At 49.7% G+C, this 139993-nt stretch overlaps 5 protein-coding genes, 1 long non-coding RNA gene and 1 other non-coding gene across 10 annotated transcripts; 4 read left to right on the plus strand and 3 right to left on the minus strand.

The window, feature by feature from the left end:
* Positions 1–3633: 3633 nt before the first annotated feature.
* Positions 3634–23520, plus strand: LOC122494635 (AFG3-like protein 1). Its single transcript, XM_043599969.1, is given in 6 exon segments — positions 3634–6054; positions 19401–19490; positions 20951–21058; positions 21859–22018; positions 22021–22052; positions 22149–23520. Coding segments are annotated over 6 exon segments (696 nt in total). The 5' UTR covers positions 3634–5952; the 3' UTR covers positions 22353–23520.
* LOC122494637 lies at positions 8033–13798 on the plus strand. Its single transcript, XR_006300227.1, has 2 exons — positions 8033–8408; positions 10948–13798. It is a non-coding gene; the product is annotated as an uncharacterized LOC122494637 (long non-coding RNA).
* An 894-nt stretch (positions 23521–24414) lies between the features above and the next one.
* DBNDD1 (dysbindin domain containing 1) lies at positions 24415–34253 on the minus strand. 2 transcript variants are annotated; one of them, XM_043599968.1, is made up of 4 exons: positions 34125–34253; positions 27197–27343; positions 26695–26835; positions 24415–25762 (listed from the first exon to the last, which is right to left on the minus strand). In XM_043599968.1, the coding sequence occupies exons 1-4, from the start codon at positions 34153–34155 to the stop codon at positions 25605–25607; spliced, it is 477 nt and encodes a 158-aa protein (XP_043455903.1). In that variant the 5' UTR covers positions 34156–34253; the 3' UTR covers positions 24415–25604. The 2 variants fall into 2 exon arrangements, with proteins under 2 accessions (XP_043455903.1, XP_043455902.1); XM_043599967.1 differs by having other exon boundaries at positions 27197–27364.
* Positions 34254–34456: 203 nt separating this feature from the next.
* GAS8 (growth arrest specific 8) lies at positions 34457–60569 on the plus strand. Of its 3 annotated transcripts, XM_043599963.1 has the most exons (12): positions 34457–34659; positions 38637–39010; positions 41858–41944; positions 45615–45812; positions 46746–46952; positions 48811–48865; positions 49743–49948; positions 50487–50654; positions 51117–51203; positions 54358–54567; positions 57303–57368; positions 58992–59244. In XM_043599963.1, the coding sequence occupies exons 2-12, from the start codon at positions 39008–39010 to the stop codon at positions 59139–59141; spliced, it is 1437 nt and encodes a 478-aa protein (XP_043455898.1). In that variant the 5' UTR covers positions 34457–34659; positions 38637–39007; the 3' UTR covers positions 59142–59244. The 3 variants fall into 3 exon arrangements, with proteins under 3 accessions (XP_043455898.1, XP_043455899.1, XP_043455901.1); XM_043599964.1 differs by lacking the exons at positions 34457–34659; positions 57303–57368 and having other exon boundaries at positions 38903–39010; XM_043599966.1 differs by lacking the exons at positions 34457–34659; positions 38637–39010; positions 41858–41944; positions 45615–45812; positions 48811–48865 and having other exon boundaries at positions 46848–46952; positions 58992–60569.
* Positions 59384–62414, minus strand: LOC122494636 (5-hydroxyisourate hydrolase-like). Its single transcript, XM_043599970.1, has 4 exons — positions 62070–62414; positions 61484–61623; positions 60121–60256; positions 59384–59656 (listed from the first exon to the last, which is right to left on the minus strand). Exons 1-4 carry the CDS (start codon positions 62127–62129, stop codon positions 59567–59569), a joined length of 426 nt encoding a protein of 141 aa, XP_043455905.1. The 5' UTR covers positions 62130–62414; the 3' UTR covers positions 59384–59566.
* Positions 62415–91350: 28936 nt separating this feature from the next.
* Positions 91351–107396, minus strand: PRDM7 (PR/SET domain 7). The gene is made up of 10 exons (XM_043599393.1): positions 105937–107396; positions 105407–105530; positions 104981–105088; positions 99570–99619; positions 96735–96891; positions 95988–96089; positions 95502–95773; positions 95012–95079; positions 93551–93823; positions 91351–91793 (listed from the first exon to the last, which is right to left on the minus strand). The coding sequence occupies exons 1-10, from the start codon at positions 106060–106062 to the stop codon at positions 91460–91462; spliced, it is 1614 nt and encodes a 537-aa protein (XP_043455328.1). The 5' UTR covers positions 106063–107396; the 3' UTR covers positions 91351–91459.
* Positions 107397–108120: 724 nt separating this feature from the next.
* LOC122495325 lies at positions 108121–108226 on the plus strand. Its single transcript, XR_006300398.1, has one exon. It is a non-coding gene; the product is annotated as a U6 spliceosomal RNA (small nuclear RNA).
* The last annotated feature ends 31767 nt before the right edge of the window (positions 108227–139993 follow it).

Consider the following 139993-nt stretch of genomic DNA (forward strand, 5'->3'; position numbering starts at 1 on the left):
CTTCTGACACCATGTACCTGGAATCAGCACCAGATTCCACAGGTTCAGGGCTCCGTCCTGAAAGACTGCCTCCGCCTCCCACTCCCTGCCTTCAGATGCTGTTCCACTTCCAGATTGTCACCTGTGCTTCTGACTGGCTATAAATCAGTTTTCCATGACCCCCTCTCCTTGGGTTCATTTAATTTGCTAGAGCTGCTCACAAACTCGGGAAACCAGTGTACTTACTAGATTACCAGTAGTTCATTACAGAGGATGTTAAAGGATATGAATGAACAGCTAGATGAAGAAATATGTAGGGCAGGGTCTGGTGGATTCCCTGGTGTAGGAGCTTTCTGTCCCCTTGGGGTTTAGCACGGAATGTGGGTACTTTCTTGTCTACCAATCTAAAAGCTCTCCAAACCCTGCCCTTTTGGGTTTATATGGAGGCTTTGTTGCATAGGTATGTGATTGATTGAATCATTGGCTGCTGTGAGTAATTCGACTTCCAGCTCTTCTCCCCTCCCCTCCCCCCTTCTCCCCCAGAGTCAGGGGTGGGGCTGAAACTTCTAACCTTCTAATCACTTGGTTGCTTCTCCTAGCAACCTGCCTCCATCCTTAAGGGTTTTCCAAAAGTCACATCATTGACACAAACTCAAGCGTGGTTGAAAGAGGCTGGTTATGAATAACGAAAGACACCTTTACCACCTAGGAAATTCCAAGGGTTCTTAAAGCTCCGTACCAGGAGGACCAAATGCATACTTCTTATAAATCGAGTATCATACAGGTCAAACAAAGCTAAATGCCTGGCAGACTCCGTGATAACAATTATTCGTTTTTGTTTCTCCCCCTTGTCTTTTTGTGTGTGATAAAGCACCTCTTGGAAATTTTTTTTTTAATTTTTTTTTTCAACGTTTATTTATTTTTGGGACAGAGAGAGACAGAGCATGAACGGGGGAGGGGCAGAGAGAGAGGGAGACACAGAATCGGAAACAGGCTCCAGGCTCTGAGCCATCAGCCCAGAGCCTTACGTGGAGCTCGAACCCACGGACCGCGAGATCGTGACCTGGCTGAAGTCGGACGCTTAACTGACTGCGCCACCCAGGCGCCCCAGCACCTCTTGGAAATTTTAACTGGAAATTGTACTTGATGGAGTTACATGGGGAGGGGAGAGTGTTTCTTTGGGTGTGCCTAGCTTTCTAGGACCGTTCAAGCCTTCTGATCCTCAGAGTGTACTTGGAGGAACCCTAGGTGGGCATGTCCTGAATCAGAGCCATCTCTCCTGACACATACTTTGCACCCGACAGAATGGTGGGACAGGGGTGCTTATGGGGCTGGATTTGTGTGCTCTGAACTGCTTTGTATTTTACGTGTGTGTTGCAGGAAGAGGCTTGCAAGGCTGGATTCAGTCATCTAGTTTGTGGGTCACAGTGTTCTGAGAAGGGGTATCGTGCCCCAAGTGCCAGCTGTTTAACAGTAATGCCCCCTGGATCGTGCCTGGTATGTATGTTCCATTCACTGGTGATGACCTGGAGATTTTAAGAAATTGTTTTAAATTTCCATCTTGTCTGGAAATGTCTGGGGTTGGTATGGTCTAGTAGTCTTTTCCACTCTAACCTGTGTCCTGAAGTGGGAGGGGCACAGCAGGCTTTCCTCCTACACTTCCGGACAAGATACTTAGGTTTCAGCTCTGCCCAGCCTCTTCCTGTCCTGCTCCCTGTTTACCTCCAGAAGGCACCAGTGTTAGGAAGATTGTATGTTAGAGGCATTTTTTTGTTCTCTGAAGCCTCTTTCTCTAGGAAGTTGTAATTATTGTTACCTGGTGTCAGATTCTGTTTTCTCTTAGGAACTGGTGAGCCAAAGGATGTTGGGGCTGGAACAGAGGAGGCAGAAGAGGAAAGCAGGGTGACTTTGCCTGGTGGAGCTGGCTGCAGAAGGTGTGTGTGCATCCGAGGACTAGACCCCACGTGGCCCATCACGTACCCAGGGGCTCGGTCACGGTCATAGACCCCACGCGGCCCATCACGCACCCAGGGGCTCAGTCACGCTCATAGACCCCACGCGGCCCATCACACACCCAGGGGGCTGGTCACGGTCATAGACCCCACGCGGCCCATCACGCACCCAGGGGGCCGGTCACGGTCATAGACCCCACGAGGCCCATCAGGCACCCAGGGGGCCGGTCACGGTCATAGACCCCACGCGGCCCATCACGCACCCAGGGGGCCGGTCACGGTCATAGACCCCACGAGGCCCATCACGCACCCAGGGGGCCGGTCACGCTCATAGACCCCACACGGCCCATCAGGCACCCAGGGGGCCGGTCACGCTCATAGACCCCACGCGGCCCATCACGCACCCAGGGGGCCGGTCACGCTCATAGACCCCACGCGGCCCATCACGCACCCAGGGGGCCGGTCACGCTCATAGACCCCACGCGGCCCATCACGCACCCAGGGGCTCAGTCACGCTCATAGACCCCACGCGGCCCATCACACACCCAGGGGGCTGGTCACACTCATAGACCCCACGCGGCCCATCACGCACCCAGGGGGCCGGTCACGGTCATAGACCCCACGAGGCCCATCAGGCACCCAGGGGGCCGGTCACGCTCATAGACCCCACGCGGCCCATCACGCACCCAGGGGGCCGGTCACGGTCATAGACCCCACGAGGCCCATCACGCACCCAGGGGGCCGGTCACGCTCATAGACCCCACACGGCCCATCACGCACCCAGGGGGCCGGTCACGCTCATAGACCCCACGCGGCCCATCACGCACCCAGGGGGCCGGTCACGGTCATAGACCCCACGAAGCCCATCAGGCACCCAGGGGGCCGGTCACGCTCATAGAACCCACGCGGCCCATCACGCACCCAGGGGCCCGGTCACGCTCATAGACCCCACGCGGCCCATCACGCACCCAGGGGGCCGGTCACGCTCATAGACCCCACGCGGCCCATCACGCACCCAGGGGGCCGGTCACACTCATAGACCCCACGCGGCCCATCACGCACCCAGGGGGCCGGTCACGCTCATAGACCCCACACGGCCCATCACGCACCCAGGGGGCCGGTCACGCTCATAGACCCCACGCGGCCCATCACGCACCCAGGGGGCCGGTCACGCTCATAGACCCTACGCGGCCCATCACGCACCCAGGGGGCCGGTCACGCTCATAGACCCCACGCGGCCCATCACGCACCCAGGGGGCCGGTCACTGCTGTGCTTGGGCTTTGTGCAGTCCTTCTGCTTGTTCTTGGAGCAAGCTGATTCAAAGATTCTAAGAAACAAACTTAAGATTATGACAACGTGGAGATTTCCATCTGAATTTTAAAAGACCCAGATAAGAGATAACCCCAGAAGTGTTGGCTCTTTGTGGGTCTTCTGCCTCTCCCAGGTGCTTTGCTGAGCTGCTGTGTTTGTTGTGTTTACATGTGCCAAGCGGAGGCCTTTCCTCCCAAGGACCCCGGCTTTGGCTTCACCACGCACACAGCATGGTGGAGTGTGAGGAGGGAGCATTTGATGATGTCTCTCATAATATCTGATAAAAGAAGTCTCTGTTTCATGAAGGAAACCACCCTCGTTTAACCGTAAAATGTGTTCTCTTGTCCCACGGTTGGGGGGGAGGTGGGGGGGGAGGTGGGAGGGGTGGGCATTCCCCTGGGACAAGCAGGGTTTCCGCAATCTTGCTGTTTTGGGGGCAGGTGTTGCTATGGGATTTTTCTACATCTATTTTCGAGATCCTGGGAAGGAAATCACCCGGAAGCAGTTCATGCAGTATTACTTGGTGAGGGGTCTGGTGAGGGGACTTACAGTCTGTCCACCCAGGAAGGAGCTGGTACCTATGGCGGCGTGCCCACCCTGTGGTCTGCAAGCTCTGATCCTGAGCATCCCAGCCTTGGGGTATAGACAAGACCAGTTTTACTTTTCCCAGTAGCTCCCTCACTGAACGCTGAATGTCATGCCCACATTCTTCCTGGGTGGAGGTCCCTGTAACATCATGGCCTAACTTCATCATTGACTAGCTTTTGCTCCTAAGACCCCATTCTGTTTTTCTGTAAACTCCGATCTTCTGTCTGATTGAAAGCTTTTCTCCTAGTGTAGTCCTACCCTGACCCTGAGCAGGGTGGGCCAGCACTGTCCACCCCAGGCTTTGTGCTGTGCTCACAGGGTCCTCCCTGGCTTGTCCTTCTGAGTGCTGAAGTCAGGTGGAGTGCTCCTCCAGCTTAAGTGTAAACTCAGATAGGAGCAGAGGACTTGCTCCCCCTCTGCCCATCGCCCTAAATAGCACACAGTTAAGATCCGGACTTCCATCTGTGTGACGATGTTTGTAGAAAACCATTGTTTCCCACCAGGGTCTGTAGCTGAGGCCTTTGTTGTCTGCCCGCACGTCTGTCCTCAGAGAGGCCCTTGCTCCCTGCTGGGTGGGGGAATGGCAGCTGCCTCTCCTCTCTCCCAAGGATCTGCCTCCTGCTGGGGAGGAGGGGTGAGACAGGGGTCCTCCTGTGTCTGCATTCTGGACAGATTCCAGAGTTCCCTCAAGGTCTGGCACCGCTGACAGTGACGTGTTTGTTCTGAGGCACAGCCTAGAGCACTGAACGGGGACGTGTTCCCTCCCTGGCTCACCTCACTCAGCGCTGCGCTCAGCCCCCGTGGTGCACAGGGGACCGGCAGCCTCTCCCCAGGCTCAGACCGAAAACCTGATCTTCCTCACTAAGAGGAACTTTCAGGTTGGCTGGAAAAGTCCAGCATGTGAGTGCTGCACTGTCTCCCAGCTCCTCCGCAGCAGCTGTTGTGAGATCACCTGATGACATCTTAGGGTGTCACAGAAGTAAGTAAGCTGAAGCGCAGCCCTCCCTGAGCGCCTCATGCATTTGGGAATAAAAAAAAACACAGTATCCAGAAACTTAAGTAGCAAACTTTGTTGTAAAATAGCTTTGTTACTTCTCCTAACTAAAATTAGGAGGACGTTTCCTTCCAATTTTTAAAATGAGGAGAAAGTATATTTGCAAAAAATATTTGGGAAGTAAATAAGAATATAAAGAAGGGAGTCCCTGGCCTGCTGTGAGCAAGGTTACACAGGTGGGCACTGGTCTACACCCTGCCCCTTGGGCTTCACCACGTTGAGCTGTGTACCCAGGTGATAGTGTAATTGTGACGGAGAAAGCAAGACTGGCCAGCCGGGCGGTGATCCAAAAAGTAAGAGATTGAAACATGATGGGGGCTGTAAGGATGTCCCAGGCTCTTGCCTCTTTAACGTGAGAGTGGGTGGAGTCTCTGGGGTCTCTGTGGCAGAAAACCTGGGGCGTTCGGCTGCTCTGAGGCGTTTCTTTAACGAGCATTAGGCTGCACTATGGAAGCATTGGGCTTTGTGGGGTGGTCATAAGATGCCACGGTTGGGAACACGTCCTCATCACACAACCCCGAGTCTTTATTTACTTTCCAGAAGGAGCATTGTTGTAGTGATCTGAGATGCTGTCGAGAGCAGATGGATGGCAGAAGGAACCGGGGCACACCCCTGAATCGTGTCTTTGAAGAGCTTCCCAGAGGAGCATGTCTGCGTGCAGATGGTTGGGTCCAGAGGCACCAATAGCTCGTGGGCCTTGGGGATTACGTTTTCATTCTCCCTGGCACTGTTTTCTTGTGGTACCTGCAGCTGGGTGGACAGAATGTTCCCGAATCAGCTCTGTGTCTTAGGACTGCCCTGTAGTCAGTGTAAGACTGTTGTTTGTGTGCCTTCTGGATTTCCAAGGCAGTGTGGAATCTTAGTGCCTGGATGTACCAAATTTTAACTCCTGTTGCTGAATTGGTTTCTGTTTATTAAAATGGAAATAGGTTCATACCCCAGGCTGAAAGTATTCATGTTAGTAGAAAAACAGAACGGACCTGTTCTGCAGAGTGTAGGCTGAGGTAGAGCCACGGTCTGGGTCTGTGGAGCACGTCCGAGCACAGAAGCACGTGGTTTGCTGCCGAATGCCCTGCTCTGCAGGTCTGGCGTTCTTTCCCCGCGGTGGACTGGCTGGAGGTTGTGAACAGTTTGTGCGTGGCATTCCTGCTCCTGGACGGCATCTGAGGTGAGGGGTAAGTTCAAGGCTGAGTGTTCCTCTGTAGGGGTTTGTTTTTGTTTTTTTAATTTTTTTTTAACGTTTATTTATTTTTGAGACAGAGACAGACAGAGCATGAATGGGGGAGGGTCAGAGAGAGGGAGACACAGAATCTGAAACAGACTCCAGGCTCTGAGCCGTCAGCACAGAGCCCGACGTGGGGCTTGAACTCACGGACCGCGAGATCGTGACCTGAGCCGAAGTCGGCCGCTCCACCGACTGAGCCACCCAGGTGCCCCACGTAGGGTTTTTTTTTTTAATGTAGAGTGTAGGGGCACCTGGGTGGCTCAGTCGGTTGAGCACCCAACTCTTTATTTCAGCCCAGGCTACGAACTCACGGGTTCTTGTGTTTGGGCTCCACGTTGGGCTCTGTGATAGTTTGGAGCCTGCTTGGGATTCTCGGTCTCCCTCTGTCTCTGCCCCTCCCCTGGTGCATGCTTTCTCTTTCTCTCTCCCCCCCCTTCCTCTCTCTTTCAAAAATAAATAAATAAACTTTAAAAAAGAATTGAAAAAGTAAAGTGTAGTTTCTGTGTGTGTGTGTGTGTGTGTGTGTGTGTGTTTTCAAAAACATGCCTCTCTTGGTTTCACTACCCAACAGCGGAGGTTTCAGTTAAGAGGATCTTCACAATTCTGCCCTGGCAAATGCTACTTCCCATGATTAATAACCCGTGTTAAGGGGATCGTTTACCACATTGGTGTGTAGCAATAGCAGTGTTCCAAGTAGAACAGAATCCCCGTGTAGGGCTCTTTTTTAAAATTTTTAAACAATTTTCATTTATTTTTGAGAGAGAGAGAGAGAATGTAAGTGGGGGAGGGGCAGAGAGAGAGACACACACAGAATCCGAAACAGGCTGCAGGCTCTGAGCTGTCAGCACAGAGCCCGACGTGGGCTTTGAACTCCTAAACCATGAGATCATGACCAGAGCCGAAGTCCGATGCTTAACTGACTGAGCCACCTAGGCACCCCACACCCGCTAGTGTAGGACTCTTAACTGTGACTCAGTTTTGTCAAGTAACATGTAAGAACCATGATCTGAGAGCTGGGAGGAGAGAATGGCACAGGGACACAAAGAAGGGACAGACAAACCTTCGCAGTTGTGGGAGCTTCTTATACCTTCATCCAAGACCCAAAGCCTGTGGTTTTCTGAGGCCAGACCCAGGCTTTGCTGGAGGAGCACCGGTCGGGGGGTGGTGGCTGGAGGGGGAGCCCAAAGCTGCTCTTGAATCTTGGTCTCTGAAGAAGTTTGTATGGTTTAACATCAGCAGTGTTGACACCTTTGAGCAGAACTTGGAGACTGCTCACTGGGAACTGGGCATTGAACTCCCCCAACCAGACGGCAGTGGTCTATGCCACCGAGAGCGACGGGTGAATGTCAGGCTCCAGTCTGGAGTCTGTGGTTCTGAGTCCAGAACAGTTCAGTGTTTAATCAGTTTTGGAGGGGCGCCTGGGTGGTTCAGTCAGTTAAGTGCTCGACTCTTGGTTTCGGCTCAGGTCATGGTCTGGAGGGTTGTGGGTTTGAGCCCCGCGTGGGGCCCTGTGCTGACAGTGTGGAGCCTGCTTGGGATCCTCTGTCTCTCTCCTTCTCTGCCCCTCCCCAGCTCACTCTCTCTGTCTCTCTCAAAATAAATAAATAAAAACTTAAAAAATTTTTTTTTACCAGTTTTGGAGTGTGCTTCCTTTGAGCATATTATAGGCGTCTGCTAATTTACTATATATAGCAAAATGAATACATAAATTCTGTTTTCATGGAGGAAAGAATCGATCGGTGAAATATTTAGGCAGGCAGCCCTTAAGAAATAGTATAATAGGGCTCAGCTGTGAGGGGGCTGTGCTGGGTCTGCTGGGGTCCGTCCTCCTCACCCCCAATTTCAGGTGTCTGGGCAGACAGACGTGTGTGGGGTGAGAGGCTCAGGATTGGGGAAGGCTGGATGCTGTGTCCAGGCTCTGACATGTTTTTAAAAGATACTGCTCCCTTGTGTAGCATCAGTCTGCTCTTCACAGCCTTTCTCCCGAGGGAACTGATGAGTGGTTTTCTTGGATCTTCTAGGTTTCCCTTGCGAAGCCTGGTGTCCTCCCTTCTCCTAGTGGGCATCTTCCTCTGTGCTGTGAGGAGGGGGCCCGATGGGGGCTGGGCGTGGCAGGCGAGGACCGGGGCCGCCTCTTCAGTGCTGGGGAGATACCTGCCAGGGTCTTAAAGTACAGTGTCAACGTGTGGTTTGCGGATGTAGCTGGTTGTGAAGAGGCCAGGCTGGAGATGATGGGAGTTTGTGAATTTCCTGAAGAATCCCAAGCAGTGTCAGGACTTAGGAGCCCAAATTCCAAAGGTATTGATTTCAGAAAACATGATAATGCTCTGAGCTCCAGGTCACAGTCCGAGATCACCATGGGTCACTGTGGACAGATACGGGACAATTGAGCGTTTACTAGAGATGGTGTATTTTATTAATCATGGGAAGTAGCATTTGCCAGGGCAGAATTGTGAAGATCCTCTTAACTGAAACCTCTGTGAGTTTACTTTTTTGAACTATGAGCTTGTGCAATTATAGGAACAGTCCCATACCCAACTGAAGTGTGTTTGTGTTCACTTGAAGCACAAACATTATTGGCTTTTCATTTAGAGGCCAGTCTGTCCGTCTAGTTTGGTTCCAGTGATCAGAATCTTTTGTTAAATGTCCTGCATAAACCACACGTTACCTATAGTTTCGTTCTCTAAATGAAGTGAGAACTTAGAAGCAGAGCAGTCTGAGTGTAGAACCGTGTATTTTCTTATGACATTTTTCTTAGAGTTTTCTTTCCTACTCAATTTGACATTTTTTTTAGCTGTTTGCCTTTATTGCTTTATTTTCCAAAGCTTTCAACTTAGTGTTTGAAGAAACAACCTTTTTTTATTCCTGTTTTTTTTTTTTAGTTCACACAATGTTAAATTACATAATTAAAATAGAAGTACAGCTTGCATAAACAGGTTTGGGATCAGATACAGCTGCCTTATGGTGAGCCCTTGACCCTGCTCTGGACAGAGGGGTGGGGTGGGGTTGGTGTGGGTCAGGGTTGTTGTACAGCCATTGTGATTCTGGCTGCTGTGTGTTTCTCCTGGTGCCTCTTTGTGTCATGGACCCTTTGATGGCTTGACAAACTGCGAGTCCTTTTCCCAGAATGATTTGCATCTTAAAGGAAATGGAGTCACAGACCCTTCAGTCATCCCCGGGCTATGTGGACCAGGCTAAGAGCGCCTGGTGTAGACCGCTCTTTGGACACAGACCCTTGTAGAAACCCTTGCTTTCTCCAGCTCCTCCCCGTAGTGTGGCCGCCACTAGACAGTTTGTTCTGAGCAACAGCAACAGGTGACGGACCGCTGTGAGCCTGGGGACTAGAGGGTAGGAGGTGCTGTCCTGTCTTACAGGCTGGGGAGCGTTTGCTGGAAAGCATGTGTGTGCGACAGAGGTGCAGCTCGCCCTGGTGCTCCCTGCTGGAGATTTGCCAGCACCCGGCCCAGCTGCTGGTCCCCTCGGCTTTATGGCTTTGTGGTTGGGTGCCGCAGGGGGTGCCTCTCTTTGCTTCTTAGGATGTCCAGCTGCTTGTACGTACTTGCAGAGTGTGTGATAAGCGGTGTGGCGGTCAGGTCACCAAGAAGGGCCTCTCACCTGGAGTGCGCCCCTCCAGCAGCGTGTGGGCTTGAGGGAGGCGTCTCTGTCATTCTGTGTGGTGCCGAGGACATCAGGGCCCCCATGGGTGTGGGCTCCCCCTGGGCGTAAAGACCTACAGTGGATGTGGACACATGTACCCTGGACTCTCAGTTGTGCGTGTGGTCACACGACTGGCAGAGATGGATTCATGGCGCACCGTGACCTTAACCCACATTCACGGGAACATGGGGTCCAGCACCATGTTGTGGATCTGAGTTTTGTGACTCCTTCTCCCTACCTTTTCGTGAGTACTTTGTTGTTGTTTTTAAAGACTCAAGGAAAAAACACTGTATGGTCTCCTCTGAGGTAACTAGATGCTAACCCACACCCTTGACTGGAAATGGGGCGGTAGAAATTCCCTGCTTTAAACTTCTTTTCAATTTTCAGGTGTGATGGTAATCCATAAAATGAACACCGAGGTGTGTTACCAGAGTGTGAATTGGTGTCACTGTTTTGTAGAGCAGTTTGACAGCACCTGTCAGACATTCAGACCCTTTGACCCAGCAAGCCCTGCCCTCGGGAGGTCTTGTGAAGACACGGCCTGCTTAGGTGGATGGGCTTTCGTGTGTCTGTGGTATTTGAGCTTTTTATGGTGAACGTGGTTTAATTTTCTAAGAAAATGTTAGAAGGAGAACCTCGGACTAGAAGAATGATGCATCATCTCATGGGATTCTTGTTAGTGGCGCCTGGAAGTCACCTGTTTAAATCAGAAACGGGCCTGTCTTTGGGTCCCATCTGTCCCCTTTAAGAGCCCGGCATCACCTTTCTGTTTCAGGGAGCCATGCCCACTGGTCTCCTGGCACTGGAGCTGCTTCTTGTCACAGCCACTGCGGGGAAGGCCAGTGTGCCTTTCATCACCGTGAATGGGTCAGAGTTCCTGGAAACATTTGTTGGCATTGGGCCAGCAAGGGTAGGTGGGCGCTTGTCCTTGAGTCAGACAGCCCCGGTCTTTGTGTGGACCCGGCAGTGAGCACAGAGCACGCCGCGGATTGAGATAAGGGTTGGGTTCCGGAGAAGGGAAGAAGAGACTTGGGTTAACAAACACTCATTTTTGTTTTCATACCAGGAGCAAACTAGACTCTCTGTGTGGATCCCTATTTTAGGTTCGTGACATGTTTGCAGTGGCCCAAAGAAACGCTCCTTGTGTCTTGTTCATTGATGATATCGATGCATTTGGCAGGAAACGAGGCCGAGGGCATTTCGGAAGCCAGAGTGACCGGGAGAACACACTGAACCAGATGCTTGTGGAGGGATGGATGGTGAGTGCACGCGGCTGACAGCCGCCGAGAGCAGGCCTATCCTGTCGGCACTGCCACATCTCACGTGACCCTCCTCCGGCTTTTGTTTCTGTCAACTCCCTGGGTGAGTGAGCATCCCTGATGGTTCTGTTTGTAGGAAGGCTGCTCTCAGGCAGACTTAATGGAGAAAGCTATGTTAGATCCACAGAAGCCCCCCACTGCCCCCTCCCCACCAGCAGGAGGGGCTAGTGGAGATGGGGAGAGGTGAGGCCCTCCTGGGGAGGTGGACCAGGTAGATGAGGGCTCCCCCACCTCTCCTAGTGTAGGCCTTGGTGCCTGCAGGATGGTGTGGGTGGAGCCTTGCTCCTTCCCCTCTGAACCTCTCTCCTGCTGCCCTTCCTGACGCAGAATCTCATGGGTGTGAGCCCACTCCACATACCAAAATCTCTCTCTTTCTTTCAGTTCAGACTTTTCCTCAAAGTGATTCCAGCTCAGTGTGTCTGGTAGCTTGTCAGGCGTGCTGATATTTCACTGGAAATGTCTACATGGTGAACGTTTTTGAAATTTGGAGATGCTTTCAGTGGTCCCGTGGCAAGTTTTCATCTTCATCTTGGGGCTGCCAAGAGTACCCCAGGTTTGGTGATTCACTAGGAGGACTCCTAGGACCCCATGTGTAGCTGTACCCACGGCCACGACTGGTGACAGACACAGAGCAGAATCCGCGCAGGGAGGAGTGTGGTGCAGGGGAGCTGGCTGCAGCTTCCCTCAGGATGTGCAGGAGGCACCAACTTTTCCTAGCATGGAGCTGTGACGACATGTGGGCGTGTAGTTGACCAAGGTTTTCAGTGGGGGCTGGTCCTGTGGCACTCTCTGCCCAGTATGTACCAAAATCCCAGCCTCCTGGGAGGAAGGCAGGTGCGCAGCAAAACCACACTGTACAAACAGTTTAGGCCTAGGGAGCACCTCTTATCAGGGCGCAGTGGAGACCCTCCCCAAATCTCAGAGCCAGCTGGGGGCCACCTTATAAGCAGAGCTTGAGAGGCTTACTGTGTTAGATTCTTTCTGCCCAGCCAAGACGTTCCAAAACCCTTTGTTATACCTCGTATCCAACCGTGATTCTTAACTAGGTTAGTACTCTGTTCTGATGTCTCAAGGGGCTGATGGGAGAGAGCATTCAGGGGGAAAGAGGGTGGGAACACCACCACTTTCTCTGCTGGCGGCCCGCGTTCTCTGCAGTCCCGCCTGCCCTTGACTATTCCAGTTCCCTGGGCCTTGTGAGCTCACGAGGGCTGGGTGGATGGAGACCTTGGGAAGTAGCTGGGGCACTGACACCGTGGAGAGTCTCCTTGCTCCCCAGGGGTTGGGGGGTGGCATCGGGTAGTGTCAAGCTGTCAGGAATCAGTGATGAGTCAAGATGGAGGTCCACACGTGGGCCCAGGTCCTGGGGGGGTCCCAGTTAGCCGGGGAACGTCTGACTACTCTCTGATGGAGACGCGTCTCAGCCAAAGCAGTGGGGTCTGTGAGGACCGGAGCCAGTGGTGTGCTGTTTGTGTCCTGCCCGTGAAGGGTCAGAGGGAGGGGCCCCAGAGCCAGCCCCGGGCAGGAGCGTTGGCCCCGCTGAATGGCCTCTGTAGTCCGTTTGGAGTGAGCAGAGGAAGAGCAGAGCCAGTGCAGGGCGGCCCAGGGAGGCCAGGGTCCCTAGAAGGATGAGCAGGTGTGCAGAAGAGGACAAGGCGTCAGGACCAGAGAGAGGAGGAGAGCTGTCTGGGGATACAGCACTACCCCAGTGGGTGCCAGCCGAGCCCTCTCCTCGGGCGCCCTTGCTTCTCGTGAAAACGAACGTTGTGGTGGTGGCTGGCACTAACCGCCCTGACCTCCTTGACCCGGCTCTGATGCATCCTGGCCGGTGTGACTGACTGATCTACATCAGCAAGCCTGCCAGTCACATGGCTCTCAGGTTTGGGGCTTCATGCCCTTGTGCTAAAGGTTAGGTTGGTTAGATCATTACCTGTGTATTTGGAGGCGATTTCTTTTCTTTTTTTTTACTTCTTCCTTTTTAAGTAGGCTCCATGCCCAGTGCAGAGCCAAATGCAAGGGTTGAACTTTTCACCGTGAGAGATCAAGACCAGAGCTGAGGTCAAGAGTCGGGCCGTTAACCGACTGAGCTACCCAGGTGGCCCTGGAGGTGGTTCGTTTGATTAGGGCCCTGCAGTGGTTAATATTAACATTTGGAAAAAGTGGAAGCTCGTGGATGCCCTTGGGTGCTGCTAGTTGCCGTCTCCCGGCAATCCACTTTTGGGAGTGACAGGTGCGGCTGGGCCTGCAGAAACGTCACTTCAGCCCATACAGGTGGGAGTGCTGTGACACATCCATGTATTCTGGCGCGGTGTTGTGAAAGTGTAGAGGGTAGACAAGAAGAGCTCACCCTCACCTTTTGCTCTGACAACTGACATCACCTCTTCCCTGGCCCTTTCTGTTTGTGAGAGTGCGTCCGTCCCGCGTGGACTTGCCCTGCTGCCCAGGGTGGTCCTCATCTTGCTCACTGTCGGCTCATGGCCCCGGGAATGGATTTGATGTCAGAGGTAGCACAGTCATGAACGTGTTTTAATGCGTTCAAGAGCTGAGTGTACTAGGGGGCTCGAACTCGCGAACCATGAGATCGTGACCTGAGCCGAAGGCGGACACTTGACCGACTGAGCCACCCGGGTGCCCTTGCCCTGATTAATGATAGTTTTGCTGGATGTAGCATTCCTGTTCGACTTTTAAAAATTACTCTTGTCTCACTGCTTTGAATATTTTGTTCCACTGGCTTCATTTTACTACTTCTGATGAGGTGCCAGGCACCAGTCGTCGTGTTGCTGTTATCCTCTGTGTGATGAATCTTTTCTGTTGCTGCTTCAGGATTTCCTCTTTGTCTTTTGCGTTCAACACTTTAATTGCGATGGGTCTCTTGCAACTTCTGGGTTTCGAATTATAGTTAGAAAAGAATCTCTCCTTATTTTCATATTATGGACACATCTTTATCATGTTTATGACTTTTTTTTTTTTACATTTACGTCTCTGACCCATTTGTACTTTATTCTGATATGTAGCTTGAGATATTGCATAAATTTGATCTTTCTTCAAATAACTATCCTATCATTGCAACACCATTTTTAAATAGTTCATTACTGACGAAGAAACAGTGCATTATCTTGACTTTACCCACTGAATGGGAGCCTTTCCAAGGACAAAAGGAATTACAGAGAACATTTCAGATTTTCTTTAGTTGTATCACAGATAGTACTATCAACATTGTTATTTTGAAAGTATTTCATGTAGGGGCGCCTGGGTGGCCCAGTCGGTTTAGTCTCCGACTCCTGGTTTCAGCTCAGGTCACGATCTCACAGTTTGTGAGTTTGAGTTCCTTGTCGGGCTCTGTGCTTATAGCACAAAGCCTGCTTGGGATTCTCTTTCCCTCTCTGCCTCCCCGCCCCCCCCCCCCCCCCCCGCCGGCACTGTCTCTCAAAAAAAAAAAAAAAAAAAAAAAAAGGAGGTAAGTGTACCTGACCTTTGGGATACTTCATCATTGCTTCCTGACTCCAAATAACTAAGTGTGAAGCAGGGAAGGTGCCTGGAGTCCCAGGCTGTCCTTGTAGATCTTGCAAAGTGGCTACAGGTGACCCTGCTCTGACCGTCTGTGTGTCTCTGTCTTTGTTAGGCCCCGACATCAAAGGCAGATTGTCCATTTTCACAGCCCACCTACACCCACTGAAGCTGGGTGGGAGCCCCTGTAAGGACGCTCGCGGTGCTCCCTTTGGGCTGTCACGGTGCTCACTCACAGGTGAGTGTTGGCCAGGCCGGGGATGGCCTCGGGTGTTACATGCGCTTGGTAGGTGGTTTCTGGTTGTAGGGTTCAGTGCTGGCACGTGCCCACCTTTGTCTTTGGAACTTTGAATCTGTTGAGAGACATCAAAGGCCTCAGAGATGAGTAGCCCCAGAGCTGATTTGTAGCCATCCGAAGTTCTGGTTTAATTCGGTTTAGACTTGGTGAGTTGTTAGTGCAGGGGCCTCCCTAAATGCCCGAGCACAGACCCACCACAGTGAGGAGCTGTTGCTGCATTATACGGTCTTGGGCGTCAGCTCCCAACCTGGGGGCTCCCCTTGCTTTTCTCTTTTCTTTGTAGTTGAAACCAAGATCCTGTACTAGGAAACTTGTTTCCCCACCAGGGTGGTTTAAGCACTGGGAGTTTAGGGTTTTCCCAGGGGGCTTCCTGCCCAGGTCATCGTCTACTCAGCAGCCCTTTGGAAGCCTAATGATTACTGTGATTACTGTGATGAGCCCTGCCATCCCCGGAACATTCTGCAGTGCAGCCTTGTCCCCTCCCACTGTTGTGCTGCCATCTGCCATCTCCCTGGTGTTCTTCCCAGTGCGGAGTGAGGGCTGGGGTCAGGTCACACATAGGAGTGCACGTTTGTTGGCTACAGGATGATGAGTGAGGCGTTCTCATCCGACCAGGCTGGTCTGTTTCCCGCAAAGAATGTGCTCTCTGTTCTTCCTCCTTGTGACTCCCATGTCCACTTATACACCAAAGTTAAGAAACTTGAATAGGCCTCCCAGACTCTCATCCCAGATATACATTAGAGGCTGCCCAGACTCAGCAGGATGACCTAGGACCTCACCAGCCTCCTGCGGCAGCTGCCTCATCGAACTGCCCTCCTCTGTCAGGCTGGTCACGTGGATTCCGCTGTCCCTGAGAGGCAGACCCAGCCTCTGTGAATGTCGACATCGCAGGGACAGAGAATGGTCTCTCTGTCCTCACACACAGAAGGGGACACAAGAATTCTTAGAGGAAAAGAACTGTTGATACATTTTCAAGAGCCACGTAAATAAGTGCAAACTATGGCGCTCTGTGGTTCTCATATTGTTGAGCCTTCGTCTCCACGTGCGCCTCAGGCCCCTGTGTGGGAGATCCAGTTTTTTTAAAAACCTGGATGTTCCTGGGGCGCGTGGGGGGCTGTCGGTTGAGCGTCCGACTTCGGCTCAGGTCGTGATCTCACAGCTCGTCAGCTGTGCTGACGGCTCAGAGCCTGGAGCCGGCTTCACATCTGTGTCTCCCTCTCTCCTCTGCCCCTAACCCACTCACATTCCGTCTCTGTCTCTCTCAAAAGTAAATAAGCATTAACAAAATTAAAAAAATAAATAAAACCTGAATGTTCCTTGGGAACCTGACGTGTAAAGTTCTCCTTTAACATTTTTGCTCGTTCTTTGCACCATAATGTAGTAACAAAAGTGAATGAGAAAAAAGACATTTTAAAAATTAGCTAATGATTCAACAAAAGATTACAAAGTATGCAAAGAAACAGTAAGTGTGGTTCATTCACAGGAGAAAGAAATGGACAGAAACTGTCCCCAAGGTAGCACAGACATTAGGGTTACTAGAAAAATACTAATGTCACCTGTCTTAAAGTTGCGTGCCTATAGAGCCAAAGGGGACCAGAAGAACTGTATGTCTCAACAAAGAGAATATTAGTAAGAAAACAAATTACAAGAAGTAACCAGATAGAAATTCTGGAGCAGAAAAGTACATGATTGAAATGAAAAGTTCACTAGGGGGCTCAATAGCATATGTGAGCAGCAGAGGAAAAATATTGGCAAACTTGGAGATAGGCTAATATTACCCAGTCTGAGGGGCAGGAAGAAAAAGGAATGGAAAATGTACAGAACCTAGGACCAGATGGGACACTACCAACATGCATATTATGGCAGTCCCAGAAGGAGAGGACGGAGGAAAAGGGGCAGTGAGATTATCTGAAGACATAATGGGTCAGAACTTTCCAAATTGGATAAAAGACAGGAATCTACGTTCCCAAGATGTTCAGTGAATTTCAAGTAGCGATGAACTCTAAGATCCATCGGGACTCATCATCATCTGTTAAAGCCGAAGAGAGGCTTGGAACCAGCAAGAAAGAAAGGATACAGTGTACAAAGGATCATCAGTGAGACTTGATAACGGATTTCTGCTTGCACACTCGGAAGGGCAGAAGGCAGTGGGGTGACATGTTCCAGGTACTAAAAGAAAAAACCCGTAACAAAGAATTCTGCATCTGGCAAAACTGCCCTTCAGGAAGGAAGGGGAAATTAAGACGTTCCCAGATACTGAAAAGTTGAGGCAATTCATTGTGTTTAGACGTAGCCTACAGGAAATGCTAGAGAGAGTCTTCAGGCTGAAATGAAAGGGTGCTAGCCAGTAACTTGAAGCCATGTGAAGAAATAACAGTGGTACTGGTAAAGACAAGTGCATAGAACAATAATTACAATTTCTGTGATGGTATGTAATGTAGAAAGCTGTAATCTGTGACAATAACAAGGTGAAGGTGGAGGGAAGGAGATGTACAGGAGACATTTGTACGGTTATTAAAAGCCAGACATGGAAGAGCTGGTCTTAAAAGTCACGTGGAGGGGCGCCTGGGTGGCTCAGTTGGCTAAGTGTCCAACTCTTGATTTCAGCTCAGGTCTTGGCCTCTGGGTCGTGAGCTCAAGCCCTGCGTTGGGCTCCGCACTGGGTATGGAGCCCACTTAACAAAAACAAAAATGAAACCAAATCCTAAGTAAGTAAATAAGTAAATTCACACGGAGCTGCAAAGTGCCCAAGTAGCCAAAACAGTCTCGTGAAAGGAGACCGAGTTGGAGGACTCCTACGTCCCTATTTCAGAACTTGCCACAAAGCTCGGTGAACAAAACACGGCCCTGACAAGGCGGACATACTGACAGAGGAAAACTCACGAGTACAGATGCGGCCTGTACATCTGTGCTTAGTTGATTTCTCTTAAGGTTGTGAAGACCGCTTAATGGGGGAAGGACAGTCTCTTCAAAAAAATGTGCTAGGACAATGGGATATGCACATACAAAATAATGAAATTGGACCTTGGCACCAGATATAAAAGTTAACTCAAAGTGGGTAAAAGACCTGAATTTCAGAGCTAAAACTATAAAAGTCTTAGAAGAAAACATGGAAGACCAGATCTTCATGACTCTGGACTTGGCAGTGGTTCCTTAAATACGATACCAGAAGCACAAGCAACAAGTGGAAAAATAAATCGGACTTAATAAAAATTGAAATCTTTTTTGTGTCAAAGGACATTACTGAGTGAATAAAAAGGCAAGTATAGAGAACAGAGGAAAATATTTAGAACTCATGCGTCTGATGAGGGTCTAGAATCCAGAACATAAAACCCAATCTAAGAATGGGCAAAGGGTTAGAAAAGACATTTTTCCAGAGAAGATGGACAACCGAAAACCACATGACAGAATGCTGAGTGTCATGATTCATTAGGCAAATGCAAATCTAATGAGGTAGCACTTCCATGCCGCGGACGGCCGTGAAAGACAGAGTTGGCGTGGATGTAGAGGTACAGGACGTCTAATAGGGCTGCTGATGGGAGCGTAAACTGGGCTGACTGGGCTTTGGGAGTCAGTTCGGCTGTTCAGAAAGTAAAGTATGGAGCCTTCATATGACCCAGCAACTCCACGTGTAGGTATCTACCCCGGAGAGTTGAAAACCTGTCCACACAAAGACGTGTACGTGTGTTCACAGCAGTGTTGTTCACACTGGCCAAAGGGTAGAAACACCCCAAACGTCCGTCAGTGCATGAATGGATAAACAATGGTATGTATGTATAATGGGATATTATTCAGCCATAAAAAGAAATACCGGCACGTGTTACAATAGGGATGAACCTCCAAATATTATGTCAAGCGAAAGCAGCCAGGCACGAAGGGCCATGTACTGTGTGATTCCATTCACATGAGAGGTTTATAACAAGTCCGCGGAGACAGAAAATACACGTGTGGCTAGCTAGGGTGGGCCCTGGAATCCCCCACGTCAGGCATAGGGTACCTTATAGATGATGGAAGTGTCTGAAATTAGGGCAGGAGTCTTATGACTTGATAAATGTACTGGAAGTCTTTGAGGTACACCCTTAAACCAAGCTAAGCCAAGCGCCAAATTTGGGTTTAGAAAACCGCCTATGGATCCTGTGAGCCGAGGTAACGCCGGGGCCCCAGGTCAGCCCGCGGAAGGCCCCCCACCGCTCCAGGGCTGCCCAGCTCACCTCTGACGAGCCTTTCAACGGCCTGCTCAGAGTGCTTCTCCTGAACACAAGGACCCAGGTGGCAGGAGGCAATCGGGGCGGCTTCGTGGCCCTGATTAAGATGGGTGGATTTAATGTTGAATAAATTACACCTCGGTAAGTTGCTTAACCAAAAAACCGGCCTGGCCCCAAACTGGTGACTGACAAAGTTGCTGCCTCGCTCAGCTGTGGTCCCTGTCGCGGAGCTCCTCTTGTAACACCCAGTCCCGGGCACTTGACCAGTTTCTCCGTTCCCGGGTCGGGTGCTGACATTTTGGTGTCTGCCACGAAGCCGCCCCGATTGCCTCCTGCCACCTGGGTCCTTGTGTTCAGGAGAAGCACTCTGAGCAGGCCGTTGAAAGGCTCGTCAGAGGTGAGCTGGGCAGCCCTGGAGCGGTGGGGGGCCTTCCGCGGGCTGACCTGGGGCCCCGGCGTTACCTCGGCTCACAGGATCCATAGGCGGTTTTCCAAACCCAAATTTGGCGCTTGGGAATCTGCCAGCAGCCTTCATGCTCTGTCTAGAGCTATGTTTAAAATCTCAGAGAGGTGGGGCCTGCAGGGCAGTTGCTCAGGCCCTGGTTTGGGTGCTAATTGCAGACCGGAGGAGGGGGTTCCCGGAGAGCTCCCTCACGGAAGCCACAAGGACAGCCCTCTGAAGGTGGGTGCTGGAGTGTGTGCTTCAGCGCGGGCGATGGCTGCCTGGCCTCCTGGCTTCAGCTCAGCAGCTCGGGGAACTGCGGTCAGCGGGTAGGGCTCTTGGGGAGCTATGGCTGGCAGTGGGAGGGGCTCGCTACCAGGAAGGCAAGGGCACTGAGCTGCAGCTACGGCCACAGGCCGCCTCCAGGGAGGGGAAATCTTTGTGATGCGAGGGGCCGCTGAGAACAAGAATGAGTACCCGATCGGATCGATCGTTACATGGTTGGCCCCAGGTGTCAGGTGCCAGGCACTTCCCAGGCGTGTCCCAGTCTCCCCAGGGTTCCACACAAGGCACCTGAAAGCAGACAAAGCAGACCCCTGGGGGGCATCTGAAAGCCCCTGGGGGGAGGGGCGCTCTGGAAGACTCCTGCTTTCCCAGCAACCCCCAGGCCCCCACGCCTCGCCTTGATGGTGGGTGGAGCTGGGCACCTTGGACCCCACCCTCGCACACAGCTCAGTCAGGGCTGCGTGGTTACTGAAACCTGACTGAGGTTTGAAGGTAGGTAGCACAGGAGAACATCCTCTCACAAAAAAACTTAAGGCTAGAACTTAAGGGACGGAGATCAGGGAGGTGCCCAGGTAGCCAGCGGCTGCCCTTCCTGCGGCGTCAGCCCCACAGCCGTGAGGACCAGTGCTGCTTTGCTTTGTGTGTATCTTCTCACTAAAGCATGACATGTATGGAAGGGTGGGGAGTATTGGGTAGCTTCTGGAGAGTTGTCTTGGCAGCTCGGGTGAGCCGTTGGTGCCTTTGCACTGCTAACCGCCTGTAAGCTACAGTGTGGGAGGCGTTGGGAACCACTCCTTGTCTCCATGCTTCCTGTGTCACTTAGCGAGCCACCGAGCATAGCTAATCACATTGGCTGAAAATGGGCCACCGAAAGCAGTCTGCTGCGTGCAAAGTGCATGAGTGGGACACATTCTTTGGAGGTGGGGAGGCAGGGCTTCTGCAGAGCAGAAGGCAGCATCGTGTCTGGCGTGGAGGGACAGGCACCAAACTGGGCCTGAGCCGTGTGTGTGGAGGCTGTGAGTCTGTACTTGCTGAGCAGAGGCTCTGACCAGCCCCCAGCGTTCCCTGAGCGGAGGGTGGGGATTTGGCGCCCACTTCCCAGATGTCCGTTTGTCCTCTGCCTCTCACAGGCCTGGCAACTTGACATGGAGGCCTTGAGAGGAAGACACAGGTCCTGCAGCCCAGCGGGAAGGCGACCGTGCCGGACCGTGGCCCACCACGAGGCTGGGTGTGCAGTGGTAGGCTGGCTCCTGGGGTGCGCGGACCCTTTGCCGAGGGTCAGTCTCTCCGCCTGTAGCCTCCAGGCCTGGGCGTTTGGCTTACCCAGATGGCTTTGTGTGGCCTGTGGTCATGCGGGCACAGTACGTGTCACCGTGGCGGCACTTTACTTGTCGAGGAATTAATTTAGGTCTACAATTTGGTCCAAAAGGTTCCTTGGGGGGTGGGTGGCAGAGAGGAGGAGTGGAGTCTGGATGCCAGCCACCTGCACCCAAGAGGTTTGACACTAAATTTCCCTCACTTCTAAGCTTTGGACCTGGCTCTTCTGGAGCTACTTTGGGGTGGGTAGGGTGGAGGTTGTTTCCATGCTAATCTTTGGGGTGACCCTACCCAGACCTGCTAATTCTGGGTAGGGCCCAAGAGGCTGCTCTCCTCCCACACCCTTGTGACCGATGGTCACAGTAGGGCAAGTTGGTCTGGAGTGGGACCTGGATGGGGCAGGAGCTCTGTGTGCGGAGTGACCGGGGCACCTCCTGCCTGTGTCTTACAGGTGTCCATCATCCCCCCGGGGCGAGGGGCTCGGCTCTGCCCAGTACTCGCCCAGGGAGCAGTGTCTACACTCAGGAGCAGTTCTCTGACCACATGTGCACGATGCTGGGGGGCAGGGTGGCTGAGCAGCTGGGTTTTTTTTGGGGGGGGTGTCACAGGTCAGGGGCCCAGGGTGACTTGAGGAAGGCCACCCAGAGCGCCTATGCTCAGGTAAAGGGCAGAGACCCCTGCAGGGTGGGATCCAGCTAGGTTCACCCCCAGCTCCTTCCAGATTGTGCAGTTTGGGATGAGCGAAAAGCCGGACCACGTGTCCTTTGACTTTCCCCGACAAGGCGAGATGCTGGTGGAGAAGCCGGCTAGTGAGGCCGCCGCCCAGCTCACTGAGGAGGAAGTGCAGTGCCTGTCGGCTCCACCTGTGAGCAGGCCCCGGCCCCGCTGACCGGCTGCTGAGAGCAGGTGGAAGAGGTGAGTGGGGCAGGTCCTGGGCTTGGGTTTGGGGCTTGCCTTCGCAGTGCCTGCTGTCCTGGGAGCGGCTGAGTGATAGGCAGCTGTGATTTCTAGGCGGGCAAGCGGCTGCTGGAGAAGGGCAGACTTGGTGAGCTGCTGGGGCGCCGGCCCTTTGCGGAGAAGCCCGCCTACAAGGAGTTTGTGAAAGGCACCAGCAGCCTGGAGGAGGACACCTCCCTTCCTGAGGGGCTGACGGCCTGGAACCAGGGGCGGGAGGAGGGGGCTGCAAAGCGCTGCGTGCAAGAGAGCCCAGCTTAGCAACCCTGGCTTTGAACGCTGCTGCCAGAATCACTGGGAAACACCTTAAAACCTGATAAGGGCAAACGAGCATTTTGGCTACCTAGAGGATGGGGTCCCGAGTCAGAGGGGCGGGCCGTGAGCCGTAACTCCCCTGCCCCACAGGAAGCAGAAGGCACGCCTCTTCCTGGTGGAGCCTTGAGTTTAGACCTTCCTGGGCCTCCCTTGAGGGGAGGAGGGTGATGGGTGGATTTGGTGGGGATAGGTGTGAGTGCTGGTGTCCTTAATCGCCCCAAGGAGCAGAGGCTTTTGGCTCAGTTCAGAAATTTCATGGTTTAGTGAAGTGGCAGAATTAAGGGAAAAAGCAGCCAGTTACCAAGGGGAAGTGTTGGGTTTGGGTTGGTGGAAGGCCTGTCAGTGGTTCTGAAGGAAACGCCACACTTCCCACAGGTGCGTGGTTGGGGGGAGGGTCGTGGAGCCATGGGGGGTCCTGAAGCCCACCCCGCCCCCAGCACCTGGGTGCTGCTCTGAGCTCTCGGGAGGCAGTCTCTCCGCCGAGGCCAGCACCCATTCTCAGGGCAGACAGCTTTACTGACCAGGGTGTGTCTGGATTTAAGTCCCTTCTCCAGCTGGCCGTGTTCCCTGTGACCCCCTTTTGTTAGAATCACAGAGAGGGAGGGTCTGGACCGAGCTGGGGACCTGGGGGTTGTGTGCAGAGAGTCCTGCTGTCGCTGCCCCCGGTAACCCTCTTCCTGGTGTTTGGGCGGCTGCCAGACGAGAGGAAGGCCAATTCTGGCTTGTGAGCTCTAGGCCTCTGTTGCCTTAGATTGTCTGGTTGGTCTGAGAGCGCGGCAAGGGCCCAGCCCGGGGAGCTGGGGTCAGGACTGGAAGCCTGGGGTCAGTGGCAGCATCCCTGCTTGCCTCCCAGAGTCCTCGGCACCACGACAGTAAAGGGGTGTCAGCCGCTGCCTCTCAGGGGGCGGGTGGATGTCTGGGACCCCGGTGACACCTGCTTGCCTCCCAGCTGTTGCTCACGGCACCCCGGGTGTGGGGGTGGGGCGTCTCCACTTGCCACACGTGACCTCTGTTCTCTGCTTGGTCAAGACCAGACGCTGGGATTTGGTTTAAAAATTTCTGAATCATTTGTTGTGTTTGCTTCAAAAATAGAATTTCCAAGTTGGGACAAGCACTTTCCATTTTTGTTGTGTGTAAGACATGCCATCGTTGAATTTTTTTACTTTTCCAGAGCTCACCGTGTCATGAAGTCTCCACTAAACTCAGCCTTCATTAGCTGAGCTAATGGGACCCTCTGACAGAGGTGGGAGGTGCTCTCCTCAACCCTGTGAAAGCCCCATGATGTCCAGGACCTGGGCATTGGTCCATTTTGGGGCTTGGTGCAGCCTCCCTCAGGCTCACACCCCCAGCACACGTAGGTGAATCCCAACCCCTGCTGTTTTTTTTGTCTTGGATACCCTTGCACTTGCTCCCTCTGGAGTCTCCTAAGCCCTTTCCTTCACCCCTTCACCCTGTTTGGGCCACCTGGCCACACACTACACAGGCTTTGAGTCAGTTCCTGGGCCCAGGGATGTGGGAGACCTGGCCTAGAACCTTCCATCAGGGAGGCCCGGGCTTCCCTCCAGAGAGGCCAGCAGGAGGAACTGCCTGGCAAGGAGCCCTGGGCCTGTTTTCTGGGCCCCTTGTTACATGGGTAATCAAAAGAATTGGGGTTTGGGCCTCACCCTTGGCCTTCTCCTCACAGGCCCAACCTGCTGGCTGCCTGCTCGTGACCAGTCGCTGCTCTGGGAACCTGCCTGGGCTCAGAAGACTTGCCGGGGAGCTACCTCGGGCCTCTTCTGGCCTGGGCGTGTGCGTGCGTAGGAGATCTTCACTTCCTAAGGACTGGAAATCCAGGGCACTTGTCCCTGACACGTGACCCATATAAGCAGCCCAGAGTACAGCACCGAGGAACCCCCAGTGGCTTCAGCTGGAGAAGGCCCAGCGCAGTTTTGCTGCTAGGGCAGCTCCCTTACCCTCGACACGCTCTTCTGAGCTCTGGTGTCACCTAGAAAGGAAGAGACACCGGTTGGGCCTTGGGAAGAGGTGAGATTTTAATCCCAATGTTTGTAAATAAACTCTGCGGAAGCCATAGCAGGAAGGCTAGAGATGGAGGGAAAAGACGCAGGGGGCGGGGGGGCCATGCAGCTGCCCTGACGGGGTTTGTGTTTAAGCAGACTTCTGGATGGTGCCTGGCAGACATCCTTTGAGTTGGTCCTCCTCGCGTGGAGGGAGCAGGCCTGTGTTCTCAGCGGGGGACTTGCCTTTAGCTGTGCACAGCGGGCCCAGGGCACGCCCGGGGCTTCCGTAGGAGGGCAGGTTCTCCTCCCGTAGAAACGTTTCGGTGGGAAACGGGTCAGGGCGGGTTGGCCTGGGGACCAAAAGCAGACTTACGTATTTATTTTTAAACTGTTCTTGGATTTGCTGTCGGACCAGAAGCCTCTTTCATCCCTTAGCTCATAAAAAGCAGCATTGGGAGCAGCTGAGCCTGATGCCCTTAAGTTGGGGCCTGGGGGCTGTGCGAGGGCCCCTCATATTCCCAGTCCCCCTCGGGCGTCTCTACCCCAGGCCAGGACGCCAAGCAGGGGCACGGATGCCGGACTGTGTCCCGGGCAAGGGCAGACCCCGCCCACCCACACAGTCTGAGGCGGTTGTGCCTTATTTGGTGTTACGAACCACAGAGGGTGGGCTCGGCTGTGACACGGGGACCAAGACAAGCAGGGTCTTAGGGCCTGAGGAGGGGGCCCTGGTGCCAGCAATTCTCCCTGGGTGGCAAGAAGAGGATGGGACTGAAACGAAGGTGGCGTTGTTCAGGACGGACTCCCCTACCCACACACTTGGCTGGATAGCAGAGCATCCCGCGGGCTGGAGCACGGTGTGGCCATTCCCAGACCAGAACCCTGAGGCCCTCAGGGGGTTTGCAGAGAAGCTGTCTCCGACTTAGGTTCCCCTCACCCCACACCCCCTCGGGATTCTTGTGGCAGATGAGAGCACCCCTCCTGCAGACAGAAGTTTCCAAAAGGCCTAGGCCACTCCCACCTCGTCCTCAGCCATTGTTGTCCGAGACTCAGGGACTGGGACGGAGGGGGACATAAGGCCATTGGGCTGTGCTTGTGCTGGGGCACCCCGAGAACCTGACCCAGAGCCACATGGGTGGGCAGTGTCCATGGGGTCAGTATTGTCCGGATTTGTCCTGCCTGGGCCCCGGGGCCAGCTGGCCTAGTCCTCCTTGGGCCTTTCCACGGTGAGAAATGTGTCCACAATTGCTGGTTGGCGCTCCTGGTCACCAAGTGGCTGCTTTTCTCGGTTCTGCTCGGCCCTGGTTCGCGTCCAGGAGGGGGAGCGCAGACAGCCAGACCGGGGTAGTGGGTGCAGGCCTGATGGGAACATAAGGGTCAGGTCATTCCTGCAGCTACTGGGCCGGGCCCCCGTGTGCCTCTCACACGGGGTCTGGCTGCACACTGGGGTCCCCTGGGTGTTTAGAAAACACAGATGCCAGGCCACCAGCCTTGCGGACATGGGGGTCTGGAGGCGGCATGGGCAAGGGCGTTTGTGATGTCCACAAAAAAGAGGGTCTCTGTGCAGCTGAGATCCCACCCTGGCTGTGAACCTGGCCCACAGCATCTGAGCAGTCCGTCACCCTCCCAGGGTGCAGGCTGTACAGTACAGAGCTGGAGCCTGGGCCCCCCATTCCACCCCCTGCCTGCACGAGGTGCGATCAGGGAGAGAAAACAGTCCCTGGGTCCCCATACCCCCACTGGCTGCATGGCTGTTTCTGGAGCCCTATAGGTCTTGGGTCAAGGGCAACACTTCCCCAGCAACTGAAGGGGAAACAAAGGGCTGAACTGTGGTGCCGGGGTCGATGAAGGCCACCCTGCTTGGCGTAGCCTAACTTGTGAATGATTACATTCACATTTAGTAAATTTCACTTTTTGGTGGGACTATGGCTTTGGCCTTTTGTTGGCGTTTGGAAAGGAGAATTGAGGAAAACAGGAGGGAAATTCCTTAAAGCTGGGCAAATAGACATGTAAAATGCAAAAATATTGGGATGCTTGGCTGGCTCAGTTGGAGGAGCATGCAATTCTTGACCTTGGGGTCGTGAGTTCGAGCCCTATGCTGGGGATAGAGATTACTAGAAAGAATAAAATGCCAAAGTATTGAACGAAACGGTACAGTGACAAACACTGATTTTGACACACATGTGAGCAACTGTTATTTTCCGAAATAGGGGTTTGAGGAGAGCTGTGTTTGGTCGGCTTGGGCCCCAGGACCGCCCCGCGCTGCTCACTGCGCCCCAACGCCAGCCCACCTGCTGGCGACTCGCTGGCCAGGCTCTCGTCGTCCGAGTCAGCAAAGACCTCAGCCAGCTCCTGGTCGGACATGTCTGTCAGCTCAGTGAGATCCAGGAGGTCAAAGTGCACCTCCAGGGAGGAGACGCTGCTCAGGGGCTCTGCGGGGCCGGGCAGGGGGATGGCTTGTCATGGGCGCGGTCCGTCCACCCAAGGCCCCCCATGAGCCCCAGGGAGGAAGAGCTCCGGGTGAAGCCCTGTGTGGCCAGGATAAGGCGGGGCAGACCCAGACACCCCCGTACTCCACACACTCAACCCTAAACACCTTCTGGGGTCCCCCACTTTGCAGATGGTACAGCCAAAGCCCACAGAGCCGGAGCTGTGAGAGCTCAGCACCACCACCACTGCCACCCTGGATACACCTGGGGCACTGTTTGGACAGGATGGGGACCTCCTGCCCTCCAATTCCCAGGGGTTCATGGTCCCCGTGGGACACACGCTGGGCAGGTCAGCTGTACTTACGCCGCCTCTCTGTGACCTGCAGGAGCCCCGGTGCTGGTATCGGGATGCCCACCTCCTCCTCGGCCGTGGGCGAGTGGCAGCTGTCTCCTGTCCCATGGGCCAGGGTGCCCAGGGCTGCCTGTGGCACCTCAGCCTCCTTAACCATTTCTGCAACAAAGATGGTGTTACCTGGGAGGAGAGATGGGGGCGGGGAAGACCTGGGTGTTTGGTTCACTGAGCCCCCCCTTTGATGCCCCGGGCGGTGAGCAGGGTAGCCTCGGGTAGCCTTGGGCCCGGATGCCAGACGAGGGCCACTGGGTAGTGGCCTCCTGTGGATGGGGAAGGGGGTGTCCAACAGCGTCCTCTGTCTCTACTCTTAAGTCCAACCAAGGGTGCAGTGGTCTCTCTAGCATTTCCTTGCCTTTTGGGTCCCTTTGACCCAGAATGGCCCCTGCTGGCCTGCCTGCCCTCTGTGGATTGACTTTTAAAGTCCTATGCTGTTGTGTTTGAATGCTGAATAACGCATTTTCATAGTAAGAGACTGAGGAGTGTTCCTCCAGGTTTGCAGGGTTTTTTTTTTTCTTTTTTTTGAAAGATGTAATTACTCGTGTTTTGCATTTGATGATTTTCTCAGATGAGAGCAGGAGGCCCTGTGGGCAGTCTGCTTGGTAGAGGCTGAGCCGCTCAGAGATGGGGTCCCTGCCCCCAAGGAAGCACCAACTGCACCCTTCCGTTCCTCGGCCCAACACCTTGTCTTCTCAGCTCACGTCCCTCCATCCGTACCTCCTACCAGCCTCTCCAAAATGTTCCAGAACCCACCCATCTCCCCCTCCTGCTGCCTGACCTTGTCACTCCCTGAACTCAGCCAGAGGACCTGTGAGGCACGTCCCTTGAGGCAGCTGGACCCCTTGGTTCCTCCGTGTCCCTACTGTGGCCCCCAAAAGAGTGAACAAATGCCTCCTGACTCCCCTCAGCAGTGCTCTGCAATGCCCCAGCGTCCATGCCTGTCCCACGGGGTCAACATTGAGAGCTGGGTGTGCGCGAAGCTACAGGAGCATCTGCCTTGAGTGTTGCATCTAGGAGGGTCCAGTCGGGCCCCCACTGCCAACAGCTGCCTGTTAGGGGTGGGCCTGTCCCCCCCCAACAGGGTGGTCAGCAGCCTGGATGCCGCCCAGCAGGTCCTGTGGGTCTCAAGGGTTTCCAGCTGAGTGGGAAGATAATGCCATCCATTCACAGCTGTAGGGCTCTCTGGGTAACACCTTGGCCTCCTCTTGGAGGGTACCACTGTTCCTGGGAAGTATAGCTGAGGGGAGATGGGACTGAGCCCTGCCCATGCTGTGTCATCACATGGGGCTTGGAGCTGGATAGGGGCTCAGGGGATCTGGCTTCCAGCTCTCTGACACATTTGGATTGTGGCTTTGGAATATCCTTGGAGGATACAGTTACACCCACCAGTGTCCTGGCCCTCCCAGCCCAGCAAGGACACCTTCCCAGCAAGATGGCACAAGAGATGTGATTCAGACCCTGCTCTGAGCTGGGGTCAGCAGGGACACCTGTCTTGAACCTCCGACCAGCCATCTGAGAATCCCTGTCGAGAATCCTCAAGGAGCCTTTACTCCATGGGACACTGCTTTGTTTCCTTGAGGTGGGGACTACAGAACCCCAGTCCCTCTCTCTGAGGGTGTGAGTATCCATGGGCTCACATCACGCTGGTGTGTGTTGTCGTAATTCTGAGACACTTCTATACCCATGGCCCATGGTGACGGGTGAGGCAGGGGGACACAGCAGGGGATGCACATCACACAGATGTCATCAGGACCTTGGCTGCTACTCTGAGTGAGCTGGGAGAAGCCGCCGAAGGGTTTTGAGCTGAGTAGGATGACATCTACCTCCATTTATGTGAGATGCAGGCCAGGTGGGAAGGATGAAGTCCATAGGTGCTGAGATAGTATAAGGTGGGGGACGAGCATCATTACAGATGCTGGGGTCCAGGGGTCTCGGACAGCCTAGCCTGTTGTGCTGACTGTAAGAAGCACATTTTGACAAATTTCAATATCTCTGAAATAACAAAGCATCTGCGGTCGATGGTATCATGGAGCCAACAGAAAATGGTAGCCCTGAATGTTTCAAAGTCATCAGGTGTCTAGTTTTTTATTCCTTTCCATGTCTCTTGGCAGTTGGGGTGGTCTGTACTCTGTAAACCCTGGTCCTTGGCCTGTGTCAAAGCTGTGGGGGGATGAAAATGCAGAAGATGCAACTTCTGCCATAAAGGACACTCACTGATCTTTTGTCGGGAAGAATGTCATGGAGATTAAGAGTCAATGTGCCAGGGCAGAAGAGGCCAGGGACAGAGAAGGTTCTGGGCCCCTCAGAAGGAGCAGGATTGACCTTGGCATGTAGAGTGGTATAGCCATTGTGGAAAACCATCTAGTGGTTCCTCAAACGATTTTGGAGTCACCACATGACCCCGAAGTCCCCTTCCTATGCTTATAACCACGATCACTGAAAGCACACATCCACACAAACACTTGCACACGAATGTTCGCTGAAGTATGACAGTGGTCAGACGTGGCGTCAAGCCCAGATGTCCATCAACGGATGATGTGTGTCCATCCACACCATGGGATGTTACTCAGCCACAAGAACCATAAGAAGCCATAAGAAGGGAAGCACCGATATAGGCTCAACATGCATGAACCTCAGAAACATGGTAAGTGCGAGAAGCCGGTCACAAAAGGCCATGCGCTGTGGTAACGTTTATATGAAATGTCCAGAACAGGCAAATCCATAAAGGGTAGAAAAGTGGATTAGTCAGTCGGTGTAGCATCTGACTCTTGATTTTGGCACTGGTCATGGTCTCACAGTTCTTGAGTTCGAGCTCCTGACTGGGCTCTGCACTGACAGTGTGCAGCCTGCTTGGAATTCTCTTTCTCCTCTCTCTCTGCCTCTCAAAATAAATAAACATTAAAAACAAAAAGTGTTTTTTTTTTTTAACATTTATTTTTGAGACAGAGAGAGACAGAGCATGAACGGGGGAGGGTCAGAGAGAGAGGGAGACACAGAATCTGAAACAGGCTCCAGGCTCTGAGCTGTCAGCACAAAGCCCGATGCGGGGCTCGAACTCACGGACCGCGAGATCATGACCTGAGCCGAAGTCAGCTGCTTAACCGATTGAGCCACCCAGGCGCCCCAAAAACAAAAAGTTTTAAAAATAAAAAGAGTAGATTAGAAAAGACATAGAAAGTAGGTGGTGGTTTCCAGGAGCTGGGGTGTGTGTGGAATGGGGAAAGAACTAATGGGTATGGGATTGCTTTTCGAATTGATGAAAAAATTTACACACACACACACACACACACGTATGGATGTATATTTTAGCTTATTTATTTTGAGAGGAGAAGCACAAGCAGGGGAGGGGCAGAGAGAGAGGAGAGAGCGAGAATCCTAAGCAGGCTCTGCACTGCCAGGGCAGAGTTTGATGCGGGGCTCAAACTCATGAACTGTGATATCATGACACCATCATGACTGAAGCTGAAGTTGGACACTTAAGCCACTGAGCCACCTAGGCCCCACCCCCACCCCACCCAGTTGATGAAAATATTCTAAAATTAGATGGTGGTGGTGGTTGCACAACATTGTGAATACGCTAAAAGCACAGAACTGTATGCTTTAAAAGCATGAATTTTATGATATGTGAATTATACCTCAAAAGAAATCCTCAGGGGTGTCTGGCTGGCTCGGTAAGTAGAGCATAGGACTCTTGGTCTCGGGGTTGTGAGTTCGAGCCCCACTTTGGGTGCAGAGATTACTTAAAATCTTAAAAAAAAAAAAAAAAGAAAAAAGAAAATCCTCAGTGGAAACAGCTTGATTTTGGCTGGAATTGAAGGGCAAATCCAGGAGGACTCAAGACATCCACTAACCATTGCTGTGCACCTACTACGCACCAGGCATCAGGCTCAGAGCCTGAGAGTAGGTAAGAGAAGTGTGACCTCCAGCACCTAGGTTTGGTCCTGGCACACAGTAGGTCCACCATAAATGTTTGTTGAATGCACGAGCCAGCCCAACACCCAACCGCATAGTTACTAGGCGGCTGTGCTAGGAATCACCTCTCCATGGATGAGACCCACAGCTCTTCCAGGGTATGAGACAGGAGTGAAAAGCAGGCACGGGGCAGGTGTGCTTGACAGCCAGGCTCAGCAGCCCCTGGGTCACCTGGGGCCAGGGGGTGGGGTAGCAACACTGTGATTCTCAGCTCAGCACAGCCCCCATTAAGCCCCTGCAGGGCCACTGGTGCGCTGCCCTGCCCTGTGCAGACAGGGAACCAGTGCCCCATGGGGACCGCAGTTGGGTTACCACAGTCCTGCCCCCCAGCACTGGTGGCTGATGTGAGTGGATGGATATGATAGGGTTACCTTGTGCCATGTGGCTGACCTATTTTCCGGCACATTTGTGTGAGCACTTGGCCCAAATTTCAAGTTCCCTGCTGCGTGCCCTGGGCCTCGCCCTAAGCACTGAGGAGGTGCACTGCACGAACAGTTGAACAAATTAATGAAGTGAATGAATGAATATATATGACACAATTGCAGTGGGGAGGGAGAGATGGTCACAGAGGTGGGGGGCACTCACACCCCATTTCCCCAGCCCCTTGTCCTTGGACTTTGAGGATGCTGGGTGGGCCTTGCCAAGGCTCAACCTCTGCGGTGCAGGGCCACGGCCTCTCCCTGTGGCTGTTCAGACAGACTTGGAGTCCGGTGGGCCACAACCTTGGTTTTCCCCAGCTGGGGCCCTTCAAGAAGTGCACCGCCTCCCTTCTCATTTCCATGTCTGCACACTTGGGTGTGAAGACATTATTGTTGGGATGCCTGGGAGGTTTAGTCGGTTAAGCGTCTGAGCTGGTTTCTGCTCAGGTCGTGATCTCACGGTTTGTGAGTTTGAGCCCCACGTCAGGCTCTGTGTTGACAGCGTGGAGCCTGCTGGGGATTCTCCCCCCCCCGCCCCCATCCCCGCCGCTTCTCCCTCTCTCTCGGCTTCTCCCCCACTCACGCTCTCTCTCAAACATTAAAAAAAGAAATCATTGTTAACTTGTTTAGATGCAAAAGTGGGCTTTTCCTTATGCTCTGTGAAGACCTGACCTTTTAGAGATACTTTCAGATGAAATAGTGTGTCTAGATTGGCTACGAATTACTACTGAAGGGAGGATGCTGGTGGTCTGGTAGAGCAGGCTGGGAAGTGGCACACAGAGCTCTACTGCACCGTTCTACTTATTTGTGTGTCCCACATGCTCCAAAATAAAGTTTCCAAAAGTCAGTGAGCTGAGAGAATGACAGAGCCACCCATATGTGACCTCATGAGATCCCACAGAATGGAGATCACCAGGCCACTGTGTAGGCAGGAAATGGCTACCAGGTAACAAGAGTTATGAGCCCCGTCAGTGTGGCCCCGTCTGCCCCTGCCGTGTTCCCACCGCTGCTCCTGCACAGGGTGGGCACCTGATAAATACATGTTTGTGCACTCAGTAAGTGAGAGTCGGAAACTGAAATCATAAAGCCCCTCTCCCGACCAAACACCTTCCCTCCTGACCTCACTCAGGGCTCCCGCGGCCCTGCAGGGAAGTGAACCTGTCCCCACCGACAGAAGTGGGCATGAAAACTGAAGGCCAGGCTGCTTTCCCCCCATCTCCCGGTTCTGTGCTCCCCAGCCCTCACCTTTCCCTTCACATCCCCTCAAAGCTGCCACGGGGAAGTCCTGGGGTTCTGGGACTGTCAATAGCAAGAAAAAGGTGGATCCCTTCCACAAAAGACAAGACAAAGAAAACCCACACGCACCAGCTCTGGGTGTGTCTGGTGGTGCTCGCAGGGAGGGTGACAAGGTCCTCCAGACAGTTGTCTGGGACGCACCTGCCCAACTCAGACTGCAGACACAGCAGTGGGTGGGCCCATTGCTTCAGGACACCCCTCGGGGCCATCCCTTTGGGCTCCAGATGAGGTCGCTGATGTGGCTGGTGTCCCTCCACAGGTCCCTGTGCGGTCAAGAGTGGCTCCCTGGGATGGGACCTCCAGGAAGCCCATGATGCATCTGGGGCCTGGCCAGGCCGGTGGAGGCGCTGATGGCGCCCAAACACCCTTCCTGAAAGGACTCTGAAATGGGGTTCCTAGAGTTTTCCTCTCATCACCAGCTGCCACCCTGCCTGGGCCAGACTCCAAGAGGGGAGACCTTGGTAGAATCTCAAACGCCAGAGTCACCGGGAGCTGACAGAGGCTTCCAGGAGGTCTCTGTGCACACCTGCCCTCCCAGATGTGAGCGCCCTGTGCCTCACCCAGGCCGACAACCCCGGCTAGCCTGGAGGCAGGCGCCCCGAAGGCCCTGCCGGGTGCGCTGCCCCCCCCCTCCCCCCATCCACCCAGGGCCTGTCCAAGCGCGGTGCCCTGCAGGATCCCAGAGGCGGCTTCCCTGCCCCAGCGCCCGGTGAATAGCGACTTGGGCGAACAAAGCAGATGCGCGGCCCAGGAGGGCAGCGTCGACCCCACGCCTCGCCGACCCGGACCCCAAACCACGGCCCAGACACGCCCCATGCCCAGACACCCAGAACCCCGGCTCTGCTGGGATGGGGTTCGGCACGAAACTCTGGGCCAACCACCCAGGAGCGCGCCTGGCGGCTGCCGGGGCCTGAAGCTCAGAAGACAAGGGGGCGGGGACGCGGTGTGTGCGCCCCCCGCCTAGCGCGGGGGCCGTTCCCGGGAGATGCCCCCGGCGTGGCTTCCCCGGCGGCAGGCCAGGCTTCCACCCGCTCCGGCCAGGCTCGACTCGGAGCTACCGGTGGGTGTTTGCGGCCCCCGGGAGCGGCCGATGAGTGGGCCCTGGGCCGGGGGAGGTGGGGGGGGGGGGGACGGGGCTATGCTGGCTGCGGGGAAGGAGAAGCTCGGGGACTTCTAGGGACTGGGGCCACACTCACCTCCGGGGCCGGCGCCCTCCGGGGGCTCCATGCGGCCAGCGGGGTCTGGGAGGGGCGCGGGCGGCGTCGGCGTCACCCGGCCCGGGCGCCCCTGCAGCTGCGGCGGCGACGCGGCCCCAGCTCCCGGCGCAGCGCATCGGGGCAGCAGCCGGGGGGCCGCGGCGGCGGGGAGGAGCCCGCGGGGCGGGGCGCGCAGCTGCTCCGGGGCCCGGGTTCCCCCTAGCATCCTCCCCCCGAGCCCCGCAGCACAGGTGCGGCCCCGCCCGGCCCCGCGCGCGCCCCCTGCCGGTCCCGGGCCCTGCGGACCGTGTCTCCCGCTGCGGACCCTGGCGCATCCGGCGGCGGCGTCCCATCGCGGGTGCGGCTCTAGCGCCCTCTGCGCCCCCAGCGCGCACGCTCCTCCCGCAGCCGCGCCGACTTCCGTCCATTTGTTCACCCCCATATATTTATGGGGTGCCAGCTACTCGTCGGTGCTTCGCTGGCCATGGAGGGGAGGCACGAGGAGAGGCAAAGGCGGCGCCCACACCCCTGGCCTGTAAGCAAAGATTTGCAGATTGTGGCTAATACTATGGAGAACACATGTGGGTGGGGTTGGGCGGGAGTGTAACGGCGAGGCCGGAGTGGGGCGCGGGTGGGGGATGGGAGGTAGGGAGGTGGGAGCGGGCAGCCAGGGCGCCCCGGGAAGGCAGGCAGGATCCGGGCGCGTCGAGAACCGCAAACACACGCCCCTGGAATGCGTCCCTGTGTCAAGTTCTTTGTGCGCAGTATCTCATTAATTCTCCCAGAGATCCAAAGAAGACGGTGTCCTGTTTTTCCAGGCGCAGACGTTGAGCACACAGAGAGGGTAGGTAAGCTGACCAAGGCTGCACAGCCAGGCACTGGAAGCCAGAGGGTCCGAATTCAAGCCCAAAGACTGCACTTTTATAAAAACAAAACCAACCACGGAAGAGCATCAGGGAGAAAGAGTTTGTACCCAGCTGGGAGTGAAAAAGGCCCGCAGAGGAGGGAGGTGGGTATGAACTTGGTGTTTGCAGGACAGGCACCCTCTCAAAGGCAGGTGGTCCATACAGTTTCAGCCACCCGAGGAAGGCCCTCGTTGCCCAGCCCAGCTCCAGTCACAGGGAGCCCACAGCCTTTGAGACTGTCAGTCCCCGAGGCTGGCTAATGGTTCCCATTGTTCTTTAGTTTACAAAACAAGTGAGAACAAAACTGCAGTTTGCAACCTTCTAAAATGATTTCGTGACCCTGTAGAACCAGCCCTTGCTGTGAGCCACTGGCCTCCATGTGACCCCAAAAGGCAGAGATTTGGCTTTCCAGGGACAAAACTGAGTTCTAGGATGGGTGGTGGGGCCATAAGCAAGCCAGTGAGTGCCCTGGGAAGTTGGGACAGAGGATAGGTACTGGCTGTTCAGAGTGAGCTGGGGTGGCAGATTGTATTTTCTCAAAATGGTCACATTGGTATTTCTTTAAAAAAATTTTTTTTGATGTTTTTAGTTATTTTTGAGAGAGAGAGAGACAGAGCATGAGAGGGAGAGGGGCTGAGAGAGAGGGAGACACAGAATTCGAAGCAGGCTCCAGGCTCCGAGATGTCAGCACAGAGCCCGACGTGGGGCTCGAACTCACAGACCGCGAGCAAGATCATGACCTGAGCTGAAGTCGGACGCTCAACCGACTGAGCCACTCAGGCACCCCCAGATTGGTATTTCTGATTCCATTTCCAGAACCTTTCCACTCCCCTCAAGACACTCCCTCACCTATACTTTTCCTGCTTGAACCTGGGCAAGCCTTGTGACTGCTCTGGCCAATAGAGTGTGGCAGAAATGATGCCATGTGACTTCTAAAGTTGGGTCATAAGGGAGATTCACCTGTCCCTCAGAAGACCCCCTGGAACCTGGCCACCTTATGTGAGGAATTCCAGGCCACTCAAGACGCCAATGTGTGTGTTCTGGCCAGCAGTAGCCAGTAGACCGGACTTAAGTCCTCAGGCCATGGGGCAGACATGAGACCCGCCTTTGAGCCACCCCTCTGGGGGTGTTCTGTGGAGCTGAGGTGAGCTGTCCCCCACTGAGTCTTGGCTGAGTTGTAGACTCATGAGCAAAACCGATAGTGTTACTGTATCAAGCCATTACTTTTGGGGATAACCTGTTATGCAGCCACAGTAACTGTAATGGCAATCGTTTAATAATTTTCCCTATTTGAGAGATGGGTAGGTGGGTACAGAGGGGGTCTTGTCTAAGGCATCCCAGCTGGTGACCAGCAGGTGATCTGGTTCCAGAGCCAGTGTTTATTTATTTTGAACTTTTCATTAAGAACATTTTTAAACAAAAGGAGAGAGAATAGCACAATTAACCTGCTTGTACCCAACACCCAGACTCAGCAGTTACTAACTCATGGCTGATCATGTTTCCTCTCTACTATCAATTACCTCCCTTCATTGCTGGATTTTTTTGAAGCAAATTCTACACATTATATAATTTCATTTGTAAATACTTCACTATCTCTAAATGAGAGTCCAGTCTTCTCAAGTCCTCTGTTATCTTTTTTTTTTTAAAGCTTATTTATGTAATTTGAAAGAGAGAGAGAGGGAGAGAGAGGGAGGGAGAGGGAGGGAGGGAGAGGGAGGGAGGGAGACAGAGAGAGAACAAGCAGGGGAGGGGCAGAGAAAGAGGGAGAGAGAGAATTCCAAGCAGGCTCCTGTTGTCAGAACGGAGCTCGACACGGGGCTCGATCCCACAAACCATGAGATCGTGACCTGAGTTGAAATCAAGAGTCAGACACTTAACTGACTGAGCCCCCCAGGTGTCGCTGAAGTATTCTGTTACCTTAACACCCAGGCATCTGTTGAGTTGACGTAGTGGTCTGCACTGGATCTTAGCCAAAAGGCCGAGAAGCGATGATGATGTAGTGGTCTGAAGCAGTTTACCTAACTGACCAAGTCAGCAGGCATGAGGAAGAGGCAGACACTAGACAATATGGTCAGGGGGTTTGTCTATGTTAACATTTGCTCTGTGATTTTGCAGGAAACTCAGATGCCATTTATCTGGGTTTCGGAGCTGCACAGCTTGATGCTGAATAAAAGTATCTTGAGCCACACATGTGAAGAAAAGGCTCTTTTCTAAGAATCTGAACTCAAATCCAATATGAAAAGCACAGGTCACTGTGGGCCTGTCAGGAGCCCGGGGAGTTGTCAGCCAGGGCTCTCTGTGGAACGATAAACTAAGCAATGCTGCTGCTTTTGACAAATGAATTCCCTGTCTCGTTATCCTGAGCTCACCTTCTTTTTCTTGCCCTTTTTGCTGAAAGGAATTCTTGTTAATGCATTTATTTAATTCAGAACTCCCAGACTTCTAAAGCAAAAAAGCCAGTCAGCATGAGGCACCTAGCATATTGGGTCTGCCAAAGTAAGTGTTAAATAACAATAATTACCCCTCCGTGTTACCCAGCTGCACTGTCTGGCCCGCCAAATTCCCTCTGGGAGGCCCTGGCATTGGGGGAGGAGGCCCCTATCAGGCCAGTGGTGTAGGCACAGGGACGTGACCAGACCTCACAAAGGCCTCAGGGCCTGCTATAAATAAATCATGGCTCTCTGCAAGGTGGGTCCTTCCAATTGGCTGCTCCAGTCCAAGAGCAGTCATGGCTTCGGTGGGTAAACCAGGAAGCCCCTCAGGGTCCTCACTGTGGCTCTCGGATCACTGCCTGTGTGTGTGTGCCTGGGGCCTAAGCAAGCCCAGCTAAGGAGGCATCTTCTTCCTTGGGTGGGATTGGCAGATCCCTTCTTCATTACTCACACTTTGTCCCCAGTGCAACTCTCCAGGGCGAAAAAATTCTGGAATCTTCTCCATCCCCAAACAGATGGGAACATATGACCTGCTGCAAAATCACTAGTTAGGAAGATGTTAAAGGAGAGGGTGTACAAACAAAGAGGACAAACGGTGTGTAAAGATGGGCACCTGCTTATGACACATTCTTAGTCTTCTGATGGACAGGGAGTGATACACGTGGGCAGCAGGGTGGTGGCAGGGGTTGGAAATTCACCTGCAAAATCATATAATGATTTGCAGTTTTCAGAGCAAGGGGTTGGGAAAGGGACCTCCTAAGGCTTTTTCTGCAGTGCCTGTCTGGAAACCCCTGGCAGAGGTTTCTAGTTTTTCCTCACCACGAGGACCGGGGGCCACAGAGGAGGCCTCCTCTGGCAGAGCAGTTTATTTTTGAGGAGACACTTGCCGACTTCAAAACTTTGGAGCTAGCTGGAAAATACTTTTCTTTCCTATTTTTGTTTTGTTCTGATGGTTTGCGGAAACCCAGCTACCTTCCACCCTCACCGCGGCAGCTGGTGGGAGGAATTTTCAAAGGTGGGCGGGGGTGTGGCCCAGGGGCGTAACCTCGGCCCAAATTTGAATCCGATTTGCATAGCGTCTGGAGGCCTTGGGCGGCTGATCTGTCTTTCCTTGCGGTCTCCCTCCTTCGTTGAAGGCACTCTTACTGAACACCTGGTATGTACTGTTGTTCTAGGCGCTGTACGTAAGAAGTGGACGAAACAGTTCCTCCCCCTCCGAGGAGCTTAAGTTCTAGTCGGGGAGACACGCAAAAAACACCATAATCCTCCAACGAAATGCGCTTAAGGAGCTTCGGGAAGATCCAGAGTGCGGTTGACTCCAGGCCGCCGCAAGACCTACTCGACTCGGGCAACCCCGGGTTCCGCCCAGCGCGAGTTGCTAGGAGCTCGCCTCCGCGGCGGCGAAGGACTGTACCGGCTGGCCGAGTCTCGCGAGGATCTTCGAGGTTTCGCGCGGGACCGCCCATCGGTTGCCGGGAGACGCTGCGGCCTCCGTCGGGCGGGCGCCTCTGTCTGCAGGTCGCGGCGGGAATCCACCACGAGAGCTATGGTGAGGAGGCGCGGGGTACCCGGCTAGGGTCCCTGAGGGGGCCAGGGGCTCCTCGGTTAGACAGTCCTGCGCGCAGAGAGACCCCTGGATGGGGAGGCCTGGGGTCCCGGGACCTGTGCGCACTGAGACCCCAAGAGTGGGCAGGCTTGGAGCTCTGGGTTCCTGGAATTGAGGCCTTGGTGCTCTCCTGGCGTTCCCATGAGGAGAGCATGGGGCGCTACGCTTGCCGCATCCCGCATCCCGCATCCCGCATCCCGCACGCACGTTGAGCTGAGAGGTCTGGGATCTCCAGGCTCCTGTGCTCACCGCCCCCCCCCCCCCCCCCCCAACCCCCGCGCCGAGATCCAGGGTTTGATGTGCAAGCCGTCCAGAAAACAGAACCTGGGACAAAAAGATTTCCCATTTGTTATGGAAGTCTCAGTCCTCCGATCCTTGGGCCCTAGGGTCTGACATTATAGGGTCCCGTGGAGCACAGTCGGGGTCAGGGGACACCCTAGGACGCCCAGTCTCTGGGATGGAGAGTCTGAGGCATACCGCAGTGGCTGGAGTTCCCGCTACAGCAAGGAGTACTGGACAGAGCCCCAGGATACAGGAACGGCTGTTTCCTTGGAGAGCCCCGTGGGAGGCAGGCCTGTCCGAGCAAGACGGGGAGCTCACCGCCTCTCCAGTTCTTCCTCCTGCCTGTCTCCTGTATTGGGGCCCTCAGCTGCCCTGGCACCCATGGTATAGACGCGTTCAGTAGCGCATTTTCTGGGATGTAGCCCGCGGGCCATCAGCTGGCGGGGAGAATGCCTCTCCAAGCCCCTGCAGTTGGCTGTGAATTGCCAAGTAGCGGTGAACCTTTGGGACCTTCTGATGGGGTGGACTTCTCGAAGGAGGAAAGATTTTAGTGGATGGGTCTTTTAAAATCAGCTGGAAAAGATCGCTAAAATTCTTTTTTTTAATTTTTTTTTCAATGTTTTTTATTTATTTTGGGACAGAGAGAGACAGAGCATGAACGGGGGAGGGGCAGAGAGAGAGGGAGACACAGAATCGGAAGCAAGGCTCCAGGCTCCGAGCCATCAGCCCAGAGCCTGACGCGGGGCTCGAACTCATGGACCGCGAGATCGTGACCTGGCTGAAGTCGGACGCTTAACCGACTGCGCCACCCAGGCGCCCCAAGATCGCTAAAATTCTTTTTTTAATTTTTTTTTTCAATGTTTTTTATTTATTTTGGGACAGAGAGAGACAGAGCATGAACGGGGGAGGGGCAGAGAGAGAGGGAGACACAGAATCGGAAGCAGGCTCCAGGCTCCGAGCCATCAGCCCAGAGCCTGACGCGGGGCTCAAACTCACGGACCGCGAGATCGTGACCTGGCTGAAGTCGGACGCTCAACCGACTGCGCCACCCAGGCGCCCCAAGATCGCTAAAATTCTTATGTGTATCACTAGCTTGTGGGAATATGGGTGATTTTCCTATTCACTTTTTGCTTTTCTGTGTTTTCCAAGATATCCACGTAAAACTTTTTTGTAATCGTAAACATGTTACAGAGACGTGTAGACATGCATGTACACACGTGAAAACATTAATAGGGACGTTTAGACACACAAATATGTTACAGAAACATGTAGATTCATGCACATGCAAAAGCATGGGTCACAGAGTTGGGAGAAGTCTAGGCATAAAGACAGGGATTTGGAAATTCGGTACCTGCTTGAGTGGCCCTTGAGAGGTGAGTGGAGGTGGGAGGTTTCTCTCATCTTGTCAAAGTTGTTAAAAGCAAGTGACACTAAGAGCAGGTCCGTGTGGTGAACCATTTATAGCACACCCGTGGCGAGTGCTGTCTGCTTCAGCTCCTGACAAGGCTTCTTTCGAGGATTTATTTATGTATTTATTTTAATGTTTAAAATTAATTAATAATAAATAATGTTTATTTACTTGTTTGTTTATTTATTTAAATGTTTGTTTTTGAGGGAGAAAGAGAGACAGAGCACGAGTGGGGACGGGGCAGAGAGAGAGGGAGACACAGAATCCGAAGCAGGCTCCAGGCTCCGAGCAGTGAGCACAGAGCCCGACGCGGCGCTCGAACCCACGAACCGCGAGATCATGACCTGAGCTGAACTGGGCTGCTTAACCGACTGAGCCACCCACATACCCCAAAGATTTTTTTTTTAAGTTTATTTATTTTGAGGGAGAGACAGCGGGAGCCGAAGAGGGGCAGAGAGAAAGAGAGAGAGGGAGAGAGAGAATTTAGAGCCTGACGTGGGGCTTGATCCCACAGACTGAGATCATGACCTGAGCTGAAATCAAGAGACGCTTAACTGACTGAGCTACCCAGGCGCCTCTGATTCTCTGAAGGAGTTTTATATTTGGAAGAAAGGAAGACTTCTATTACCACCTGTGATCATTGCTATGGAGACATTTCCCCTTAGACTTATTGAACAGTTTCTTGCAGGTTTCTCTATGGTGGTGACCAAGCATTATAGCCAACATAGTAACGTTTGGCAGTGTGGTATCGGGGTTTGTCCTGGCAAGCACATTTTGCATCTACACCAAGGAGGTCTCTGCCACGTACCAAGGAATGGATTTGGAATGAGTTCCCCGTCCCCTCCTTTCTGAGGGAGAAAATGTTCTCTTCTAAAAAGGAAGATTTTTTTCCCTTGTTTCTCCAGAGGTGTCAACAGAGAAATGTGTGGGTGGTGAAGGGTGGGGAAACCTTAGGGCGGAGTGATGTGCTCCAGGCGGGGCATGAGACAGTGAGCAGTAGGACAGAGGTACCACGACAGGTACTCCTCTTCCGGTGAGCCCGGGAATTCATCAGAGCCAGGCCTCCCTGTCTTACCCGATCATCTCTTCTTTAATCAAAGGCGCCCAAGAAGAAAGGGAAGAAAGGGAAAACCAAAGCTACCCCAATTGTTGACGGGCTTGCTCCGGAGGACATGAGCAAGGAGCAGGTGAGCAATTAGGTCGGGATGGGACTGGCGAGTGTCGTTCGAAGTTGTCTCTGGCCGTTTGTCTTTCTGAACTTCTTTTTTTTTTTTTTTTTAATTTTTTTTTTTAACGTTTATTTATTTTTGAGACAGAGAGAGACAGAGCATGAATGGGGGAGGGGCAGAGAGAGAGGGAGACACAGAATCAGAAGCAGGCTCCAGGCTCTGAGCCATCAGCCCACAGCGGGGCTCGAACTCACGGACCGCGAGATCGTGACCTGGGCTGAAGTCGGATGTCTAACCGACTGAGCCACCCAGGCGCCCCTTTCTGAACTTTTTACAGACTGTTGCCCACTGCCTCCTCGTCCACCTCCCCTCAGTGTGTTCCTGCACTCGTGTCCAAACCAAGATAACACCTCTTCCCATTTCCATACGTTTCGTCGGCTCCAAAACTCTCAAGCACAGTACAATTTAAAAACATCAGTGCAGTGAAGACATTTTTAAATAGGGTGGTAGCAATTGGGAAGGAAATGATTTTCCAAAATAAAAACTATTTTTAATTTTCTGTATATCCTTTCAGTCTTATCCTTTTATGCACCTGATGCTTACTGAGCTGTTATATGCATATATAATATTGTTGTTTATTTTATTTGCATTAAACAGTAGGAATTATTATTTTTTTTTTTTTAATTTTTTTTTTTAACGTTTATTTATTTTTGAGACAGAGAGAGACAGAGCGTGAATGGGGGAGGGGCAGAGAGAGAGGGAGACACAGAATCGGAAACAGGCTCCAGGCTCTGAGCCATCAGCCCAGAGCCCGACGCGGGGCTCGAACTCCCGGACCGGGAGATCGTGACCTGGCTGAAGTTGGACGCTCAACCGACTGCGCCACCCAGGCGCCCCAACAGTAGGAATTATTTTAAGCCACTTACCCATTTTGGCGACATTAAGGACCAGAGAACGTAATTATCTAATTATAATTCCAGTGAAAAACTGCAGCACGTGGTGAACCATGAGAGCAGGTGTGGTGGCCCCTGCAGCCTGTGTTGGTGACTGACCCGTGAGTGAGTGTCTGCTATAGGCCTCTTGAGGGTCCCATGTCAGCTTGTGGGTTGGTGTTAATAACTCCCTTGATAGTTTTAAGACATAAATACAAAGGAGACAGGGACAGTGACATGAGCTGAAGTTGATGAGCTGGACAGAGGCCCTTGTACACTAGTGAAGGGTTGCTTTATTTTACATGCGGGGGAACCTCAAGCAGTTTAAGGAGATGGTGATGGGTTCCGGTTTGTGTTTTGGAGAGAGGGTGGGGCTGCTGTGTGTAGAACGGACGGCACATCACATTGCCATCAGTTGAGCTGTTTCTCGTCTCCCGTTTACTTCTTGTCCCTGTGGATACAGAACTGTGACACAGCAGTGGTTAGGTTGCATATGTGGGCACTGACACCTCAGAACTGTCTAGGGCCCAGGCAGGGGTGAGGGACTGGGGACAGCTGCAGTCAGTTCATTGGATGGTTACCTTGGGGGCACTGGGCTCCAGTGTGGTCTGTTTTCTGCTTTTCAAAGAGAAGCTAGAAATCTGGATATTTATAAGAAACCTAAATATTGAGGGAAATCTAAGACTGTGAGTCAATCGAACTAGGTAGGAGCCTGGTTTAGGCTATCTGTTTGAGTCTAGATACGAAAGGTCTGTGCCATGAGGACCCTGTCATCTGCTGAGCCCCTCATCAGACCCCCATGGGGAGGCAAGCCCCACCCAGGTTCCCCACCACAGAGCTCTGGTTGCCCCTCCTTGGGGGCTTGTTATCTTGGCCTTCTCTCTTCTTAAAGTTTTTAATTCATTTTATTTATTTATTTTTACTTTTATCTTCTAATGTTTTATTTCTTTTTGAGAGAGAGAAAGTATGAGCAGTGTAGGGGCAGAGGGAGACGGGGACAAAGGATCTGACAAAGGATTTGCTGAGAGCAGAGAATGCGATGTAGGGTTCAAACCCATGAACCGTGAGCTCATGACCTGAGCTGAACTCAGACGCTTAAGCAACCGAGCCACCCAGGCGCCCCTCTCTCTCTTTTTAAAAAATGTTTATTGGGGCGCCTGGGTGGCGCAGTCGGTTAAGCGTCCGACTTCAGCCAGGTCACGATCTCACGGTCTGGGAGTTCGAGCCCCGCGTCAGGCTCTGGGCTGATGGCTCGGAGCCTGGAGCCTGTTTCTGATTCTGTGTCTCCCTCTCTCGCTGCCCCTCCCCCGTTCATGCTCTGTCTCTCTCTGTCCCAAAAATAAATAAAAATGTTGAAAAAAAAATTAAAAAAAAAAAGTTTATTTATTTGTGGGGGGGAGGGGCGGAAGGAGAGAGTGGGAGAGAATTCCAAGTGGGCTCTACTTTCAGTGCAGACCGTGTGCATGACCCTGGGGTCATGGCCTGAGCCGCCATCAAGAGTCGGATGCTCAACTGACTGAGCCACTCAAGCTCCCCTTGGCCTTCTCTTGAAATGAGAAGTGTGGTTTCCCTGTGGGGAATGGGGTTATCAGGAGAGAAAAACTTCACACTGAGTGGCCTGAAGTTGTGCTCTGAAGATGACTAATTCTTGATGGAGATGAAATTCCCAAGAAAGCCAAGAGCCAGCCCCACGTAAAAAAAAAAAAAAAAAAATTAACCTATTTGGAGATTTGCAGTGGGCTTCGGACAAAACCTTTTTGACTGTTAGGGGTTCTTCTGGGTTTGTCTATTTTTTTTGCTTAACATACCTTTAAAGGTGAGCGTTTGTTTATTTATTTATTTAAAGTTTTATGTACTTATTTTGAGAGAGAGCAAGGGAGGGGCAGAGAGAGAGGGGGAGAGAGAGAATCCCAAGCAGGCTCTGTGCTGACAGTGCAGATACGGGGCTTTAACTCTCGAACTGTGAGATCGTGACCTGAGCTGAAATCAAGTCGGATGTTTAACTGAGCCACCCAGGCACCACCAGAAGGTGAATGTTTTTTAATTTAGCATTGTTTTGTTAACGTGTGTACATGCTGCTCCATCATTTTCATATTTATGTGTCTTTGGGCCATATAACCTTTTAGTAGATTTACTCTAATTTCTCAGCCATTTCCGTATTTAAAATCATCTCAGATTACTTCCTTTAAACTTTTTTTGCTGTTGTAATAATGGTGTGGCTAATGTCTTTGAGCAGATAACTCTTGTATTTTTTGGTTCTTTTTTTTTTTTTTTTTTTAATTTTTTAACGTTTATTTACTTTTGAGAGAAAGAGAGCATGAGCAGGAGAGGGGCAGAGGGAGAGGGAGACACAGAATCGGAAGCAGGCTCCAGGCTCTGAGCTGTCAGCACAGAGCCCGACGTGGGGCTCGAACCCACGTACGGTGAGATCATGACCTGAGCCGAAGTCAGACGCCCAACTGACCGAGCCACCCAGGTGCCCCAACTCTTGTGTTCTTTTGAGGAATTCCTCTAGTATAAATTCTTGGGAATGGATGAAAAGATACAGTCATATTTTGATTATTGGTTACATTCAAGGTACTTCTGCTATTTTCTGAATTATGTCCTGTCCTCGGGACCTTTCTAGCATCATATTTTAACATCTCACTTTTAGTTTTTACTTGTGTTTAGGTGAGAACGGCCTTTCTTTCTTCATCGCGGTGGGCAGGGGCGGGGGGGGGCCCTGCTGGGCCTCACGGCTGCGCTCTGCCCGGCAGGTGGAGGAGCATGTCAGCCGTGTCCGCGAGGAGCTGGACCGTGAGCGTGAGGAGCGCAACTACTTCCAGTTGGAGCGGGACAAGATCCATACCTTCTGGGAGATCACGCGGAGGCAGCTGGAGGAGAAGAAGGCCGAGCTGCGGAACAAGGACCGGGAAATGGAGGAGGCTGAGGAGAGGCACCAGGTTGAGATCAAGGTAAATGCAGCTGGCCTGCCCGTCCCTGCTGGACATACCGTATGGCACAGAAGAACGGGGCTCGAGCAGGGGGGCATTTTGTTGCTTGCTTTGGGGTCACAGCCCTTTGTATCCTTTACACTGGGAAATGAAGGTTTGTTGTTTTTTTGAGTTTATTTATTTTCAGAGAGAGAGAGAGAGAGAGAGAGAGAGAGTATGAGTGGGGGAAGGGCAGAGAGAGGGGGAGAGAGAGAATCCCAAGCAGGCTTCATGCTCATCGCAGAGCCTGACATGGGAGATCGTGACATGAACTGAAATCAAGAGTTGGACACTTAGGGGCGCCTGGGTGGCTCAGTCGTGTGAGCGACCAACTTCAGCTCAAGTCATGATCTCAGGGTTTGTGAGTTCGAGCCCCGCATCGGGCTCTGTGCCGACAGCTCGGAGCCTGGAACCTGCTTCTGATTCTGTGTCTCCCTCTCTCTCTGCCCCTCCCCGACTCATGCCCTGTCTCTCTCTGTCTCAGAAATAAATAAACATTAAAAAAAAGAAATTAAAAAAAAAAAGAGTTGGACGCTTAACTGACTGAGCCACTCATGAAATACTCATGAAAGTGTTTTTTATGAAAGGGTATGTGCACGGGGCACCTGGGTGGCTCAGTCGGTTAGGCGTCCGACTTTGGCTCAGGTCATGATCTCCTGGTTCGTGAGTTCGAGCCCCACATCAGGATCTCTGCTGTCAGCTTGGAGCCCATTTCAGATCCTCTGTCCCCCTGTCTGCTTCTCCCCAACTTGTGCTCTCTCTCTCTCTCTCTCAAAAATAAATAAAACATTAAAAAAAAAAAAGGATATGTGTCTGCAGGTGAGCATGCACGGGCAGGTGAGCAGGCGAGTGTGCGTGTGCAGGGGTGTGGGTGAGAGTGTGCAGGGAAGCAAGCGGTGCTCTCGCTGCCTGCAGGTGTACAAGCAGAAGGTGAAGCACCTGCTGTACGAGCATCAGAACAACCTGACAGAGATGAAGGCTGAGGGTGCCGTGGTCATGAAGCTGGCCCAGAGGGAGCACTGCGCACAGGAGGGTGCACTGCGCAAGGACATGCGGGCGCTGAAGGTGGAGCTCAAGGAGCAGGAGCTGGCCAACGAGGTGGTGGTGAAGAACCTGCGGCTGGTAGGTGTGAGGGCCGCCAGTGCCTGACTGGCTGCTGGGGACCGTGAACTCCTGATTAGTCAACTTACCTGGGAATTCATATTTTGCTTAGAAGCTTCCTGCATTTTGGGAATTAGTTGAACTATTTAAGAAAAAGACAAATCCCATTTGGGGGCCAAGTACAGAATTTTATTTCAGATCTGAGCAACAAATGGACTTCCCAAGGGGAAAATCCAGCCTAGGGTCCTCTTCATGTGCTGCTGACACCTGACACCTGGCTGCTTTCCCAGGAGTCTGTCAGGTGCATTTAGAAACATACAGAACCAGGGCGCCCGGGTGGCTCAGTCGGTTGAGCGTCCGACTTCGGCTCAGGTCATGATCTCGAGTTTGTGAGTTCGAGCCCTGTGCCGGGCTCTGTGCTGACAGCTCAGAGCCTGGAGCCTGCTTCGGATTCTGTGTCTCCCTCTCTCTGACCCTCCCCCGTTCATGCTCTGTCTCTCTTTCAAAAATAAACAAACATTAAAAAAAAAAAAACCATATGCAACCATTAACATGTCTGGTATGCCAGCCCCTCCGTGGCCATGGCAGTTTGTCATGCAAGCTGGGTTCATAAGCACCTGGCTAACTTTTTGGTCCTTTCTGAGTGAGGCTTGGGGGTTCCAGGTGGAGGTTGAGATTCATTTGCCTGGTGCCCATAAGGTGCCAAGCCCTGTTCTGATCTCTGGGGACATATAGGGAACAGGACTGAGAGAATGAACTGCCCACGTGTGGTTGACAGTCCAGGAAGGAGACAAAAGACAGAATGAAGTGTTGGATACGTGGAGCACGTCCTCAGGCATAAACGCTGTGGGAAGAGCAGTGCGGGGAAGAGGATGCAGTGGGTTGAGGGTAGGGTTGTATTCTTCTACAAGGAATTCTGGGAGCGTCTCATTGAGAAGGTGACATTTGGGCAAAGGCTGGAAGGCGGTGGGGCTGAGCCAGGCTTAGGGAGACCAGGTCTGGAGAAGGCATAGGGGATGGGCCGGTGTGGAGGCCCAGAGGAGCAAGGGGCAAGGTGGCTGGGCAGGTAGGTCAGAGCTTGTCGGCATCAAAAGCCACAGTCAGGACCCAGCTGTTGACCTGGGTTTAGTTGGGGGAACTTTGGAGGTTTTGGGCAGAGGGAAGATGTGTCTGACTTTGGCTTTCTGAGGTTCTTCTTGGCCGTGGGTTCGGAAGATTTGGCAATACGTTTGCCTCATGCTGGAGGCACCGCAGCCTCAACTAAGAAAAAACTTTGCAGTGAAGGCTGACGGTGAAGTCTTGGACCTATAAGAATAGTCTGGTCTTTGCTGACAGACAGATTTCCAGTGAATTTGGTGATGTGAGGCTGTCTGCTTACCTGAGGCCTGGATATGGAGTAGTTATGTGGTCAGAATTCCCCTTTGTGCAAAAGCACTATCCTATAAAAAATAATTAAATTTTCTATTCAAAACCTCTCTATATAACTGTGAAAATAACTGTGAATGCTGCTCTAAGTCACAGCTGAAGCAGGCCGTCAGGCATCTGGAGAGAACCTGCAGCTCCGTGTAGACATGGCCCGTGCTCTCCGACCTGTGGGCAAGCTGAGTGAGGGGCCAAGCACGGTCAGTGTTTAGCACGTCTGTTAACATTCGGTCATTAACCAAGGAAAGTGAATTATGAAACACGGAAGTTACCAAAACCACGTTATTCTGAGCCTGGTCCAAGAGCTCGGAGATGAGGGGAACCCAGCACCCTCCAGAAACAGCGCAGAGTTTCCGGAGTTGGATTTTCCATACCACCGAGGAGCAGGGCCAGCCCCAGGGAGAGGCTTCTGTGTGTGTCTGTCACCTAGTAACGGCCTGCTTCTCTGCCTTTGCAGAAGCACAGCGAGGAGGTCACCAAGATGCGGAATGACTTCGAGAGGCAAGTGCGAGGTCAGTTCCTCACATGCGTCCTGTCAGAAGGAAATTTACCTCTAGGGCTTGCTCACCCAGGGCACAGAAACCAGGTTAAAATGGCCTAGACACGCAGAGAGAAAATGTAGTTTCCAAGGCTGACGGATTGCCCAGAATCCCGAAACAACTTACTTCCATGCAAGTTGGGGAGGCTGTGATTACCACCTACGTCCCTACTCCTGGCACAGATCAGCAGTTTGAGGCACGTGGCAGTTATTGTCTTGTGGGCAGTATTCTTAGAATAGTCTTTTCATGGCTTCTGGCCCGAGGAGGCTCCCGTTTGAGAAGTCTGTCGGGTTCACTAATAAAGCTCTAGAGTCGGCCTGGATGACCACCGAGCCGTGGGATCAGCTGACACTTGGTTTTGGGAACCCTAACCCCGGGATTGATTATCAATGCCTGCTACAGGCAAAGGAAGGCAGACAGTGGTGTGTGTGTGCTGAATATGTCATCTGTGAGCCTCAGCAGAGAGAGGTCCACTCAAACCCGTCCTGTGCTTTGCCCGCTCTTGTGTGCACAGCCTTCATCCCGGTGGATGTTCCTGGGCCGTGTTTAGAAGTCCCATCTATTCTTTTTTTTTTTTTTTTTTAATGTTTATTTTTTGAGAGAGCATGAGCAGGGGTGCAGAGAGAGACAGAGGGAGAGAGAGGATCTCAAGCAGGCTCCATGCTATCAGTGCAGAGCCGGACGTGGGGCTCGAACCCATGAAACATGAGATCATGACCCGAGCCGAAATTGAGAGTCGGACGCTCCACCTACTGAGCTGCCCAGGTGCCCATAGGTTCCGTCTATTCTGATAGACACTGGGCCCCCTGTTCCTCTGCTAAGCTGCCCTATATGTGCTTCTGCCTTTCAGAAATTGAGGCCAAGTATGATAAAAAAATGAAGATGCTTAGGGATGAACTTGACCTGAGGAGAAAGACTGAGATCCACGAGGTGGAGGAGAGAAAGAACGGCCAGATCAACATGCTGATGCAGCGGCATGAAGAAGCCTTTACGGACATCAAGAACTACTACAACGACATCACCCTCAATAACCTGGCTCTCATCAACTCCCTCAAGGTGCTGCGCTAGGGCCGGCTGGGCCGGGGGCCCCAGACACTAGGTCTCCACCCCGTCGGGCCCATTACTCTCCTTTTAAAGATGTTTGATGGTGCCCCTCTGTCCTTGTTTGAATTCATAATGGAGCCTCTCCACACCTGTGGCTGGTGGCAGCCAGGATGTTGCCCTGACTGTAGCGTAGGTGGGGCTCGTGAAAAGGACACATTCGACAGGTGGGAGCTTCCTGCGGAACTGTAGTGGGAGCCCCAGCATGGCTGCACAGGTGGTGTCATCACCACGCAAGTGCTGGCAGGGCCAGAGGTCCCACGGTGGGGAATGCCCCTTGGGTCCCGGAAAAGTGTAATCTCAATTTGTGTGGAAGCAGCCTTCCTAGAAGATTCAGAATAAGTGAAGACTGCAAAATTACTCCGTGTTTATACACAGAACAGGTCTTCAGGACCGTCCTTGGTGGGCAGGAGGGCTCCTGGCTCTGCCCTCTGAAGACCTCGGCTCTGCCTGCCGCACCCCTGCCGCACCCCTGCCGTACTTGTGCCAACAGGAGCAGTTGGAGGACATGCGCAAGAAGGAAGGTCACCTCGAGAGGGAGATGATGGAGGTGTCCGCGCAGAACAAGCGCCTGACAGACCCTCTCCAGAAGGCTCGGGATGACGTGACTGAGATGCAGAAGAAGCTCGGGAACTATGAGAGGGACAGACAGACCCTGGTTGTGAGTTTCTGCCTGACTGTGCCTCCCTCCTGGCACTTCCTCCTGGGCTAGGAGAGGAGGGACATCAGCAAGGTGTCTCCTGGGTCCCAGAGCAGGGTCGGCCTTTAGGGCAGGACTGGGGGGCTGAACCTCAGCCTCTCTGACTGGTGTCCTCCATGGACAGGATGTTAAGCTGGTGCACGTTCTGGGCAATAGGTGTTTCCACCAGCCTGCTGCGGGGGGCGCTCAGCTGCTTGTGTCCTTGAGCCAGTCCTTCGTTCATTCATTTGTTCCTTCATTCATTCTGTCAATCTCTACACTGAGGATGGGGCTCGAACTGACAGCCCTGATCCAGAGACACCAGGTGCCCCTGAGGCAGCTCTCTTCCACAATTATTTTTGGCCTTGCCATCCCCCAGGAGCCTGCATTACGTGGACGCCTGGTCCTGAACACTTTGTCCTCCACCTTTCATTTTCTCTCCAGCGCACAAAAGCACGTTTGAAGGTTGCCGAGAAAGAGCTAAAGGACCTGCAGTGGGAACACGAGGTGCTGGAGCAGCGATTTCTCAAGGTGAGCAGATGCCAGGCCGGCATCCCAGGGACCCCCAGTCAGGGAGAGACCCTTCCTGTAACCCTGGCTCGGCCATTGGTTTCAGGAAGCCTTAAAACCGCGGCTGGGTTTCTAGGTTCGAAAGCTGGGAGTCCTGTTGTCCACTTCTCACGCTCTGCAGCCTTATGAGGCAAAACCCTGTGGTACATTCTAGAGAAGGCCCAGGGTCTCACAGAGCAGGTGCCCTGCTGGGAGACCATCACCCCCAATTCTCTTTCCCCCTGGCTCACCTCTGAAGCACGTGAAGGGTACCTGGCCCTTGCATCGAGGGTCTTTTCCATGTATGTACATGTGTTTAAGTAGTAGACTGTCGGGCACACATTGTAAAGAAGTCCTGGAGCCCTGCCGTCTGTGAGTGAAAATGAGAGGGCCCTCCTGCTATGCAGTGCTGGTTCTCACAACTGGTAGCAGCTCCTTGAGTTTTGTGCAGACTTCTTCCTGTGCACCCTTATGTACGGGTGGCTTCATGCCTTAAGAACGCTGTGCTTTTTTTTTTTTTAACCTCACCTTGATTGCGCTGTCTCCAGATTGTACACACAGAACAGTCATGTTCGGCTCTGTGCCAGAACGCTCCATTTAAAAAAAATTTTTTTTTTTTATATTTATTTATTTTTTGAGAGACATAGAGAGACAGAGCACAAGTTGGGGAGGGGCAGAGAGAGAAGGAGACACAGAATCCGAAGCAGGCTCCGGGCTCCAAGCTGTCAGCACAGAGCCTGATGCGGAGCTCGAACTCCCAAACTGTGAGATGATGACCTGAGCTGAAGTCGGACGCTTAACCCAGTGAGCCACCCAGGCGCCCCAGAAGGCTCCATTTGTTATGCAGCCACTTCCCCTGGAGAGATGTCTTTGTTTTCGTCCTTTGCTGTTACAAACCACTGCCACTGTCCTCCTTTTAAGTTTACCTTTGTGCAGGGGTGAGCATCTTTTTTTTTTTTTTTTTTTAATTTTTTTTTTTTTTTAATTTTTTTTTTCAACGTTTATTTATTTTTGGGACAGAGAGAGACAGAGCATGAACGGGGGAGGGGCAGAGAGAGGGAGACACAGAATCGGAAACAGGCTCCAGGCTCTGAGCCATCAGCCCAGAGCCCGACGCGGGGCTCGAACTCACGGACCGCGAGATCATGACCTGGCCGAAGTCGGACGCTTAACCGACTGCGCCACCCAGGCGCCCCTTAATTTTTTTTTTTTTAACGTTTATTTATTTTTGAGACAGAGAGAGACAGAGCATGAACGGGGGAGGGGCAGAGAGAGAGGGAGACACAGAATCGGAAGCAGGCTCCAGGCTCTGAGCCATCAGCCCAGAGCCCGACGCGGGGCTCGAACTCGCGGACTGCGAGATTGTGACCTGAGCCGAAGTTGGACGCTTAACCGACTGAGCCACCCAGGCGCCCCTGAGCATCTCTTTTAAAGTCAGTCCCTAGCAGTGGCTTGTTGGGCCAAAAGGTTTGTGTTCCGAATTTGGGTAGAGGCTGCACAGAGCGTTGTTCTGAGTTATGACTCTGCCCAAAGCACCCAAGGGGCCACTTCCTGCCTGAACCAGATGTCAGTAATTCAAAACTTGCTGATGTGATCGGGTGGAAGATGTCTCGTTGAATGTGCTTTTCTGAGGTACCCTGTGAGTGGCACACATGCCAGGCAGAGCAGTTCCGTCTTTATAAACTTTGGTTAATTCAGGTTTTGTTCCTTTTCTCACCTGATTGAGATTCATGCTCACAGACAGTGATTATGGAATGGTCCAGATTCCTCAGGTACATCCCATCATCCCATCAGAACTAGAGTCACCTTCTTCAGAGATGCCTCTGAGGGTCCTGCAGGCTGCTGACCGGCCAGGAGAAGGACCCTTGAGTCACCAGTGAGATGTGCCCTGCGCCCCCCCGTGCCCCCCCACCCCCGCCATTGCTGGCTAAGGGGGTGTGCATTTGGGGAGGAGGAAATGGAGGCTGACTGCAGAGGCTTGCGTTGGAGCCTGTGCACTTTGCCCCCTTCTCTTCTGTTTGAGTGTCGTTCGTGGTATGTGCCAAAGTCAGTGTTTCTTGAGAAAACCAAGCGTGTCGATGTGTCAGCAGATTTTGAAGTCCAAAGGGATGGACTGATTGAAGTGAATCGAGGGAAAACTGTACAGTAAGGAGAAGGAGAAGGTGCTGCAGGTTTGAGCATAGCCCTCTTCTCTTCCTAGCTGTAAGACATGGTTTTTTTTCTTAATTTTTTTCAACGTTTATTTATTTTTGAGACAGAGAGAGACAGAGCATGAACAGGGGAGGGGCAGAGAGAGAGGGAGACACAGAATCGGAAGCAGGCTCCAGGCTCCGAGCCATCAGCCCAGAGCCCGACGCGGGGCTCGAACTCACGGACCGCGAGATCGTGACCTGGCTGAAGTCGGACGCTTAACCGACTGCGCCACCCAGGCGCCCCAAGACATGTTTTTACACACGTAGAGAACATTCTGGAAGGAGTTACATCATGGATTCACATGGAGGCCTCTGGGAAGTTGGGTTAAGGGGCGTTCACGTTTTATACTTACACACAGTCTTGATTTTTCTTTAAGGTGCTCAGTGAAAGGAAAAAGAATCGGAAGATGAAAAAGAACACTTCTATTTATTGACAGGCTGGTCTCCAGATCTGCCTCGTGGGGCATGTTCTAGGATCCAGGGCTGGCAGAGGGAGTGGATGGATCCCCACGGGCCCCACTCCCAAGCATTGCTTGCTGGAGTGTGATGCCTTGGATGTGACGTAGGGGTGATCAGGGACATGACTTTCCTGAGCCTCCTGAACAAACCCAGGGCCCCAGCCTCTCTGTGGGGCTTCTCCAGCTCTAACGAGGGTGCCCTCCTACCTCCTGAAACAGCTTAGTAGACGAGGGTCCAGTTAGTGTTTCCTCCTGCTTTCCACAGTGTGGATGGCTGCAGCCCTTTAATCCCGTCACAGAGAGTGGGTGTGGTGGCAGTGTAAATGACACCCAGCCCCCCCATCCGTGGGTGGGCCCTGGTGAATGGAGTTCACTCGGCAGAAGTGGTATGTTCTGGCCCAGGGAAGAGGCGGGAGGGGGCTTCTGACCAGTGAGATGCTTCCGGGGGAGGTGGCCTCTTTGTCCACTGCAGCCTGTCCCTTGCAGGTACAGCAGGAGCGAGATGAGCTGTACAGGAAGTTCACCGCGGCCATCCTGGAGGTGCAGCAGAAGGTGGGCTTCAAGAACCTGGTTCTGGAGCGGAAGCTGCAGGCGCTGAGCGCTGCTGTGGAGAAGAAAGAGGTGCAGATTAATGAGGTGCTGGCGGCCTCCAACCTGGACCCTGCTGCCCTGACCCTTGTGTCCCGCAAGCTGGAGGTAGGCCCCAGGCGGGCTCCTGGGGAGGTGCTGGGCTGGAGCCTCATGTCCTTGCCCCCGAGTAGGTGTCCTGAGCTTGGGTTGGGGGTCGCTTGTTTCGTGTGTTTGTGTCCAGCCTCCGTCATTCCGGTGGGGACCCTCAGGTGGTGTTGGGAGGGTCATGGGTTTCCTGTGGCCTGAGCATAGATGGGGCTGCAGATGTCTGCTCACAGGCCCGTGTGTGCCATCAGGCTCCCCAGGTTCTCTCTTACTGGCTTTGCTCAGGTCTGAGGTCTTCTGCAGTCCCCTCCTTAACCTCTCAGCCCTTCTGGCCCTGAGCCCCACTGCCCGTCCAGTTCTCGAGATGGGTTTAGTTCAGCCTATCAGGCCCTGGGTTTCTCAAGCTGCTGTGGGCCGGCGCTCCTCGGGAATTTGGCAGCAAACCTAGAGACAGGCCTGGGGGACAGTCGGGCCCATGAGCTCTCAGCTGAGACTACTGCCACAGTCTGCCTGGGTTGCTTTGATGTCCGGATGTAGGCTGTGGGCAGTTAGGATGGGGAAATGCAGGGCCGTGGGCAGTTAGGACAGGGAAATGCAGGGCTATGGGTGCCCCTTTGTGGTGGCGGGTGCTGTGGCAGGGTTCCCAGAGGGAGTTATGTCTGAGCAAAGGCCACGAGTTCACAGTTCCTCGTGGTGCTCCTCTATGCTGGAACCATCTTGGGCACTGGGGACAGCAGTAAACAAGACAGATGGGGCCCGGGTGCCCATGGGCTGGTGGGGCCAGCTGAGGAACCCTGGCAATAGCTGCCAGCTTTGGCTCAGCAAGCGAAAGCCTGACAGCACCTGGCAGGCCGTCTTGCCTGGAGCTGGGCCTTGTGTCTCTGTTCCCTGGGCCTAGTTGGGGCATGTCACAGAAAGAACGGGTGAGGCTGGACAAGGGGTCTCTGGGCTGCCGCGGGAGTGCGGCTGTGCAGGGATCCTGGCCACCTGGGTGACCTACTGTAGCTGCCAGGCCTGAGACAACCCCAGGTGCAGTGCCCTGGGGTGCCTGGGGAGACAGACGCGGGTGTGCATGGCCCCAGAGAACGCAGCTGGTCTGCATGTCTTTATGGAGAGGCCCAGTGAGGAGAGGCCAGCTTGTCCCAGAGGTGGATCCTTCCAGGATAGACGGTGCCTGTGTGTGTCTGCCTTTCCTTCATGGAGAAACAGATCTTCGGAGTTAGGGGCTGCTGGCTGCTTCGGTTTGCGCAAGCGTGTTTCATCCTGAGAAATGGCACACATAGCATTTAAAAAAAAATGTTTTATTTATTTATTTTGAGAGAGAGAGAGAGAGAGAGAGAGCGAGAGAGAGCGAGAGCGAGCAGAGGAGGGGCAGAGAGAGAGGGAGAGACAGAGAATCCCAAGCCGGCTCTGCACTGACAGTGCCGGAGCCTGATGCTGGGCTCGAACCCACGAACCGTGAGACCATGACCTGAGCCCAAACCAAGAGTCAGACGCTTAACTGACTGAGTCACCCAGGTGTCCCTACACAGGTAGCATTTTTTAGGTGATTTGTCCCTGTGTAGTTCAGCTGAACATAAACCCCCCTTTGCTCACATGACACCCAGGCCCTGAGGATTAACTCTGTGTCAGGCCACTTCATGTTTATGTAAAGCATCCTGCACTGGCCTACTGCCCACCTGGCCTTGACCTTAAGCTTGCAGCTCCCACTTGGTTGTATCCTTGTGAGCTCCTTGCTGCTGCTTGGGTGTTGGGGGGAGTGCAGGGCTGAGGCGAAGGGAGCAGAGCCAGAGGGATGGGGGTGATTCTCACGCTGTTGGCTGTGCCCCTGGGTTTGGGGCTGGTAAGGAAACATGGAAGGTCCTGGGTGGGGCAGACTGGATCAGAGAGAACCCTCTGGGAAGGTGGGAGGTGAGCTGGCACTGAGTAGGGGTGAAGGACTTATTGCTGGTGGAGAAGTGCTGAGGAGTCCAATGTTATGTAGTGGCCATTTCTGGATGAGACCAGGTGCTGCTTTCGGGCAGCAGTGAGTCCTGGCTCAGGGGGTGGCAGGGCCAGGAGGGCCTGAGTCACTCAGGACAGGCTCTCGGGGCCTGTGGTGGTGCAGCCACATGGGAGGGGCCTAGTCTGGGCTGGCAGCACCATGGACTTGGGTCTGGGGGCCCATCTGCGTCCTTGTCCTTGTTTGTGTGTGAATCCCCACGAACGCCGGCCGGTGGGGAGCGAGGGCCCTGTTAGAAAGGTCAGGACGGCTTTCCTGCCTCTACTTTTGGGAGGGGCAGCTGGTCTTGGAGCTGGATGAGGCTGTGTTGCCGGCACTCATGATGAAATCAGTCCGGTCCTCAGTGGTTGCTGCAGCTGGGCCTGTGGGCCAGGGTCACTGTGGGCCAGGTGGCAGCTCTTGCCTTTTCTGGACACTTACTTCTCTGGCCAGGCAGGAACCCTCCAGGCAGCAGGTAGGGGTTCAAGGGGACTTCCCTGGGCCGTGGTTGGCCCGGCTTCTCTAATCTCTTGTCCTCACTTCCCACCATCTGGACAGTCGCCATCTGGAGAGGCAGATGGTATTTTCCCTTTCTCCTCTGAAGACCTTTCTGTGCTGGCTGGCTGCGCCCTGTGTGGATGCACACCGTGATGGGGTCAGGCTGCCATTCCCTGGATGTCTGAGGTCCCCTGCTGGGGCTCCCAGACCCCTGCCAACCCCTGTCTACCTCAGCTCAAAGACAAGCTCTAACTCACATCCACCTTTCTCTCCTTAGAATGTTCTAGAATCAAAGAACAACACTATCAAGGACTTGCAGTATGAGTTGGCCCGGGTCTGCAAGGTATGAGGAGCCTCCTTGACCCTCTCTCAGGGCCCCACCTGATTTACACTTTGAGGCATACACAGCCTGAGGCTGTCTGGGCCTTCTAAGGGTCACTGTGTGTGTGGACTGGGTCTCTGATGCTGCCACGGGAGTGCGGTTGTGCTGGCATCCTGGCCACCCGGGAGACCTGTAGCTGCCAGGCTTGAGACAGCCCTGTCTCAGCTCTGGCGATGGTCCTGGTGTCCCTTACAGGGGCCTGCCCAGTGGATGTCTGCTAAATGAGGGCGCTCTGTCCCTGTCTCCCTGTTTGACCCTTTACTCTTGCTGACCTGGCCTCTGGGGTGACTGGATGGGCCTCCTTTGCTTCTTCTGTGTAGGGGACAGTTACGAGTCTAAGCTTCTCTCACTCCTTTGTAAGTCTGACGAAAGCTGCACCCCGTACCCACACCAAAGCCACCAGCAGTGTGGAGGCCTCCCGCTGTTGGGGAGTGGCAGGGAGTGCCTTGACCCTTCTTTTGTCTGCCTCATGAGCCCCAGAGGCCTGGGCCCTCTACCCAGTATTCACTCCTCTGTGGGTGAGCCCCCAGCTCTGCCTTGGCTTTGCCTATGGGAAATGCAGACATAGCGCTGCCTACAGATACATTTACCTCGAGCAGCCACCCCGTGAGTGTGACTCAGATAAGCCCATAAACCTGCCGGTGGACATTGCATCCTGGTTCTACTGTGCACCCTGGGTTGTGGAACCCCAGGAGGGAGGCAGTGCCTGTCACTGGCGCTGGGCTCCAGCATCCGTGACCAGATCTCCCTGAGCCTTTCCTCAGCCCTGCCCATCGGGACACTTCCCTTATATGCTTTGGCCATCCCCTGATACTTAGATCTACAAAATTAGAACCATCTACTGGTGTGTGCAGTTCTAAGGGAATGTATCTGATTGTCAGGAGGTCCGACCCCCAGAAAAAGGTGAGAGCCAGGACCTAGCCCCCAACTTCTGTCTGGAGCCCAGCCTGAGTTCACCCTTTAAATCTCAGCTCCAAGCATCAGCACCTTTTTCTTGATAATGGTGAGGATGATGTCAGACCAGGCTCCAAGCATTTCCTGCGCATTTCAATCCCTTGTAACCAATCTGATGCAATTAACTCTTTAAAAAGTATCCATTTTCCAGAGCAGGGAACAGGAACCTTGCCTGTGTTGGCCCCACCAGCACTGTTGCCCAGACCTTAGCCTTCCTGGGATCGGGGGATGGAGGGCCACCTGCACTCTCCACCCACAAGGCAGGGAGGGTCATATACACGTGGAGGGTCATGCCTGTGAAGTCAGGGATGACCGATTTGAATGAGAAATGCCTGGCAAGGAGCCAGGAGCACGTTCAGACTATAGTTCTGCTCTGAGTCTGTATCTTCTGCTTCAGTTTCCCCATCTGTGAAACAGGAATAATGGCAGCGTCTCCCATTGTGGGTTAGCTGAGTTATGTACGTGAAGGTGCTTATGATCAGGTGTGGCGTACCGTGAGCCGTTGGTAAAGGTTAGCTTTAAATGGTTTTCCTCCACCACCCTCCTGCGCCCTCCAGAGCTGAGTAAGGCCTGGGCTAGAGTCACCCTCGGTGTGGCTCCGCCCCTCCCGATGCTGCTCTCACCCCACAGGCCCACAGTGACCTGCTGCGCACCTATGAGGCTAAGCTCCTGGCCTTCGGAATCCCTCTGGACAACGTGGGCTTCAAGCCTCTGGAGACGGCTGTGATTGGGCAGACGCTGGGCCAGGGTCCCGCGGGGCTCGTGGGCACCCCAACGTAGTGCCCGCCTGGGACTGCTCCCTGGATGACCCTCCCTTTCACCAAGGACAGGAGCGGTTTGTCTTTCTATTTGTATCGTCTGCAAATGAAGTTTTTCTACATTTGCTGTGTGTCCTGTTGCCTGGCTACGTGGAGGAGAGGCACCTCCAGGACCCGTGGTACCCTGACCACTTCCTTCCCTGCTGCCCTCCTTCCCACCTCGGGCCAGGGCAGCACCAGCCGAGCCCAGGAACCGCAGCAGCCTTGCAGATGCCAGCACTGACTTTATTGATGCCTGAGACTCAGTGGCTACTGGAAAATGGGGGGCCAGAATCTCCCGCAGGGAGTGTGAACTGGTGCCCTCTGTTGAGGTGTCCCAGTGAGCTGTGGGGATGGGATTGATGCTCACAGGCCAGCAGTTGTCCAGAGGAGGCGATGGCTCAGCCACTAGCTTCCTCGATACGTGGTGTAGGACCACGGGCTCAGCAGCAGGGGCACATGGAACCTGTGGGTCTCGTTGGTGATGGTGAAAACGACCTGAGAAGCAGAGAGGGCACCGGGACAGAGTGAGGGTCCGGTGCAGCACACAGGCAGCCCAGACTGTGGACCAGGGGCAAAAGTTAAGTGGGGCTGGAGCCCCGAGGGCCAGATGAAGCCAGTGGAGAACTGGAAAATGGTGAGGGCTGCGGATGGGGCTGAATCCTCCCCTGGAGAAAGCCCTTAGCTTGGGGAACTTGAAGGATCCGCCCTGAACAGGGTCAGGTGAGTGCCTTTGTCCACAGGGGCTGAGTCACTTTTGGCCCTGCCCCACAGCTTTACCCAGGGACAGGGCAGGGATGGGTGTGTTGTGGTAAAATCCCTGGACACCTTTCTTCTGAGAGCTCAAAGCAGGTGAACTCACTGCTTGCCACCGCCCAGGGAGAGGTGGGACCAGCCTGCCCACTGCAGGAATCTTGGTGAATCACAGGCCTCCACCCCTCTGGCCCACCCCCGGCCCTCACCTCCACATACGGGTAGAAGCTCTCCTGCCCCCTCTTCTTCCAGTAGCCCTCAGTGTCAAAGGACAGCTTGTAGGTGCCTGCCTTCATCGGGCCTGGTGGCAGGAGCCCCGGGCAGCGGCCATCCGAGTCGGTGTAGCTGGGGAGAGTGGAGTCGGAGGGAGTGAGGAGTCACCCCTGCCTGGCTCTCCAGGGTCGGTCGGCCCATGGCCTCAGACGCCTCCACAACCTGAGTCACCGGGAATGCCCTGCAGCAGGCCACGTTCTAGGGCCTGGGGTCTGGAGCAGCTCGGGGACACCACTGCAGTGTCTTTTTAGGGAACTCCAGTACAGAGAAGCAGAAAAGGAAAAAAAAAATCTATTCCATGAGCAACAATCCCTTTATACTGGCATATATTTTTTCTAGATTTTCTCAATGCATAACTATGCTTATTCATAAACTTGGAAAAATACTCTAAAATGGATTATTCTATTCATACTGTTTGATAGCTTGCCCTTTTCATTTAGTATATTCTGTGTGGCTTTCTGGATCAGTAACTGTCCCCAAACCCCCATCCTCATGGTGGCCTGTTTCCAGCTGTACCGAGTGTCTGAATGGAGGGTTCTGAGGGCCTGGCGCTTTGCTCACTGATCAGCCCCCAGTCACGTCTGGAAAGTTCTCCCATCGTTCCTGCCACCTGTGCTTTCAAGTTTCTGTGCTGTGACTGGAAGGGGGAGAAGTTGGGAATGGGTCTCTAGGACCCTGCGGGGGACCCCATATACTCCTTCAAGAACCTGGAACCCCAGCCTCTGCGAAGGGGCGGGGGGGGGGGTGAGCTCTCTGTCCTCAGGCCCTGAACCCTTGGGGCCCAGCCGTCCACTCCCACCACCAGAGGGAACCTGCCTCCTTCAGGAGACTCACGGGGCGGCCCCAGCGCTACAAGGCAGGGCCTGGGCTGGGCCCAATCCAGCGGAGCCTGGGGCAAGGGGCCAGGGCCTGCGGAGCCGAGCCGAGCCGAGCCGCCCACCTTTTGCGTGCCTCTCGCTGCCTTAGTCTCCGCGACTATAAAAGGGGTAATTATGGAGCCTGGCCACAGGCTGTAGTGAGAATAAGAACACAAGAAAAGTGTTCAGTGCACTGCCTGGCACAAGGTTACCTGTTAATCACGGGGACAGTGAGGCGTTCAGATGACACTTCAGGCCTCAGCCAACCCTGCCCTCAGGGAGAGGCAAGCCCTGGCTCCCGGCCCAGTAGGCACTGGGGCTGTGAGGCCGCACCAGTGTGTTCTTTGGCCCCAAGGCTGAGGGGACCATAGCACGGTGGTCAGCACTGCCATCCAGCCCACACTTCCTGGCTATCTGGACTCTCTGTGACCCTCAAGCCTACCTTTTTCTCAGCTCCGTCCACTGCTGGCCATGGTCCTCGAGCCTGGACAGACGGAGGCAGAGGCCCTGGGCTGGGAGCCCTGAGGCCGTGTCCAGCACATGCGTGGTCAGCGGGCTGCTGACCAGCTCCATGCCTCTGCCCTGAACCACGAGAGAGGGACAGGGATGAGCGTGTGGGGCCCAGCCCTGCGTCCGCACTGGCGTAGAGACCGCAGCCTCGGAGTAAACAGCCCCAGAGGACAGAGTCCCCAGCTGCCCCTGGACCCTGGAGGGGGCGGGGTTGGGCTGGAGTCGCTGAGTCAGCCACGTGAGGCTGTGGGGCTAACACACTGAAAAACGCTTCATAAACAATGCTGGTCTGACCCCCGTTGCCCCACACTAGACCCTACTAGGGCCCCCTCCCCTCCGCCCAGCCACTGAAGGGCATCTCCACACACGGGCTTCCTTCTCCAGCCAGTCAGTGCGGGCAGGGGTTGGTCAGACCCCATCTCCTCGTTCTCCCAGAGCCCCTGGCTCCTGCGCCACCTCGGACCTTAGCCCCCAGGCCGCGACGAGCCAGGAACCCAGCGTCCTGACCCGCCCCCTACCTCCGAGGAGCCCAGGTGTCGCTGGAGCGCCCGCAGTCGCGAAGCGGCCCCCGAACTCATGCCGGAGCCGCCCACGTCCACCACCCCTAGAACGGTGGTCCTGAGCGGTGGTCCTGGGACGCAGGTACCTGCCCGAGTCCGCCCCTGCCCTCACCCTGGCCCCTCCCAGGACCCGAGGGCCACGTGTCGGGCCAAACCCAGGTGGGGGGCGCGGCGCGGTGGCGGGGAGGGCGGCTACACCTCGGTGTCCACCAGGGGTGTCCGAGGGGGCTTCGCTGCGGAGCTCTGGCGTGGCGACGGGGGCGCACAGACCTGCGGGGGCCGCGGAGGCTCCTCCCAGGGCCGGAAGTGAAGTTGAGGGCACCGGCGGGAGGTGGGGTTTGGGGCGGGGCGGGGCGGGGGGCGCGGGGGCGGAGGGGGGAGGGGCGTCCGTTCCGGGTCTGTGGCGCTGCAGGCGGGGCGGGGGCGGGACGAGTAGGTCCAGCGGAGATCAGCGTGGGCCGCGGGCTGCCCTGACTGCCCTGACGGCCCTGAGAGACCACGTGACGGTGCCTCAGTTTCCTGTCCGGTTCTGTAAAACCCTCGGCAGTAACTCCCAAGGCTGAGATGAGGCGAAGCTGTCTACCTACCTCTCTCCCCTTACGCCCCTGTGGCCCCCCCACCTCTAGGGAGGCTCTGCACCCTGACAGCTTAGGGCCTGGGAGAGAGGAGCAAGTGACAGAACTGAGCGGACGGGTACCAGTCCATCGCCATATTGAAGTTCTTGCACATAAAGTATTTTATGTAACGTAAGTAAGGGCACTCTATATTTAACATCTGGAAAGGTCTACACCACCATGTTGGTTGACTGGTTGTGTTGCTCTACGTAGGGAACCTTTTTCTTGCTGTCAAAGGGCATTTTCCAACTGCTGGATGGTGAGCATGGACTGTGTGTAGGTTAAGAATCACACCCCTCCAAGTCAGGGAAGAAGACCCTCCTAGCAAAGGCTGGGAGTGTGCTGGTTACACCTACTTTGGAGTTAATTAAGAGATCTCTATTTGCGGGGCTCCTGGGTGGCTCAGTCGGTGGAGCCTCGGACTTTGGCTCAGGTCATGATCTCGCGGTTTGTGAGTTTGAGCCCCCAGTCGGGCTCTGTGCTGACGGCTCAGAGCCTGGAGCCGGCTTCGGATTCTGTGTCTCCCTCTCTCTCTGCTCCTCCCCTGCTCACGCTCTGTCTCTCTCTCAAGAATAAAGATTAAAAAAAAAAAAAAAAAAAAAAAAAAGAATATCTATTTGAGGGGCGCCTGGGTGGCTCAATTAGGTGTCCGACTTCCTCCCAGGTCATGATCTCACTGTTCGTGGGTTGGATCCCCGCATCTGGCTCTATGCTGACAGCTCGGAGCCTTGAGCCTGCTTCCGGTTCTGTGTCTCCCTCTCTTTCTGCTCCTCCCCTGCTCATGCTCTGTCTCTGTCTCTGTCTCTGTCTCTCTCTCAAAAAGAAATAAACTTAAAATCTTTTTAAATAAAAAAAATACCGATTTGAGATTTAAACACATATGACGTTTGGCTGGGATTATGTTTACAGGAGATAACCCCAAAGAGAGGCTCACACCTGTTTTTGCCAACACCCATGGGTATGATGGATGAGAAACAACCAGATGTCTCCACTGGGGACAATTAAATAAATGAGCTCTGTTACAGACCGGCATGCTCTGCAGCCCATTAAAGAGAATGAGGTCCATTTGCGTGTAACAGTGTCCTGGAGTAGTGACTAGCCGCAAGGCATGACACAGGGTGTAAACAGGGGGAGGCGTCTATAGCTTTCTGCTCTGAATGTGTGTATAGCTTCAGCTCCATTAAAAGCTTTGCTCACTTAATCCTCACGGCCACCTCCTGATGTTTAAGTATTATTAACCCCATTTTACAGAGGAGGCACAGAGAGGCCAAGACCTGGAATACTTTCTGGTATGCTACCAGCAGACTTACACCGGCGGCCACTCTGGGACAAGCAATTGTGGATGGGGTTACTTATTTTTGCTCTTTAACCTTTCTTTGAACTCTTAGATTTTTTATTTTTGTACTCTTAGAATCATTAAGTCGTCTCAACTGCCATAAGTAAACTGACAAGAGCAACAAGGAAACCTTTGTGGGGCTGTGCCCGGTAACTCCCTTTCTAGAGACCTGACACTCTTTGCCCCAAGAGAGAACTTAGTGGCCGGGAGAGAAGGTGGGGGGAAGGGAGTTGTCGCAATTCCTCCCAGGGCCCCTCCAGGGCCTGTTCCCCATCCTGCCTCCACCCAGACGGGAACTTCAGTGTCTAGGGCCCCTGCCCCTTTCACAAGTCACTTGAGACCCTCAGCCCCTGCCTGGCATCCTGGCAGCCAGCCCTCTCTGAGAACCACGATTATCATGGGGACATTGCATACTGGGAACTTGCCTAATGAGGAGGTGACAAGGTCCCTTGTGGCACCTCTAGGCAAATCAGAATAAGGTGCTTCATCTTCGAGGTCCTCATCTACCAGAAAATTGTCATAGTAACTGTTTAAATGGCTCATCTGTGGATTCAAAGTTATAACATTTGAAAACACTTAAAAATGATAAAAACACTTGCAGTGTGAGGTATATATGTATCAAGTCAGTGCACGGTCTGATTGGCTGTACACGGTGCTTTGCCGATCCTGGTGACAAGGCTGGATACTCACCTGGGAGCTCATCTTGACAACCCATGGGGACCCTAGGAAGACAACCGTTTGGCGAAAGGCCCTGGTGGCCCATACTTACAGCCTCAGGCTCTCGTCCCCGCCGGCAGATGGAAAGGCACTGTGAGTCTGCCATTGGACAGTCTGTGTGAGAGAAAGTGAGGAGAAGGGTCCTGGTCCCCATGGCTGGAGGTTGCCCTAAGGGGGAATGAGACAGAGGAGATCAGACCCTACAATTGTGAGCCGCTACATTTCCTCCAACTTAAACACCATCCCATGAGGTCTGCTGTCCCCCCTGGGGCCCCTCCCCATGGTCCTATCTCTCACTGGGTGACTGAGCCAGCCTGAAAAGGGCTGCTTGATCTTACCGTTTATCTCCTCTCTAATCTAACTCTAAACGCAGCTTCGGGGTGCCTGGGTGGCTCAGTCGGTTGAGCGTCCGACTTCGGCTCAGGTCATGATCTCGCAGCCTGTGAGTTCGAGCCCCGCATCGGGCTCTGTGCTGATGGCTCAGAGCCTGGAGCCTGCTTCGGATTCTGTGTCTCCCTCTCTCTCTGACACTCCCCCGCTCATGCTCTGTCTCTCTCTCTGTCAAAAATAAATAAAACGTTAAAAAAAAAAAATTTAAACGCAGCTTCTGCACAGCGCCCTGAGTACTCACTGGGCCCTTAGCACCACCATTTATGGGTACGGTTTGCCAGGTGCTGGTGGCCACAGGCAACGTGACCTGAGCAGGGACTTATGAGAGTGTGTGTGTGAGTGTGACAATTCGTGTGAATGTGTATGATGTGTGCGTGTGCACGTATGAGCTTGTGAGTCTGCATGGATGTCAGTCTGTGGGAGTGTGCATGAGTGACTGTTTTAATGTGATCTATGTGAATGTGAGTGTGCACATGTGAGTGTGCAAATGGGTATTTGTTGAAGGTGTGTGTGACATGGGCCTGTATGTGTGCACTTTGTCCCTTAGGGTGTCTGGAGGCAGATCCTGCCACTCTCTTCCCAGCGCGGGTAGTGCTGTGCCCACGGTCACCTTTGCTGTAACACAGCAGCCAGGCTGGACCCCCTGAGTGATTTTGCTCGGAAGCCTGGACAGCCTGGCTCAAGCCCGTCCTTGCCCCCTGGGATGCTGGGAGGATCGTTTTCACTCCTCAATCCTGTGTTTTCAGTAAAACAGGTAAGAGAACACAGTCCCTCCTCGTCAGCTTCTGGGAAAGATGTGTTGAGATAATGTACGCAAGCTCAGCCGCAACGTGGAGCTGGGCATCAGAGCGTCACATCAACAGAGGGATGTGGCCCAAAGATGAAACATCCAAGCCCCTGCCGTTGTCTACAGCTATGACAACAGCTGAAAATGTGTGGTTCTCCACGCTGTCCTCGTGCAGACTGGCTCGAGTGGAAATGACGCCTGTTTCTGAGTTGATGTCCAGCTGATGGCTGGGGTCGTGCCCTATCTGGTACCTGAAAGGGACAAACCCTCGGTTCTTACAGGGCTGGGGCCATGTGTCCCCCAACCACCCTCCCGGGGCATAATGAGCTACTGGGGACTGACAAATTTAAGTATTTCCTCCGGCCAGCTCTCCAGGCACGTGGCTGGGTCTCAGCCCTGGGTGCCTTGAGCAGGTCCGAACAGCAGCAAGGACAAGCCACGCCTCCAGTCCTACCTGATTTCCTGAGAGCGGAAGCTGTCTGGGTCCTGGGCCCTGTAGGATGTGATCTCCTGGCCCACACTGGTGTCCTTGGGCATTTCCACCATCTGTATCAGGGGTACAAAGACAGGGGCCTCATTCACGTCCAACACGTCCACAGTGACCGTGGCTGTAGAGGTGAAGAGGGATGCCAAGGGCACTGCATCCACCACTGTCACGTAAAGGACGTACTGCCGCGTGGTCTCAAAATCCAAGCCCCGGAGAACATAGCAGAGGGCGGTCAGGGGACTCAGGCACATAGCTTTCCAGGACTCGGCACAGGAGGCCTCCCTTTTGCTGGCCTGCAAGAGCGCTCAGGCCCTGGCTTGCTACCCTCTGCCTGTCTTGAGGGAAGGCCACAGCTTGGTATGGCGGGCTGTGTTCCAAAGATGGCCACAGAACATCACCCTTCTCACGTGCTTTCCTGAGCGCATCACCCTGAAGCGGGGCCCACGTCCCCTTCCCGGGAACCCCAGCAGGCTTCCATCGTGGTTTCTCCTACTGCAGGTCGCCAGTGTCATGCATCCTGACTTCAAGGCTTTGTCACCCAAGATGAGGCACCCCGCCCTTGCTCACTGGAGCGTGAAGTCAGAGAGCCCCGAGGTCACCATGCTATGAGGAAGCTCATTTGAGCCCCCGGCCTCCAGTCCTGGTCACCTTCTGGCCACAACTGTGGGAGAGACCCTGACTCAGAATCACTGAGTCTTTCCTGAATTCCTGACCCATGGAGGTAAAAAACTGTTCCATTTTTTAAGCGGCTGAGTTGTGTGTGGGGTGATTTGTTATGTAGCAATAGCGGCTGGTATAAGGAGCAACCAGAAAGCTCCCGTTTCTGAGCTTTGTAGGCCAGTTCTCATTTCAAAGAACTGTGGTAGAGGTTTCATATCATCATGCACCCCCGGACGAGTCCTGAGCCAGAACTCCCCGACGGCCACGTGTGCCCAGCCGTGTGAGTGCACTGGGGTAGACGGCCCAGCCCCTGCCTCAGCATGGACATCATCCCAACCACTAATCTCAGAATTCCCTCTGGCCGAGGCTGGCCTGACCCGAGACCCATTGGCAGGGCAGAAGCGGCCATGACAGGGAGTGCTCTGTGCTGAGCTGGCGCTTGGATACTTCGCACTTAACATAGCAGTGAAGAGGGGGACTGTGGTGAGGGTTTTGGCTTTGCCGCTTACTGTGCAGCCCAAGCAGGTGACCTCACTGCTCTGTACCTCATTTTCCCCATCGTCACCTGTCCATAATTGCAGCACTTCCCTGCTGGAGTGAATACTGAGTGTGTTAGTATATAAACAGCCCGTGGCCCTTCTTGGGACCCTGTGTTAGCTCTCTGTTTTATTATCCTGCACAGGGACAACATGGGTGGTGGGCCCTGAGCAGAATTATCTGAAAGAGTCCCCAGATGGTTGGGCCAGGAGTCAGCTGGGATCGGGTCCTCCTGACTTAGGCCTCGGCACCACCCGCAAGGCATGTGGTTATTCCCAAGGGGTCGATTTGCCGCCTGCTGGCACAATACTCCGGTTTCACGCAGGTCGACAAATGTTCCGGGGCATGTCCTTGGTGGAGTTCTTGATTTTTAGCCCTTCTGTCCCCCAGCCTTGTCTAGATGCTGCCTTTGGCCTTGTCCATGTTTATTCTAGGCGTCCTGGTATTCTGGCACAAGGAGCAGTAAGTGACTCCTCCCCCCCCCAGTCACTCCTCAGCCAAGCACAAGTTCCTGAGATTGTCCTTCTCCCCCATGACTCCTTACATTCCCTCTTGGTTTTTTAATTTTAATTTTATTATTATTTTTTAAATTTACAGTCAAATTAGTTAGCATATACTGCAACAATGATTTCGGGAGTAGATTCCTTAGTGCCCTTACCCATTTAGCCCATCTCCCCTCCCACACCCCCTCCAGTAGCCCTCTGTTTGTTCTCCATATTTATGAGTCTCTTCTGTTTTGTCCCCCTCCCTGCTTTATATTATTTTTGCTTCCCTTCCCTTATGTTCATCTGTTTTGTCTCTTAAAGTCCTCATATGAGTGAGGTCACATGGTATTTGTCTTTCTCTGACTAATTTCTTAGCATAATACCCTCCAGTTCCATTCATGTAGTTGCAAATGGCAAGATTTCATTCTTTTCGTTTGCCGAGTAATACTCCATTGTATATGTATACCACATCTTCTTTATCCATTCATCCATCGATGGACATTTGGGCTCTTTCCATACTTTGGCTATTGTCGATAGTGCTGCTATAAACATTGGGGTGCATATGTCCTTTCGAAACAGCACACCTGTATCCTTTGGATAAATACCTAGTAGTGCAATTGCTGGGTCGTAGGGTAGTTCTATTTTAATTTTTTGAGGAACTTCCATACTGTTTTCCAGAGTGGCTGCACCAGCTTACATTCCCACCAACAGTGCAAAAGAGTTCTTTCTCTGCATCCTTGTCAACATCTGTTGTCGCCTGAGTTGTTAATGTTAGCCATTATGACAGGTGTAAGGTGGTATCTCATTGTGGTTTTGATTTGTATTTCCCTGATGATGAGTGAAGTTGGGCATTTTTTCATGTGTTTGTTGGCCATTTGGATGTCTTCTTTGGAGAAGTGTCTGTTCATGTCTTTTGCCCATTTCTTCACTGGATTATTTTTTGGGGGGGTGTTGAGTTTGATAAGTTCTTTATAGATTTTGGATACTAACCCTTTATCTGATATGTTGAGTTTGATAAGTTCTATATAGATTTTGGATACTAACCCTTTATCTGATATGTCGTTTGCAAATATCTTTTCCTATTCTGTCGGTTGACTTTTAATTTTGCTGATTGTTTCCTTCGCTGTGCAAAAGCTTTTTATTTTGATGGGGTCCCAGTAGTTCATTTTTGCTTAGTTTCCCTTGCCTCTGGAGACGTGTTGAGTAAGAAGTTGCTGCGGCCAAGATCAAAGAGGTTTTTGCCTTCTTTCTCCTCAAGGATTTTGATGGCTTCCTGTCTTACATTTAGGTCTTTCATCCATTTTGAGTTTATTTTTGTGTCTGGTGTAAGAAAGTGGTCCAGATTCATTCTTCTGCATGTCGCTGTCCAGTTTTCCCAGCACCACTTGCTGAAGAGACAGTCTTTATTCCATTGGTTGTTCTTTCCTGCTTTGTCAAAGATCAGTTGGCTGTAGGTTTGTGGGTCCATTCCTGGGTTCTCTATTCTGTTCCATTGATCTGAGTGTTCTTGTGCCAGTACCATACTGTCTTGATGATTACAGCTTTGTAATACAGCTTGAAGTCCGGGATTGTGATGCCTCCTGCTTTGGTTTTCTTTTCCAAGGTTGCTTTGGCTATTCAGTGTCTTTTCTGGTTCCATACACATTTTAGGATTATTTGTTGTCGCCCTGTGAAGAATGCTGGTGTTATTTTGATAGGGATTGCATTGAATATGTAGATTGCTTTGGGTAATATCAATATTTTAACAATATTTGCTCTTCCTATTCAGGAGCATGGAATCTTTTTCCATTTTTTTGTGTCTTCTTCAATTTCTTTCATAAGCTTTCTATTGTTTTCAGTGTATAGATTTTGTACCTCTTTGGTTAGATTTATTCCTAGGTATTTTATGGTTTTGGTGCAATTGTACATGGGATCAATTCCTTGATTTCTCTTTCTGTTGCTTCAGTGTTGGTGAATAGGAATGCAACCACTTTCTGTGTGTTGATTTTATATCCTGCCACTTTGCTGAATTCATGAATCAGTTCTAGCAATTTTTTGGTGGAATCTTTAGGGTTTTCCATATAGAGTACCACGTCATCTGCGAAGAGTGAAAGTTTGACCTCCTCCTGGCCGATTTGGATGCCTTTTATTTCTTTGTGTTGTCTGATTGCAGAGGCTAGGACTTCCAATACTATGTTGAATAACAGTGTTGAGAGTGGACATCCCTGTCTTGTTCCTGACCTTAGGGGGAAAGCTCTCAGTTTTCCCCCATTAAGGATGATATTAGCATTGGGTCGTTCATATATAGCTTTTATAATCTCGAGGTATGATCCTTCTATCCCTACTTTCTTGAGGGTATTTATCAAGAAAGGATGCTGTATTTTGTCAAATGCTTTCTCTGCATCTATTGAGAGGATCATGTGGTTCTTGTCCTTTCTTTTATTGATGTGATCAATCACATTGATTGTTGTGTGGATATTGAACCAGCCCTGCGTCCCAGCTATAAATCCCACTTGTTCATGGTGAATAATATTTTTAATGTATTGTTGGGTCTGGTTGGCTAATATCTTGTGGAAGATTTTTGTGTCCAGATTCATCAGGAAAATTGGTCTATAGTTCTCCTCTTTTGTGGGGTCTCTGTCTGGTTTTGGAATCAAACTAATGCTGGCTTCATAGAAAGAGTTTGGAAGTTTTCCTTCCATTTCTATTTTTTGGAACAGCTTCAAGAGAATAGGTGTTAACTCTTCCTTAAATGTTTGTTAAAATTCCCCTGGAATTTCCCCTGGAAAGCCATCCGGTCCTGGGCTCTTGTTCTTTGGGAGATTTTTGATTACTAATTCGATTTCTTTACTGGTTATGGGTCTGTTCAAATTTCCTATTTCTTCCTGTGTCAGTTTTGGTAGTTTATATATTTCTAGGAATTTGTCCATTATTTCCAGATTGCCCATTTTATTGTCGTATAATTTCTCATAATATTCTCTTATTATTGTTTTTATTTCTGCTGTGTTGGTTGTGATCTCTCCTCTTTCATTCTTGATTTCATTTATTTGGGTCCTTTCTTTTTTCTTTTTGATCAAACTGGCTAGTGGTTTATCAATTTTGTTCATTCTTTCAAAGAACCAGCTTCTGGTTTCATTTATTTGCTGTTCTTTTCCCAGCTCTTTAGGTGTAAGGTTAGGTTGTGTATCTGAGATCTTTCTTCCTTCTTTAGGAAGGCCTGGATTGCTATGTACTTCCCTCTTATGACCGCCTTTGCTGTGTCCCAGAGGTTTTGGGTTGTAGTGTTATCATTTTCATTGGCTTCCAAATACTTTTTAATTTCCTCTTTAACTTCTTGGTTAGCCCATTCATTCTTTAGTAGGATGTTCTTTAGTCTCCAAGTATTTGTTACCTTTCCAAATTTTTTCTTGCAGTTGATTTCGAGTTTCATAGTGTTGTGGTCGGAAAATATGCATGGTATGATCTCGATCTTTTTGTACTTGATTTGTGTCCCAGTATGTGGTCTATTCTGGAGAATGTTCCATGTGCGCTGGAGAAGAACGTATATTCTTCTGCTTTAGGATGAAATGATCTGAATATCTCTGTTAAGTCCATCTGGTCCAGTGTGTCATTCAAAGCCATTGTCTCCTTCTTGATTTTTTGATTAGATAATCCGTCCATTGCTGTGAGTGGGGTGTTGAAGTCTCCTACTACTATGGTATTACTATAGATGAGTTTCTCTATATTTATGATTAACTGATTTATATATTTGGGTGTCTCACATTTGGTGCATAAATGTTTACAATTGTTAGGTCTTCTTGGTGGATAGACCCCTGGATTATGATATAATGCCCTTCTGCATCTCTTGATACAGTCTTTATTTTAAAATCTAGATTGTCTGATATAAGTGTGGCTACTCTGGCTTTCTTTTGTTGACCATTAGCATGATAGATGGTTCTCCATCCCCTTACTTTCAATCTGAAGGTGTCTTTAGGTCTAAAGTGGGTCTCTGGTAAACAGCATATAGATGGATATTGTTTTCTTATCCATTCTGTTACCCTATGTCTTTTGATTGGAGCATTGAGTCCATTGACATTTAGAGTGAGTACTGAAAGATATGAATTTATTGCCATGATGTTGCTTGTAGAGTTGGAGTTTCTGGTGGTGTTCGCTGGTCCTTTCTAATCTTTGTTGCTTTTGGTCTTTATTTATTTATTTATTTATTTATTTAATATTTTCATCTTTTCTCCTCTGAGAGAGTCCCCCTTAAATTTTCTTGCAGGGCTGGTTTAGTGGTCACAAACTCCTTTAATTTTTGTTTGGGAAACTTTTTATCTCTTCTTCTATTTTGAATGACAGCCTTGCTGGATAAAGAATTCTTGGCTGCATATTTTTCTAATTCAGCACATTGAATATATCCTGCCACTCCTCTCTGGCCTGCCAAGTTTTGTCAAAAGGTCTGCCGCAAACCTGATCTGTCTTCCCTTGTAGGTTAAGGACTTTTTTTCCCTTGCTGCTTTCATGATCCTCTCCTTGCCTGGTATTTTGTGAATTTAACTATGATACGCCTTGTTGATGGTCGGTTTTTGTTGAATCTAAAGGGAGTCCTCTGTGCTTCCTGGATTTTGATATCTGTGTCTTTCCCCAGGTTAGGAAAGTTTTCTTTTATGATTTGCTCACATAACCCCTGTACCCCCCCCCCCTCTTCTGGGACCCCTATGATTCTGATGTTGTTCCTTTTTAATGAGTCACTGGTTTCTCTAATTCTTAAATCGTGCTCTTTTGCCTTAATCTCCCTCTTTTTTTCTGCTTCATTATTCTCCATAAGTTTGTCTCTGTATCGCTGATTCTCCATCCTTGCTGCCGCTGCATCCATCTGTGATTGCAGCTCAGTTACAGCATTTTTAATTTCATCCTGACTAGTTTTTACTTCTTTTATCTCCGCAGAAAGTGATTCTAATCTATTTTCAACTCCAGCTAGTATTCTTATTATCATGATTCTAAATTCTGGTTCAGACATCTTGCTTGTATCTGTATTGGTTAAATCTCTGGCTCTCATTTCTTCGTGCTCTTTCTTTTGGAGTGAATTCCTTTGTTTCATCATTTTGAAGGGAGAAAAGGAATTAATGAGGTAGAAAAAATTAAAATTAAAAAAATAAAATTAAAAAATTACACACACACACACACACACAAAATCGAATACGTGATGCTAGATCCTAGGTGTGTTTTGATTGTTGAAAGTGGCTTGATAGGTTAGATAAAAAAGGGGGGAAAAAAAAGGAAATCGTTTGAAAACTTGAAAAAATGAATACACTGAAGTAGACTAAAATGAAATGATGGAAGTAAAATAGAATTTGAAAAAAATTTACACAAAAGTAAAGAATATAATAGAAAAAATTAAAGAAAAATATTTTTTTATTTAAAAAAAATTTTTTTTCAACGTTTATTTATTTTTGGGACAGAGAGAGACAGAGCATGAATGGGGGAGGGGCAGAGAGAGAGGGAGACACAGAATCAGAAACAGGCTCCAGGCTCTGAGCCATCAGCCCAGAGCCCGACGCGGGGCTCAAACTCACGGACCGTGAGATCGTGACCTGGCTGAAGTCAGACGCTTAACCGACTGCACCACCCAGGCGCCCCAAGAAAAATATTTTTAATAAAAATTGAAAATAAAAATGAATTTTTTCCCTTTCTGTTTTCAAGAAAAAGAAAAGAAACAAAAAGAGAAGAAAAAAGAAAATTGAATAGATGGACCTGCTAACAGATTGAAATACGACTGAAATTACTTCGTTTTCCTGTAGAAGGCAGACTATGAAGCGCTTTATAGTCCATAAACCAAGCAGGTGGTGAGCCTTGTGTTCTTGAAGAGTGAAGTTGGCCCAGTTGGGCGGGGCTCGCTGTAACAGCTCCGCTCTCCACTAGATGGCGCTGCTAGCCTACTGGGGTGGAGTGTTGCAGGTAGGTGCGAATGCGCATGTGTGGGAGTGGTGAAAATAGCGCCGCCCAGCTATCCAGCCTGTTCTCCCAGATCAGCAATCGCGCACCGGTCTTCTGTCTTCAGCTCTCATCCACTCCCTGCTTTTTCACTCTCTGTGACCAGGCCCCAGTCCGTAACTCTCTCCTGAGTTTTGTCTTAGATGCAGCTGTTTTCCCTGGCCCCTTATTTCCGAAAGAGTGCGGCTTTGACCCGTTCAGCCCCTCTGTGGGAGGGTCTCACCGGGCAATGGCCGAATGAGCAATGGCCGAATGTCAGCTGCACCCAGGAGCTCCTGCTGGACCCCACTGTTGCCGGTACCCCGAGACTGCGGCCAGGTGCCAGGCCACCCCCAAAAAAGTTCGCGAGACAGTGTAGCAGCAGTGTTTTAGGGACCATGGAAAATCACAACACACACGTGGCACCAGGCTTCACCCTTAATGACCTTGTTCCAGCACCAGCGAATGTGGCCGTTCTCTGGGGTCTTCTGCGACCAGGTGGCCTCAACAGTCTCTACCAAATGTTCTTCCAGCAGTGGAACCACTTTTTCCCGTGTGGCCCAAGAACCTCCCGGACTCCACTCTGCTCCTGGGGATTCACACTTCCGACCCGAGCACCACCAGGTATGGAGCTGTGGAGTTTCAGACTCTGCATTCCCCTTGTTTACAGTCTTAATGGAATTTAAACCCTCGCCTTTCTCCTTTTTTAGTTCAGTCCCTGCGGCTGTTTCTAATTTTCCGCTTTCTCTCCAGCTGCTTTTGGGGAAGGGTGCTTTTCCCGTATTCTCCCCCCTCCCCAGTCTCCGTCCTCTCTCTGCCCGCAGAAGCACCTCCCTTCCCGCGGTTTCTCTCTCCCCCAGTTCAGCTCTCTGCGCCGCATCCCTGCTGAATTCTGTGGTTCAGGTTGTGCAGATTGTTGTGTTAGTCCTCCAATCAGTTTTCTAGGTGTGCAGGATGGTTTAGTGTTGGTCTGGCTGTATTTCATGCATGCGAGACACACAAAAAACTTCCATGCTGTGCCGCCATCTTGGCTCCCTCCCTCCCCTTCTTGTTTTTTTTGTTTGTTTTTGTTTATTTTTTTTATGTTTGAGAGAGAGAGAGAGCGAGAGCGAGTGCAAGGGTGTGCATGTGCGCATAAGCGGGGAAAGGGCAGAAAGAGAGAGGGAGAGAGAGAATCCCAAACAGGCTCAGGACTGCCAGCAAGGAGCCCAACGTGGGGCTTGAACTCTCCAACCATGAGATCATGACCTGAGCCGAGATCAAGAGTCTGACACTTAACTGACTGAGCCGCCCAGTTGCCTGTCTTTTTGTTTCTCTCTCTCTTTTTGATAGTTTATCTTCAGTTTATCCGGGGGAATGGGGAGTAGATGGTTCCAGGCCCCTGTGCCCACTCTGAAGACCACTGTGGCTCAGGGGACCTGGCTTCCTGCCTCTAGGGGTAAAGCAACAGTTCTAAGCATAAGGGAAGGGAGACAAATGTCTCAGATGAGACGACTGCTCAGGCATTGCTCAGAATGACTCTGGAGGCCTGAGCCCTCTATTCTTGAGCCTCCTGTTCTCTCCCCACTTCCTGTCCCACTCACCCCTTCTCAGTGCTTCTGGGGCCCCTCCCACTTTTGGAGGAACCCAAATAAAGACCCCTGTCCCAGTTTAGCTCTCTGAAAACATCCCAGGTTAGTGTTTTTCTGGGAAAAAGCTGTTAATTAGGCAGCATTTCTGAGGTCCAGGGTGATGGCATGGCTGTTTTGATGCAAGGACCGGGGGGGACCCCCATCGCAGTAGAAGGTCCCCACTGGGAAACTGCCTTCCTGGTGTGAGGAGTGTGGTGTCTGCTCCTGTCTTGGTTCAGGGTGGACAGAGCCAATCAATCACGGCGGCCACCTCCTTAGAACTCACACCTACCTTGGCCGTTTTCAAAAGGCCATTGTTGGTCTCCGGGTCCGTGGTGACAGTGTAGAGGCCTGCTCTGTCATTCAGGATGGAAAACACTGCCTTCCCTGCTGGAGAGCCTGGGGCATCTTCTCTCTTCACCTTCAGTCTCAGTATCCCTGCATCCACCTTGTTTTCAAGCACCTGGCCCGTGTACTGCAAGAGGACACAGACACTCATTCCTGACATCCTGTGTGGGGACCTGGGAAGCAGCCTGTGGCAGCCTCAAGGGATCTTCAGCAGGATGGGCCATGGTAGAAGGGTCTTTTCTTGAAGCGGGTGTCTGTTGGCCTGAGCGACAGTGAGGGGCACCTGCAAAGGCCCTGCTCAGTACCCTGGACGTGTGCGTCAGCGGTGGGGCCTCCAACAGCTCAGTGTCTACGTTCACTCTGTGCCAAAGGGACGGGAAAGGTGAAACCGTGTCTCCTAGCTCCTGAAGCTTGGATCCCAAAGTGTGCATCAGCCGAGGAGGATATGTCCCCATGGCCAAATGCAGCCATTCCGGGCTCTGTTCTCAGGTTGCAGCCACCGTGAGAAGCTCCTCAGATCCCAGCTGAGGCCATTAGCCCCGCAGGCTCAGGAGCCAAGCGAGAAGTTGGACCTAGAGTGGCTCCTCCAGCCTGTCCCCCGCACCTCGCTGTCAGGTCCCTTCTGACTCAGTCTCCATGGGGAGCAAGTGTCTCTGTCTTACATCTTGCACACGAGACTGTTAGGAGGGCTCTGCTGGAACACCGTCCAGGCCCAGGTGTGACCCTGACTCCAGCCCTAGTCACCTTGGGAGGGACTCTGGGTTTATTGCCCAGGACTCTGTGGATGATATGGTAACGTCTACAACTGTCTCTGCATTTCAGTTATAGGGAATTCAGGCATGTGAGCCTCTGCTGTTCTCTGTCTCTTTGTATCCTGGCGTACCTGTCTTGGGAACAAAGGACAGAGAAGGATGGGCTTCCTAATTGTAGCATGTCCAGCAATGGGTTCAAAAGAATTAACTCAATTATTTTTCGGATACATCTTCCAGAGTAGAGACAGTGTGCTCTCTGAGGTCAGACTGGTTCCAATTCCAGCCCATGAATGAATTCCTATTAGCACCTTCCTGTACATTATTTACTGTGGTCCTCATATACCCCCAGAGGACAAAATCACTGCCCCCCCCCCCCCCCCTTTCCATAGATGATAAACACAGGGAGGTCAGACAACTTCTTCTCCATTCAACAAGGCTAACTGATCTGTATTGCTGTCAGGGTAGCACCAGTGGGAGCAGACAGACCCTAATCTGTACTGCAGTTTAGGAGACCAGGGCTACTATCACCTCTGATTTTGGGGAGGGGCACAGAAACACTAAGGTCACAGCTACAGGACTGAGAAGGGGATGCTTGGGACCTAAATCCAAGGCCCACTGCCTTGAGCACATCCCTGGACTTTATGCCAAGGGTCTGGCCTATCTCCCCTGAGAGAAAGCAGCTCAGAGCCTGGGGCTCTAGACACCCAGGTGACCACCCTGTCACCATTCCCAGTGGCCTGAGCAGGGCCAGCCCATGGAATCCAGACCCCATGTCCCTGGGCTTAAGCCAGGTGACCACCAAACAGGTAGGCCTTGGTTAAACCCTTCAAGGCCTGCAGGCTTTGCCTGGAACCTTCCTCACGACTCTCCTATGGCATTGGGCCGCTTAAGAGTGGGCAAGGGGGTCCAGCCTAATGGGGTCAGTGCCAGTTATTCTGTTATTCTCACTGTGTGATGCCCTGCTCTGTAATCCCTGCTACCTAAACAAATTCCAGCCAGGGGTGGCCGCATACCACGTTCTGGCTGGTGAGGTCAAAGTGCAAGTCTACCTGGTGGAGGTTATGGTAAAAAGACACCCGGCATGGCTCTTGATCTCTTCCCTCCCTCTTCTAACTGGATCAGTGGTCTGGTGTAGCAGCCACCATGAAGACAAAACTCACAAGCTAAGGAAGATGGAACAAAAAGAAGGAATCTGTGTCCCTGTGTTGCCGCTTGGTGTGTCCGGAAGCTGGGGCCTTCTGTGTCTGGATTGTGTTACATAGAGCAATAAACCCGTCATGGTTTTAAGCCAATCCTGTTGACTTTTCTGGGTGTGTAGATGAAAGGATGTCTGCCTCAGGAGGCTGAAATCATGCAGGTAAAATGTGTAGCCGTAAACTGCTCAGTAACTTGGAACTGACAGTTGTTTTTGGTTGGTCTGCACCCTGAGCAGGTACAGATACCTTCTGTTTCCCAGTGAGACACTACTGGTGTGACTGCTGCCTGAGTTAGCACTGAGAGCTGGGAGGTTCCTGCCCTACCCTGAGCCACTGGAGAGGCCCACATGGGACTGCCCACTGGGGCCCCACTGAGACACCGCCCTTATCACAGGAAGGATGCCTGTGTCCTGCCCCCGGCTCCACACCCTGTCTAGAGAGTCTTCTCAGGCCATTGCGATGGGGATTTGTGGTTGGAATGCAGAGACTTTGATTCCATTCCAATTGTTGCTTCAACTGAGAATACATAAAGGCACCTGGGACCTTCCTTCCTTGAGGAAATATCCAGGCGGCATCACCAGGTGCACTGACGTGACACAAAGTGGCAAGAGGAAGGGACAGTCCTAAAGACCTGAACAAGTACAACAATCAAGATGGTGAGATGAGCTGAGAATGAGCTTTGGCGGGGGGTGGCAGGCAATGGGTTTGAGTGTGGTCTTCTCCGAGGAGGAGGGAAGTGCTGAGACAGGGGCATGACTGGCATGTTGAAAGACCAGCAAGGAAGCACAAAGGCTGGAGCTCAGGGAGGGCCAGTTGAGTAGTGAGGCCAGGGGGATGGGCAGGGGCTTGAGGGCCACAGGAGGGTCATGTGTCCCCCGGGAGAATTTCATCTCCCCAAGACCCGGAGTTTTTGTCTGTGTCATCACAGATGTCCCCATGCCTGGGACAGGACCTGGCCACAAGTGGGTACGGAGTAAGTATCCACTGGTTGAAGAGATACAATGACTCCGCACATATGCACAGAGAGAGTCAGGCTGCAGAGTGAGAATTAAACAGATGTATAAAGATGAGACAGTGTGAGGGAGAGGGACAGACAGACAGACAAGGTGACTTGGATTCTGAGGGGTTTCCAGACACTGTTTTCTAGCCCTCATAAGGCTCAGCTGCCCCCAAGCCTGTCTGCCCCCCACTCTGTTTCTTTACAATAAACTGCCTCTATCCTTTTGCTCATCCAAGTGTCCTGTACCGCACGTCCTCAAAGAATCCCTGTGTCAGTTCCTGCCACCTGGGCCCGAGGGCTCTTTATTCTTAACCAGTGGGATGGGGCTCCCCATGAACGATTGTGCCCCTAGGACAATGACATCTTGTCTGTGTCATGGACTCTGTCTTTCACACTCATCTGCCCATCTGAGTCACCACCTGGCCCAGAGCAAGCAGCCCTTTCCCTGGGACAGGGAGAGTTTCACCTTGGCTCACCACTCAAAGAAGCAAACTTTGGTGAATTCAGATCATCCCCTCCCAATACTGACCCATATACTGACAGTTTCCTGGATTGGGATCTGATCAATATATTCCCACTCCCAGCACTACACCTGGGAGTCCTGGGTCTCCTTCCGTTATGTGTGCAACACTTATGGGGGCGGGGGATGCTTGTATTTTCCTATTTTCATCAGAGAATGTGGTCCAGAGCGTTCTCAAACACAGCCAGGCTGAGGCTTGAATCATGACACTGCTTGTCAACACAGTGACACATAATTCACTGTAGGACATAGGTCACGAGACATCCATTGACTTTGGCTGGACTTACCAAAGTTGGGCTGAAGCCGGGAGGGTTAGCATTGCTGTGGGTGACTGTGATCACAGCTGTCCCTATAGAACTTAAGCCTTCACCTTGGAGGTCAGCAGCTTGAATTGTCAGGGTGTATACGGAAGCGATCTGCAGACAAGCAGGTGGCAGTCAGCACCGGGGATTATAGATGCAGGTTTGGCTCATCTACCCAGTGGCACCCAGAGAGTAAATGTGGAATGCCTGAGGCAGCACACCTGGTGGACCCTCCCTTCCAGTAAATGACTGGCTCCCAGGAGCGACGGTCCTGTCAGGCACTCAAGGAGAGGCTGACATGCTGCCCCATACCTCAGCTTTCTCCTTGGCTCACCACTCAGAGAAGTCAACTTTGGTAAATTCGGACCATCCTCTCCCAAAACTGACCCAGGAGGAAAGTTTCCTGGATTGGGATTTGATCAATATATTCCCACTCCCAGCACTACACCTGGGAGTCCTGGGTCCCCTTCAGTTATGTGTGCAACACTTATGGGGGCGGGGGATGCTTGTATTTTTCTATTTTCACCAGAGAGTGTGGTCTGAATCCCTGGGAAACAGAAATCATTTCATTTCATCAGTTACAGGAATTGTCTTGTGGCTCACATTTCTAATTCACCCCAGTGATACCTTAGGGCTTGCTATAGGCCCAGGGCTCAAAGTCAGCCAGGCGGGAGGGTGGGGTGGGGGGCATCAGCGGGAACCCTGTCTGTGGCAGATAGATGCCTCTTCTGATTGGTTGGTTCATGGTCTAACAGTCAGGAGTCTGTTCTGATTGGTTGAGTGCCTATTCTGACTGGCTGGGAACCTGTTCTGATTGGCTGGTGTCTGCTCCGATTGGCTCATGTTTATTCTGATTAGTCAGTGTTTGTTCTGACTTGTGCCCGAGCCTTACCAGCTGGGACAAATGTACATTTAACTGCACCACCCGGTAGCCCCTCTTGACCCCTGACCTGTTGGTCCAACCCAGAAGTGAGCACAGCGATGATTCCTGTGTCCTGGTTGATGGTGAGCATGTTGGGGTGAGGCACCGAGGGGTCTTGGCGGAGGTCTTGGCCGAGGGGTCAATGGCCGCACTGTAGGTGTTCTCATGGTCATCTGCGTCCGTTGCTGTGATTTGCATCACGGAGGTTCCTGCAAGGACAAAGGGGAGAAGAGTTGATCTCAACAGCTAACAACTGGCAGGGCAATACAAATTAACACAGAAATCTAAAATTAAATGTGTTCTTTTTTTGGTCTATTCACTATACAGGTGGCAAAAGTACTTATCAAGTGGTATAAGTTCTAGTTCAAATAATTCACCAAATTATTATAATAATTTGCAAATGATTTGTTTACTTTTTCCAGAAATCTTTAGGGCGTCCTTTAAAATTTTTTTTAGTTATTTTTCTTTTTAAAGATGTATTTAGGGGCGCCTGGGTGGCTCAGTCGGTTAAGTGGCCGACTTCAGCTCAGGTCATGATCTCGCGGTCTGTGAGTTTGAGCCCCGTGTCGGGCTCTGTGCTGACAGCTCAGAGCCTGGAGCCTGTTTCAGATTCTGTGTCTCCCTCTCTCTGACCCCCCCTCGTTCATGCTCTGTCTCTCTCTGTCTCAAAAATAAATAAACATTAAAAAAAAAAGATGTATTTATTTATTTAAGTAATCTCTACACCCAACATAGGGCTTGAACTCAAGACCCCAACTGAGAACAAGAGTCGCTCATTCCGCTGACTGAGCCAGCCAGGTGCCCCAGGGCATCTTTTAAAAAATGTATTTTATTTTATTTTCTAAGTTTTTATTTCAATTCCAGTTAGGGGCGCCTGGGTGGCTCAGTCGGTTGAGCGTCCGACTTCGGCTCAGGTCATGATCTCGCTGTTTGTGAGTTTGAGCCCCGCGTCAGGCTCTGCGCTGACAGCTCGGAGCCTGGAGCCTGCAGCCTGCTTCGGATTCTGTGTCTCCCTCTCTCTCTGCCCCTCCCTGACTTGTGCTCTGTCTCTCTCGGTCTATCAATCAATCAATCAATCAATCAATGCAATAAAAAAATTTAACAAAAATAAATTCCAGTTAGTTAAAATACAGTGTAGTATTAGTTCCAAGTGTACAATATAGTCGTTCAGAAATTCCACACCTCCCCTGGTACTTATCTCGACAAGTGCAGTCCTTAATCCCCATCACCTATTTAACCCATCCCTCACCCCGCTCCCCTCTGGTAACCATCAGTGTGTTCTCTGTAGTTAAGTCTGTTTCTTGGTTTGCCTCCCTCTCTCTTTTGTCTTTAGGGCATCTTTTGACATGGCTGTCGATGTGGGATCTTGTCCCTCATTAACATGATACTTCAGGGTGCTGAGATGTTATTAGGTGCTCAAGGGGAGGGTCAGGTGACCATTTCATATCTCATCTTTCCAGCTGTTCTACTGATCTCAGGCCTCTTGTGTCATTCTTCCTTCCCTGCCATTGTCAGGGGAGTCCCGTCTGGCCACTGGCCACACATCTGAGCTAGAGCCAAGCACGTAAGCCAGATGGAGGGAAGTGGTGAGAGAGGGGACAAAGGCAGGTGGGGGCAGTGTGTCATGGTAGCTAGAACCAAGCCTCTAGAGTTTGGTCCGCTGAGAGAACCTGAAACAGACCTGTCCCCTACGTGGGTGATCAGGAGACAGCTAGTGCTGGCCAGTGAGCCATGGTTTGTGGTAGGGCCAAAGGCAGCACGAAGATAGAAAATACAGAGAAGAGGAGGAAGAAAGCATTAGTGGCTGTTATGGCGGGCCAGAAGGGAGAAGAAAGCATCCATCATAATGTCATTTCACATGAAACACCCTGTGATTTTTCGGCTTCATTTATCTTCAGTCCCAAAGAATGAGGACCTCAACATCCATTCCCAAAATGTCCGGTTGGAAGTTGTGAGCATGTGGTCCTGTCAGTGTTGCCTATGATGCCGTCATGGGATCCACAGGTTTAGTGTCATGTCTGGAAGTGTAACAACAGCTCCTCGATGTGTAAGTAAGAGCCTGTTGAAACCAGAGTGGCCCCCTAATCAAGAATAATCAGTCAGATTCGTGTTTGTAGGAGCATGTATTAGGAAATATGTAGGGAGAAATGGAAACTGATGCAGAAAGGGTGTGTCGAGGGAGCTATGAAGTGAGAACGGCCACAAGGGGAGGAGGGTCTGCCAGTGGCACCAGTTACAGAGATGCAGAGACCAGCAAATGCAGACAGGACATAGAGACAGAATTGAGGCAGCCAGTGAGCATCACCTGGACAGTAGCAGACCCATGATTCCTGGACTTCCTTGGCCCCAAAAGGAGCTTCTTGCTTTGTGGTCCCTGTTGGCCCCTCTTTGTGGGATCCTTTCCACCTGTAGCCCTCCCCAGTCCCGACTTTTTTGAGCAAGCCTGAGAGGGTTTCTATTGCTTGAAACCCCACCCTAAAAAAATAAAAAAATAAAAAAAAGAAGAAAGAAAGAAAGGAGAACAAGTCATTGCCGTCCTTGATCTGTCCCTTCCAATCTCCAAATGGAAACTTTCCATGCACTGGAGCCCAGGGTGTAGATTCGTAAGATCTCCTCTGGTTTTTACACTTTAGTTTCCCAGATTCTTTGTATCTCCCCTGATTTTACTGCCATGTGTCACTAAAGCCCTCCATTGTTCAAATTAACCTGGGTGGGCTCTTTCCATCACAGACGCCTCAAAGACTACCTGGGTGAATTCAGGCTTGTTGTCATTCGGGTCTACCACTGTGATCACAGTCTCCATAGGCTCTTCCACAGCATTCCCAGTCGAAGACGCAGCATGAAAGAAAAGCTGAAAAGCAATAAAGGTGCAGAAGAGGCCAGCCAGTGGGCATCTGTCCCACAGAAGGCCCGTTGCAGTGAGAAGCCACTTTCTTTGTCTCATGTTTCACTTACCTGGGAGTCTGAGAAAACAGGGCTTATTCCAACCTCGTTAATGTTAGTAAGGGTTGCATCTGTTGTCTCCTCAGGGTTTTCTGGTGTGATGCTCAGGGTCGAGTGCTAGCTGTCAGCTTGCCCACCTCTTCCCTTTTCCCTAGAAATTGGCTCAGCCACGCACATTGCCTCCCACGCAGCTGGATGTGACCGTGTGACCACGTTCTCATGGTGGGATCATGAGGACTGAGGGCTCTGATTTCTGCAGCACTTGTCTTTGTCCTTCTCAGGTGTGGAAGGTGGACCTGATGGGGAACTCACTTAGACTCTGCGAATGAGGGCAATGACCTTGGGAGGAGAGCAAATTGAGGCTCTATTTGGGTCTTGGTTTCCCTCAGAGGGGTATGGTGGAGAGTCTGCCGGACAAGACACCCCAGAGGGCTGTATTTAAGGGATGCTCAGCTGACATGCATTGAGAATTTACCCAGGACTAGTCGTTGTTCAAAGTGCTTTACATATATTAACCCAGCAGCAAAGGGGGTTACTGAGGGGGTCACTACCACAGCCAGGGCTACAAAGTAAAGAAGTGTCAGAGCTGAGGTCTCACCATGAGTTGTTTCGCTCTGGGTCCTACACTCTTAACATTTGGAGATTGTCTAGAATGTTCCAATCTAGAGTCACAATGCGCTCATTCTCTCTGCTCAGCCCTGTCTGGCCGCTTTCTCTCCCCCTGCTGCACCTTTGTCTTTGCTGCAAGAGTCCTGTCTTTTTCCCCTCTAGAATGGGACTCTTCATTATGCGTCTTTGTAGCTAACAGCAACGGCAGAAACTATAACAGTCTACATCTCCCCCCAGTATCGCTGTCTCCCCTGAGCTCAGAAGCTCGCATCTCACAGCCTCCTCACCTTAGTGAGTCTTGGAACTTGTCCACAGCTGCAGAGCTGGTTCTTAGGTTACAAATCCCAGATCTGTACCCCAGCTCTGCTCTACTCTCTTGACCCTCCTGTGTGGTACCTGGAATATAATAGATGCTCAAAACATGTTCCATAAGTAACTTCAAAAATTAAGTGGCTGTTTGAAATGTTTAGCAAATGAGATGGCTGCCAGTGCTCCGCCCCCTACAGCCATATAGGAGACACTCGCAACATAGTGGGACTCCTGCTCTCTGTCCAAGGGCATTGTCACCTTTAGCCATCCTGTTTCTCTGTCCATTATAAACACACCACAAGGAGGTTTGTCAGCCCCCATGCCAGTGATGCTGTAGAAAACCTGGATTTTCTTGCCGTTGTCAGATTTCACCTGAAGACAACGCAGAAGCAGAAAAGCAAAGAAGGACCCCAGTGAGGTATGAATCCCTCTCCATAGGGAACCCTAGAACGAAACCAGAGTCCTCCCTTTGCAATACCTGAGCCACCATTTTTGGGAATGGGCCTTTTTCATTCTCTCTGATGGAGATGGGAGGGATAACCCAGTCTCTCTTCTGCCTTCTGAGACCGTAGTGGGCATGAGGGAACATCAGCACCTCCGTCTGGTGTCCAGAGAGAGTACCCTAAAAGGACAGGAGGTGAGGGACCATAGCACAGGCTTAACCGTTCAATGAAGCCGGCTCTTGTAAACACCCCACTGACCTGCTGGAGGGTCTTGTCACTGCGTAGATCTTTCACCACCAACCTCAGCTTCTGAGGTATCTTGGGAGACCCCTCACTAAAAGGCATCCATTGGGCAAGAAGCTGCAAAGCCATTGATGAAGCAGGTTCGGAACACAGGGGACAGTCTTCGGGACAATGCCCGTGGTCCAGCCTGGGTGTCACTACTCATCGTCTTGTTTCTTCCCAGAAAACAATGGCTTCCACCTCCACCATGGTCTCCAGGCTTTCCCAACACCGTCCTGTGGAGAGGAAGGCTGAGAGGGGTGCTCTGAGACATCATGGGAGGGGTTAGGTGGAATGAACATATTCTTTCTAAACCCATGAGATCAGAGAACTTTCTTGAGGACTGAATACAGTGCATGTTTTAGTCTATACCAAAACTAGGCTAAACTCTGGTATACAAACTCTTTCTGGAAACACCTTTCATGTCCACTGACAGGGTGTGGGTTCAACCACAGCCCAATCCCGGACATGACGTAACAGTGAAAACTGCAAGGAAGGTGTTCAGGATATTTTGTGAAGGGAAAGAGGCAGGTGGGAAAGTTAGATAAAGTAAGATAAAGAAAGTAAGATAGGGGCTCTGGAGGGTTTGTAAAAGAAAAACGTGCAAATATCCAAGCGTGCGTGCAGTTATTTTTGTTCGATGAACAGAAAAGCTGTAACTTGCTGTATTAATTGATATTCCCTCTGAAAAATGAAATTATTTACTGGGTGGTTTTTATTTTCAGTATTTTCTTAACTTTTATTTATTTTATTTTATTTACTTTTTTTTTTTTTTTAAATCTTTATTTATTTTTTAGAGAGAGAAAGAGCACGCACAGGGGAGAGGCAGAGAGAGAGAGGGAGACCTAGAATCCGAAGCAGACTCCAGGCTCCGAGCTGTCAGCACAGAGTCTGATGCAGGGCTCGAACCCACAAACTGCGAGATCATGACCTGGGTGGAAGTCGGATGCTTAACCGACTGAGCCACCCAGGCGCCCCGTATTTACTTATTTTTTAATGTTTATTTGTGTGTGTGAGAGAGAGGCAGGGGAGGGCAGAGAGAAAGCAGGGACAGAGGATCCGAAGCAGGCTCTGTGCTGACAGGAGTGAGCCCGAGCTCCATGTGGGGCTCAGACTCAGGAACTGCAAGATCATGACCTGAGCTGAAGTTGGATGCTCAACCAACTGAGCTACTCCGGTGCCCCATTATTTTTAAAGATTTTATTTTATCTTTAATTTTTTTTGGTTTATTTATTTTTGAGAGACAGGGAGAGAGTGTGAGTGCGGGAAGGGCAGAGAGAGAGGGAGACACAGAATCTGAAGCAGGCTCCAGGCTCTGAGCCGTCAGCACAGAGCCCGACGTGGGGCTCAAACTTGTGAACCGCGAGATCACGACCTGGGCTGAAGTCAGATGCTTAACCAACTGCGCCACCCAGGCGCCCCTAAAGATTTTATTTTTAAGTAATCTCCACACCCAAAGTGGGGCTAAAACTCAGGACTCAAGAGTCACATTTACTACTGATTGAGCCAGCTAGGCATCCCTGTGTTTTCTTAACTTTAAAAATCATAGCCACTGCATATTATCAGAAAAAAACAACCAAGTTGTTGCTGTGAAGTATGAGAGCAGGGCACCTGGGTGGCTCAGTTGGTTAAGCGTCCGACTTTGGCTTGGGTCATGATCTCCAGGTTCCGTGAGTTCGGGCCCTGCATCAGGCTCTGTGCTGGCAGTTCTGAGCCTGGAGCCTGCTTAGGATTCCCTGTCTCCCTTTCTCTCTCTGCCCCTCCCCTGCTTGTACTCTGTCTCTCTCTCTTAAAAAATAAATAAACATTAAGTTTTTTTAAGTATGAGAGCTTGCAAAATAAGATCTTTTTTTTTTTTTTTCCCAACATTTATTTATTTTTTTGGGGACAGAGAGAGACAGAGCATGAACGGGGGAGGGGCAGAGAGAGAGGGAGACACAGAATCGGAAACAGGCTCCAGGCTCTGAGCCGTCAGCCCAGAGCCTGATGCGGGGCTCGAACTCACGGACCGCGAGATCGTGACCTGGCTGAAGTCGGACGTTTAACCAACTACACCACCCAGGCGCCCCACAAAATAAGATCTTAAAGTGCATGTATCAAAATGTTACAGGATTTTTCTCTGGGTGATGAGATTAATAGCCTCTTATAAAAAAGTATCTTAAAAACTGTCTTTAGTAAATTTTAAGCAGTTTAATAATCTTTGAGGACAGCATCTGTGGGTGACATTACTCCACAGTGATAGTTCTTGTTTCAGATACTGGCTGGGTAATAGGACTGGGGACAGATGGAGTGGAGTCTGAGACTCGAAGACAAATTTATTAAGTTTCAGATAAGCTTACTCTCCTGTGTTGCTTGGCTTCGGTTAGGCTTGTCCTCACCCCAGATGTGGAGAGCGTTCTGCGGTTCTGGGTTCTTTGTCAACTGTCCTGGTGAGTGATGCCCTCACCTGCCCAGCTATTGTTCCCAAAGAAGCCGGTAATGTCCCTACCTGGATGGCAGACAAGCAGAGCAGAAAGCAGGTGGGGCCGGCCATAGCTGTGGTACGTGCTGTGGTCACAGAGTGGTGTGGGCCAGAGGCCGTTGGCCACACCGTTCTGTTGCCTCGGCTGCTGACATCCTGTGGCCCAAGGACTATTGACCTACGCGTCCATGGCAATCACAGTGTCAGGGGGAGGTGCTGGGAAGCCAGCAGGTGCAGAGGCCCACCAGGTGTCACAGGAACAGGACAGTGGCCTCAGCTAAGGGCTTCTCAGCTGTCTACCAGGGAACAGAGACTTGGAATCCAGTGGATGTCAGTTAGCAGCCATACCTCTGAGCCTCCTCGTCAAAATGAGGATGATGGCCGCCGGCAGCTGGCGGTTGGGCAGGAGGGGGAAATTAACACTTACCTTCATTGCACGAGGTGATCTGGGACCTTGTGAAATAGTGAGAGCAAGGCTGAAGCCACTTTGGGCGTCATACGCCGTAATTTTCACAGCACAGGTCAACCCTGTTCTGTGAAGGTGGGAGTGCACAAAGGTGTGGTAATGAGAGGTAGATTTTGTGGGGCCATCTTGCAGGCTGGTGGCCACACTGGCAATGAGGTTTTGCTGAAGGGGAGGAAGAAGGAACAGACCTGTCCTCAGCTGACCTGTGATCAGCTTCCCAGAAGAGTTTCAGGTCAGTTCTGGTGGGAAATGGAGGCAGGAATCACCTGGCAGCTTGGGGCTTCTCCTCTCCCTATATTGTGAGCTCCTCTGCCAGCATTATTCCTAACTCTGCCCCTTCTGCAATGGCTCATGCTAAAGGCACAGAACATTGAGTGTTGGGCTGCTTTCTCAGCATGAGGCTTTACAGGGAAGAGAATTGTCCCCTCTTCCTATAGGGAAAGAAAGCCACAAATACTCACCTTCCCTTACAAAAGCATAAGGGACTAGAGAAAATAATAATGAATATTTATTATTGAAATCCACATAGTTTATGTAGAGAATGTTCACAAGCCAGGCACAGGGAGAGGGACAGAAGGATCACTGTTGGAAGTCTTGGGGTTTGGGTGCCCCCTGGATGGCCCATACTCCTTTTGGTATCTCCTGTAAAGTGTGGGACTTGGGATTTAGCCTCCATGAAGCCATCCTAGTAGGAACTGGACTGAGATGCATACGATTCCTCAGAAGCAGGAAGCTAACTCCTGCAGGAGGGATGTGAGAGTGGCTCTCGTTCATTGTGCTTCCTAGAACACCATTGCCTCCTCTTTGTATTGCAAGTCAGTTCTGGCTCTAAGAAAAGATGTCAACATCCCCACTTACCCAGTGGTGCATGTAACATGCTTATTTCATGTTCACTTGCAGTCTTGCTACTTCCCCCCATTGTGTCCCTGGGAATTGTGTGCTCCTGGGGCAGGTGGATCTTACATGTGAATGGGTGGCCGTTCACTTGTGCATATCTGCCCTGCTCACAGCATGCTCCACTGTCCTTTCAGACTTCACTTACCATGCAGAAGTCTAAAGATAAAATAGTTAAGAATTTCAGATGACCACAGCTGTGCATTAAACCATATGGGGCCCGGGCACAAGGTAAGTGTACTATAGAAGCTGCTGAGCCATGGGCTCTGTGAACATCGTATGCAGATGGGCCAGTGAGTGAGATCAGAGACTCACTTACTGTACGTCCAGTTCCTGCAGATGCTGACCCCACAGTCTCTTCTCAGGAAGGGCTGGGTGAGCGTCTAGTTTTACAGGTTATTGTCAGTACTGCCTGCCTGTGTTGAGGGGGGTTCAGAGCTGCTCAGGCTCAGTGGGAAGGGCAGTGGCCTGGAGGGAGATGGACCCACCCACTTTGCATCCCTGACCTCACAGCTCTTTCTCAGGGTAGCTGAGTCTGTTCAGAGAAAGCACTGGTGTCTGTCCAATTTATGAATCTGGCTCCCCGCCCCCTACCCTACCTACTCTTTTTACCTTCCTTGTGCAGCGCTAAAGCCCTTGAAGACATGGGCATTGAAAGTTGTGCAAGAGAGAGAGTAACAAAGAGGGAGGGACTTGTATTCTTGGCATCTCTGTACCAGATTCTGCCTATGCTTACTCAACTTTGAACATCAAACCAAGAGCTGGGGTCACCATTCCCATTCTCCAGCTTATAAAACAGGCACAGAGAGGTTGAGTATCTTGCTCTATGTCACACAACTGGTGAGGGCAGATCTGAGAATCAAACCCACTGTGGGCTGATATGGAATTCATGTGCTGTGCACCTGATGCCAGCAAGGAGAGAGTGAGAGAGAGGAGGTGCCCCAGACTGAGCCAGGCACATGGATGTACATACACATAGGTATGTATACATACACACGTGTGTGTCCCTCCCCCCACCCGGTATTCACCTCTGAGGCTACAAGGGAGGAGGGACACCAAGAGAGGAGCCGTGAGAAGCCAAGGGAGGAGGGTGGCAGCAAAGGACAGGCGTCTATTAGGGGAAAACACCATGCTTCCCAGGAGACTAGGGCATTCCCTTCCCTGATGAGTCTGTCTCAAATCTTAAATTTCTCTCCCTGGCCCAGAAAATTCTCTACTGGTCTAACTAGATTCACTCCTGACTTATACCTTTCCAGGGGTTAAGTTCCTGTGGAGACCTGGGCCAAGAGCATGAGTTCTCTGGCCCTCCTGGACCCTTCTGCTTTCAGTGATAAGGGGGGAAGAGGTACATGATGTGGAGTTTGGATTTGAATGCACACAAAATTTATTAGAACAGGAGGCCAAAAAACCATGGAGGGGATTGGCGTCAACATCCCCAGAAACACTCAAGGAACCTTCCCCCGTTTGTATACCTCATCTCTTGCCCTGAAAGTAGAGGATTTGTTTAACCTGTTATATCTGCTCTCATTATATTCTTGGGGAGTGTAAGGGGTCAGTAGGCTTCTTCTGAACCTCCCTCAGAGCTGGGGTATGGAGTGTGTGGTAGCTACATTTGTTCTCTGGTAGCTGAGATGCAATTTATTGGTAAAGCCTTGTCCATCCTTCCTGCAAACATAGGGCTTCTCCCCTGTGTGTGTCCTCTGGTGTCTGAAGAGACTTGACCTCTGTGTAAAGCCTCGCCCACACTCCCTGCAAACATAGGGCTTCTCCCCTGTGTGTGTCCTCTGGTGTCTGAAGAGATTTGACCTCTGTGTAAAGCCTCGCCCACACTCCCTGCAAACATAGGGCTTCTCCCCTGTGTGTGTCCTCTGGTGTGTGAAGAGACTTGACCTCTGTGTAAAGCCTCGCCCACACTCCCTGCAAACATAGGGCTTCTCCCCTGTGTGTGTCCTCTGGTGTCTGAAGAGATGTGACCTCCGTGTAAAGCCTCGCCCGCACTCCCTGCAAACATAGGGCTTCTCCCCTGTGTGTGTCCTCTGGTGTGTAATAAGAGCTGACTTATGACTGAAGTCTCTTCTAAACTCATTGCAAACGGAGGGCTTTTCCTCTTTGTGTGTTCGTTGGTGTCTGCTGAAATGTGATCTGTCATTGAACCCTTGCTCACAGCCTCTATTTTTGATTCTTACAATTCTTGACATTCCTACCCCCATGAATAATTTTCCTGTATCCTCTGAATTCAAATTCTGGCCCGTGCTGGGCCCTTCTTCCACCATTCCCTCACACACTCTAGAACTCCCCATTTGTCCTTTGCATGGGGTGGAAAATGCCCTTGAAATTCTCCTCTGCTTTATACTTTTAAGCAAAGGTCTGGACCTTTCTTTGACCTCTTGACATTTTGCTTTGTCATTCCAGCTGTGTGGATCAGAATGTTGCTGCTGCTGCTGATTCTGATCACCTGGGCAGGGATTCTCTGGTTGGAAATGTTTTCTTGCAGATATTTGTGGGAGGCTCTGAGAAGAGTGTTTGCATTCCACATGTTGGCTGAGGAATTTCTGACTGGAGAAGGCCAGTGAGCAGGAGGGACATCGATGGATGTCTGGCTGTGGTTCTGCTGAAAGAGGAAATTTTTCGTCAGGTAGATGTTGCGTTGTATGCTTTGTCTCCTGGTAAGGCCTGCCCCACTACTCATTTTTATTGTGTTGACAATGCAAGATCTGTCTCCCACCAAGTTTTCCTTTATTTTTCCATTCCATTTTCACTTACTACATTGAGTAAATCCAGAAAGCCCATTTCAAGGGTCTTTTTTATGTATTGCCCAGACTAGGTACCTTCAAGCAGCATCAGAGGAAGCTTCCCTCCTTATAGGAATGGAACTACAATGACCTTTCTCCACATACAAACACCTTCTAAGTCATGTGACTCTGTGACAGTGTCTACAGTGATTTTATTCTATTGAGAGGCAACAGCCCTTTTGATGACTTAGAATGTGGCACTAAATATGAACTTGAGTCTCCCCATTTAAAAAAACATATTTAGGGGCACCTGGGTGGCTCAGTCGGTTGAACGACCGACTTCGGCTCAGGTCATGATTTCACCGTTTGTGAGTTTGAGCCCCATGTCGGGCTCTGTGCTGACAGCTCGGAGCCTGGAGCCTGCTTTGGATTCTGCGTCTCCCCTTCTCTCTGCCCCTCCCCTGCTCACGCTCTGTGTCTCTCTGTCTCAGAAATAAATAGAAACATTAAAAAGACATATTTAATTGACAACCAATATGTGTCTGGATCTCTATCTGAAAGTGGGATTTGGATTGGACGAGACAGAGCAGTGCAGTCTCCTGGACTAAAGGACTCTGGTTCCTGCCGCTCCAACTAGGTTATAAACTGCTTCTCTTTCAGTTTTCTACAAATCATAACATGAAAATATATCCTTCATACTTTATTTCATTCGGTCTTAGCTCATCTCAAATACAATGGGAAGTCCTTTCAAAATATTTCCTCGACCAAGTATGGGTATATATATCACACTCCCAACCACCATTCATCTTCTGCCAACCCACCACCCTCTCTCACTTAGAGATGAAGTGATCTTGGAGGGGATTACCCACTGCAGTCTCTCTCCAAAATTAACCAAAACATCATCTTAAAATAGAGAACACGCCACTCTCCAGTCGAAAATTGCACAATTGTTCTGTCTCAGTCAGGAAACACCCCAGTGTCTCAGCATGGACCACAGGCTCTAGGGCGTCTACGTATCTATGAGTTCTCAGCCACATACCACACATGCCCCACCTCTCTTGTGCCTCAGGGCCTCTCTCCTAGCAGGCCCCCTCTTCCTGGAATCCTTTACCCCTGGGGGTTTGCGCATGTCCAGAGAGAGCCCTTCCCTGTCCAAGCTCTGCCCCATCCCATCCTCTCCTCACACTGGTCCCCAGGCACTTTCCCAGGACTAGTTTTATTTTCAAAGCACCACTTGCTGTGTGATGTTATGCACACACATGCATCTGTACATGTGTTTCCCTTACTCATTCACTTATCAGGTGCTCAAGAGCAGTGATTCTGACAAGCTTGTTCCACCTCCAGTTCCTGGAAGGCTGTCTGGAACAGAGTAGGAACTCACATGACAGCTAACTAAATTATGAGTGAACGCACACCAACATACACATGTCATTTAGAAATACTGAGCAAATTAAGAAGAAAGAGCTAAAAGGGCAGAAGAAACTGACTTAGTGAGGGAGCTGGTAGGTGCTTGAAAATTTAATTTTTTGGCCTCTAAGTCTTTTATCACTATGTTCTGTTACACATTTTATGCACGAGGTATTTAAAAAATCATAACAAAAATGAAAAACTTAAAAATTATTTCTAAGAGGCCAATGCATATGAAATGAATCCTTATTTCTGAAGCATCTGAATTGCAATCGTACTGACTTTAGACAGGATTTTACTCTACTCGAGAGCTGGACATGGAAACTGCCATGGAGAATTCTTTCGTTTCTTTCTGTTTTGAAGAGCATTGGTGCCCACCTTTCCCTGTTGAGAGCTCGCTCTTCCACTTGCTTCCCCACTTGATGCCCAGCTCCTGGCCGTACTCGTCCCCGTACCAGACTAGCAGTTCACAGCCTGGCCTGATGACCCGGCAGGTTCGGTAGAAGATCTGCCTGTGATACTGAAAGGCCACCAGGTTCTGCTCCTCATCGTCCCTGGCACAGTTCACATACCTGGGGTTGAGGCAGGGAAAGGGAAAAAGAACCATAGGAGATAAATTCCCATTATGTGTCAGATCTGCCCCGATGCTCAAGGCCTCTGTGCTGTGATGCTGTCCACTCCCCAACTCCTCAGGAACCTTCTGTTCATACTTAAGTCTCCCTCACAACGTCATATGGATTCCCATCTCTAAGTTATGCTTACTGGCCACAGCCTGCCTTTAATGTTTTCCCCCTTGCTCGATTAACCATTTTCTAAATCCCAATTCCAGACTTACTGCCACCTTGATTGGTCACAAAAACCCAGTGACCTTTTGTTTCTCTAAACTCTAAATTAAGTTCTGTTTTATACCACAGAACTTGATGCTTGACCATGGACTCTGCTTCTAGATCAACACACATCATTCCACACTCAGCCCAAGTGTGGCTATCTTCCTTTGAGAAGGCTTTCTTCAATCTCCCTACACTGTGTCTGAGGTACCATTCACTTGCCTCCCCTGAGTTCCCATAGAAACTTGGAGCTTCCTTTGTCTTAGTAAAATGACACAGAAAAGCAGTATTTTATTTACATACTGAATTCCCTGATAAAATGAGAGCCCCTCAAGGAAAGGGGCTGGGTCATGAAGCACAGAGGCCTGTGGCCATACTGTAGCCCATTCTTATACAGGCTTCAGAACCCATTTCTATCAGAACTGAGACGAGGAAGAGCTACTGCCCTCACATATTAAAGGTCCCTTGTTTGAAGCTATCTCTCCACTGTATACCTCTTGAAAAACAGGGAAATGATAGTTAAATATTCTTAAACTCAATTGTCTATTGTCTGTCTGCAATATGTCTTCCATAAAACATGGGTTGTATAATATGTTTAACTCATGAACTCCATTGTCTAAACTGGAACACAGTAAATGCTTATAAACATTGATCAGATAAATTGAAGTGTGAGTCCAGTGTTCCTGATGAATCTAGGCTCCCCAGGTTTTTGCCAGTGTCCAAATTTTGTCTAGCATATTTTGAGGACATATACTGTATTCTTATCTCCTTTCCCCCATTAATTTCTCTTGAAATAAAAGAGCATTACATGGAGAAAAAAGAGGAACAGAGGATTGAGGGAGACCATTGAGGGAGACATGATGAGAAGGAAAGGGATGTAGGTTTGTGAGAGGTGAATGTCCTCTCTGGAGCTCTGAACTCTATTGGCCTTACCTCATCCAGTTGGCCCAAGAGTTATCCTCTCCATCCACATACTCGTAGCAGTTTCTCCCTTTGGTGATCTGAGTTTGAGAAAGATAAATTAAAGTTTTTTGTTTTTTGTTTTTTGTTTTTTGGTGTGTGAGGGGTGGGGAGGTAATAGAGGGATTATTTTACTCTCCTGTGGTCAGTGGTCTTTCAGCCTGTATGGAATCAGTCCCCAGTGTGACCACATGATGTACTCCTTAGTCGTCGTCTACACAGCTGGTCGCTTTGTCAACTCAGAGCTCAGGTCCCGCAAGGGAGGAGCTTCCTGTTTGTGTCTGTACCACTATGCTCCCTCTTACCCCCTGATCTTTAAGTAGGAACACCAGGTTCATGCAAAGTCCACTCAGTACACAGAACTAACCATGTTATTCTCATCCATGTAGAAGGTGATGTCCTACCAATCCACGGCAGAGATGTGGGAAACCAGAGGACAGGGGAAGAGGTAGATGATTCTCACCAGCCAGGAGTATCCACTGTTGGCTGCCTCTTCGTCTTCGGTGATCTGGCCCTCATAGGGGCCAAAGTGTGTACCCAGTGGCAGATCAGATGCTTCATTCCATACTCCAAGCCCAGCCTCAGGGATGCTCGATGGTCTGATTCTCAGACCAGGGGGCAGAGTGAGGGCTGAGCGGTTGGGATGCCCCTTGCCCACTGCATTGTCCTTTACGAACGTAGGGGGTCCATGAACAGCGCAACTGTCAATGAAGAAATTCTGACACTTCTCACAATCTGGAAGTGAGAGCAACAGGGGTTAGGAAAAGGGTTAGTGCATGTTCCTGCACTTAAGTAGCTTCAGAATTAGCCCAACACACATCATTTAGCCTCTATCCTATACTCCTGGTTACTAGGGGAGGAGAATGATTTGGGGTCCCTATGACATAATGAAGTTATTGTACCAGGAGAGAACAGCTTTCTCTGAGAGTGGGCCAAGATGGTCACTTACAGAGGTAGTCATCATCCTGGGGCTCGCTGACCTCTTGGTATGCAAAGCCCTTTCTTTCTCGTAGACTATACATCTTCACTCCAATCTCCTTTCTCCTGAGCTCTGAGTTGGAAAAGAGTACATGAGTGAGGTTGGTGGGGTCTGGAGTGTTAGTCCCGTTTTGTCAGAAAATGCAAAATCTCCTCTAATAAATTATTACTTATCCTTCTATAGAAGTATATATACTCTCTCCCCACTGTCCAAACTCTTACTTCAGAGAGTAAGACTCCATACTGACTGTAGATGGCTAATTCAATGTTAGTTTCTTCCCATTATCAGGCTTACTTTACAATATTTCTTCTTAGAAAATGGTTCATTCATGCATTTCTTCATTCAGAAAATATTTGTTGAGGGCACATTACATGTTAGGCATCGAGCAAGAGCCTGGGCATTCAACACCAAGAAAGTATGGTCTTTATTATCACTGAGGGATTTATTGGACAACTTGCATGTGTCAATTCTTAAATGTTTAATGCTTTCAAACAGTATATGAGCTATGCATTCTTATCTTCAGTTTACAGATTAGCATTCAGGAGCTCAGAGAATTTATAAGATTTATCCAAGACCTCAACGGTAACTACAAGTCTCAGGTTAGTCTACCTTTAACCTAGGCCTAGCCAAAGTCCACTCCACATACCTAGGTTGTATTCATCAAACTTTCTGGAGGACTTAGAGGGACCAAAGTTCCCATATTATTCTTTCTCTTACCCAATTTTCGTCTAGAGTGATGTCCAGAGGTACTTGCTTCTCCAGGAAGGGACACTGGTTTCTGGCCCTGCTCTGAGCCACTTGTGTTCAGCAACTTTGCTGTTTCTGAGAATTCCTTCAAACTAGATTCCTTACTTAATGGCACTCTGTGGGTTCCCTTCAATGTGAGAGTCACATGTTAAAAGACAACAGGCATTTTTTTTTTTTTTTTTTAGTCCTGTAAGGCTTATGATGTGCTTTCACATGAATTGCTTTGGTTAATACTTCAACAACACTTGGAAATACCTGGGGATTCCGAATACTAGAGGGAAAAGAAAGGGAATATGTGGATATTGAATTCAAAACTATAACCCATGACTTAAGACTCTTTCTCTTTAAATTTTCTCAAATTTCTCCATAAAAGTGAGAAGGAGGCAGGGAGAACACTTGTGAAAACTGGCTGGAGAATCAAGAAGGTCTGTGAAAGAAAGTGGTGAGGACTTGTAGATAAAAAGAGGGGATCATCTATAAACTAGTGGACATTTAATGGAGGAGGAAATGTAGACAAGTGGAAGGGACTGCACACGTCTGGAAAATGAGGTGACAGAGCAGAGAGAGGGGAAAGATGATAAAGCGTTGGAGGAAATGTATCTAAACACTGGGGGGAAAAAAAAAGGATGCTAAATTTGTCGCTTGCCATCTCCAGGAAAGAATATTTGGAATTAAATTAGCTGGTTCATGTCAATTCTGTTTGAATAGGGTTGTACCGGCAGCTAGCTCTCTTCAGTTTTCCTGATCCATAAAATGGTATACGTGCTAATTTTTTAAAAAGTTTTATTTATTTAAGTAATATTTACATCGCACATGGGGCTTGAACTCATGACCCTGAGACCAAAAGTCCCATGCTCTTTCAACTGAGCCATCCAGGTGCCCTGTATACATGCTATTTCTTAATGTTATAGTAAACAGGAAATATTATAATGATCATCAAATTGTCTCATGAGCTATTTGATACAGTATGAATGTGAGATTACAGTTCTGCTGTCAATTGAAAGGGTTCTCAATTGTCTCCATATTCAAAATCTAAATCACAGATCTTATTTTCAGCATTCTTTGACCCTTTTATTTCTAATGTAATCTGTAAACGTGGAATTACTTGTTCAGAAAACATTCAGGGGCCCTGTGGGGCCTGGGACTTCTGAGAAGAAAGAGCCTGCAGGGCAGAAGCAGGCTACACAAACGATTCTGAACAACATGCGAGTTGCCTAATGAGAGCTCAGAGGAAGGAGCTGTTGCTTCTTCCTATAAGTATGAACATTTTAAATCAGTTCCAGTTAAGTAAGTTTCTTTTTTTCTTCTTAAGTTTATTCATTTTTGAGACAGAGAGGGAGGGAGAGAGAATTTCAAGCAGGCTCTGCACTGACAGTGACGAGATTTCACGAACCATGAGATTGAGAGTCTGACGCTTAACTGAGTGAGTCACCCAGGTGCTCCACAGATAGGTGAGTTTCTAAAGAATATTATGTAACGTATATGAAGTCTTTAAGTCATTTTATATGTTGTTTCTCAGTCATCAAACCTGAAGGTACTCAGGGCTTCAGATGCTTCCTCTTATTAGAATGGGAGGCTCTGGGGGCGTCTGGGTGGCTCAGTCAGTTGAGCGACCGACTCTTGATTTTGGCTCAAGGTCATGATCTTGCAGTCCTGGGATTGAGCCCTGTGGTGGGCTCTGTGCTGGGTGTGGAGCCTCCTTGAGAGTCTCTTCTCTCTCTCTCTCTGTCTCTCTCTGTCTCTCTCTGTCTCTCAAAATAAATAAATAAACATTAAAAAAGGGGGGGGGGCTGGGTGACTCAGTTGTTTAAGCATCTGAATCTTGATTTCAGCTCAGGTCATGATCTCAGGGTTGTGAGACTGAGCCCCAAGATAGGCTCCATGCTGGAAGTGGATCCTGCTTAAGATTCTCTCTCCCTCTGGGGCGCCTGGGTGGCTCGGTCGGTTGGGCGTCCGACTTTGGCTCAGGTCACGATCTCACTGTCCGTGAGTTCAAGCCCCACGTCGGGCTCTGTGTTGACAGCTCAAAGCCTGGAGCCTGTTTCGGATTCTGTGTCTCCCTCTCTCTCTGACCCTCTCCCGTTCATGCTCTGTCTCTCCCTGTCTCAAAAATAAATAAAACGTTAAAAAAATAAAAAAAAAAAAGATTCTCTCTCCCTCTGCCCCTCTCTGCTCTCTAAATAAATAAATTAACAAATAAATCGAATGGGAGGCTCTGATGGCGGGGATGCTATCTCTTTCATCTGGGACGATTGAGTGTACAAATTGCTGGTATTATTTGTCAGCTTCTCTTACTTAGGGGGTCTTAGCTCATCTCTCACTTCAGCATACTAGAAAAGAACTGGGTCGAAATGAATCAAATGAATAATGTAAATTTTATAAAACTATGAAAGTCTTAATGAGCTTTTAAGTGGTTTAGAAAAGGAGCTTGAGATTAGACTGCACTACCTCTAGCACTGTGATGTCAGGTATATAAGCAAACATGTCTTTGTCTCAATCTCACCTATAAATGGTGATATTTATAGTACCCCCCCCCTCCCCATAGGGTTGTTGTAAGGTTTAAGTGAGTTTATTTGTGTAAATGCTTAAAATAAAGTCTGAAGTACAGTGAAAATAAAACAAGTGATAGCTAATATTGTTGCTGTTCTTGTTAACTATTACAGCGATGATGATCTCGGATATTGTGCTAAAGAGATCAGTAAAGGAAGGCAGCAGTTTCTAGGATACTCTGAATTCTTCTACTCTTACCTGTGTTTAAATCCATGAGAAAGATTTTCTTGTCATCAGGATCTGGGAAATACTCACCTTGTGTTGTTTATTCTGATCCACTCTGGATGCCACCCAAGAAGGTTTGACTATAAAGTGATGAGAAATCAGTGTTTTGGTTGGCAAATGTTTCTAAGCTCCAGAGACTCTCACTAGAGACACAGAACTCTTGACTAAGGAGTGGCAAGTACAAGGACTACCAAAAGGTGATTGGAAAGTGGTTTTTGAAATATTATCAAAGTCTATGCTGCTACTGGTGACATGAACTAATTTTCTGAAAATGTTAAAAAAATAGACAAAACCTCATTTAAGCTTCATCCTATGTTCATAACTTATCTATTACATATAGTTATATATATATATATATATATAACTACTATATAACTATATATATAACTATATTTATAACTATATATAACTATATATAACTATATATATAACTATATATATAACTATATATATAACTATATATATATATATATATATATATATATATATATACTGACCTTCTATGACAAAAAAATCTCAATAAGCTGTGAATAGAAAAAAAATTACCTCACTCTAATAATGGCCATATATGAAAAGTCTATCTCCAACATCATACTCTGCAGTTTAAAACTGAAAGCTTTTTCTCTAAGATCAAGACTAAGGCAAGGATGCCCACTTCACTACTTCTCTTCAACATAGTACTCAAAGTCCTACCCAGGGCATTGGAGAAAAATAATAAGTAAGTATGTAAGTAAGTAAATAAAGTGCATCTAATTTGGAAAGCAAGAAGTAAAATCATTGTTCACACATGACATGGTCTTATATGTAGAAAGTCCTAAAGATTCCACACAATATCTGTCAGAACTAACAAATTCAGCAAAGTTGCAGGATACAAAATTAACACTAAAAAATTAGTTGCGTTTGTATGTACTAACAATGAACAATCCAAAAAGGAAATTAAGAAAACAGTCTTATTTATAATAGCACCAAAGGAATGAAATAATTAGGAGCAAACTTAAGGATGTATAACATTTGAACACTGAAAACTACAAAACATTGCTGAAAGAAATGAAAGAAGGCACAAGTAAATAGAAGCACATTCCATATTCATGGATTGGGAGTCTTTTTTTTTTTTTAAGTTTATTTATTTTGAAAGAAACAGTGTGAGTGGGGTAGGGGCAGAGAGAGAGAGAGGGGAGACAGAGGATCCCAAGCAGGCTCTGCACTGTCAGTGAAAAGCCCAATGCGGGGCTTGAACCCATGAACTGTGAAATCATGACCTGAGACGAAATCAGACGCTTAACTGACTGAACCACCCAGGTGCCCCCATTTCTGGCTTTTCTATTCTGTTTCATTGATCTATGTGTCTTTCGTACCAGTACCATACTGTTTGAATCACTACAGCTTTGACATATAACTTGAAGTCCAGAAATGTGATGCCTCCAGCTTTGTTTTTCTTTTTCAAGACATTTTCATTCTTTTGCATATGGATATTCTATTTTTCCAACACCATTTGTTGAAATATTGTCCTTTCCCCATGATGTAGTCTTGGCATTCTTTATTTGATATACATATATATACAAATACACACACACACACACACACAGGCACAATGGAATATTGGCCATAAAAAAAGACGAAATCTTAACATTTGCAATGACGTGGATGGGAGCTAGAGAGTATTATGCTAAGCAAGATAAGTCAGAGAAAGACAAATACCGTATATTTCATTCATGTGTGGAAGAAACAAAACAAATGAGCAAAGGGGGAAAAAAAAGGCAAACCAAGAAACAAATTCTTTTTTTTTATTTTTATTTTTTTTAATTTTTTTTTTCAATGTTTATTTATTTTGGGGACAGAGAGAGACAGAGCATGAACGGGGGAGGGGCAGAGAGAGAGGGAGACACAGAATCGGAAGCTGGCTCCAGGCTCTGAGCCATCAGCCCAGAGCCCGACGCGGGGCTCGAACTCACGGACCGCAAGATCGTGACCTGGCTGAAGTCGGACGCTCAACCGACTGCGCCACCCAGGCGCCCCAACAAATTCTTAACTATAGATAGCACACTGATGGTTACCTGAGGGGAGGTAAGTGGGGGAATGGGTTAAATGGGTGCTGGAGATTAAGGAGTGTACTTATGGTGAGCACAGGGTGCTGTATGAAAGTGGTAGTTTACTGTATTGTACACCTGAAACTAATAACACTATATGTTAACTAACTGGAATTAAAATAAAAACTTAAAAAAGGGAATGAAGATGGATCTTCATCTTACATCATATACAAAAACTAACTCTGAAAGGACCGGAGACCTAAATGTATGACCAGAAACTATAAAGCTCTTAGAAGAAAACAAGGGGAAAAGCCTCATGACATTGAATGGGCAACAATTTCTTGTATATGAAACCAAAAGCACAAGCAACAAAAGCAGAAATAGACAAATGGGACCATACTAAACCTAAAAAACTTCTGTGCAGCAAAGGACACAGTCAACAGAGTGAAAAGGCAATGGGAGGGGCACCTGGGTGGCTCAGTCGGTTAAGCGTCCAACTTCAGCTCAGGTTATGATCTCATGTTTCATGAATTCAAGCCCCGTGTTGGGCTCTGTGCTGAGAGCTCAGAGCCTGGATCCCACTTCAGATTCTGTCTCTCTCTCTCTCTCTCTCTCTCTCTCTCTCTGTTCCTTCCCCTCTCACACTCTGTCTCACTGTCTCTCTCTCAAAAATAAATAAAAATAAAGAATAAAAAAATTTTTTTAAAAGGCAATGGGAAAAAATAATTGTAAAATATACATTTGATAAGGGGTTAATATCCAGACTACACAAAGAACTGCTGAAACTCAATAGTAAAAAACCAAGTAACCTTATTAAAAATTGGGTGCTATGAAAAGAATTATGTCTCTCCAAAAGGTCCCTATGTGAAACCCTAACCTCCAATGTGATTGTATTTGGAGATGGGGTCTTTGGAAGGTAATTAGAGTTAGATAAGGTCATGAGAGTATGATCCTCATGATTGGATTAGTGCCCTTAAGAAGAGCAATCTCTCTCTTTCTCCAAGAGTATGCACATATAAATGAGAGGTCATGCTAGCACACAGTAAGATGGAGGTTGCCTACAAGGCAAGAATAGAACTGGACTATGATGGCATCCTGATCTCAGACTTCCAGCCTCTAGAACTGTGAGAAAACAAATTTCTGTGGTTCATGCCACCTAGTCTATGGTACTTTATTATGGCAGCCTGAGGTTTTAATACAATGACAAAAGGACTTGAAAAGACATTTTTTTCCAAAGAAGATATATACAAATGGCTAAAATGCACATGAAAAGATGTTCCAGGGGAGCCTGAGTGGCCCATTGGGTTGAGTGTCCAACTCTTGATTTCGGCTCAGGTCATGATCTCGTGGTTTGTTGGTTTGAGTCCCACTTTGGGCTCTGTGCTGAGGCTCTGAGCCTGCTTGGGATTCTCTCCCTCCCTCCCTCTCTCTCTGCCTCTCCCCGGCTTGTGCACACTCTCTCTGTCTCTCAAAATAAATAAACTTAAAAAATTAAAAAAAAAGAAAAGATGGTCCATTGTCACTAATCCTCAGGGAAATGCAAATCAGAACTGCAATGAGATATTATCTCATACCCATTAGTATAATCACTATGAAAAAAAAAAAAACACCAGACAATAACAAGTGTTGGCAAAGATGTGGAGAAATTGGAACCCTTACACACTATTTGTGGGAATGTGAAATGTTGCAGGCATTATGAAAAACAGCATGGAGGATGCTCAATAAATTAAAAAGAATTGTCATATAATTTAGAAGTCAAATTTCTGGGTATGTGTATAAAAATTGGAAACAGGATCTTGAATAAATATTTGTACATTCAAGGTCATTGCAGCATTATTCATAATAGCTAAGATGTGGAAGCAACCTAAATGTGCATCGACAAATAAATGGATAAAGGAAATTACACACACACACACACACACACACACACGGGAATATTATTTAGCCTTACAAATGAAGGATGTCTTGTCATATGTTACATCATGGATGGACTTTGAGGACATTATGCTAATTGATATAAACATATCACAAAAGACAAATACTGCATGATTCCACATAGATGCGTTATCTATTTCATGGATATGGAAAATAGAACGGTTGTTTCCAGGGCCTGTTGGGGGAAGGGGAGGGGAGGAAATGGAAAGTTGTTGTTCATGGGTATAGAGCTTCAGTCATACAAGATGAAAAAGATCTAAAAATCTGTTGTTCAATAATGTGCATGTAGCTAATAATACTGTGCTGTATACTTAAACATTGTTAAGAGGGTAAATCTATGTTATTATATTTTGTAACCACAATAAAGAAAATTGGGGTGGGAATTTTAGCTGAGGGTAGATAGATAGAGCTGTGTAGATGTATGGTAAACCATGGGGTATATGAAGACTCTTTTCATGTCAAACCTTTGTGGACAACCACACGCTGGGTTTTCAAATCTCTGAAATCCGTAGATAGAATCATAGACCTAACCCAAGTTGCTTTCTCCAGTTTAGGGAGATCAACCCTTCTTCCAAACTCTTTTGTTTGAACAGCAAAAGAGGAAGTGAGTTTCTCAGTTCTGTTTTGTAGCGATCACACTTCATGTTGTTTGCCTGATGCTGTCTCTGGCGAGTGATATGTGGGAAAGATCAGGGAGACTAGTTACCTCAAACCCTCTTGCAGAATTATGACAAAGAATCTGGTTCATTTTGGGGTAAGAAGATCATGTGTGTGATTAAATATACCTAAAAACTGTATCTTTACATAATACGTTCATCATTTTTTCTTTTTAAGACATTTAATCCAATAATTGGATAATGAGAATAACGCGATTACTTTTAGAAAGCTCTCTGGTGGACTTACAGTCTAATTAAGGTTTCTTTATCTTCCCTTTCATTAACTAGCAATGTTTAGCAAAAACAGTCTTTTAAAAAAAAAAAAAACGAATGATAAATCTTAAACATACAGAAAGGTATGGAGAATTATATTGGAAAACCTATACATCCACCACCATTCAGCCTATCTCAACATTCTGCCACAACTTTATATCTTTGAATTTTTATCTTTGTATCTTTTAATTTCTATTTTAAAATTCAAAAACAAAAATAAAAGCAAATAAAAAAGTAACCAAGACACAGCAAAGCCACCTGCCACCCATTCCTTCTTCTCTTATGATAACTATTCTGAATTTGGCATTTCTTTTTCATGTTCAGATTTTGATACATTTACCACTCTTAATGTATTTATAAATAATATAATTATTATCATCCACATTTTAAAATTTTATATGAATAGCCTCTTACTGTGTGATATGCTGTTTTGCATCTATTTATATTTATGTTTCTGAGGAAAGGGTTTCCTTTTTTAACTCCTGAGATGCAGCTGAGACCTAAACTTTGGGTTCCAGGAGAAAACCTCTAAATCTTCCTGGCCCCTCACCTTGCTGCCTTGGCGTCCATTCTTCATCGGAATCCTCAGTGACATCTACTTGGGGTTTGATGGCCTGCCTGCGGTGACACATGAAAGCTGGTCGAGGGGCTCTGAGACCTGGAAAGAAGCAAAATCCTTGTCCTAAGAGGGAAGATCTAGAAGGAGGAACAAAGCACGGTAGCAATGGAGCACATCTCCTAGTCAGTGCGACTCAGTTGTATGGGCTGGGAGAGTCTAGAACAAGGCAAGAGATGAGCTGTGCATTGCCAGTGCAAGCCCTACACTGATAGAAGAGAACAAAATTTCATTCCAGATTTGTCTTCACACAGAAGGGGACTGTGATCAGACAGAGCCACCCGAGAGGCAAACTAATATAGGGACTGAAGGCCTGATTCATGTTTCCCAGGCTCCTCAGCACCCAGCACTTCTGGTCACCTATAGTCATCAGCGCTTCATAGTTCCTTTTCACATTCCTGTATCGGATTTTCTCCCAGTCTCCCATCTCTGTCCATTCTTCCTTGGAGAAGTATATGGAAATGTCTTTGAAGGCATCTTTGGCCTAGAGAAAATAAGAGATCCCATCAGTGACTTAGTAATGCAAGTCAGAACTTAGAGCCGGGCCTTCTCCTCCACCTTGTATGTGGTGTGTACCCTGCTTCCTGGGTGCTCTCTGTTAAACGAGGGTAAAGCGTTTCTGTCCTTCTTGATGGTGTCCTGATCAAGTGAACGAGCACTAAGCATTTTACTAGCTCTCTCTTGGCAAAGGGCAACCGCTGATGCTACTATCCCGTGTAACTTCCTCCCCCACCCACGTCCTGTAAAGGAGTGAGTGCCCTTCATCCTGTGTACATTCACTGGTGTAGGCCAGGAGCCTGTGGTCCTCCAAGGAGCAGCTCCTGGTCACCAGGCCCCTCTCTTCATCCTCTGCAAGAAGCCTGGAGCCCAGCTTCTCCCACACCTCTCACCGTGGGCTTCCATCTTGCTTTCCCTGAGCTTCTCTCAGCGGACTGCTCCGGGAACCTGCGGGGGCTCGTGGTGCCGGGTCCTCCAGGCTGGCCCCGCTCTGACTCTGAGGCTGGCAATGGCTCCATGAGTCTCTTTGTCCTAAGGCCAAGGCACCTGTGGAAGGAGAAGGTGCTGACAGGGGGTGACAGCGCAGACCACTGCCCAGACCCATGTCTGTCTTCTCCATGTGGGTGGGGTATCCAGAAGGGATGTGGGCAGCCCAGGGAGGATTGGGAGATGCAGGGGAAACCTGCGGGTAGGGATGGGATGGAGAACCTCTACCGGCAACGACGGGCCATCCTAACGTGAGCTAGATTTTGTTTCTTTTCTTTTCTTCTACTGCAGCTCGGCCCATATGAGGAAAGGTCGCAAAGGGACGTGGCTGTGGGCGTGTGGTTAGAGTCCTGAGGTGCAAGGCCAGAGGAGTACCAAGGAGGCCCGGAGGCCCCTGAGTGCCGGCCCGTTCCGGGGAGAGTCCGTGAATATTTCTCCAAGAAGCGCTTCTTGGGATGTGCACCTGGGGATTCTGGAAAATTTATCTGGTATAAAGAGGCTCAGTCTCTAAGGGACAGAGATGTCTCAGGGTGAGGAGGTGTGGTCTCTCGCAGGCTGAGGGAGTTGGGGTTTCTTAAGTCAAGGGGATTTGGGGCCTCAAGCTGAGGACACTTAGGGTTCCTCAGGCTGATGATATTGGCAGTCTCTCAGGACGAGATTTGGGTCTTTCTGGCTGAAGAGGTTTCGAACGCTCAGGTTGAGAGGATTTGGGATCTTTGAGACTGAGGAAATGTTAAGTCATATTCTGAGGAGATTCGGACTCTCTCATTAACGGGCTTTAGGTTTTCTGGCATTGAGGTTATTTGGGGTCTTTGAAGCTGAAAGGATTTAAGAGTTCACAGGCAGGGGCTGTTCAGGGTCTCTGACATTGGGGAAATTTGTTCTCTCTGTGGGTGTTACATTTCAGGCTCCTCGGGCTGAGGACATTTGGGGGTCTAAGAATTGGGGGGGGGGTTAGCGTTTCTCTGGGTGACGCGTATGAGGTTTCTGCAGCTGAGCTGCTTTGGGGTCCAACGCTGAGGAGACGTGCAGTTCCACGAAGTTAGCGGATTTGGGTTCCCTGACGGCGGCGGGATTGGGTGTCCCTTGAGGCTGAGGGGATTTGGAGCCTTTCAGGGTGAGGGGATCTAGGGTCTCCCAGGCGGGCTTTGAAGGGCTCAGGATCAGGGTTTACAAGGGTTTCACACGGCACGGCAAAGTCCTCGGTGTTTTCGTCAGTCTACCCGGCCTCTCTCGTTGCCCACCCGGACCTGCCGCCCGCTCCCGAGCCGCGGAGCGCTGTGCGCCGGGTGAGAGAGTTCAAGACACAGCGGAGGGCGAGATACCCGCTTATACCGCCCTGTCAGGCAGGAGCCACCAATCAGCGCTGCAATCGAAGCGGTCCCTCCAATTGGCGGTCAGGAGGGGTCTGATGGGGCGGAGCGTAGGGCGAGCCGTGTGTGTCAGTCATTGGCCGAACGCCACCCCTGTGGATGCTCCCGCCCACCCCGCGGGGATTGGCTGCTCTGAGTCCAGCGCGTGTCTCTCAAGAAGTCTCCCCCCGCCCCCCGCCCCCCCCCGCCCCGCGGGCATTCTGGTAGTTTTCATCACTTCCCTTCCGTACCCGCCCCCCCCCCCTCCCACGTTGGTGAAGGACGCGCAGGGCCGGAGACTGCGCAGGGCGTCCTGCAGCGCAGGCTGAGTTGGGAGCGTTGAGCTGACGGCAGGGCTTTAGGGTGGACGTAGGCATCCTGTGTTCTGAAAAGGTTCTTTCTCTACCAGACTTTTATCAGGCTCTGGAAGGGTCTCCTAGGCCCATCTGTCCCCGTCCTTGTAAAATCCACTTTTAGCGAGAGCTGTATGACCCGTTAGTATATAGTGAATATCGTATTACATTCAGGGGACAACTATGTAATTAAGTATTGTCTGGTGAGACGGTGTGTAGAGACACCAAATAAAATCTCTATGGCTCAAAGATTTAAACCCAACAAATGGAATAGTAAGTATATTAGAAAACAACTCGGGGGTCGGATTCCTAATGAAAAGTAGAAGTGACATTCGTGAGTAATAGGCGTGTTTAGATAATGCAGGTCCAAAAGTCATCAGAAGTAGTGCTCGCTTGGCAGCACGTAGACTACATTTGGAACAATACAGAGAAGATTAGCACGGCCCCTGTGCAAGGCTGATACACAAAACTTTGAAGCATTCTATATTTAAAAAAGTCAAGAGAAGTAAGAAGACGTAAGTAAAATCAAAGAAAAAAATGAAAAAAAATTCCAGTATTTTGCATAAAAATAAGGCATCAAATACAGGACAATGAGTCCACGGGGGGGGGGGGGGGAGGGGCCACTGGCTTTCAGAAGATAAAAAGGGAAGAGTGTTTCTGATCCTTACCAAGTTTTGTTTTTTTATTTTTTTTTATTTTTTTAATGTTTATTTCTCTTTGACAGAGCATCAATGCGGGAGGGACAGAGAGAGAGAGGGAGACACAGAATCTGAAACAGGCTCCGGGCTCTGAGCTGTCAGCACAGAGCCCGGTGCAGGGTTCGAACTCACGGACTGAGAGATGGTGACCTGAGCCAAAGTTGGACGTTTAACCTACTGAGCCACCCAGGCGCCCGAGACTTTTTTTTTTTTTAACATTTATTTTGAGAGAAGTGAGAATGAGGGGGGAGGGGCAGAAAGAGAGAGAGAGAGAGAGAGAGAGAGAGAGAGAATCCTAAGCATGCTCAGGGCTGGCAGCCCGGAGCCTGATGGGAGTGGGGGTGGGGTTCCAACCCAGGGAACTATGAGATCATGACCCGAGCTGAAATCAAGAGTCGGGCACTTAACCAACTGAGCCACCCAGGCGCCCCCAAACAAGAGACTTTAAAAAGGCAAAAGCTTGATCTTCAGGTGCTCAACGTTTACCTTAAATGTAAAACTGCCAGTTATTTTACCAGCAAAAATGGCTTTATTCTGGAATAGCAGGGAATTGCATTCCAGGACTAGCAAGCCCAGGAAAAACCACAGGCTAGTCTTCAGAACAAATAAGTGGATGACTCTTGCATACAGAAGGGGGATTTGGGAAGGGTATTGATAAACAAAAAGTTCATTAGAGTCAAGGGAGTTGTAGTGGCTTCTCATTGGCTGACCTACGACTGTCTCTCTTGTCTGGGCTGTTGTGAAGAAACCATCCTTCCTCCTGCTGAGGTAGCATCCACTTGCAAGATGGTCTCTTCCTGTTGGATAAGATACTATGGAGTAAAAGGATCCATTTAAATAGCAAAACTGAAACAGAAATAAGGCACTGTCAAAAAAAAACCCAAAAAACAAAAAACAAAAAAACAAAAACCCTCCCAAACTAAGATAGACTTGGCAACAAATAAGAAAAATACAAAAGAATGACAGAGAGAAAAGAAGTCGATGGAAAGACATAATGTGTTGGTTTTTTTTTTTTTTTTTTACCTTTTTTTTGAGAGAGAGAGAGACACACACAACATGAGCGGGGGGAGGGGCAGAGGGAGAGGGAGACACAGAATCCCAAGCAGGTTCCAGGTTTTGAGCTGTTAGCACAGAGCCTGACTCAGGGATCGAATCCACGAAAGGTGATATCATGACCTGGGTCGAAGCTGTACGCTTAACTGACTGAGCCACCCAGGCGCCCCATGTTCTTGAACAGAAATACGGAGAGTTATAAATATATCAGGTCTCCATATGTTAATGTAAATTTTAATGTTATTCCAATAAAATAACAATGTAATTTATGGAATTTTCCAAGCTCATGAAATAGTTATGTGTAAAAATAAACTCGAATAGCAAGGAAACTTGAAAATAATTAAACATAGTGGGTGGGCTAGCCTGTCAGATATTAATATTTTTTTTCCTTTAGAATTATTTTATTAAATCATAGGTATACAACAGCTTCTTTACACACTCAAATTTTTTTAAAGGAAAAATATGTCTTACTACACCATGATCCTGGGTAATAGCTTTTCAAAACTTGGAGAAAAATCTTAAAAAAGGTTTCACGTGTCATCTGAGACTTACAAATTTAACATTATCAAAGATTCGGGGCACCTGGGTAGTTCAGTCGGTAGAGCCTCCGACTTTGTCTGGGTTCATGATCTCATAGTTTGTGGAATTGAGCCCCACGTCAGCATGGAGCCTGCTTCGGATCCTCTGTCCCCCTCTTTCTGCCCCTCCACTTGTGCTTTTCTGTCTCTCAAAAATAACTAAGCATTAAAAAACAAAACAAAACAAATAAAAGAATCAACAATTAAAAAGCTAAGAAAGACTTTTTTTTTTTTTTTTTTTAACAATTCTTCCTCCATAGTAACGTACTGTTATTAAACAATCCATTCACAAAATGGCTGTCTGCATCGGTCCTGGTGTCTTCTGCCATATCGGGGGTAGGTATTAACATTTCTTATAAATATTCATATTAAAACTGTCCGGTTTGGCAAGTGAGGATACAGTCATATTAATATGATTTAAATAAAATCTAGAAGTAGGTCTGGGGTGGTTAATTTTATGTATTGTATAGGGGGAGCAGAGCGGAAGGTGCAGACCGTGTGGCCCCAGGCCCAGGTCCTGGGGGAATTTGGAGCTCCCTGAGTTCTGCCACCTGGCGACTGCAGGGTTCGGTGTCAGTGTGATGAGGGAGAAGAAGGCAATTTGGCACCCCACAACCCCGCCCATGGGATCTGTGTGACATTCCTCAGGCACTTCTGGCTGCCCAAGAACCAAGGAAAGGGGCAAACAAATGGTCGACTGATAGAGATCAGAGTCAGGTAGGACCTGAGCCTCCATCAGTTTAGATGTTTTAGTAAATTACAAGAAAAAGGCAATCTTATCAGTAGCTTAATCTTCAGAAACCTGTAGACTCAGTCTCTTGGAGCTCCAACTTCATCCTCTCCTCCATAGTGATGTGGGGGACAAAGGCAAGAAGGAAATTGAAGTTAAAACTAAATTTCTTTATAACCTTCAGGTCATTGACAAATACTTGAGGCTGATACAGAGTATAACATTTCTCCAGGCACTCCCTACTTAGGTCTTAGCTTAGAGGGAAAACAACCTTAGCTTGACAATAGCAAGGCCTCAGCTATCTTTTGAGTCCTCTTTAGCATATGAAAGTCTTCTGGAGGCCTCCCTTGGGTCTTTACCTTCCCCGACTCCATAGTATGTAACAGTCACTCTTCACAATCCTAGTGAAGCTCTCTCTGCCCACGGTCCTGTCCCGGTGCTTTAATAAAATCACCTTTTTGCATCAAAGACGTCTCAAGAATTCTTTCTTGGCCATCAGCTCTGAACCCCCATCATTCCCAAACCCCATCATTCCTGCTGGAGGTCCTTGCCATAGGGCTGGGCGTGGCCCCATATGAGACTGCCTGGGTGACCCTGGCCGCCTACCTGGCCTCCCAAGAGCTGAGCTAGCTGTCCCTGGGGCCTCCACTGTGAATCAGGGCCCAGCACGGGGCGCGTAGGTGAGCAAAACCCTTTTTCTTGGCCGTCGCAATGTGAGATTAAATTCCAGACGCTCTCACAGCCAATAACAGTAATAATAATGTGTCTTATATACATATATCTGTAGTAGTGGTTCTATTTTTCTGGAGAATCGTGATGAATTTGGGCCCACAAGTATTCAGTGAAATGATCATTAAGGGAAGTAAAATTTTTTTTTTTTAAATGTTTATTTTTGAGTGAGAGACACAGACAGAGTGCAAACGGGGAGGAGCAGAGAGAGAGGGAGACACAGACTCCGAAGCAGGCTCCAGGCTCCCAGCTGTCAGCACAGAGCTTAACGTGGGACTTGAACTCACCAACAGTGAGATCATTACCTGAGCCGATCAACTGACTGAGCCACCCAGCTGCCCCTAAGTTTCAAAATATTTTGGAAAAGATAACACTATTGGCGGTTTGGGGAAGCAAGCTGGGAGAAGGCATGTATTGGTATAATCTCTATGAAGATCATTTTGACAATAGCCATCAAGATGTAATATCTACATAATTTTTGATCCAGAAACTCTACTTTTCAAGATTTACACCATAGTTGTGCTTCCCTTTTATGAAATGAAGTATGTTAAAAAAATTTTTTACCCACACTTTTTACAATAGCAAGCGATTTTATTGAGGAAAAAAAGTGTTCAGCAGAAGACAATTTGTTAAATTACAGTTAACTATTCCGTAGTGGAATATTATAAAACTTCAAAAATGCATGAGGGTGTATTATATTTCAATTAAAAAATGGAAGCCTAATGAGATGGTTCAAGTGAATTTTTAACACGGACTAATTTCTAAATTTTTTCTTTAAAGTTTATTGATTTATTTTGCAAGAGAGAGACTGCAAGAGGGATAGGGGCAGGGAGAGAGGGGAGAGAGCATCCCAAGTAGGCTCTGCACTGTCTGCATTGCCTTGTTTTTCTTTTGTGTCGTTTGGAATGTTGTGTTTTCTTTTTTATTTTTTTTTTACTTAAAAAATATACAAACATTTACTGTAAATAACTTACTAAAAGAATAAATGAAAAGTATTGGGCTATATATATGGCATACTTGCTTTCCTTATGTAAATGAAACATGTTGATCAGCCAGAATATAAGGTCAAAGTGTCCAATTGTCTCCCAAAGCTTCAGCCTAGCAGGTAAATTCTCATAGGTCAAAATGTTATACTGTGTCACTGGGTTACTGTTCTTCTCCAGAGATACCTGGTCCCAGCACTGTTGTTAAATTTTAGATTCCCCAGAAATGTTGTAGCTAAAGGAGAGACTTTGTTCATAATGGAAATACACCTAAGAGAAAATGAAAGCCTCTGTCACCATTTTCAAGAATATTAGATACAAGTCCTTGAAAAGTCACTCAGTTTTTCTAAACTTCACCTGACAAATAGTACAAAATCTCTAGTAAACCTGATTATAAGAAACTAGTGTCAGAAATGTTTAATTTTGCACAGCCTTATGCACTGGGGTACATTAGTTACATTTTGGATAACACATCCATTCATTGTGATAACAATGTTGTCACATGCCCAGAAAGCAGCAGTTTTGAAGTTTTTTTTGTTTTGTTTTGCTTTTTACATATGTGCCTTTAAATACTGTATTAATTCTACTACATTGTGGTCAAGCATTCATTCAATGAAACACCTCTCCTGTCAAATTACATGCAAGCAGCATGCACAAAAACATTTTCAAATGTGCATTTAGCATGGTTTTATTTTCGTTACATGGTGAATTTATTAAAATAACAGCTCTGAAGTTTGTACGCGAATAGCACTCGTAGAAACAACTATTGTATATTTAAATTCTGTTTTAAATGTATCGCATGGTGGTCACAGCATGGTAATGCGTGTAGAAGCTTCAACATGTTTACTAAGGTGAGATGAAGGTAAAGATAAACAGAGAGGGTTAGGGTCAGGGTTTGGAGTTTAGGGGTCAAGGTTGGGGTCTGGGTCTAGTGGCTAAGGGTTAGGGTCAGGGTTAAACATAACTTGTCCCCTTCCTGTTCCTCATCATCTCTCCAGGATGCACAGGACTTGCCCAGGGTCACCCGTGAGGCAGAGATCAAGCTGGACCATGGGTTTTCTACTCTCCCCACCCCCATCCTGGGCTCTAATAGAAGAATGAAATGTCTGCTAGTTACGGTCTGTTTCAAATCCAGCCCAAACTCAGTCAAGAGCATGGAGGGCCTCAGAACTCATGCAGGTTCCTTCTGCCCTCCTTCCCTGGGAAGGGTGCTGCTGGCCCCAATCTGCGTGGGCAGTTCCAGGTTCCAGCATAGGTCTGACCCACGAGGATACGTGGGAGACAGGTGTGGATTTATATAACACTGGGTGCAGTGGTCTACCAACCCCTACGTGCAGCCTTCTTTCAGGCTGGTGGGGCCCTCCTAGCACTGGCTGGGTCCTTTGTCCTATCCAAGCGATCAGCAGTAGATTGTCAGGTCTCAGAAAGAGCAACCCTTGGCCTCTGACCACCCAGGCAGGCATCTGTAGTCTTCAAGCTCAGACCAGCCTGGGTGTTGACAACCCCGGACTGTGTTCCTGGCAATTGAACAGTCCATGGGCAGTGTAGACAGTCCCACTAGATGTTTTCATTTCCAGCATTTGTGTGGTTGAAACAAGTGCCTCCTCCCTCACTTCTAGTCTCCCAAGAAAGATAATAGCCCTCCAAATGTGAATGTGGCCTTGGCCACTACAGCCACACAGCAGACTGGCCCTGCAGTCCTTTGGCCTCCCAGTTGTAATGTAAACCTTTGACATGCATACTCATTAGGAGTCAAGGATATAGGACCAACTGTGTCTCTCACTGACGCTGCATGGTCTCAGAGAGCCACATGCACGACCCAGGGACTGTGGCCTCCAGAAAGCCTGCAAAGTGTGGATTCCATGTTGTGGAATAATTCTTGAGCCTCTCATTGTTTCACTGAGCAATAATTTCCTTACCATTTTCACATTTGGTCTCTGCTCTTTGTAAAGGAGAGAGAAGAGACTGGAAAATGAGCTAGTTTGTTCTTTGGGGTTGGGTAATTAATGTGGCCGGGAGGCAGGTGTGACTCCTGGTCTCCCTCCTCCCAGGGACATGAGTGAGGTCTGTGTGCCCTCCAGTCTCTGAGCACAAGGATCCAATGCCCAATACAGGAGCCTTGGGTTTCCCACCAACAGCAAAGTTGCTTTTTCAGCAGGTGAAAGAGGACAGCAAGAGCACTGGATGGGCAGCTGCAGCCCCAGCCCTAAGTGAACCCCTTCCTTCCCTGGGCACGGCGGGTTCCACAGCTGCGCATTCGGCCTTCAGTGATGCGGAATCTGCTGCTTTCTGAACCCTTCATCTGTTCTCATGCCCAGGTTCAGCACCTCAGCTTTCCTTTGGGAACTGCATTTCACTCACTTCCCATCCAAACCGCTCCAGAGGGCAGATCCCACATCCCACGTACCTCAAAGACGGGCATATAACCAATCCAGCCAACCCTGTGCTCTACCCTCTGATGGCTCCAAGGATGAGAATGTGACCCAAGCCAGGCCAAAGGCACTTAAAGCCATGACTTTTCATGGAACCCAAGAGAAAGAGAAACTTTTCCCAGGAGAATGGACAGTGAGTGGGTGTCAGCCTGGAGTTGCTGGAGGCCCCAGATACAGTGAGAGAGACTGTGCCTGTGGGTGGGGCTGCCCCAAAGGCACTTAGCAGGATGGAGTATTGGAGAGGGTCCAGGTCATACTGGGAGAGTACGAGCCCCTGGACCAGTCAGGTTCAAACCCACTCTTAACTTGCTTCTTGCAAGTATTCATTTATTTCTACCATTGAAAAATATTAACTTGTTTTACTTTAGTAAGTGTGTCCGGTCCCTTGCCATCTAAAAAGTGCTGGCTGACTCATCAGAACCAATAATTCCGGAGACTCCCTGTGCATGGTATCCTCACTGGGCGGGCCATGGTTGGGGGAGACAAAGACAGTGGGTGGGGTCAGGTCTCAGGGGAGCTCCAGAACAGCTCTTTATCCCTGTTTGTTCTCTGTCCTGGGAAAGGAAAACCCCCAGAACAATGAGAGGAGGACCATCAGGAGGAGGAGGCTCTGGATGAGCAGTCGGTCTGTTTGTATTTTCCTTATTTTAGGGTACATTTTGTTAATGTGTGTTTTTACTAGGAAGCCACTCATCTCTAGGTTTCCAGTCTGATGCAGTAGGTTTCTCTTATTTGATCTTTAGTTTCGACTTTTTCTATTTTTCTACAGAATTGTCACAATTAGTGAGCAAATATTAATATGTTATAAGGTTTATTTTTGAGAGAAAGAGAGAGAGAGATCATGGGGGAGGGGAGAGGGAGAGAGAGAGTCCCAAGGAGGCTCTCAGCTGCCAGTGCATAGCCCGACAACGGGGCTCAAACCCACTAACCATGAGATCATGACCAAGAGTCAGATGCTTAACCAACTGAGCCACCCAGGTGCTTTGATAGGTTGTTATTTACTAAAACTCATACTTTATTCAGGTTCCCTCTGTTCTACTTTTTCCTCCTCCAGTGTTGCCTGCTGCGCACCACATGACATGTATCCACCACATCCCTTGAGGCTCTTCATGGCTCACACGGCTGCGACAGTCCCTCAGACTTGTCTTGTTTCAATGACCTTGGCAGTGTCGAGGAGGACTGGTCAGGTAATCCTCAGTGGGATTTACTGGGTGTTTGCCTCACGATTAGATCGGGGTTATGGGTTTTGAGGAAGCAGATCACAGAGGTAAAGTGCTCTGTCATCACTGCATATTAAAGGAACATGCTCTGGAGGCTACTTATCACTTTCTGTGTTCACTTTGGTCGCCTGGCTGAGGTACTGCTTGTCATGCTTCCCCACGGTGAATTACTCTTTCCCATGTGCATATGATGTGTCTTCTCGAGCAGGAATATACTACGCGGAGCCCACAGTGTAGGAGAGGGGAGTTAGCTCCACCTCCTTGTTGGATGGCTGAGTGTCTACATCTATTATGTGGAATTTGATAGGAGAGGTCTATTCAACCCATTTTTTAAAAAATATGAAATGTATTGTCAAATTGGTTTCCATACAACACCCACTGTTCATCCCAACAGGTGCCCTCCTCAATACCCATCACCCACCGGCCCGTCCCACCCCCCCCCCCCCCCCCCCCGTCAACCCTCAGTTTATTCTCAGTTTTTAAGAGTCTCTTATTCAACCCATTTTTTTAAAAAAAACTATGTAATCTGTTAAAAATGTAACCAAGTAATTTAAAAGATCCCATTGGAACAATTAATGAAGCAGGCAGCGTCCCGTCTAGTAAACAGAAAGGAGCTCTTTGAGCTGTAAGCAAGGAAAGGTTTTTAAAGGCAGAGAGGGAATTGAAAAAAAGGAAATTACTAGCAGAAGATGCATTGTTTTAGGCAAGGTCACCCTTCCAAGGGGACCAAAAGGGGCCATTCAGTACATTTTCCAGGTTGACTGGTTAAAGGGTATCTGGGGCGTGTGTGTGTGAAACTGCAGTTAGGTTAGGTAGTAGGATACGTGGGAGACAGGTGTGGATTTATATAGCACCTGCTTGAACACAAGTGACTCCACTTTTGGGACTGCAGTTTCATTTTTAAGTATCTATCTATCTATCTATCATCTATTTATTTTTTACAGTGAGGACAGCTGGGTAGTCATTTTAGGCTGTTGGTTATACTCCAGCACTACAGTGTTCGGTGGCTGGTTCATTTCTCCTTGGCCATTGAGAGTACTTTCCATTGGCTTCTGTTTTCCTTTGACATATTTCATGTGGGGTTTTTCTTGGTACTTTCTTACTTTCTGATACTGGCTCCTATATTTAATGTCTTAGTCCTGGCGTCAGCAATTTCTTCAAGGAGCCCTGGTTCCTTTCATTAGAGAATGTATTAAAAAACTTAAATATGGGATCTAAATGTGCTCAGTGGACAATGCAAGGAAATATGTGCATATATTCCAACCTATGTATATATACCTAATTATAAACGTTTCTATGTGGAACTGTCTGTATCTATATTAAGCTAAAGATCAGTTTTCACTGATGTCTCTAACCTGGTGATGTCTGGTGACGTCTCTAACCATATCTCATCACATGCACATTGTGATCTTCTCCCTTTGCTGGTCTGTAACTTCCCACTCCAGTAGTGAGAAACCTGGCTCCCATCATCTGCCATTTATGTAATTCATCGCTCCATTCCAGATCGCAGATGTGGTGTTTTCAGAACTGTTAGCTGCCACCCTGAGGGAAAGAACTTTATGAGATAGAGTCCACTACTTATGTACAGTACATTTTCCCTTTTGTTCACAGATTCCATTCACTTCCAAAGTTACTTAGGTCAGCACGTTTTGCTACGTAACCATGAGCAAAACTACAGTTTTTTTTTTTCATACGTTCCTAATACAGTTAGATTAATTGTCACATTCTGTACTCCGTTGAAGGGGAGGAAGAAATTTTCCTCCTGCAAGATTCTTCCAGCTGGACTAAGAATTATATTGACATGAGACAGATTGAAAGGGGAAAAAAATCAAGGTGCACATGGGGGTCCCATAATGAAATCGAGACCCAAAGAAATAACAAAGGCAGGCAGTTTTTATACTTTGTGGACAAAGAGAAAGTAAACCTGTGATGAATTCACAGGACAAAGAAAACTTAACCTTGAGAGAGAGTAAGGAACTCTAAACAGAAATTGGGCTGTGGTAGTAACTTAGTAAAAAGTAACAAGGGTTGTTTATACAGCTTTCTGGGCTCTAAATTTCCCATCTCTGGTGATGTGGGACTCTCTTTACCACCTGGTACAGGGAGATCTTCACATGGAGATTGATGTCATGCTTCCAGGGGGACAGATGGGGTCTGAGTGTTCCTCTTACGTTGGCTATCTCTTAAGTAACTTTCATTTAAATGATCTATGTGCCAAAGTGGCACATTTGGGGCAGCCTGCCCTTGGGCCCTAACATCCTGTGACAATACTACATTCTAAATAACTTAAGTTTAGTGGATTATGGTTTACCCTTTGTGATGTAAAAATGTTTGGGTTTTGACAAATGCATTTTGGCAGTAAAAATCACTCGAATATCATCAAATACTTCAACCACCCAACCCTGATCCTTTTATCATCTCTAGTTAGGTTTAGGGTTAGGTTTAGGATTAGGGTTAGGGGTTAGGGTTAAGGTCAGGTCAGGGTCAGGTTCGGGGTTGGGGTCAGGGTTGGGGTTAGCGTTAGGGTTAGACATAGAGTTACAGTTAGGGTTAAAGTTAGGGTTTTGGATCTCAGAAGGCTTTTGGGTTTAGGGTTATGGCTAGGTGTAAAGCCGTAAAGTTAGGATTAGTGTTCATGGTAGGGCTATGTGTATGGTTAGGGTTAATATTTAGGTTTGAGGGTTAGGGTTCCTGTAAAGTTTATGAGAAAGTCTATGCCAGAGGGACTCTTACTGTAAGTGCACTTAGTGGTGTCACCGAAGACGTATTCGGACCTGGGATAGTAGCTGAATGATGCTCCCTAGCCAGTCACGTCCTGACCTTCCAATTCCATTCCCAACATGAAGACCCTGAAACCTCATGTGGACGCCTCCTATTTATGAAATATCCACCGGAGATACAGATAGGACACCAACTTTTGTGCTGGAAGGAAGGGCGTGGGGAAAAGCCTATATGGTCACCAGCTTATTATTATTATTATTATTATTATCATATTTTGCGTTGCAGGGTCCCATTAACCCCCTTCAATAATTGATGACATAGGAAATGGTCATTATTGCTGTAACTAGTTTAGACCAAGGGATGTGGGACCCTTCTCTCCTCAGAGCTCATGGGCTCTCTGCCTACTACCTAAATGCAGAATTGTGTTCTTTTGTCAGGTAACGAAGTGAGGAGACACTGAGTAGGAAGAGGGCGGTGTCTTCCATGAGTGTCGAGTTGGGTGGGGAGGGTCCCAGATATGCCTTCTTATTTCAGGCAAGGAATGTTATGTTCAGAACTCCTAAATAAGGTTAAATCTCAATTCTTTTTGGATTAGAGAGGAAGAACATGAAAATGTGAGCAACAAAGCCAACGGTAGTCCATTATTTGAATCATGCGTCCCACACTTTGTCTTGGAAACAAAAGCGATTCAAGGAGTTCGTGCCCAGTCTCCACCCAACAAAATCCTGCTGAGGCATCAGTGGTCTTGTAGACCCTCTGCAGCAGATAAGATGAGGCCAGGTGGATGCAGGCAGGGCCAGCTGCAAGGACAGGTTCTCCGGGAGCTCCCCCAAATGGGGATCAGCCCGCACTTGGGACTTCCAGCTAATCTGGATCAGAACACTGTGCCGATGTGTCTGAGACTCAGCTGCACCTGTCAACAGGGTCTCCCAGGCTGGTATGTTTCTCCCACCAGAATTGTGAAATCTTCTGTTACCATATACATTTGGGAAATGCCAGGAGCATCTCCTCGGGCTTCAGCCCCAGCACACTGGCGAGGACCCAGCAGCAGAAGCCTAGTGCAGATATGAGTGTAAGTGGTGGGGCTACCCGTCAAGCATCTGGCAGCTTCCCCTGGAGGGAAGTGCTAACCTGCCCTATTAGCCAGGACACATGAAAATAGGGGTCCCCCACCCCTTGCCAAAGTCACCTGCCCCTGTTTGGACAATCACCTGTCCGGACAAGGAGGCCAGAACACCCTGCCTGCATGTTGGTAGTGGGGAAACCCGAGCCCTGGGGTGTCAGGGGCACAGCACTGGCTGCCAGCCACCTCTGCCCACCAGGAATGCTCCAAGCAGGGTAGGGTCTCTAACCAGACTTGATAAACAGAACATACAGACTGCGTGCTTTTGTGTGGGACTCCTGACACTCAGAACCCTGTCTCAGAGATTCATCTGTTTCCTGGCGTGGACCCTTCCTTTTCCGCTGCTGAGTGGTGTTCTACCACGAACGCACCGGGATTCCTTTGCCTTTCTACCTTTGTCCACTTGGATGGTTCTTAATTTGAGGTTATAATAAAGCTGCTAGGAGCATTCCTGTACATGCCTTTGGTTGAACATGTGCCCTGATTTTGAGGGATCTACACCCAGAAGAGGGACTGGCAGGTTAGAGAGCGTGTGCCTGACTGCCTTGAGTGGTGCTGCTGAACCGATTTCCAAAGCGGCTGTACCGTTTCATGCCCCCACCAGCTGCTCCACATCCTCCCCAGCACGCGGTATTGTCAACTCTAGAATTCTGGCGGGTGAGTAGTTTTCCACGTACGTTTATTACAGCGCCAATTACACTAGAGTGTTGGGCGGAGTTCCTAACTTGGCACTCCTATCTATTTCCCCTTCCTTAATGTAGTACACTTGTAGCTGGGCCTGTGGTCACTCAGCTGGCGACTGCACGTCCCAGCTTCCCTTGCAGCTGCAAGCGCCCCGTGACTAAGTTCTGGTCAATGATATGTGACAGAGCTGATGTGTGCCACTTCCAGTCCCACTGAATCTGTGAGCATGCCCTTCCTCCCCGCAGATGCCATGCTGCCCAGGGTCGGCCTGTCCACCTCTGGCAATGTTATGTTAGAAGTAAATAGGTGTCCACCTTCGTTAAGCCACTGCATTTCAGGTCTCTTTATTACGGCAGCAAGCCATGCCCCCAAAGGATGCACTGTGATTGCACGTTCACCTGTGGCTCTAACACAGCGACACCTGTGCTGATTCTGTCTGTTCAGCCCCATCCTTTCGCCAGGGTGTCGTTCCCACCCAGCCCCGAGGTTCTGTGAGATGATGGGCCCACCCTGCCTGGGCGTAGGCAGGTGGCCCCGGTCTAACTGGTCATGGGTCCCCATCCTGTTTGGGGTTATAGTTTCATGGGTTGGGCATGAGACCCAACTGTAGTCCTCCCATTAGACTCTCAGTATGGTGAGAGAGTCTTTGTTATTACTGTGGATTGTGGCGGGAGAGGGAAACCAACACTCCAGCAGAACCAGAGACAATCAGACAGAGGACAGGAGGAAGCCCAACAATGGTGTCTCAGCTCCTGGATGAGCAGCACCTTTAGATGTAAGTGATCCAAGACTGTGAGCTGAGCTGCTGTCACTTGCAACTAAAAGTCCCATCTCCTTCACTAATAATAAAATAAACGTGTTTGGGAGCGATTTTATATAAGTATTGTGTTAAGTGGTAAAGTCTGGAGACACCCTTTAAAATGATAATTGTTTCTTGTTAATGTTTATTTACTTATTTTGAGAGAGGGCATAAGTAGGGGAGAGGGGCAGAGGGAGGGAAAGAATCCCAAGCATGCTCTATGCTCAGTGCATAGCCCGATTCAGGGCTCAATCCCATGACCCCGGGATCGCCACCTGAGCCAAGATCAAGAGCCAGACGCTTAACCAACTGAGCCACCCAGGCACCCATAAAATAGTAATTCTTAATCTGGAGAGACTTTGGAGGGTCTATCCAGGTAAAATGGATGGATGGTCCACTTATATGTGGATTCGAAAATTTTCCGTGTGTGATTTTTTGAAAAATCATACCGTACAGTCCCGTAAATATACTTTCTCTTCCTATGATTTCCTCAACGACATTTTCTTTTCTCTGGGTTACTTTTTTGTAAGATTTCAGCATATGATACAAACAACATGCACAATATGTACTAATGCACTGTATCAGTAAGGCTTCTGCTCAGCAGAAGCGGTTAGTGGGTAGGTTTGGGAAAGTCAGAGTTATTCATGGATTTTTTACTTCATGGGGGGTTGTTGCCCTAACCCTCACGTTGTTTAAGAACACATCAACATTGGTACATGTTACAGACCATCATTTTTGGAAGGAATAAAATTAGATGAGGGTATTTAGTAGAAAAGACCCCAAACCTGCCAAACCAGTGAGTGAATAGGCATTAGCATGAGATGCCCTGCTGACACGTAATCCTGCCCGATGTTGACATGAGGCAGACAGTTACTGTTCTTGTGTCTTTTGTGTAAGTTTTGGCACATGTACACACCTGTGAGACCATCTCCACGATCCAGGACATTTCCTTCACCCCCAGAGTCCCCTCACGTCCATTCAAAGTAAACCCCACCCCCTGCCTGCCATTTGCCAGACAAATATGCATCTGCCTTCCCTCCCTGTCCACCTGCTTTCCCTGTTCTCTGACCTTGGGGTCATGAGACGGGACAGTCTCTCGCTACAGAACATCTGAACCTCACTGTGACGTGGGGGATGTGCACCAGCAATATGCTCGTGTCCATGTGGCCTCTCGTATGCACGGTCCTACCTCTTGTGTCTTCATTCACTAGTGGATGGACACTGGGTGGTTTCCATGTTTGTGATGGTGGTAAATCAATGCCTTTAACAGTGGATAGCTTGAGTTTAGAAAAAACGGATGTTTATTGTTATAAGAAAGTCAATTATGCTCATGCCACACATAGATATTTGAATAAAGGACAAAGAAGCAATATTTCTTCAGAGTCCCACTACTCAGTTGTAACCACCAGGCTATTTTGCTGTGTTTCTTCCCAAACTGTGCCATGTGTGTGTATGTACATAAAATCGTGATAATTGGGAAAGTAATGCAAATGTAATTTTGTTCTTGCCTTTTATTTTGTTTTATTTTATTTTATTTTATTTTTTTTCAACGTTTTTTATTTATTTTGGGGACAGCGAGAGACAGAGCATGAACGGGGTAGGGGCAGAGAGAGGGAGACACAGAATCGGAAACAGGCTCCAGGCTCCAAGCCATCAGCCCAGAGCCCGACGCGGGGCTCGAACTCACGGACTGCGAGATCGTGACCTGGCCGAAGTCGGACGCTTAACCGACTGCACCACCCAGGCGCCCCTGTTCTTGTCTTTTATAATGAACATGAGTGTCTTAGTGTGGGTTTTCCGGGGAAGCATAACGTATAACATTTATTAAAAGGAATTGGCTCATACAGTTATGGAGGCTGGGAGCCCCCTGACCTGCAGCCAGCCCACTGCAGACCCGGGAGCTGGTGATGTGTGTGGTGTGCATGTGTGTATGTGTGTGTGTGTGCGTGGTGTATCTGTGTGTGTGTACCTGTGTGTGTACTATAAGGAATTGGCTCACACACTTATGGAGGTTGGGAGCCCCCTGACCTGCAGCCAGCCTGCTGCAGACCCGGGAGCTGGTGGGGGGCGGGGGGGTCAGAGCCTGAGCCAGGAAGCCCAGGAGCACAAGCACAGCAGGTGCACATTCTGGTCCGGGGGCAGAGAAGCCCGGGTGCTGCTCAGCAGCCAGGCGGAGAGGGGTTTACTCCCCTTTCTGCTGTATTCAGGCCTCAGTGCACTGGACGAGGCCCACCCTCACTAGGGAGGGCAGATTCAGGTGTGAACCTCACCCAGAAGCACCTCACAGTTGCACCTAGAATGCTGTTTGGCGCACAGAGAGATTGATTTTAGGACACATCATTTACACAGATAGCCGTGTGGAAGGTATTCCGTTGCTAGTCCGCCTTCTCAAAGACAGGGATTTTGTCTGTAAACTTCAGACCCAGAAAATTGACTGTTCTGTCAACGTGAGATAATTATCTGTCCTCCCTGAAGCAGAGTGCTGTTTCTCTGGAGCCGTGCCTCTCTGTGTGCCTGCGCTGGACGCCGTGTGCACAGTGAAGCTAGAGGCCCCCAGAGGAGGCCGCCAGGAGCCTCATGCAGACGCACAGGAACAGAGGCGGGGCAGTGTGGCACTGTGTCCAGAAGGGACCGGTGGGGCCCTGACTAGAGAAGCCTCCAGGCCTCCCTCCCCTCTGCTGTGGCACAGGGGGCAGGGCTCACAGGCTCGCTGGGCAGTGCTCTTGCAGAGCATGGGACGGGGTCTTGCAGCATGAGAGAAGGAAGCTAGTTCTGAAAGCCTCAGTCTCCTCCCTGTGCCTTCACAGTGGGAGACAGAGCATTCACGCAGCATTGTGCCCACTGGGAAGAAACATCACAAGAAAGACCCGCTTCCACTTCTGCACAGGGCACACACACTGTCTCTTGTTTCGCTGCTTCTCAAGGGCATCCGGGCCTCTGGAGAATCTCTCAGGACTGCATTGTGGGATCACCTTGCGAAGCTCAGAGTCCTCACGCAGTGGCACCTGCCCTTCCACGCATGCCGTGCTGCCTGTGATGCTTGAGCCCTGCATGCTGCCCACATCCAGGAAGTTTGAGGATTTTGCCCAGACCAGGTTGGGGAGGGGAGCAGCACCACGATGCCATTTGGCCTGGACCCTGGAGACACCCCCCACACCCCCGCCTCACCATCTGCATGTTCTGTGGGATGTTGGTATAGGGGGCACCCTGGCTCTGGGTGACACACCCCAGGACAGTAGAGAGCAGGGTCTGGCTTAGGCTGGGGCCTGACCCCGAGTCCAGGCAGTGCAGAGCCTTGCCCAAGGGGCTGCATGAACCCCTCAGTCTTCTCCTCATGGGGACAGGGGGCATTTATTTCTGCACCTCCTCTACCCTCAGTGAGTAGTGAGCCCAAGTTCAAGATGCCCACAGATCAGGTGTCTGTGAGAGCATGTTTCCTGCCTCCCAGACAGCACCTCTTTGCCGTGTCCTCACTTGGTGGAGAGGTGAGCAAGCTTTGTGGGGTCTCTTGTAAGGGCCCCACTCCCATCCATGGAGGATCCATCCTCCTCAAGTAAGCACCTCCCGCAGGCCCCTCTCCTAACACCATCATCTTGGGTGCTGGGATTCTAACACGAGCTTGGGGGGCACATGACCATTCAGACCATAGAGGTATGGCATCTCCAGCCTCACTCCCAGCTGTCTCATGAAGGGGTCTCCACCTTCCACAGACACTGCCTTCGGAAGTCCCAGATGAACCTGTCCTCTGTTCCCTGCAGTCATGTCTTCAAAGCCACAACCTTCCTCATAGCCTCTCTGTTGGGGGTCAAGCTGCTGCATTGGCATATATTTCGGGTACAATGTAGGCCAGGTGTTCATCTGAGCACTCAGGGCTGTACAGGTATGCTGTGACCAGGAACCCTTGTCCCCATGCCTGAGTGATGGAGCCAGTGTGTGCCATTTGCCCCGGGCCTTTCCGGCTGTGGGACTTCTGCTCAGACTTGAGCTCTGGTCCCCATAAGCAGGAAAGGCTAATGTGACAGAGTGAGACTGGGCATGTTAATGTTTGCACCCCTGGATTCAGGTAATGTGCTCCTCTGTCTCATACCCTCTGCTTCTCACTGTGCCATTCGAATTTACTTAAAGAGCCGTGTGATTCCAGCATGCTAGTTTGGTCGATGAGCCTTTGTGGTCCATGACCTCTGGGGTAGCTTGTCCGGCAATGCACCTGGTGGAGACAAAGCGGTGTCTTCACCACCTCCTCCAGCTGCAGCTCCTCCCGGTGCTCCAGAGGTGGAAGGAGACTTCCTGCCTGCCTTCGAAGGACCGTGCAATTATGGAGGCAACAGGCCCCAGAAAACAAACCCTGCGTTCTCCTTCTGTGAGTCGGACACAAGGTCTGGGCTGGCCCAGAAACAACTGTTCCTCAGGGTCATCAACCTCAGGAGATTAAATGTCACCTGGCGTGTAGGGCTGTAGCCTCTGTAAGATCAAACATTTTGGGTAACAAGAGTTTGGCACAGCCAGTTGGTCACATATGTGCATGTGACCACGTGACATGTTTGTGGATAACCCAGACATCCTGAGGCCCTAAGTAGCCACACGACGTCCAGACAGTCACCGTGATGTCATGACTTTGCATGCAGGTGCAGTCCTCAGGCACCGCCTCCTGACTGCTTGCTCTCTTCTCTTCTGTGTTCTAAAAAGTGAAGCTGCAGGATGGCTGGAACATAGACCATGGAAGGTAGGAGGTGGTTGCTCTTGAGGAGAGGCATGCTGGCCGCAGTGACAGGAGCAAGAGATGGGGAAACTGTGAGCAGCAGATCCAAGAAATAAAAAAGCCAGTAGATGGGGCAGGGGTGTCAGGGCTGCTTCCTTGGGAATCTCATTGCTTTACTGTTCAATGAGCCATGGCCTGGCCTTGCAGACATGTGTGCCAAAGCCCCAGTGGGACCTGGCCTTGCAGACATGTGTGCCAAAGCCCCAGTGGGACCTGGGATCGCCCAGGCATCTCTACCGTGTGCTCGTCAGCCATAACTCAAGCTTGTGTCCTTCTCACCTTCAGAGGATCAAGGGTATCGGTGGTCCTTGCACAGTACATCCTATGTCTTCACAAGTTTGCAAACATCACAGTTTGCCAGGGAGTGACACTGGGGACCTGGATTCCTGATGCAGTACTTTCTGACTTCAAGATGTCTATTCATTGGCAACCTGGTGAATTTTGTAAATAGGGCCCATGTTTGTTAATTCAGCTGCATCGAAGTTAATAGGATCGAATAAGGTCCTTTCATAATACGTTAGTTGACATCAAATCCAATGAGATACTTCTGAAAATCTGAGTTGACCGAGAAGGCTTTTCCAGAAAACGAGCCCTGACTCATGAAGCAGCAACTCAAAGATTTGTCTTGTAGTTGAGACCCTTCCTATAAGCTCTCCTCCCATGGCTTGTGTTAGGTTTCCTGCTGCTGCCAAGCGGGGATCAGCCCCAGGGCTGGCCTCCTGTCCATGACATTGTACTCGGCCTCAGCACAAGCAGAGGGACTGCTGGCATGGAGTCTGGAACCGGGAACTAACAGAATCTGATCCCAGATGTAATTCCTAAGGGGATCCAGGGTGCAGAGCAGAGCCACAAGTTACACAGGGCTGGTGTAGAGAGATGTCCATGGTTTTGGAACAACCCCTGGACACCCTGATTCCACCTCCTCCTGCCACCAGCAGATACTGAGAAATTCCATTCCAGGTCAGTGAGGGACATCTGCTCAGGGACGTGGAGGGCAGCAAGTTGTCCCCAGCTCTGACTGCTCCCCACTGTGGGCCCATCCATGGCAGCATCAAGGCATCTTTGGCCTCAACCACTGTTTCAGGAAAACGCTTGAAAAAGTCAATCTCAGCATTTATTTCCAGGGTTCCAAACCACATCTGAGGAAGGAAAGATCGGCAACGATGCAAAGAGAGCCTGTCAGCCCAGCCCTGCTCACCAGCCCTGAGGTCCAGGGGTCCAAGGGTCCAGAGGGAAGGACTCATGGGGTTGAGTAAGACAGTCTCCTCAGCATTGACTCCACAGGGGTGTCACTTTCTTGGCTTATCTCCCTCTAGCCCGCAGATATCCAACAGAATATGTGGGCTTTCTGGAAACTTGAGGGCTGTAGTGGGTGGTGGGGGCATTCTAGGCCCGTGTTTTTGAGGAAAGATGCCGCATGGTTAAGACCCCAGGCCTGGGTGCTCTGGGGATGGGCAGGCTGTAGGTGTGTTCAGAGGTCATGGCAATGCTCAGGGCTGTGTGGTCAGTGGTGGGCCTGGGTTCAATGGGCCCCCTGCAATGCCCTTCCTGAACAGAGTGGGGCTTTTCTGTCTCTGTAACCCCAGTGACTGGCTGGGGCCTGTGCCAAGGTAGGCACTTAGGAGGTGTTAAAAATAGAATATTAGAACTAGTCCAGCCCAGTACGTTGCTCCCGCCTACCCAAGCCGCTCTGGTATCTCCCTTGATGCCTGCTTGGCATGATGTATCTGGAGGACCAGTGCCTGGGCAGAAGCTGTGCCCATTGGGGGTCAACAAGAATTCCTTGAATGCCTGATGTGTTAAGGAACTTGTCTGATCCCAATGTGAAGGGTGAGGAGACAGTTGTTGGGGTGGGGGGTGGGTCAGAGTGAGTAGGGGAAGGGATTGGATTCAATGGCTGGAATCCCCCAAGACTCATACTTGGAGGGGCCCAGAGATGGTGTTCATGGGTAAGGCGTGCACCTTCCCTCTCAGCCCATTTTATCCCTCTCTGACCCACCTCTCAGAAGTCTTCATGGGAGGGCTCCCTTGTAGGCAACCTCTGATGTGTCTGATGACCAAAGTGTCACCCGGATCACATACTTGAGCAAGGGGTGTCCTATGAGGATTCTGACCCTAAACCATGAAATGCATGTGCAAACTTGGAACACCCCTCTCCAGGATAACATCCTCAGTCAGGACTGAGAGAAGGAGCCCCCTGGCACGGAAGTGGGTGCTTGGTCCTCATGCCCTCTAAACAGGGCCTTTCCCATGTGCGAGGGAGGCACTTGGTATGTTGTCCATCACTTCCCCGCTCTCTGGTCCTTGCCTCTCCCCACAGGGGCCCTTGCAGGAAAAGCTTCTTAGGGTTCATCCCTTTCAATTTCCCTCTTCCTTCCCTCATTGAGGAAAGTTCTGAAGCACATTCTCTTGTTCCTTTGTAAAATCATTGTTTCAGAGTTGAAACATCACCAGGAGACAGCTGAATCCAGTGTTGTCTTTGCTGATACTTAATCAGGGGAGCTCAAGAGGCAATCAGAACCACTGCAGGTCCCGCCAATGTCCTCACTGGAATGAATACCACCATCAGGACATCAGGACTCATTGACTTCAGGACAGCCCTGCCCTCTGTACTGGTGCTCCTCCTTCCTCTTAACTGTTGTGGGTTTTTAGTTAGTTGTTGTGTGGTGTGAAAGATAGGGGTCTGGTGTTATGCTTGGCGCTGTCCAGTTTTCCCAGCACCATTCATTGAAGAGACTGTCTTTTCACCATTGTGTATTATTGGTTCTTTTTGGGGGAATTAATTGACCACATATGTGTGGATTTGCTTCTGGGCTCTGCATTCTGTTCCATTGGTTGTCTCTTAGCCCATAACATACTGTTGGTTACTGTAGCTTTGTAATATAGCTTCAGATCAGGGAATGTGGTGCCTCCCGGTTGGTTCTTCTTTATACAGATACTTTGGCTATTTATGGTCCTCTGTGGTTTCATACACGTTTTAGGATTTTTCTAGTTCTGTGCAAAATGGTACTAGAATGTTGATCAGGAGGGATTACATTGCATCTGTACATCACTTTGGATAAAATGACAATTCTATAATATTCATTTTTATAATCCAGGAACACACAATATCTTTCCATTTCTTCATCTATGTCTTACCATTTTCATGGTATACGTTTTTCATGTCTGTGGTAGAGTTTTTTCCTAACTGTTTTCTTAACTTCTTTTGATGGTTCATTATGAGTTTGTCCAATGTAATGATTTTTGTATCTTGATTTTGTATACTACAATTTCACTGAGTTTGTTTATTTTAACTTTTTTTTTTTTTTTTTTTTTTTTTTTGGTGGAGTGATGTGGTGGAAGATGGGAACTCAAAATGGCATGTTTCTACCATATCCTAGGTCATTCACAACATCCACAGCATAGTGGCCACTAATATCATTCTACCACGGTGTCCTTTAGTAATATGTTACATCTTGTGAACTGTGTCCAGGTAGGGTTTGGCCTCCATCATGAAATTTGATGTGTTCTACACTTTTCTGGTATGTTACTAATATACCAGATTAATACACCAGTTGTTTTGAGAAGTAGTGTAGTTTCCATGAATTTCCAACATATAGAAAGTCTGTCATAGCAGTAGAAATACTCTTTATCTCTACACTCAGCTTCACCAGCTGTCTTTTTACACAGTTGCCACTTCTTATGACATACTTCTTTGTTTTTTACTCAAAACATGACACCTTCCCCGGGAACTGTCATAGAACTCCCAAACAGGGAAATCATTATGGTTTCTTCATTGTAATCTAATCCAGAGTCAACTTCAACTGTCATCACCTGCCCGAACTCTGTGACAATGACTCTTCCTGTTGTGATCCACTTTACTGTTCTTGAGACTTTCACTCACTTCACAACCATGATGGATTTAAAGATCACAGAGGGCTCCAATCTGGGCAGGCTTTTCTGTGTGGCTTCTGTAATTTAGTATGTTTTCCATCTTCTTTCACGTCATGATATGTTTTAGTACTTCATTCATGACTTTAATTGTGGTTCAATTTACAAATCATAATAGTAACCATTTAAAAGATTTTTTGTAAAGTTTTTTAAATGTTTATTTATTTTTGAGACAGAGAGAGAGAGAGAGAGAGAGAGAGAGAGAGAGAGAGAGAGAGAATGAGTAGTGGAAGGGCAGAGAGAGAGAGAATCTGGAGCAGGCTCCAGGTTGGCTTTGTGAAACATGGAGCCATAAAGCCCCTTGGAAATGTTGGCCTGATACTTTGCTTACAGAGTTCCCAGCAGGCTCACCAGGTGAATAAAGAAGGTCACTTCCTGGCAGGGGCAGGAACCTCAGGATATCTTGGGGACCTCATGAAGAGGAATTTGCTCAATTCTACAGGTATTGCAGTCCTGTCTGATAGCAAGTATTTGGCTTGGCTTCTGGCTTGGAGAGGCTACTAAAAGTTCAACCTGGAGATTCCTTATAAAAGGTCCCAACAAAGCAAACTTTATTTTTATTTTTAAAAAAATTTTTAATTTATTTTTGGGACAGAGAGAGACAGAGCATGAACGGGGGAGGGGCAGAGAGAGAGGGAGACACAGAATCGGAAACAGGCTCCAGGCTCTGAGCCATCAGCCCAGAGCCTGACGCGGGGCTTGAACTCCCGGACCGCGAGATCGTGACCTGGCTGAAGTCGGACGCTTAACTGACTGCGCCACCCAGGCTCCCCTCAAAGCAAACTTTAAAAGATCCTCATGAAAAAAAAATAAAAATAAATAAATAATAAAAAAAAAATAAAAGATCCTCATGATCAGTCGCTATTCTTGCTGAGCTTATGTAAACAATTAGGCCAGGTTTGTTAAGACTGGACTTGTTCTACAAATGCATTGGTCTCAATTTGGCTATCTTTGGAAGGGGGGGGTTGTTTAGAAGGAAAACTATGTTTCAACAACGCACAGTTATGGATGTTAAATTGTAGTTCTGTTTGCCTTTAAATGTTTGTTGTTTGCCTAAACTAGACAACTTGAGGTAAACTTCAGAAAAATTGTCACAGTATTTCACATATAGACAATCTTCTGTGCTTGTTATTGTGTGGGGATAATAATAAGAGCCCATGGGCATATGATTATTTAAACAACTGGAAAACAGGATGGATCTCTAAATATGCAAACCATATCTTCCCTAAACCTGATCTGACAGTTCCCAGAAACCCGCCCCTTTTGAAGACTTGGAGGTGGACTTTACAGACATACAACCAAATAGAGGATTCAGTTTCAGGTATCACCCCATGGGTCCATCACTCCAGAGTTAAGAAGGCCAACTCAGAGGAACCCTCAACCTGGTGAAGTGATCCAGATCCAGTCAACCCGCTTAAACTGACCCTCAAAAAGACACTGGCCCCTGACATCTCCAGCCCTGCTCCAGCCACACCCCAGAAGCTGGCTGGCCTGCACACGGCAGAAGCTTGAGGAATCAATCTTGTGACCATTGGCCCCTATAAACTAAATACCCTGGTACATTTTATTGAAAACACTGTTGCTCGCCAAACTGTAGCACGTATCTTAGCTTTCGGAGGGTACCAACCCCTAGAGCAAAAAGTGATGCCTAATAAAAGATTTTTAAGAAGACATTAAAGGGCAGAATGTTGGGAAAATGAATAAAGTTTTACACCATAAGATGGCCAATGAGACTAAAACAAGCTCTGGTCTCTAGCTCGGAGACCCCTCTTCCGGGTTCTTCTTGCCCTGTTTGCTGGGGGCGTGAAAACCTGTCACAGATATGGAAGCTGACAACTATAAATTACCCTTCCCCCCTTCATTCGGGGCTCAGATCTCTGGAGAAATGGTCTCCTCTGAGCCTGCCAGTGTTAAATAAATCTCCAATCCACCAAGATCTCCTAGTGCCGCTTGGTTTTTCTGCCAGCGTTCCAGCCTGGTTCTGTAACAGCACCAGCCAGGAAGACACAGGAAAAGACAACAAAATAAGGTTCATGTTATAGGAAAGAGAAGCTGAACATAAAACAAAAACAAAAACAAAAAACTTCGGTAATTTTCCTTCAGTCCATTACTGTCATTTGAAGAGAGATTTGAGGTCTTCCACTGGTTCACAGGAATTAGAATGCGTGTCAGCTTGCATACTAGATTCCTGTGAGGAAGGTCCAGGTTTAATTCTTGATATGTGAGTCCATGAAGAATGGCCTTCTAATTTTACTGTAGTGGAAGTACATAATATAACCCAGTAAGGGCACCTTCCATTTTGGAGTTAAAACCCCTGCTGTATTGGACTTCCAATCCTTTAAATATATCATGTCTCCTGCGTTTATATGGGGTGGGTTTCTGGTAACTGTCAGATCAGGATCAGGAAGGCTATGACTTGCATATTCATTTAGATATGTATCAATTAACCTGGCCTCAATGAATAATTAAATAAAGCACTATATTTATAGTTTATATTTATATTTATAGTGTAGACTATTTATAGGTCTACAGTGAGAAAAGACTTTCCATATGCAACTATTGGAGGAGTCCATCCCATTTTTAGTTGTTTAAGCAATCATATGCCCATGAGGTCCTGTTACTATCTGCACAGAATAATAAGCAAGAAGACTGTCCATACCTGTGCTATTGTGACATTTTTTTTTTCAAGTTTATCTCAAGTTGTCCAGCTTAGGCAAACAATATTTGTAGACCATCAGAACTAGAATTTTACATCCATGAAGGTGCATTATTGAAACATAGTTTTTCTCTTTCAAAACTCTCATTTCCAGAAGAAGCCAAATCAAGACTAATTCATTTGTAAAACAAGTCCAGTTTTCACAAACTTGGCCTAATTATTTACATAAGCTCAGGAAGACTAGTGATTGATCATATAGATCTTTGAAAATTTGCTTTGCTGGAACCTCTTTCAGAAGGAACCTTTAGATTGAAATTCTAGTAGCCTCTCTAGGCCAGAAGCCAAGTCAAGTACTTGCCGTCAGACCTGCCTGCAAAACCTCAGCTTTGGGTAGATTCCTCTTCATGAGGTCCCCACAGTATCCTGAGGTTCCTGCACCTGCCAGGAAGTGACTTCTTTACTCACCTGATAAGGCTGCTGGGAACTCTGTAAGCAAGGTATCAGGCCAACATTTCCAAGGGGCCTTATCGGCATCATGCTTCATAGTCAATCTTAGTTTCTTAACGATGTTACCATTCTGGCCAGGGTACTAACTTCCAGCCATAGGGCAGGCTTTCTCCTCCCCGTAGAGTAGCCACGGTTGAGGGGATAGCAGCCTGAGTGATCAACATGAACGTGTTGCAATAACACCATACTTCTCAAAAGGCCCTGAAATGAGGGTAAAGGAAGGAAAGAGTATGCATCAAGTTTGCACCAGCCCAGAATCCAGATGAAAAGACTCATTGCCCCACATCATGGGCGCCATATAAATGATGAAGTTTCTGGGGTGATAGTGGGGTTTGCAGGGTCTGGAACCCATGCCAAGAAAGAATTCTTGAAGACGTCTTTGGTGCAAAAAGGTGATTTTATTAAAGCACAGGGACAGGATCCGTGGGCAGGAAGAGCTGCCCCTTGTGTTTGCATTTTAAATTTATCTACAGTTTCCAGTGGATTTTGGTGTAGGTTGTAAAGTTTGTGTGTACATTTCACTTCATATGGTTTCCAATTAATTCTTCCTTAACTATTTTTGGCGGAGTCGGGGGATAGTGGGCTCCATTTAATTTTCAATTTCCAAGACGTCATGGATTCAGCGGGCGGCCAGGAGGAGGCGCTGCCTTCACGGACCTGCGAGCCCAGCGTGTCCTGCACTACCGCCACCGCCTACAGGGGGCGCCTGAGCCCCGCTCCCCGACGCCGGCGCCCGCACGCGCATTCAGCCCGCCTCCTGCGTGACAGGAGCTCCGCTTCCTCAGGACCCGCGCTGGGGGTGGTATTCGGGGGGATGTGGGGCCACGGCCGCAGGGACAGGAACCGGGTCTCCTGAGGACCCGCTGTGGGGGCTTCGGGAAGATGTGGGGCCGCGTCTACACTGTCAGAAGCCCCGCCTCCTCAGGACCCTCTGTGGGGGATTCCAGAGGATGTGGGGCCGCGTCCAAGAACACGGTCTCCTCAGGACCCGATGTGGGGGGATTGAGGAGGACGTGGGGCGGCGTCCACGCCGACAAGAACCCGTCTCCTCAGGACCCGCTGCAGGAGGAGCAGGAGGAGAAAGCGAGGCCGGGGGAGGAGGAGCTTCCGGAGCGGGGACGCTGAGGGGGGTTGGTGTTCAGGGGACCCGGAGGGGGAGGGGCCCGGCGCGGCATCGTGCGCGGTGACACTGTGTCCCCGAGGCGCTGTGCGCGCGGCCGTCGGGTCTTCCCGCTTCGGGCTCCGGGGCCGCGGGGCCGCGCGTCAGTGTTCCTGCTCTGCGCCGACTCGGTTCCCGCAGCGTCCTCGCGCGGTCCGCGGTCCGGGAGCAGGTGCCCGGGCGGTGCTCGCGCTCCCGCCGCTCTGGTCGCGCGCGGGTCGGGGTGTCCGTCCCGGGTCTGCGACGGCGTCGTGGGGAATTGGGTGCGACGGCCCCGCATCTGCAGGTCGCCCCGGGCAGGACGGACGTGGTCACTGGGGTCGGTTCCTCCGCGTCCAGGGGCACAGAGTGGTGGCTTTGCATCCCTGAGCGACCTCCTCCGTTTCTGTCCCCAGTGTCCTGTCCTCAGAGAGCAGGCCTGTCGCCTCCTGGCTTAGATTTCCTCCCGGGCACGTCGTTGCGGTTGTACGTGGGACCGTCTCTTTCCGGCGGGTGGTCGGGAGTGTGTAGATGTGCACGCGGTGTTCGAGTGTTGATCTCGTAGCCTGCGGGTGCGCTTACTTATTAGTTCTGTTCACCTTAAATAGAGCGCCGCCGGCTCTCACCAGCAAAACCGGGTGTGTTTGGCGGGAAGAGAGTACTCGTCCCCCTGTGACTGGCCTATTTCCCTGGGCACGACGACTGCAAGCCTCAGCCCGCGTCGTGGCAGGTGTCGGAAGTCCCGCCCTTGGGGAGGCCGAGCCCATTCCGTCGCGCACAGAGCGCATCTTGGTTATTTCCTCGTCTGGCCGCGGTCGCTCGGGTTGCTTCCATGCAGAGGCTGCTCTGAACCCGGGAACCGGAAACGTGGGCTCGAGGCCTCGCTTTCAGTTTCCGGGCGTGTGTGCAGAGGTGGAGTCTGTGTCAGCTTCCTGAGGAGCCACGGACTGTTCTCTGCGGCCGCGCCGTGTTCCTTCATTCCTTTAGGGGACGGAATACGATTGCCGTTCACGGGTCTTCCCCAGTTTGTTTCTCCATTCATCCCCCCCCCCCCCCCCCCCCGGGAGCATTTGCACAGTTTCTACCTTTCTGCTATCATGAGGAGTGCTGCTGTGTATGTTTGTGCGCGTGCTCTTTTTTTCAACTACTGTTTTCAATTCATCCGGATACCCATCTCGGAGTAGAGTTGCTGAGCCCTATGGTAATTCTGTGTTGTTATCTTTTTCAGGAAATGCCAAACTATTTTACACCTAGGCGCCGCCATTTTACATTTCCACAAAAGCACGTTTAAGGGTTCCACTTTGTCAACATCTTTGCCAGCATTTGTTATTTTGTAGTTTTCTTGATGATAGCAATTTTAGTGTGTGTAAAAGGGTATCTAACTGTGGTTTACATCTTCATTTCCATAAGGACTAATGACGTTTCACATTTTTACATGTCTATTCACCATTGGTATGATCTCCCCGGGCAAAGGTATATCTGAGTCCTTCTCCATTTTAAAACTTGTTTGTTGTTGTTGCTGATGATGAGTTGTACAAGCTCTTTATATATTCTGTATAACAGAATAATGTATAACAAGACAAATAATGTGCAGATATTTTCTTCCATTCTAGGCATTGCCTGTTCTCTTTTGGGATAGCCCCATTTGATCTACAAAGGTTTTTAATGTTGAGGAATCTAAATTTATCTATTTTTTTCCCTTGCTTGCACTTTGGTATCAGCTCTAAGAGCATTGTTAAACTCAATGCTCATGAGGATTTATCTCCATTTATTTCTTCTAGAGTTCATAAGTTTGCCTCTTACATTCAAGCTTTTGATCCACTTTGAGTTAATGTTTGTATGTGGTGTGAGGGTAAGGGTCCAGTTTCGTTCCTCTGTGTGTGTGATAGCCAGTGGTCAAGCACCATTTGTTGAAAAGACCATTGTTTCCACAATCGTATGTTGTCCACCCTTGTCAAAATTCAGTTGGCCATAGATGAAAGGGTGTATTTCTGGGTTTTCAATTAAATCCCGCTGATCTGTATGTATATCTTTATGAGAGTATCACAATGTTTATTTACTGTTGCTTTGTTTGAAGATTTGAAATTGGGAAGTGTGAGCTTCTACCTTTGATTTTCTCGATTGTTTTGCTTATTTTGTAGTCCCTTGATTTTCCACATGACTGTTAGGATTAGCTTGTGCATTTCTTCTCAGAGGCCTTTGTAAATTTTCCTCGGAATCACATTGAATCTACACGTTGCATTGTGTACTATCGCCATTTAGCAATAGTACATTTCAGATTGTCTTTAATTTCTTTCAGTAGTGTTTTTTACATCTATTCCCAAGTATTTTATTGATGTTGATGTTACCTAAAATGGAATTGTTTTCTTAAATTCTTCTTCATAAGATTCATTGTTAGTGTATACAAATAAGTGAGATATTTGTGCGTCAAAATTTTTGCCGTGTAACTTTCCTGAATTAGGTGACTAACTCCAATAATTTTTGTTGATTTTTGGGGAAGTTCTTGATATAAGATGATGTCCTCTCTGGTTTCTGAATAGATGTAGTTCTACCTTTTCCTTTCACATGTGGATGCCTTTTTTCTTTCCTCATCGCTCTGGGTAGAACTTTCAGCACAGTACTGAGTAATGAGTGAACAGCCTGCATCTTGGCCTTGTTCCTGGTATCAGAGGAAACCTTACAGTCTTCAAAATTGAGAATGATGTTTGCTATATGTTTTTAAACAAATTACTCTTTATTCTGACTTTTTTGTGTCTATGTCATGAACTAGCATTGGATTTTGTTTAGAGCTTTTTCTGTATCAATTAACAATTGATTAACAACCAATTAACAATTCATAACAATGCTTGGTTTCAGTGTGTTGAATAACCCTTAAATGTCTGGGGTAGACTTGCTTATGGTGCGTGATTCTTTTATGTGCTTTGGTTTTTTATATCACTGTATTCTCTGGAGGATTGTTATATCTGTATTTAAAAGGATACAAATATGTGTTTTTTTCTGGTTTTGTGTTGTATTGATATTATATGACTGGGAAAGGTATTAGGGTTTAAAGAACTATGGCTGTGTCCAGAATAAGTTATGGGGATGGGATGAGGATGGGTAAAGCTTACAGTGACTTTCAGGGTTATGGTCAAAGTAAAAGATAAAGGTAGGGGTTAAGGGTCAGAATCAGGCTTAAGAAGAGGTGAGTAAATTGAGAATCAAGGTGAAAGTCAGGGTATAAAGTCAGGGTAAAGGGTCAGGATCAGGGTGAGTGGTTAAGGGTTAGGGTTTAGGGTTAGGGTTAGGGAAGGTTAGGTTTAAGGATGGGGGGTTGGGGTTAGGGTTCAGGGTTTGGGGTTCAGGTTAGGGGTTAGGGCTAGGGGTTAGGGTTGGGGCTAGGGGTTGGGGTTAGGTTAGGGTTAGTGGTTAGTGGTCAGGGTCAGGGTTAGGTTTAGGGTTAGGGGGTTAGGGTTAGCATTAGAGGGTTAGGGCATTAGGGGTAGGGGGTTAGGGTTAGGATTAGGGGGTTGGGGTTAGGTTTTAATGTTAGGGGTTAGGGTTAGGCGGTTAGGGGTTAGAAGTGAGGTGTTAAGGGTTAGGGTTAGTGGTTAAGGGTCTAATTTAGGAGTTTGGTGTAGTGTTTATAGTTAGGGATCATAGTGAAGGTTTAGGGTGATCATTACCATCAGGGGAAGGGTAAGACTTGGGTTATTCTTCCTCCCCCCTTGGCACGGAATGTTTCCACGCATTGGTGCTCCGTCCACCCGCCTCCCACTGCACAGGAGTGGGTTCAGCGTGTGCCCCCCCCTCCCCCGCCAAGGTAGGGGGTCATGATTGCCCCATTGCCTTGGGAGGGAACGATGTCATTCACGTGCTCTGTCACACGTCACGTAGGAGGGGATCACTCAGGTCCTCCTCCTGTGTGCCTTCATTGGTGATGTGGCAGTGATGTTCCTTTTAGGTCAGACTTTTTTTGTGGTGTCTCAGTCACTCATTGGGTTAAGCATCCTACTTCGGCTCAGGTCATGGTCTCACAGATTGTGGGTTTGATCTCTGGATCAGCCTCTGTGCTGACGGCTCTGACCTCTTAGCCTTCTTCAGATACTGTGTCTCCTTTTCTCTCTTCCCCCTCCCCACTTTTGTTCTGTTTCTGTCTCTCTCTCTCTCTCTCTTTGAAAAAAAAAAAATGAAGCTGAAAACATTTTAAATCAGGTCCGTAGTCTTCTTGTTTCTTGTCCTATTCCTGCCTCTTCACGGGAAGGTCCATTTCACCGATTTGAACAGACTGTAAAACCCTCCTGTGGCCATTCATATGAGTCACTGTTTAGGGAAGAAGTGATTATGCTGCCTTTGCACGGTTAGGATACCACGGCCATTTCACGAATGTCCCTGGGCAGGCAGGGCCTCTAAAACTAGAAATGCTAGAGGTGATTTTACTGGTAAACAGGCGGCGTTTGTGTTTGCTGAGTTCCTTTTACTTCTTTTCATCTTTCCTTGATTGCCTATCTATGTTGGGCCAACAATTGGTTTGATATTGACTTACAGTTAGGTTATTTTTATTTCATTGTTAACTATCCGTGGTTATTCACTCTGATATAAGCTGATGCAAGGACAAATATTTCTTGTTGCACATACTAGCATTATTGCTTCTATTGTGAAATTTACCCAGTCTTAACTTAGGAGTTGGTTGTTTATTTTTGGTATTCAGATCTTAAGATCATATACCAATGCCTGAGTCCTACTATGAATGCTCATTGCCACATCCCTAACAGCTGCCTACAGTACACAAATCATATTTTCTGCCCTTCTAGGACAGCCTCGATACACGTACATGTACATCAGCAAGGGAGGGGTGTCATGCTTGCCCCCCCCCCCCCCCCGCTATCGGTGAGGGAGTAATGATGCCACTATTAAATATGATGTTTCCTGAATGGCTCTTTTCACTTTCATAGCTAAAGGAGCAGGCAACTGTTAAGGTAAGTGTTTGGCACCCCCCGTTTGGTGAAAGAGGGGATCTCGCCTGTGCCTTGCTCCCCTACCCGAGGAGCGGTGGGGCGGGGGGGGGGAGAGGGTCATGGGGGGGGTCACTGTTGTGTGGTCACCATGGCAAAGAAGCGTGTCACTCATGTGCTCTGCCCCACCTCATGGCAGGAGGGGGTCACGCATGTGCCCCTTCTGCGTCTCTTCATTGGCTATGTAGCAATGATGTTCCTTTTAGGTCAGACGTTTTTTGCGGTGCCTCGGTCACTCAGTGGGGGTTAAGTGTCCCACTTCGGCTCAGGTCATGGTCTCACGGTTTGTGGGTATGAACCCTGGGTCAGCCTTTGTGCTGAAGGCTCTGAACGTGGAACCTCCTTCAGATACTGTGTCTCTCTCTCTCTGCACCCTTCCCACTGTGTTCCCTCTCTCTCTCTCTCTCTCAAAAAATGAAGCTAAAAACATTTATTCTTAATGCTCCTTACCCATTTAGCCTATCCCCCCTCCCACAACCCCTCTAGTAACCCTCTGTTTGTTCTCCATATTTATGAGTTTATGT

The sequence above is a fragment of the Prionailurus bengalensis genome, chromosome E2, assembly GCF_016509475.1.
Source record: "Prionailurus bengalensis isolate Pbe53 chromosome E2, Fcat_Pben_1.1_paternal_pri, whole genome shotgun sequence".
NCBI lineage: Eukaryota > Metazoa > Chordata > Mammalia > Carnivora > Felidae > Prionailurus > Prionailurus bengalensis.

Coding starts and splice junctions, on each gene's coding strand:
- GAS8 (XM_043599963.1), top strand. Junction 50,655..51,116: donor GGGACAGACAGACCCTGGTT/GTGAGTTTCTGC, acceptor TTTTCTCTCCAG/CGCACAAAAGCACGTTTGAA. Junction 57,369..58,991: donor AGTTGGCCCGGGTCTGCAAG/GTATGAGGAGCC, acceptor CTCACCCCACAG/GCCCACAGTGACCTGCTGCG.
- PRDM7 (XM_043599393.1), bottom strand. CDS start 106,062: ATGGAGCCATTGCCAGCCTCAGAGTCAGAGCGGGGCCAGCCTGGAGGA. Junction 96,892..99,569: donor ATCAGAATAAACAACACAAG/GTGAGTATTTCC, acceptor CTCACATTGAAG/GGAACCCACAGAGTGCCATT. Junction 96,090..96,734: donor TCACTCTAGACGAAAATTGG/GTAAGAGAAAGA, acceptor TTTCCAACTCAG/AGCTCAGGAGAAAGGAGATT.
- DBNDD1 (XM_043599967.1), bottom strand. CDS start 34,155: ATGGAGCCCCCGGAGGGCGCCGGCCCCGGAG. Junction 27,365..34,124: donor GGAGGGCGCCGGCCCCGGAG/GTGAGTGTGGCC, acceptor CTCTCCTCCCAG/GTAACACCATCTTTGTTGCA. Junction 25,763..26,694: donor GGCCAGCGAGTCGCCAGCAG/GTGGGCTGGCGT, acceptor TGTTCCCATCAG/GCCTGCACCCACTACCCCGG.
- LOC122494636 (XM_043599970.1), bottom strand. CDS start 62,129: ATGAGTTCGGGGGCCGCTTCGCGACTGCGGGCGCTCCAGCGACACCTG. Junction 61,624..62,069: donor GACACCTGGGCTCCTCGGAG/GTAGGGGGCGGG, acceptor CTCGTGGTTCAG/GGCAGAGGCATGGAGCTGGT. Junction 60,257..61,483: donor TGGACGGAGCTGAGAAAAAG/GTAGGCTTGAGG, acceptor CACTCTCCCCAG/CTACACCGACTCGGATGGCC.